The sequence below is a fragment of the Mizuhopecten yessoensis genome, unplaced genomic scaffold (assembly GCF_002113885.1).
Source record: "Mizuhopecten yessoensis strain PY_sf001 unplaced genomic scaffold, ASM211388v2 scaffold8841, whole genome shotgun sequence".
NCBI classification, from domain to species: Eukaryota; Metazoa; Mollusca; class Bivalvia; order Pectinida; family Pectinidae; genus Mizuhopecten; species Mizuhopecten yessoensis.
Window position 1 is genome coordinate 1,253,911 of NW_018407749.1, and position 144,179 is coordinate 1,398,089.

The 144,179-nt window shown below is 35.6% G+C and overlaps 5 protein-coding genes across 15 annotated transcripts in view; 2 read left to right on the plus strand and 3 right to left on the minus strand.

Annotated features, from left to right (window-relative positions):
• Positions 1–14,896: 14,896 nt before the first annotated feature.
• Positions 14,897–35,451, minus strand: LOC110456748 (lysosomal alpha-mannosidase-like). Its single transcript, XM_021507679.1, has 26 exons — positions 35,272–35,451; positions 34,807–34,909; positions 33,759–33,932; positions 32,478–32,671; positions 32,051–32,159; positions 31,749–31,846; positions 31,377–31,448; positions 31,083–31,199; positions 29,797–29,997; positions 29,100–29,172; positions 28,095–28,134; positions 26,707–26,776; positions 26,115–26,237; positions 25,634–25,750; positions 24,988–25,117; positions 24,550–24,635; positions 23,744–23,965; positions 23,291–23,409; positions 22,584–22,685; positions 21,991–22,078; positions 20,936–21,022; positions 20,020–20,110; positions 19,644–19,789; positions 18,796–18,969; positions 16,543–16,657; positions 14,897–15,179 (listed from the first exon to the last, which is right to left on the minus strand). The coding sequence occupies exons 1-26, from the start codon at positions 35,359–35,361 to the stop codon at positions 15,079–15,081; spliced, it is 3,042 nt and encodes a 1,013-aa protein (XP_021363354.1). The 5' UTR covers positions 35,362–35,451; the 3' UTR covers positions 14,897–15,078.
• A 1,190-nt stretch (positions 35,452–36,641) lies between these two features.
• Positions 36,642–60,191, plus strand: LOC110456782 (lysosomal alpha-mannosidase-like). Its single transcript, XM_021507740.1, has 26 exons — positions 36,642–36,792; positions 37,735–37,837; positions 38,343–38,516; positions 38,969–39,162; positions 39,661–39,769; positions 40,483–40,580; positions 40,947–41,018; positions 41,452–41,568; positions 41,897–42,100; positions 49,055–49,103; positions 49,302–49,341; positions 49,804–49,873; positions 50,197–50,319; positions 50,877–50,993; positions 51,606–51,732; positions 52,420–52,493; positions 53,327–53,557; positions 54,063–54,184; positions 54,881–54,982; positions 55,513–55,600; positions 56,332–56,418; positions 56,811–56,901; positions 57,223–57,368; positions 58,070–58,240; positions 58,966–59,083; positions 60,004–60,191. The coding sequence occupies exons 1-26, from the start codon at positions 36,676–36,678 to the stop codon at positions 60,105–60,107; spliced, it is 3,048 nt and encodes a 1,015-aa protein (XP_021363415.1). The 5' UTR covers positions 36,642–36,675; the 3' UTR covers positions 60,108–60,191.
• LOC110456783 lies at positions 42,096–47,334 on the minus strand. The gene is made up of 4 exons (XM_021507741.1): positions 47,232–47,334; positions 46,697–46,892; positions 45,217–45,380; positions 42,096–43,837 (listed from the first exon to the last, which is right to left on the minus strand). The coding sequence occupies exons 1-4, from the start codon at positions 47,275–47,277 to the stop codon at positions 43,620–43,622; spliced, it is 624 nt and encodes a 207-aa protein (XP_021363416.1). The 5' UTR covers positions 47,278–47,334; the 3' UTR covers positions 42,096–43,619.
• Positions 60,192–71,885: 11,694 nt separating the features above from the next.
• Positions 71,886–132,610, minus strand: LOC110456749 (chondroitin sulfate N-acetylgalactosaminyltransferase 2-like). Of its 11 annotated transcripts, none has more exons than XM_021507681.1 (5): positions 132,530–132,610; positions 118,403–118,522; positions 106,830–106,926; positions 105,971–106,180; positions 71,886–73,827 (listed from the first exon to the last, which is right to left on the minus strand). In XM_021507681.1, the coding sequence occupies exon 5, from the start codon at positions 73,752–73,754 to the stop codon at positions 72,144–72,146; it is 1,611 nt and encodes a 536-aa protein (XP_021363356.1). In that variant the 5' UTR covers positions 73,755–73,827; positions 105,971–106,180; positions 106,830–106,926; positions 118,403–118,522; positions 132,530–132,610; the 3' UTR covers positions 71,886–72,143. The 11 variants fall into 11 exon arrangements, with proteins under 11 accessions (XP_021363356.1, XP_021363355.1, XP_021363357.1 ...); XM_021507680.1 differs by having other exon boundaries at positions 105,971–106,404; XM_021507682.1 differs by lacking the exons at positions 118,403–118,522; positions 132,530–132,610 and adding an exon at positions 115,899–115,950 and having other exon boundaries at positions 105,971–106,404.
• A 42-nt stretch (positions 132,611–132,652) lies between these two features.
• The window catches only part of LOC110456751 (nuclear factor NF-kappa-B p105 subunit-like), a 21,940-nt gene continuing 10,413 nt past the window's right edge, over positions 132,653–144,179 (plus strand). The window contains exons 1-11 of the mRNA XM_021507693.1: positions 132,653–132,798; positions 134,691–134,863; positions 135,340–135,479; positions 136,526–136,674; positions 137,547–137,680; positions 138,462–138,620; positions 139,754–139,858; positions 140,649–140,743; positions 141,709–141,847; positions 143,158–143,280; positions 144,098–144,151. Coding sequence (XP_021363368.1) covers positions 134,710–134,863; positions 135,340–135,479; positions 136,526–136,674; positions 137,547–137,680; positions 138,462–138,620; positions 139,754–139,858; positions 140,649–140,743; positions 141,709–141,847; positions 143,158–143,280; positions 144,098–144,151 — 1,252 coding nt within the window. The 5' untranslated portion in view covers positions 132,653–132,798; positions 134,691–134,709. The remainder of the gene's footprint in view (positions 132,799–134,690; positions 134,864–135,339; positions 135,480–136,525; positions 136,675–137,546; positions 137,681–138,461; positions 138,621–139,753; positions 139,859–140,648; positions 140,744–141,708; positions 141,848–143,157; positions 143,281–144,097; positions 144,152–144,179) is intronic.

Genomic DNA, 144,179 nt, shown 5'->3' on the forward strand with positions numbered 1-144,179 from the left:
CTGCAGCTTTGCACACGCCACTTTGTCATTACTTTATCACTGTTCATTAAACCTATACAAAACTGCGCTACCTTTGCAAACCTTCTTTAGAATTGGAGCCGATAGGACATGCATGGCACGTGGCGAAAATACCGGTACGTGTGACGGGCATGCACAATGCAAGTACTTAGATTTCAAACGTAAGCAATTTTATCGTCTTATTATATACAGCATAATCTGCCATCTCTCTCACACAAAACCAAATTCCTCTATTATTCTAAATAAAACCACATCACAAAAAAACGACCTCTGATTCATAATATGTCACACAACTAACAACATAGTGAGCTGATATTCTAATCGTTATCATTGATTTGACATCACGTATTGTAAGTGGTCTACTGACTTAAAGGATCCCCGTACCACTGTCAAAAAATGTAACTCCTTATTGGAAACTGTGTTTTTTTTCCGGCATGACTATCTATATACCTATACTAAATCATTGCTCTTTTTATGAAAATAATAATGATGAAATAAACCAAATTTAACCAAAAACAATGTTCTAAGTGTACAAATACAGCGGGGCTAAACCGGGATTAAACTTCGGACTTTAATATGTTATACTATCGCTCTAACCCACTGAGCTACCTGGTCAACAGAAGTGTCATGGTCATAACTATGCTACAGGTATGTCCAAAACGAAATTCAGAAAAAAAGTTACTGTATTTACGAAAAACCACAGTGCTGTGGGACAAGGACCCTTAAACATTTTCTAATTCCGTATCTATTATTAGATTTATTAATGACTTTATGGCGCCTTTTTGTTTGGTTTAGTATTTTCTCACTTCCTGTTTTCGTTTGATGCAGTCATTGTTAATCTATTTTATGTGTTGAAGCTATAAAATATTAGGTTTTATTGTAAAGTGGTTTTTTTTAAATTATTTTTTGCTATGTTGTGTTTACATATGTAGCAAATATCTGCTTTATTGTATTAAAAGTGTTTGTTGTATTGTCCTTTGCAAGTATGTGCTATAGCATACTAAGAAAGTTATATTATGTTGTTTTAAGTATTTGTTATGTTTTATTTAGAACATACATGTATATGTTACACTGTGCTCAGTAAATACTTGTTATACCAAGATAAATATGATTTATAATTTCCAGACATATTTTGGAAAATCCTGGTCCCGTTTCTGCTTATACTATGTTAAACATTATGAACGATACTTCCTGTTACTAATTTTTAAGGGAGTAAAGGTCAACTATAACCCAAGGAACATATCCAGATATCCGGTATAAACGTTGTGAAAACCAATATAAATTGAAATGTATCTGATTTAATGAAAACAAAACAACCCACATCCGGTTATGCGTGCCTAGAGTAAATAACGCATATACATTACAAACAGCATCCAACAAATAGCATCCTATATCCTATGTATATATCATGTCACATAGTTTCGCGATACAAATTATGAAAATAATGAAGCTGAATTTTTTCAATTTCAGTTCCGTATAGCTTCACAGTATGCTGCCATCTTCCGTGTCTAAAATGTGGCGACCCATGAAATGAGCAGCCATCATGTCACTAATCCCTTTGACAGGACAACATCAATGTTACTTGAGCAGATATGTATTTAGTTTATTATTTTATGTACGCCTATCACGTCCTGCTCAGGCGTCACGTAAGTGTTTGTCGTGAGGCTGTGGCTCGTGCCGGTAAACCACACGAGACGAAACAGTTCTGAAGGTCTTCTTGAAATCTGATTAACGGCAGGTGTGTGTTAGTCGTTTGCCAGTCACGCGCTAGATCAGATATACATCATATATGTTTTTTTTATCTAATAGTCATGATATGCTTGTATTTTATTGCACTAAGAAAAAAAACCGTTGCTATGAACACGATATCCATTGATGATACAGGTACAAAGACAAAGACTGGTGTAGAACGAGACGCACGCTGTGGAGCGTGCCATGTCTTTAAAGTTCAGACCGTACATATATAGTATGCTCACAATCCTGTTTGATGAACATAGCAACTATACCTTTAAATACCGCGGGATACCTAAATTATCACTTTTTTCTATTTGTACAACATGATACCGGTGCATGCTTTATGAGATTTAAAGATATATCGTTGAAATATGATTTCATGTACAATGTAGTTTTTTCGAAACAGTGTTCTTCTCATTTGTATAGGCTCCCTGTTTGCAAAGTAACAAGAGTTCAAAATAGCATGATCATTAGTCTTGTTTGTTTATTTCGAAATTTTAAAACTTTCCAAAAGATCTCCCCGCTTCCAAATCAATATCTCTTAATTCTGTGTTAGTAATTTGATATTTAATTAGAAATGTCATCCAAACAACTGTACCACTAAAACGATGTTTTTAAAATTAAAACGGATCATAGACGCTTATATTTGTCATAATTTGCTCTATTTCTATAGTTGCTGTCTTCATATTTGTTGAGCAAGTCCTTAATTCAACTTATTTGTATTGATGATGCTTCAGTAGTGGTATTGTAATCAATTTAAATCTCGAGTAATCGTTTCTCCTCTGCTTGTGTTGTCTTCTACGGGAAAATATATATCAATGCCATGTTATAGCACAGGCTGATGTCATTTCATTGCAAGTCTTGGTACCATACCGGAGCACCAGGGCCCGTATTCATGAAACCGTTCTCATGCTCAAGAATGAAATATGTGCTCGAACCAACTTTCTTGTATCTCGCTTAAAATCATGTCAAACGATCAAAATGTCAATGGAAACGTTGAAAACAGAATTCGGCTTTAAGTCTCTTCAAAGTTTTACCAAATCATTGACAAAACAAGATTGTTTTGTTGATTTAAAACCGGAACATGATATAAGGTATGAGCACAAAATTTATACGTGAGCACGAGAACGGTTTCATGAATACGGACACTGGTCTCGGGATCATGAAACAATCTAAGAAAAAAAGTCAATCACGCATGGCGTCACTTTCATGACATTATTTATGATCGGTTAAGTCAAAACTAATTTTTGACTTCAGATCGTTTGCCGATCCAGGGCCAGGTCTTGTTTTCCTGGTACGTTTTAAATGGTATCCATCTAAATATTTCCATTGTTTAAACGTTGCCCCAGTTTTATCGATTGAGAGTTAAAATCATACCTCAGTGGCAGTTTTGAATTCTAATTTGGGTATGAAATACTTGTTTGCATCAAATCTCACATGTTGCTGTACTATACTATTTGTTCATTTGTTCCATTATATCATTTTACATTTTGTGGTTTGTATACTTGCTATATCGCTGTGGAGACGTTGAACTGAACCCCGGTCCGTCAGTGAACGACTCCGACTCTATTTAATCCTATAGTACTGTGTCATTTGATAACAGGTGTGATATATCAATGGTTTATTATAATGTACACAGTCTGTTACCTAAAATAGATTTTATCATGCCTGAACTTGAAAATTTTGATATAATTGCTATTACTGAAACATGGCTGATTTGCTATCTGATAGATTCCACCCACCATTCCTAAATAGTAGATACAACCGCATAGGCGGGGGTAAAACAGTGTATGTGAACAGAAATATAAATGTTCATAGACGTAATGATTGAGAAGTTATTAATCTTGAATGTATCTGGCTACAGTTAAGTATAAACAATACTAGCATCGTCATTGGAACTTTTTATAGACCTCCAAACTCTAGTAATGAGTTATGGCATCTTAAAGAACACTCTATAGACCTAGCAATTGATACGAATATTAGTAACATTTTCAAATTTGTCCAATACCAAACTTGGGGCAATCGACTGGCGAGTCAATATAGAAAATTCCTCTCTACAAGATGCAGTCAACTTTTTAACCGAATCCATACTACACTGTAGCATGTGCTTCAGTTTCAATTCCTAACAAATTAATTACTGTTCGTTCTCAAGATTCCCCTCGGATGCACAATAGTATAAGAACATTAATAAGGTCACGAAAACGTATCCATAGGAAAGCTAAGCGTACTCAGAACCAAGTTCATTGGAATAAGTTTAAACAGTTCAAATATTCTTGTGTTGATGCTATAAGAAAAGCTCAGGCAGATTATTTTACTAAACTAGCTGATAAGCTTACGCTTACAAAATCTTCTTCACGGGAATGACGGACAATAGCCAACAAGTTTACTGGGTTTTCAAAGAGATCTTCTTCTGTTCCTCCTTTATTATGTAATGACGTGGGAATTGTACAACGATGATAAATGTAAAGCTGAAGCATTTAACACCTACTTCTCCGAACAGTCCACTATAAATAGTTCACAAGCTACACTTCCTTCAGACAATGCATTTCCTCTCCCACATCTAGACACACTCAATATAACACCATAAGATGTCAGCGATGCAATCAGTGTTCTTGGTGTATCAAAGGTAACCGGTCCTGACTTAATACACGGTAAACTTTTAAAAGAAGGGAAAGATAAATTATGTGAGCCACTTTGTAGTATTTTCAATAAGTCTATAAATAATAGTATTTATCCAGACAGATGGAAAATTGCTAATTTGACAACCGTTTTTAATAAGATCACAAAACTATTCTCTCTAATTACAGACACATTTTTCTCATAAGTATTGTCGGTAAGCTAATAGAACGTTGTGTTTTTAAACATGTGTACAATTTTCCCAGAGGAAAACATTTGTTTACAGAACACCAATCTGGTTTTACTCTCGGTGACTGTAAATCAATTACTTTATATTACAAATGATAATGGGAAAGCTTTAGATTCTGGTAAAGAAATTCGTGTAGTCTTCTGTGATATAAGTAAAGCGTTTGACAGAGTTTGGCATGAAGCATGAACGGTTGACATACAAGCTGAAATTAGCGAGTTTATCGGATAAAATTATCAAATGGTTTGAAAGTTACCTGGAAAACAGAAAGCAAACGGTAGTTTTAGGCGTGAAATTTTCAGATCTCAAAATTATTACGGCAGGTGATCCGCAGGGATCAATACTTGGGCCTTTATTATTTCTTGTTTACATTATTGTTAATCTAAGATGTAATCTTTTTGCAGATGATACATTTCTTTACATAATAGTGCGTGATCCCAATGTGACTAGAAATATCTTAAATAATGATTTTAATACTATTCAAGAATGAGCTGATAAGGGCTGGTAACTTTTAATCTAAACAAAACCGAAAGTTTACTTATAAGTCGTAAAGCCTTGAAACATGACCATGGTGATGTTTACCTAAATAATAGTATTATTTCTGAAGTGTCTAGTTACAAACATCTTGGTGTTTGGTTTTCGTCAAATCTTTCATGGCATGTTCATATAAATCATATGATAGAAACAGCTCGTTGTCAATGTCATTTACTAGCACTCAAATAATGTATAACTGTAGTATTTTTTCCATTATTTTGATGATGTTTTGTCCGTCTCATCAATGATGTGTGTAAATCTCCATGTAAATTGCTGCAACTGTACTAGAGGAGAGGAATTAATATAAGCTTATAGCTTGTTTTCCGATCCTCGTTGTATCTGTACTGTATTGTAATGTAGTGTGCAAATGATGAAATAAAATATTGTTTAAACTAAATCATTGTGTTATTGACACTTAAGTGTCCTCCTGTTGTTTCTACAGATATGATAAGAACACATTTTATAAATAAAATTAGCTGGTTTTACGCGTTTCATTATATTGTCCTTATTCATAGCAGTTTTATATAGGAGTCAATTAAAATGATATCGCCTAAACTTTGGCGATACCTTGTCCTTTTGTGAGGTGACATTTTGGGCTCAGTAACATCCTAATACCCTCGACCTCTCATATTGTTTATAATTAAGGTAAAATCCATCACTGACTCACAACTCCTAAACCTGACACGTCTTTATTCTATCATAGGTTTTGTTTGAATTTAAAGAATTCCGTTTGTCAATGTGTCAATGTCAATGTTTTAACTACGTTTTGTTAATATTACTGAAAGTTGTAGTATTAGAATATTTTTGTTAACAGAATACAATTTTCCTCAATGTTTTTAATGATAAAAAGTTTATTTAAGGCTTGTAGAGTTTTTTAGACTGGCAACCAGCACCGAAGTTTTTATGAAGAATGTCTCAACTGCATTTACTACTAGCTTGTCTACCCCTAATTAAGAACGTAGGCTGAAATCGGACATTGAAGTGATTAAATTACTAGAGTAATTTTTTTTATCTAGATAATTAAATATTCTAGAGACGGGGGTCAGTCTAAGAGTTTGGCAGCATTGTAAATTATCATGTTTTGCGAATTACGTTTTTTTATGAAAATAACTTTAAGGTATCAACACTTTACTCTGTCTTAGCTTTAAAAGTGAGAACGAAAAAGTAAAACTAATTAACATGAGTAAACTCTTTTTTATTTGCTTTAAAATCATTGCCTGCTGGGTTGTTGGTACTACATTGTTGGTATAATGCTGTCTGTTTCCTTTATACATCCACCATTGTACATTATTGGAACACAGAAAGCAGACACCATCTGTATCTAGCCTCTAATGACAGTATTGTCATAGTTTTGAAAACCTTAATTAAGTTTTATGACAGATTAAAGTACTGAGAAAAAAAACTCTGTTCAATAGATACTCGTAATTTAGGGTGCTGCGTAAGGTATTATGAAGCTGAGTAGGTATCCAGACAAGCGTGAATATCTTCATAAACTCTCATTTAATTTTCCACCAGAACGGGTAAATATTATAAAGGTGAGGCTTCCATAATCGTCCGTTCGTGTCCCAAACAAAAGCTGTCTACCTATCAGCTTTCGCAGTCCTACATCGCTCACACGCTCTCTGCCGTTCCCACGAGTAGACCGATGTCTCAAACCTCATGCTAGCACTGAGGTGCACGATTTATAGCTATTTGTTCAACTTACAGCTGTTTTTTAAATATATTAACATTTTTCTTTATAATACTACTATTCATCAGGAAGTAATGTATACTCTAAGAGTCAATTCAACGGTTTTTAAAAGACTTCAATCAATCGCTTTTTTTGTCCATTTTATGATCCAACGTAGATAATTACTTCTATTGATTATGGAATAGTTAAACAGTAATGTTTATATTCGTTCTTTTTGTTTTTGGGGAGGAACATTGAGTTTGTAACAACCACTTTGGTCGCCTCATGAAGAAAGAAAACTTTAAAAATATTATATTCAATTTATAATGAACTAGGGAAGTGGAATATTGTATGGATCTATTCATCCATTCTTTGTTAAAAATAATTTCTAAAATGTTCAATATAATACTTCCATACTTACCAAGTCTATTTTGTTCGGATCGGGTGTCACTGGTTATTAATGATGATTTTCATTTGTAATATGTTTGGACACACTGTATTGTATTTGTTCGGTTTAATTAATATCAAACAAATTTGTATCATGTTAATTCGCTCAAAAGCCTAATTCTCAGAGCAAAAACAGACTATTGACCTCCGTTAACCATATGCAACAGTCTGACCTTTGATTTAAACAAGACTCCTGTTGCCATACAGTTTATTTATCAACTATGGCTCAACGCGATTGATGGTTAGTATAACATATTTTTAATTTTAGTGATTAAGACACATCTGTATTTCGCAGGTAACACCCGATGTCATTTCTGTAATTGTGAAGGTCAGGTGTACACGCGATAGCCTGAGAAAACATGGAAAGGGACTCCTTTTTGAGACGATTACAGTTGCCCATATTGTTTCCTCTATTAAAATCATTTCACCACTTCTATGACAATTACATATTGTATTTTTTCTATTTCAGAATTTATCTAATATAAACAACAACAAAAATCGTTCAATTAACATTGGAATTGAAAAATGAATGTCAACGTTTCAAGCATACTTTATAGGCTAGTTACTGTACTTCATTCATAAAGATACAATTAACGAACAAAAGAGGTCCTCCACGCCAGATTGCTATCAATTTGTGTTTACTAAGTGGATGTAACATAATTGATTTTGCTTCTTCAAGCTGAAGAAGTCGTAGCTATAATTTTAATTTTCTTAACGACGAAAATAGAATAACTTTAAAACGCTCATTTAAAATATCATGTGCCTTGTTAAACATATCAAAGCTTACAATGAAATCTATAACGCTGCATAGAGCGTAACCGTGTGAATATTTTACCAGCTACTTTTGTTTATTTAGTGTTGAACAACGTGTATATAAAGCGTTATACTTAATAACAATGCTGCATAGTTTACTCTTTTATACCAGTAGATGAGACAGGTTTCTGTCGGAGCGAATTAATTAGATCGTGTGTATTGGGCCGAGGTATGTCCAGTCGCACGCCTTTATGATGAAATGAAGCTGCTTAAAGATTGACCTTCTCCGGTAAAACGGCTGTCAATCAAATAATCAATTACTACAAATTATGGTGACAGATTACAAGTAGTGAATAGGAATGGACACCTAACACATCATCTAAAAATACTCGCAGACGACAGTTGGTCAACATCGATCCGGTGGTTACCCCTTCTAAATACAATTCAGTTGTGGGAATTTTAATAAATAATGTTAACATTTAAAGAACAAAATCAACAAACATTGCAAAACATTTTGTTTATAGTTTAAAGCATGACATTTGAATTGCCGCTGAGGTTAGGAAGGCGAAGTATAGAATAAAGGACCTTATATACTAGAATCAATGTTGTGGACATGGAAAAATATCTACAAATTGATTTTTGAAAAGGTCCTTACGTATTTCGTTTTCCTGGTAAATGATTGCAAATATTGCGTCCCCATAGACTATGACAATTTCATTTAAATAACTTCGACTACAAACTATCAGAAGATATTGAAATTACCGAGTTTCAATCGTTTGTATGTTTGTTAATCACCCTTGCAATACGTATAGATTGTTAATTCAAGAAAGAAATGCTCTAGATTCTATTATTTACAGGTAAATGAATTATATTTAATGTCGTCGCTAAAATTGGCCCGACGGAGGAGACTGATTTCGTAAATTCGCTATTGTTAAAATGTGCAACATTGCATAAATTTACGGCCATACGATGAAGGGTCAAGGCAAGGTCATATGACGACAGTGTCCAAAGCTAAGGTCACTTGATAACATCGTTTAAGGTAAGTTTATATATTTACCATTCTAAGGCGTAGACATTATATAAAACCTTACCACATTCACATGGCATTCAGAGGGACGTTTAATGATATAGCCACCGTGTTGACGTCATCATTATTATGACGTCATAATTGTAATGTTGTATATCACGAATACTCTATGGAGGGTGGTTGGATTTTACATAAAACAAACATACATGATTTAATTTGTGCTTTATTTTAACAAGCATCTATTTCTACGACATTACTCCAAAAGTGCTATATCTGAGCGTTGAATTGTATTGATATTGCATGTACAATCAATATAAATGACGTAAGCAAATATTCACATAGACTGTAAATGCTTTATCATCAAAGGTCGATGCTTCTATATTGATACTGTCGACAGCTATGGAAATAGATCGGCACAGATGAATATCAGAAACAGTGTAACTATGTCTTTGTAAATAATACTGAAACATAATTTTATTTATATGTATAGTGTTTGAAATGGTATTTTTGAAATTACTTTGATCAAAGAGACCCTACAACACAAAGACAAGAAAGAAAACGAGGATCAGCGTAATATAGGATTGACACTACGATTCTGCAGGTGACACAGCATTAGTAATTTTTACGATCATTCATCGGAATGCCGCAGGTTCATTTCATCCTAAACCCCTATGGATGTTTGGAATGTTCTGAAGTATTGTGTTGTCGATTACTGCTTAGTAATATTTGGTAATGAAAAAAAATGTATAAAAAACCTGACAATTATATGTATCAACAATATATATTGCGCTTGTACCTAGCCATCATTGTATCATTTTCTTTAATACTTAGTTTATTACTTATCCATTGTAGTTCAAAATAAACGTGAAATTCCGGACAAAATGACCGTGACTGCTAATTATTCAAGAATGCAATAATGAAAGAAATAATAAAATCGAATATGCTGGTACAAAGTCATCAGTCTTTTGTATGATGGGCGTTTCTAATCGACAGAAGTATTCATGTGTTGCCCACCGGTGTAGAAATAACCTAATATCAGTTATTACTTATCCTATCCCTACCAAATATTTACGTTCGTTGGTCACACGTTCGGGAAAAGGCATGGTCACGGAGAGTCGCGCGATCGCGTGTGTTTTTTTATTAGCTCCTCCCCTTCAATAGAGGCCTGTCAGCACCCTGGTCGTCGACCCGTCTCGCCGAATGGACTCATCTCAATGGCGTAAACACCCTATAGGAATGGGACAATATGGCTACCGTAGGGTCTATTGTCGAAGTAACAATACAATTTTTTATCTCACCAAGTCTCGCTCGGATTTGTAAGTCATATTGAAATCTCGGCGGTTGGAAACATTCAATTAACATACCTTACTTCTTTTTTAAATATTTTATGTTTGAATATCGCAATGTCATCCTCCTTATGGCCTATTATATAACCTTTGATATGATAATAACATTAACCTCTTTGGGTTGCATTGTGAAAAAGATTTTTTACATTATGACATTTTGCTTGACTTACAGATAACACGTGCATGCATTTGATATTGAAATAAGTGTCACAAGGTTTCAGAAAACAATGCATGACAAAGCAGTTTTGGAACTGCCTTCCTTTTCAGGGGACATTTTTGGATGAATAATATCCGGGTACTCTTTGCCCTTTTACTACTTTTCAATACTGTTGTGTAGCATGGAAGTATAATAAAACCAATCAAATACAATTTCCTCAGTTTTGGAACTGCCTTCCTTTTCAGGGACATTTTTGGCTGAATAATATCCGGGTACTCTTTAGTACTTTTTAATACTGTTGTGTAGCATGAAAGTACAGTTAAATCTCGATATAATGACCCTCGTTAATTTACCACCTCAACTACCGCCAGTATAGTTCAAAGTTTCCTTTTCCGTTTCTTCTGAATACGTCCTATATATTTTTCACTCCACGTATTACTTAAATGTTTCATAACACCGACATGTCTATGTGAAAATGGAGGCAGTATATCGATATTTTTCTATAAATAGTTTTTCCTTCGATGGAAGTAGCAAAATGACTTGTTGAGCTTCAAAGATAAATACAAAACATCAGAATAAGGATCTTCGTTTTACTGCCAATTCTGAAATTATGCTTTTGAAACATTTCAACTGCATGAAAATAATTTTTATAATCAATTTCTGAAAAGATAACCATACCTCGCGGAACTTGTATGAATTAATAATAAAGATGAAAATACATCAACCAAGGACCATTGCTGACATTACGGTTGCTTAAAGCAACTAGGCTACCTAATCAGTTTATGATTCCTGGCCCAGTCCAACTACAGTTAAACCCAAAATTAAATTAAGGGCATGTTACTGTTTGTATGAGGAACTATATTGAGATTCACATGGGTTTTGCCTGTATTGGGGCGGACATCCTTAAGGAAATACCAACCGTGTCCCCACGTGTCAGGGTACCTGGATCGCTGGTCCTATACTCTACTTATATACACTTGCTTTACCCATTGTGACAAACCTCCTGGCCAAATAGCGCAGCGATACCTATTCATCTCAATATTTGTCATATCAATTTCAGTGGTTAAATCAGCCGTATACACCCTATCATTCATGATGTTCATATGACGATCTCACGCCACGTGGCTAGCGCGAGGCGGTCGTGCGAACGATCACGAGACGACGGGTGTTAGGTGGAACCTGTTTCTGTGAAAAGAAAAGCCCGCGACTGTGTACCTGTTCTCATTAATAATAGATTCCATTCAATCAGGTGAGCTGATTTAGCCGATAAACACATCAAGTTCTAACCATTTTGTTTCACCACTGTAAACCGTCTGTTTATATATATTGTTTCTACCACTTTATCGGAATAGACGATAAAATTATACCAAACAAGGAATCGCCGTGAAATGGCATCCTTATCCTCTAACAATTTTTTAATATTTAAAGGGGCATGTACAATTGTCCATACGTTTAGACGTCTGAGAGACAGGATGACAAGGCGAGGACGAGCTTTACGTCCATCCACCATCAGCCAAGCATCTGTTACTTACTGCTTTTTGCTTGTACTTAAAGTTCATGTTCTTCAATAAAAAAAAAGTTCTTAAAAATAGAAACAATAGAGTTGTGATATTGTGTAAAATCATTGCAATTACAACAAAGCTGTTACCAGTTTTTGATGATTTCAAAACATTTTATTGACAATTAAACGAGATGGCATTGGTGAATATAGAAAACTCAGACATTGTTACTGGCTAGTAATAAAAATGTTATTACAATAACGTCTGTGGTTTATCTGGATTATGTTATATCACTGTTAACTTTTTATTGTGTTTGTTTAATACACTATCATAATGATGGATATGATATATGGGTAACAAAAAGTAACATCAAGGCTTAATTCCCATATAACACTCAATCCTTACAAACGTATAGCTGTAGAATACTAATAACTTAACATTTTATATTTGTGTGTCCAACAAAGTAAGTGATATCATCCGTATCAGTTTCCATTAGCTCGGCAACAACGTGGTTTTTGAGTAGATACGAGATGCCATAGGATGATATTACTGTATACGAGTACGCTACATTGACAGATGCAGTAAGATGTATATAAGATTAAATATCTATGTTTAACGGAAGTATTATGGTATGGGGTTGTCGGCCGGCCGGCGTAAACTTTTGTTTGTCCAGCAATCTCCTCCTACATTTTTCGACCGAACTCTTTGAAACTTGGTATACATTATAATCATGATATGAAGTTGTGTCTCGCTGAACAGAATTTTGATTTGACAGTTTTTCCAAAAGTTATTGCCCTTTGTTCATACAATTATTTGACGGCTTTCTTTGAAACTTAGTAGGCTAAATTTTTGCAAAAGTTCTTGCCCTTTGTTCATTTCCGTATTTGATTTATTGCTCGGAGATTTTCTCCTTCATTTTTTATAGCATGTCAGCTAACCATTCTTAGAATGATGCAGATCTTATTTCAATGTAAGAAAGTATAAAACACTATATGGCATTCGACAGGCGTATATTGTCCGCCCCGGGTTTTATAAAGCTATCCTGTAATTACACAACTACGTTTTAAGATCTAACGACATTTTTGTGATATATCTGTTACAGTCAGCACTATACATTTTTTCGGTAAAATTACATAAATCGGTACCTTTAAACACGTCAGGCGTAATGTATCAGAAGGGTGATAAATAGTACCAATTTTTTCAGTTAGAATGTATCTATGTTACATCTTTTGAAACCAGTTAAAAATTTAGTTACGTAACGCAAAGACCACACGATATCAAGCATCTGTTTTCCTGTTCGCGTTTTGCGTGATGTAGTTATTTACTACCATATTTAGATATCGAATTATATTAACGCTGTCTTACGTATTGTCGGCGTCATTGCATTTTCTTTTGTTAAGTGACACCCAATCTTTTACTTATTTTTAGCACAGTGATAGCAGACTTTTCACTGGTTAGATAACTCAACCAATCCTCTGCAATCTAATTCAACCCATATAATGATACTGGGGTTAATTGATTTCATTGGTCTACTATACTAGCAAATGACAAATTAAGGAAGCCCTGCTCATTTAAAGACGTGCCAATCCGTCGGTTTAAAACATATTAATAATGCAACCATTGAATAATAAACATAAAAGTGCAGACTGGTGAACTTTAGATGAGTAAGGGTAACTGACTGTCGTGTGGATTTATTGCTTGCGTGGGATGACTGCATACAAACGATGTTACACAAGAGAAGCAGGACCAAGGCCAAATAACATTCAATATCCTGCTTATGAAACTTTTCTTTTTGTTTAATTCAAAAGAAAAAATACCGTCGTAACAATGACGTCGAGCGCAGGTTTGGAACATGTTGTGGTTTATTTTTGCAACAGCTGGTTAAAATTAACCTGAATATTACCTTAATTTGAAAAAACTATTAAACTTGATATAAAGTATGAATAAGAATCCCTCGGTAACAGACTTAACGCGTACAAGGCATGCCAAAAATGTAAAATATCATTATTTCTTGACAGCATGAATGATTAACTTTATTTTTATAAACATGCTTACATAATAGTTAATTTTAGATAGTTGTACGCGATAGAAAAGGATTAGAAAACCATTATTATTTGTTTGTTTTGACTATATATTCTGTAAAATATCTGAGTTTTCAAATGCATTTGTTATTTTTAAACCAAATCAATGATATTTCCATAACCCAATCGGTTTTATTTGACATTATATCACAATGATATTTGACACCTGATAAGCCGACGTTCCCGATATTTATTTATTTTGATGAAAGAAATTTAAGTATTATGTAACCAAACTGAAACGCCCTTTAGAACTATTAGAATGCCCTTTCTATTTCGTTATGTTTAGTAACTTAAACCTTATACAAACAAGGGTGTGTTAAAGTTGTTTTGTATTAAAAGGTGTGATACATGTGTCATCGAGCTGTGCTACCGGGAAGCATATACAGCAAGCATTTATTGTGATGTAATTTTCTGAATTAAACCAAATTCTTGAATAGCTAGTCACGTTCATAAACGGGATGAAAATATAATGATGTAAACTCTCGATTTGCACCTGATGATTATAATATATTCACCTGTAAAATAGATAATAATATGTTACAAGAAATGTCCCGAAATATAACACATTCACATACAATGTAGAAGCTTCGGCGAATTACTGCCATCTGCTGCTTTTTGTTTTCTCTTTCTTCCGGATATTGGTTTGAAATAGTGATCGCATATTATGTTTACCCCATAATTCAATTCACCACGACATGAAACTTACCACTATAATATTCAATAGGTAAATCAACTCAAAATGATGTTCATTACTAAAACAAACACTTATTAGTAGTATTATATAAAGTTTATTAATATGTCAAGAGAAAAGTAAAAGGAGATTACAAATATGTGCTTTGTCTATTTTAATTCACTCAATACACGCTAAATGTTTCTGGCGACCATGTCTGCTAGAAATATTTCAAATTGCAATGTCAACATAATGGTGCAACTTGTGGTGATAAATGACATCAAGTCCTACTTTTGATCTGTACTTGGTATGTCCGGATCTGCATTGGCGTTAGTTTGACAACAAGACTGTCTGTTTGGTCCGTTGGTAACACTGGAGCGTCTGTAACGAAAAGAATCTCGTATAGATGCATTTATGTAAAATCTGTATTAGATAACGCAGCATCCACCCTAACAAACCGTGTTGAGAGGTATATGGTCTCACCTCCCTGACATGTAAGATAGCGGGATCCTTTGGTAATATATATTGTAGGATCCCGGTAAAACCAGTGTTATAGACAGTTGGTTTGTGGTATACAATCTTTCAGAATGTCACAGTATGTCGTTAAAATCAGGTGTCGATAAAAAAATAGGATTATCATCTATATACTACCTTATACCACCTAGCGGTAGCATGATAAATTCATTATCATTAGTTGTCAGTATGAGAAAAAGTTGAGAACGATTTGAGAATAACTTGAGAATAACTTGAGAACGGATTTTCCCATTCTCCAGCACTTGGGAACGCATTTTCTCATTCTCCATCACTTGAGAACGTATTTTCTCATTTTCCAGCTCTTGGGAACGTATTTTCTCATTCTCCAGCACTTGGGAACGTATTTTCTCATTCTCCAGCACTTGAGAACGTATTTTCTCATTCTCCAGCACTTGGGAACGTATTTTCTCATTCTCCAGCACTTGGGAACGTATTTTCTCATTCTCCAGCACTTGAGAACGTATTTTCCCATTCTCCAGCACTCGGGAACGTATTTTCTCATTCTCCAGCACTTGGGAACGTATTTTCTCATTCTCCAGCACTTGGGAACGTATTTTCTCATTCTCCAGCACTCGGGAACGTATTTTCTCATTCTCCAGCACTTGAGAATGTATTTTCTCAAAATGTTCTCATTGCTCGCACGTAGTTAAAATCTTGAGTCCACCTGCGGTGGCGTCTCGATTTTATCCACGTGCTCGCGATGAAAAAAAATGTTCTCCTGACAAACACTGAAAATACAGCGTGATAATCTATAGTTATGAATTACGTTAAATACAAAAATTGTCACAAATTGGTTGTTTCTAGAATATGTGTAATTTGTGTGACTCTCGTATGTAATATAAATCATACGATATGAAAATTATTTCGTTGTTTTTACGTGTTATTAACAGCTGTTGTCATTTAAGGACGATCCATGTTTTTGTGGAGGAGGAATTACGGAGTGCCAGGAGAGAAAAAAAACCCGACATGCTGTCAGTACCTGGCGACTGGTGCACGAACACCTCAAACCCGCGACCCAGTGGTGGAAGGCTAGTGATCGCATACGGTCAGACGCCTTAACCACCTGGCCACTGAGGCCCTTCTACCCGAAGACATATACAATACATATTTCAATATACAAATACTTAACAGTGACTCTTTCTATTCTCTGAGAATATCATCAAGATACTTTAGGTAAATGTGTAAATAGATATGCTGAGATTTACGCTACCATTCATGTTGACGTCGGTCGTGTTCCACTGAAGTCTGTGAAGATCCGACAAAGCCATATTAGCTCCCAGCGTTAATTCTGTCACCGAATCCACAGTGAATGTCACAAACAGACCCTGTTTAAGTAAATGTAAGGGAAAATGAAATGACATGACATAAACAGTCCACCGATGATCCACCGATAAGAACAGCATGTGAAACTTTATCAAATAACAAATGTAATTGGGTGATACCATAAGATTTAATTATGTGTATTAGTCTTTTCGTATAGGAAAGAGGCCTTTACAAAAAGACAAACAAACAAAACCAACAAAAGTAAACCGTAAATTGAACGCCAAATTAATATAACTAGGGCAAAAATATCAAAAAGAGAGCATTCACATGAAACCGTTCTTAAGGATAGGCGATTTCTGCTTCATCGACAACACCCGCTATGTACATCTACGTCGAATCCAAGTAACAAATTTGCATATGCCCGCTAAGCAACGAAATATGAGTGAAAACTGCAGGCAACACCCTCTCCTCTGCTAAATACTTGGACGATCATCCTGCCTTCCCCCTCTGTTTAGAATTCAACTCAGCTGTAACTTACATACACATATCGGTAATTTATCTGAAAGATCAAGTGAAGGAGATTGTCAAGTCTTGATTAATAGAATCATCGCTTACCTTGAGGGTGTGATGATGAAATATCCCCGCCGAGGGGCGATGGATTTTGAATGTCTAACTCGAGGCTCTGCCGAGGGTTAGACAACCAATAAAATCACCCCGAGGGTTGGAGATTTCTGTTACACCCTTAACGTAGGGAATGGTTATTTTTCTCCAATCCTATTACTTCAGTCAAAACTCCACCGACAGTAGTCTGCCATGTTTGTAAAATGAAACACACATGTAGGGTATACATATCGTCATTTACTTATGTTGACGTCACAATTACCGGTGACACATTTTAATGACGTCACAATTAAACAATAGCTAATCGGCACGAGGCTATCTCCCCCTAGGAGATGACAAGTTGATCTTTCCCGGATAAAATGGGATGCACACCTGTGAAGGGTGGGAGAAAAGCTCTTCAGCCTCATATGAAAAACAACATTCACAATAATAGGGAATCAGTTTGTTCGAATAGGAATATCTACAGTTTTACTGGCAATTCAAGCCGCCTAATCTTAACAAAGATAATATCAAACAGGCACTCAATCATTCTAACTATTCATCCTCAGTTTTCCACAGATATGCTAAAAAATTGTTTACATCTTCGTTCGCCTTTCTTGGAAAAAAATCTATCATAACAAGGTCACTTTCAAATGAGGAAAACAAATAATTTTACCTTTAAAATGGTTATAAGAATAGAAGCAGGATGTTTGCGACCGGTGATCAAACGCCTCTTTTTAGGACTCGGACAACGTAACCAGACAATCAGTAAAGTGTTCTTTACGATTGCAATCCCTATCTAAAATTTATTCACGTTAAATGCAATGCATTTGAGCAATTTAAAGGTGTAATGCTGATAGATGTTTTATTAAAAACAATTATTTACAGATATGTAACTTTTGAAAAAAAATAAAGTTTGAGTATATTTTATTTAATATGCAATGGCAGCTTCACACGTTAGGGGTGTTTTTGGCCCGCTTCACCGGTTTGGCTCTATACACTTCCGGTTCTCGAAAACAGAAGCTTGTACCGCTCTTTTATGCTATTAAAACCTGTCGAAAATGCCTTTTGAAGCCTTTGTTAGGTATGCATCTTTGAATCTAGACTTTTTGCACTAGTGTTGAGCTTCAAATATTTAAGATATTAGCTAAAAAACTAAGTTATCACATATACAAATGATGTGGTTGTGCGAGTGCTTTGAGTTAGGTAAAGTTGCGAAATCAAATACAAACAAGGCAGGTTTGTACCTTATCATCAATAGATATTTGGAAAGATTGTATAATAGAAGCGTGATGAGCTAGTATTTCGTTTTTTGAAACATTGACAAATGTCAAGGAAGGGTTTCCGAGGTTATCAAGCAAGGCTACTTCTTTTTGTAAGCATGATATTTCATAATGTTTGCAGTCATAGTTTGCGTGTAAACACAACTAAATACTTATAATAATGCAGATTGTTGAGTGCGGTTTGGATAAAATCGTGGAAGAAAACTACAAAATTGTGTTTTGTTTTTATTTTGAAGTTAAAGCCCTGAATTCTTTTTTGAATGATTGATGTGATAGTAAAACAAGGACAGTATAAAAATAAAAATAGACAAACGCACCTGGAGGTTGACTGTTGCATCCTTCGATAACTGTGAATGTTCACCGTTCTCAAATATATGCTCCAGTCGTATGATATAGGGTTGTGACGAGGAGGGGACAGCGCCCGGCCCTCCCCATTGCTCGAGTGTCAGCAAGTGTACATTGGCAGGTAGGGTATAATTAATGCCTGACCACTGTAAAAAAATGCCATAGGACAATGTAATGAATAATTTGTCGTTAATGTAAGCAAATATCTCAGATGATAAAACTAACCATAAGCATACAAGAAACGGATAGTTACTTATTTTCTTTAGGTAGTCATTGATACATATATAGATTTATTTTATTTCTTATTCAATGAAGAACCTTTTTTCTTTCTTTTTTCTTTTGCTTTCAATTCAACAATTTTATTTAAGATGGTATGTGAATCGGATTGAACATCATGCTACGCCTATCAACTATCTTCTTGATAAGTTTGTACATGTCGCCTCGAAAAATAGATTAAAGTAACGTAACAATCGAAAAAAAAACATCTGGTTGGATATTTCAATACTTTAAAGCTACGTGGATATCATTAATACAATACTTATATTTTAACTGTGAGATGGATCGGAATAACATAAGGAAAACTCATGGACAACACAATTATTACTGAACATCATGAATTACCACAGATATAAAACCAATTTTACATATAAATTATCAATGTGAGAAGCAAATACATGAATATTAATAAAATATTGACCTGATCGACTGTAACGTATATTTTAGTGATGCGTCTCCTCTATTTATTCCGAGAGTAATGACATACTTTCAAAGACGTCTTTCTTATTAGATGGAAAAAGTATGATATATTATGTTTTTTAACCTGTGTTTGAAAGTACTTGGTCCAGTTGGTATACTTCATAACATAAGGAATGAACGACAGTGAGGGTGCCATATACAAACGCAGCGCCATTTTGCGGTGAAATGCAGCCGATTCCTCGAATCCTCCAAGGAAGACGTAATGTTTACCTGTTTTAGAGAAGTTGTATAATATCAAAATATTGCTTGTGATTGAATGTATTTCGACATTTCGGAACATTAACAATTGCAAATAATATTTTTCAATGTAACTTTTACACAGGGAATTTTGGGTGGATTTTAAAATGGCGCATCAGTATGTACCGTTAGAGATTGATACATGCATGTATATATCGTAATTATATTTGAATATCTTCAGGGATGATTGGCATCTACGGTACCTCTGACGACTAGCCCTTTATGGTCAAGACCCGTCTCATTAAGGGGTTCTCCGACACCGAGTCCATCATCATACAACAGTCTCCGGTGTACCTGTAAATGTGATGTATTAAAATAACGAGGAATTGATATCGAGATGTAATAGCACAATTTATTGAATTATTATCACTGTAACCACAATAACTTTTATCCCAACAAATTGCATGTTTTTGGATGTTGCAGGTTTATTTAGTACAAACATATGAATATTTTATCAGTTACGTAAATATCCAACTAAGCTTGATAAACAAATATATATAAAACCAACAATTAGTAGACTTTGTCCGGCTAAACAAATAATCAAATATCGTCAAACAACTCTGATCTAATTCGACGCTATGAAACTGTCACGTGATTATACCGCCATCATTGAAGTCATTTTTGGGAAGGCTCTCTTCCAACCAAGTAGTTGGGATAAACAGTAAACGAAATTTAATAAATAAATAATTGTACACACTTCAGTATGAAATACACTTCACTCGTATTTCGGAATAGTAAAATACTAACTATAGTGCTTAGCACTCGAGAACATTGAATAGTGCTGGGTTTTTTTGTTTTGTTTTTTTGGGTTTTTTTATCGGTCATATCACATGTTGTCTATATATCGATATTACAATATGTTCCCTCTGAGTCTCACATCGCTTCTATCATCAAATTTTTATTTCTGTCAATGAATTGATATTCGATTACGATAGTTATGGATATACTCAATTTAACATTGAACACTAATTTGTTGTTTGCATAATAATATTTTACCTCTGAGCCTCACATCGCTTCTATATTTAATTGTCATTTCTGTCAACGAATTAATAATCAATTACGTCAGTTACTGATATGCTGAATTGAACACTAATTTGTTTTTTTAAGTTATGACCTTACCATCAGTTGAATACCTCCATCGATGATGCTACTGCCTCCCTGACTCCTATCGGTAAGAACCGTCAACTGGATACCCAGCGCCTCGTCCTGTCACCAGTTCACAAAAAAAGTAGAAACAAAGCTGCTATTTAACAAAGGAGAACGTAATATTGACGAATCGGCTTTTGAATTTAAAATACGTTATTAGGTTATTTTCATGGTTAATGGGCACATGAACCAAACGAAACAACAAGACATAGGAATGAGTGTAACTATACAGAAATAACATATTTCCCGATGATTGTGACGAAGACCGTAACCTGCTTCTTTGAAACCATATTTTTGTAAATTTTCCGTCAGCAGTCGACAACTACTTCATAGGCGATAGCGTTTGAATGCTGAATTAGCTAAGACATGATCACACTGGAGGTTGGGAGCAAGGGGAGTGCTACTATGAGATTGAAAATTTACGATCGGAAACCACTTATCGTACACTTCATAAGTACGTCGTCCCTGTTGGTCATGTTGTAAGTAGCGATCGAGATCAAATCTAATGTAGAAGACAGGGTAGTGCTCTTGATCCTAATTCTAAAAGGATGTATATGATATATTTCTTGTACTTCAAATATTAATTCAACTTATGTACTTTATACCTATTTATTATGTGGAATTCTTTAAATTAACGTATTTTTGAGGGTTTCTTTTTCCGTATAATTTCGCTGTCACCTCAGTACCGATTGATGTCTTTTGTTGTAATAATTCAGCGATAATGGTTGTTTTACTGAGTTAAATATAAAAGTATTATTGTATTGTTAATTCAATGTAAAATTACTGATATGCTGTAATAAAAAAACAACAACAACATAATATTAAATAGTGCCTCTGTATAATATTAGTTTTAAAAATACCTATTATCACAATTGTTAGTGTAGCATCACTTTCTCAATGGTTTCTTATAGTTTAACAATAAGCAGTGATATACATCACTCCTTTTAACTATTATGATGTATCATCTCGGTACACTGACATTGCAAATAACAAAATATAATAGAACAATGTAAAAGGCACGGTCTTACCTTCACATAAATGCGGCTGTTAACAGGATAGAAGTTTCCAGCAATGGGTTCCGTCTGTTTCAAAAGCCAAGTGGCTCGCTCATTCCGTCTTGTTGTTCGAATTTAGATAAAACAATTTACACATTACACTACTGGGTTTGTCAATGAAATTGTGTCATTTATACCCGTAACTTGTTGCAATGTATAATTATTTGTCATTAAATATTTAACAAATAGCACGTCTAATACTATCTGTTATTAAATCTTATGCAGTGGAAGGGAGATAAATCTAAATGTTTTACGATCAGTACCCATGTGAATTCCCTGCCCATTTTGATTTTTTTATTGATTTAACTCTATAACAATATCTGTTACTTAAGTAATTTTACTCGTGCAACTTTCTTACCATGGACACTTATACTTCAGTCAATGAACGTATATCATGATATCAATATCTTGGAATTGTTCGATATGTTCAGCTAACGTACAAGTTATTAAATAGTAATTTTCTCATTCAAGATTATTAATGTTTAAGTTAAAAACGCATTCCGGATTATATTTTGGCAATATATTTGTTAGTAATGCCTAGATATTCATGTAGCGTACAAACTTACTGTCGTTTTAGGATCTCCCGGCCATTAGCATCAGTGTAAAAGGATCCCTTTGTGTCCAGCGTGGAAAGGAACGCAGATGCCACCTCCTTTCCAACACCGTCACTATATCATAACGTTACAATCAAGTATTCAGTTGGACGGTTAAGTGTGAAAATAACCGTTATTTGTCTCAGTAGAACGTATCAATTTTATATTCACTGTAAAACCTTTATATTTCACTAGAAGTTTTCATTCAGATATATTCATTGATTAAATCAACATGCTACATTCTGTTTCAACTGATGAAATGTTTCGCAGGCTTTATTTACATAAGATGTGCACTATTTAATATGTCAAATCAGCATTATTTCTGACCTTCCCATTAATCTATACATAGTCTAAGTTAATTGTGTAACCTATTTCCCTTATAATTAATAACATATTAATATTTCATCACAATAAAATATTGAATAAGCATGGTATCGACCATATTTTGATGACTTGTAATTTTACCTATCGATAGGTAATATCATTTAAACGAATTGCAGCCAAACCAGAAGTCGGTCGTCCCAAAAGCATATGAGTAAATATGTCGATAAACTTGTAAAGATATATGAGGATATCGATATACAATGAAAGAGGGTAATTAATATGTGCCTTTTTAATATGACTTTCCCAGTATTTTATTTTTCGGGTGTGGGGACAGAGTTGGTTCTAGAATGACTTACGCAATTGGAATTGGCCCGACTGTCCACTCGAACTCGGCATGCATCTCACCCTCATACAGACGGATAACTTGTGTTACCCATGGAGAGAAAGTTTGGTGTACTTCCTGAACAACCCTCCCCTGAAAAAATAAATCTGCCATTATGAATCGTACATCTTAAAACTGTTAAAACCTCAAAATTACATTATACTGAAAAAACTTGAAGCTGCCATTATGAGTCGTACATTTTAAAACTGTTTCAACCTCAAAAATAATTTTGTATTGAAATAAATTAAAGCAGCCTTGTGAGTCGCACGTGTTTAAACTGTGATTATTTTTTTGATTTTTTTGGCAATATTCAAATAATTAATTGTTCAAATATTTTATCAAAATCATTGATGATACTTTTCATTGAACAACAGCAAAAAACATATATAGAAATAAAAAAAATAAAAAACGGAGGAGAAAAACTTACCTCTCTCACGTAGGACTTCTCAAATTGCTTGCTTTTGAATGCTTTTGTACTGTTTGGCCTAAAAACGTATGCACCTGATGCCTGAAAGATGTCTTCGGTGTTGTTGCCTGTATGCCCTTGGTAGCAGTAAAAGCCTTGTTGCAGGCCTATCTCTATATCACTGTTGAGGTTTCGCATTCTCTTCAGACGCCCATTGGTGCCATCGAATGTCAGGCTGACGTGCTGGAATAAAATGTTCCTTTTATGGACGTTGGAAACGCTATTTTCTCATTTAATAACAAAAAAGCAATTTATTATTTTAATCAGGACTTGTTTGTTTTTTACAAACCGAACCTTTCCTCTAATACAGTGGACATGTATGATCAGATAAACATGTACTCTTTGCCGGAAAAATGTTTGCAATTGAATTTCGTGCTTTTCGCTCTCTGTAATGAGGGCGAATTTATCATGACAGGGAATATTTTAAACCAGCATATGATACACAGTTAAAGAGCAAAATAAACACCTGGCGAATTTAGATTCTACCAGCCAATGGCGAACATAAAGTATGTGCTCTCACATTCCTCATAAGTACTTACTTCGATATAACACTCCAAAAAGATGAAGATCACAACATTTGTTTCATATAAGCAAAAGCTCGGGAGAGCGTATCTATAATTATATCTAGCTATTCTATATTGCATTTCAGAAGTTGGATATTAATATAGTTCTGTATTGATATATACGACATATCATTTGTTTTCACAAACATGTCAATTTCAAATTGTTCTTCTACACGTCGGAATGAATGGTTGGTGACTGCTTACCTCATTTTTCAAGACTGTATCCGTACCTTCTTTGTTCTTTATCAACCTCTTTTTGCTGGTAGTTTGTGCAAACTTTACTCGTGCCTCTATCAAAGAAGAAAAATCAAACAATTCACTTTCCGGAATAACAACATTCAGTTTTTGAAAATTAATTGAAGTAATAATAAATTCTACAAGTTGTAGTTCGCTTTAGGGAAGGAACCTTCAAACAGCTTAAATTTTAGCTAAAATATGATTTTGTACAGATTTACTTGGATTTATTGCAATTTTTATTTTTGTGAACTCTGTTAGATTCTTAGATCATGATAAATGCAGAGGACTTAAGTCAATTATTCAAATGACAAAAAAATTCAAGTGCAGAGAAGTATTCTATATATTAAATATCAAACATATTTATATTAACTAGATTAAAGTAAAAAAATGTACAAGCAAACTCACTGTTACTCTTTTTAATGAAGTAGACACTGAATCCAAGAGCGGGGACACTTGTTTTGAACACCAGTTCATTCTGAGCGATAGATCCTTGCCTTTCTGGAATACGTTTTGTATCCTTGGTCAAAGGTATTACCTTAAACAAAATATTAAATTTGTCATAATATATGAGAGTTCTAACACTGGTATTTTGTTTTATTTCATTTTTTTACTTAAAATGTAGGCAAATGTAAACTTTGGTCGCGACAAATATTTAACTACGTCCTTTATTTATGTTTAAATAAAACAACAAAGCGAATTTTAATAAAACAGTAATACAACTGAATTTTATAATGCAAAACTGTAATTGTAATGCAAAACTGACTCGAGGCAATCGGGTTGCGAAGTGGATAGCGCACACGCCTTTCAACGACATGGCCAGGTTCGATTTCCAGATCGTACATGAAAAGGTATGTGGTCATCTGCCCAACCATATTGGTGTTTCCGGGTACTCAAGGACTCTGGTTTCCTGCAATATTAAGACCCCTGTCCGCTACCATCTGGGCCAACAATAGCGATTTATATAAGTAGATTGAACTAGTTTCGCACTTGTTGGAAAAACAAAAGCTTGTTTTAAACTGATTGGTCTCTAACTTTGTTGTTTTTGGTTTACCTGTGAGGGAACACTGCTGTCATCATGCCCCTTTACTTCATATGCTTTACCAACCACAGGGATCCGGACCCATGATGTAACAGCTTGTCCTAGGGGATTATACACCGTCAATGTAAACTAAAATATAAATAAATGTAGATATAACATAACATGAAAAGGGGCGAATCGCCCTGAATATTTTACAAATTTCTTTGACTGCAGTGTCGTTATTACGTCTTTGCCCATTTTTATATGAAGCTATTATATATATTTGTAAACGTTCATACCATTTTAAGCGCATTAATTTCAAAGAATTGTTAAACAGTTTTATTGTTCAATATTTTAGTAACTGTCTGTAAATACATTCTAACGTATACCATTACAATAATTAAACACTTGCAATGCTACCAAAATTGAAATAAATGAATTGCTCTCTAACTTTTGAATTGGTAAAGGGATTTTTTTACCTTTGGATAACAGCGCAAATAATACATACACATACCTGCTTGTAGTTTTCCGTCAGTCCACAAACGCTGATGTTCAGTGAGTTACAGAACTGCTGACCTGGAGGTGACACTGATGTATTGAATGGACTTAGTTTGCCAAATGCGTCGTTGACAACTTTCTGGAATATTTGTTTACCACCATAATATGTTAAAATAAAAAATATGATTAGTTTGTATCCAAATACGATGACCATGTGTTATTAGAACGTTTAATGAAAAACGTACGTCCGTTGTATGGAATAATAATATAGAATACCAGATACTGTGAATGTGTCTGAGATTGACTCTTCAAAAATTTCCGTGGATTAATAAAAAGGTGAACCAATTGTTTTTGCGGATGTTGAATAAAACTATGATAAATGAGCCCCCTTTTTTTTTCTTTAAAACTATTTTATATGATATTTTTTTAATTTGAGAAATAGTAAGAAACTTTGAACTAGACAGATAAAGACAATGAAATAGATTAAAATGCTATCGACACCAAAAGAAATGGGTAAAACTGGAGAATTCCGACTGCTGTAATTAATATAAGTAAACTACCACATCCATTTAATGAATAACTTGTATTTACAGTATTTTTCGGGTTACCTGACACTCTGCAACACCACGTGCTAGCCTCTGTGCATAGTCATAGGCAACTGGCTGCTTTTCTGTTCCACTAAAACAACAAAGCAATGAGTTATTTTAACGGAAACATTACTTTTCTCATTTTAAAACGTGAACAATTCATTTTACAGGTAAAACTATCAATAAATTAAGAGTTGGTATATTTCTTTTTTACAGCCTTTAAATTTTGGTCATACTTCAATTCACAGAACACTATAGAGAGGCTCATTTTAATGAATAGTTTGTATTTACAGCAGTTTTCGGTTTACCTGCCACTCTGCAAAACCACGTGCATTATAATTTATTTCAAACCAGCTACAGTTGTGTATCAGGTTTCAAAAGCATCATCAACACAAGAAATACCTCAATAAGTTGACAGGACATGAAGTGTTAGACTACATTGCCTTCCATAGATTTCTATTTTCCACCAGGCTTCGCTTCGCAAATTAGTATCAAACAAAGCAGCCTAGCGTCGTGAAATAGTACAAACACAGGTAATACAGTCTAGTAAAATGTATGGATTATTAATGACAACTAATCAGCGATGCTTGTTGCTAGGTGATGAAGTCGCAAACGTGTCAAATAAAAAAAGCAAAACAGTTATTTTAAATCAGAAAAATAGAATGGTTGGAAATGTTGGTGTTGTAAAGTAGTTATTTTGTTGTCTGTGGTCTTCAGCAAGTCTGATATGTTTTGATCTGTGGTCAATAGCTTGAAGACTTGCTCACGTCAATAAATAAACAGATATATAACTGATAATTAGAAAGACTGACAGGTAGTCTAGTGCAGTTGATTCTTAATTTACACATCGGAATTTAGATACTCGAATATCACCTAAAGAGATGTCAAGTTATAGTGCCATTATGATAAAAAAATAAAAACATAGAAAGATCTTAGTTTTCTTCTATTGTCTTTTATGTTCCAGATGGAATCATATTTATTGCATATGAATTTAGATTTTGAATTTTGATAAATGGAAATATATTTTCCCCCATGGACGTATAAACCATTTACAAGTGTGTACTTACAGACAATGTTTGTTTTCAAAAATATGTCGCAAAGTTGTGAGTATATGATCTGTAGGGGTCGGTTAGAGATTATCCTGATAACGTTTACCACAAATACTGTAAAAGTGGATTTTACGTGTGGGAATGTTAGCGTAGTGACCTTTTAAACTGATTGAGGTGTGGACATTTTTTTGGCAAACATTCTTAAATATACATAATCATAGCTTATCATATGTTATCTATAATCCATATAATCTATAAATTATTGTGCCCGTGTGGATATTTTCGCGCTATCTTAATCAACGCGAAAAAAATGCGAACATTTCCACACCGCGGAAATTCTCTCTATTCAGTTTAACTTACGAAACAGCATCATGATGTTGAGCAACTCCCATCGCTTCCTCTGTAATAATTAGAAATATATTTTTTTCAAGAAAAGAATATATAAAAATTAATTCATTGATAAATGAGATAAACTAAGGCAGTATATGACAGATCGGGAACAATAAAATAGTTTCTTATTTTCGGTTAGACAATATCTATATATTTTGTAAATCTAATTGTTGTTGTTTTAGAAACATCGCCAAGATTATTAAGGGACAACAAATAAACTCTGTTAAAGACATCCAGCTTACACTATTTAGACACACCAAATCAGACACATTGTAAAGACATTCAGCATACACTCTTTAGACACACCAACTCAGACACACTGTAAAGAAATCAAGTATCTATAATATTGCGACATTATATAGGTACTATTAAGATACATCTAATATGCATTTTTTAGAAATATCCCGCATACGTTTTTATAAGACCTTAAAAAAAAAAAAAAAAAAAAAAAAATATACAACATAGCGCCCTATCTAGCAAACATAAGCCACTCTAAAGCGCTTTACAGTACATAGATATACAGTTGTTTTATACAGTCAATAAATTAGCATAAATATATTATCAATACAATATTGAGGAATTCACAGGAGCTGCCCTATCAGGCGCTAACTACTAGTCATATGCCACCTGGCTATTATATCCCTATGTATGTATGCCTGTGTGTGTGCTGGAGATGTATTGTGTTCTGTTTGTAGTGGGACCGTGCTTCCAATGGTATCATTTATAGTGCCACCTCACTTGAATGCTACAGCACAGATACCGCAACACCCACCCCAGACCATTTTATACTCCACCTGGGTTGTTGGAGTTATGTGGGCAGGAGAAAAACACTTTTTCTTAATATTCCATGCGTACGGCGACTTCGGGGATCGAACCCCGGCCGCCTGCTTGAAATGCCGGAGTGTTAACCACTCAACCAATCCGCCCATAATTTAGAGGCATAAAGCAGACATTATTGAGCAATTTTAGACTTACTGAGAATCTGGATTTCGTAAGTGCTGTTGTCGGTGTCACGAAGCATAGCAATGGCGTCCATTTGCTTACACACCTTCGATGAGGAAAAATTATGATATATCACAGAGTATTACATCATTATAACCTTGTTTAACTAAACTCTGTAAAGTTTAACCCTCTTAATCATATTTATGTTTAGTGACGTGCCGATAATCCAAATTCTGCAAAGCGTAATCTAACTTATTTAAGATATTTACACTGTTTAAAATATATTATCAACAATTTTGTACATGGTAAACGCCTTAATCAAAATCTGTATAGTATAACGTCGTTAATTAAACTTTGTTAAGTTTAGCTGAGTAAATCCATGAAGTAAATCCTTTGTAATTCTAGTTATTATCATAACATCGTTAAATTTAACTCTGGAATGGATAACCTCGTTAATGAAAACTCAGTTAAGTGTATTCTTGACACATCAATTATTTAAAGTTTAAAATTCGTGAATAAAAAGTCTGAAAAGTGGAACCAAACAAATTAAAAATCTGTATAAACTTACTTATCCATTATTTCAAAGTCTGTTCAATACATCTCTGCTAATTCAAATGTAGATATTCTTTATAACCACCATACATGCAAATCTATATTACATGTTTGCGCGTTTATTAAATCAATTCAAACTGTCGAATTAGCTGATACTGTATTTTGTGGTGTTTAGTACCTGTAAGAAGTTGTTTGTTCGCCTGACGTACTCCTTGAGCGCTGGACGACTGGAGAAGTAGCCTGTCCAGAAACTGTGAGCGCGATGAGCATACGGGAAGAAATCGTCCTCTTTTGTAGGCCAACGAATGCCCGCCTTATTGAGGCTGGACAGGTAACACGAGGGGGTGGAGTACAGCACGTTCACTTTCGATGTGTTTGACTGTAAAATATATCATAAATTAAGTCAAATTTCAGAGTAGCGAGATTTTAAAATGGCTTAATCATCAGTTGTCACCAACACATACAAACGTTAAAACAACAATAATGACTTTAGTGCACCAGACATGGCAATTTCAGTTAATAGTGTTTCTTCAGTGATAAAGTGTTATAAAATTTCTTCGAGCTTTCAGAACAGAGATATTGTGTCGGTATATGGAATGGAAAAAGGTAGAGGATCTCCCGAAGGGCATTGTAACTATCCTTTAAATGCACACGATGCTATTTTTAAATACAAACATACAATCATGACAAAACATTTGTACACATGTACTTCTACGTATTGCAATCACTTAAACATCATTACGAAAAGTATTACAGCTTAATCGTTGAGTATGCTAGTAATCAATAAATAGTATAAACATTAATATGTTTAAGTGAGCACCTACAAAACGTTAATTCACCTATGTCTGCTTGTGCTCATACATGTTCCGCATCTAGTGACTGATATTTATTTAAACCAAATTATTAATTTTCATTGAATAAGATAAACCTTCCAAAATTTGAATATATACTAACTCGAGTTAAATAACTAATACACTCAACGTTCACGAGTTATGGAACCTTTGCCATACACAATTGTCTATGGCAATGGCTAGTGATCGACATAATTGTTTTACAAACATCGGACCAAACCGCGTAAGGATATGTTTGAGATGATAAGTAAATGTTTCATGGACAAAATAACACAGCTACGTCTGTACAGCTCTATACCTAGTTTACACTATGCTTATGTATGTTGGTAGATTCTTACTAATTCTCAAGTACCGTAAAGTTAACAACATGTAATCTATGGTACTACTTGCGCATTAATATCCGTAATGGAGGAACACTTAGTCAAAGGGAAACAAGCTATAAACCGACACGTTACATATTTCGGGATTTTTTCTAATCTAAGCGACGAGACGTTGTTTGCCACTGATGTTGAACCAACCCCTCTTCCATTAAGTGGATAACATGGGCAGTTGTGATAAAAGAGACATCTTGCTTATGTGTTTACATCAAAATGAATATTAAAACGTCACTTACCTGTTTGTTGACATGTTTTATCAGCTTGTCAAGATTCTTGAACCAGGCATTCGCGCTCTGATAGTTGAAGTCACTTCCCATAGGCATGAGTACATGTTTTGTGGCATATGCGAGGGCCTGTAGTACAAATGTCGTGTAAGCATATATCATCACCTTATATACTTGTATTTGCAAATAAATAAACGGTTTCTCTGATGTGATGAAATAAAGTGTATCTTGAGCCATTCATAACATGTACGGTAAATATATCGTTTAACCAAAAAACGTAGTTATTCTTTGAATATATATACTCACCCATTCCTTGGAGGCGTTCACGAACATTTCTACCTTTTGTGGTACATTGTAGTCTTGCATGCGGTCATCGTCCTGTAAAAATAGTTAAATAAGACACAGCAAACTGAAATTCGACACAAGATAATCAAGAAATCAGGAAATGTGTTAAAATCATTTTTCAATGGTCAAGCAACCAGAGTATTGTTTTAAACTACAACATTGCAACATAAAGAACTTAATATTTAATTGAGTATTTAAATCAATTTTGTGATTTAAGACATTAAGTTTTCAGCACATTTTATTTTTGAACCGGAGCCATGTATGACTTTATCTTACGGATGCATTACATGTTTATATCACAGATAAAGCCATCATCGATGTATTCAATCTTACCATTATGGGATCATCGGAACACAGAAGATCAAAGCAGAACCCTTTAGGGGGGCCGTACCCTCTAAACAAGGCACCAGTGAATAAATCCGAAGTCTTTTCTGTGAGCAAAAAATAATAAACACTACTTTCAACTAAGGTAGTATATTATAATTTAATGCAGGTCTTCTTCAGGAGATAAAAAATGTATTATGTTTAGACTAGGAATTTATCGACGAATATTACTGCAATAGTTTATTCTTAATAAAACAATAATTAAATACTAATGTGTAACATTTTCATATAAAGAAACCAGACAATCTTACTTAGATTTGAAGGGCTCCCCTTCCACACCATCTCCATGGTCTTGGATATGGCCCTCACAAACTTATCTTGGTAGTCCAGGCGTCCAAAGAATAATCCGTCAAATCCCATCTATAAAGGAGGATATCATGCTTGTTAAAATTGACTTAAAAAATTGAAACACAAACCACAAAAGGGACATTTACGTGCGATACTGAATGATATGAATCATAACAGTAAATACACTAGAACAGAATGTAAGATTATGAAAACAAGAATAGAAATAACAAAGATATCATCTATTTGCATGCATGTATGAGAAATCCACATAAAAAGAGTTATTCTTGAATTAATATAATATATAGATATGACATATAAACAAAACTCAATTACGATTTTCTTTTCTTTTTTCGTACATTCAGCGGCAAATATTTTCATGTACTGTCTTACCTGAGCAAACAGTGAGGCCTGTTCCCGAGAGTGGCCGAAGGGGTCGATCTGCCATGCGACTCGGGGTCGACCACAATCCCCAAAGTTATGTCTGAGGAACTCGAATCCGAGGGTGTGTTGGTCTATGATGGCGTTATAGTGAGTGGAGGCCTCGTCATTCATACACCAACCACCAAGGATAAACTCCAGCTGACCTATAGATAACAGTGTAATGCAACATAACACACCAAACGTCAAAGCAAGCATTGGTAGAATTTCAAATAATATTGTATATTATAGTTGTCATTTAATTCAGCAGTTACTCTTGTCAACCTAACAATGCTAAAATAAATTGTAATCATTATATGTCTAGCGTTCAATATGTCAATATATTTGTCCACGTCCAGAAAAAAAAAACACCATAAAAAGTTACTGACAAAAGGAAAACAAAATAGTGTATATGACAACAAAAGCAAACTCATTACTTACCCCTTCAAAAGCAAAGCTCTTGAAGAGTGTCTCCTGAAAAAAACACTGTCTGAGAAAAATAAAACACCTTAACCAGCGATTCAAAGTATTCGACTTATAGCATCCATCACTCTTGTATGATGTAGACACAACAAATCTCAACCCGAGGGTAATATTTTTAAGTGTTGCTCGAGACATTGTCTGGTACTGAACTTTAAACAGCATTACCCGATGGTCTGTCGGCATTACATAGGAGTGATTTAATACTTTTCATTCAAAATTTCTTGCTAAAATATCAGATGTAACGATGAAAAAATGCAACGCACCATCATTAAGGGTACAAAACATGTGTGACAAAACATGATGCGGCTATCCTGGTCACACTGCATACAGTGATGAGGCGGAATAATATGTACGCTGTAGGTAAAGACAGATTAATATTTACCCTAGCAAAAACGGGAGTGTAGAACTGTGGCAGAAAATGTACTTACCCAAGACAACTTCTGGAAGTTACAATTTGGGAAAGTACATTTTGATGCCGACAGCACGCCTACCTATCGTTAATAGACCACATACACAACATAGTTCTCAAAGAACACCATATATAAATAATTATATTAAATCATAGCGAAGGTTCAGTCAGGCTTTTGAGATATTTGGATGCACTCTGGGTAAATGTCTTTTCATGCCGAATGTGTGTTATCCCTGCGTGTTGGTGTTATGAAATGGTATATTTCGTACTAAAATAATTACCTTCTTGACAATTTCATGTGTGATTCATGTTGATATATTATAGAGTAACTACACCATTTAATTATTTGTCCGGAACCTTACCCTGGTTGACGAGACGTTTGACGGTATGACGCATGCTGTCACCCTGCTGTCGCCACCACCTAGCGAAGAACGCCATCTCTACGTAGATAAACCTCTTGTTGGGATCTTTGATGAGCTCTGGTATGACTGCGTCTAAAATGTACTGTACTCCAGCACGCTGAATGTCGGACTTGTCTGTAATTAAACATATCAAACATGACAGGAATATATAAATGGTAAAGAAGATAAGGTTAATCACCGAAAATTTCAACCCTCCGATTAGTCATTTCAAAGACCTCATTTGAAATTCAGAATCCATATATGTAATTTGAATATATATGGAACTTATACACGAACTATTCTAAAAAAGGTAAATATCGATGTTATCTAGTCAATAATATTACATTAAGTCAGATGTCTTCATTAGAATAGTCAACTAGACTTATAACATGTCAATCTAACTTTCGTCTGCATGCTATCCCTTATTACTGACTACATTGACCTCATCCACCTCGTTGGGTATCATTTTTACAGCTAATATACAAGTTCAATATACAGCAGCTGTATACATTAGCAAATAACATATTTGAGTTCTGATAGTTAATTTTGGTCTTTGAATATGATTTATCAGGGGCTTGGATGTTTTGGTGACGAAAAAATAGATTAGGGGGCTTGTTGAACCTTAATTGAATGAATATTTATTTTAATGTTACATAGTTGAAGCCAAAAGTTAATCATTTATAACAATTTTAGTTTTTTTATAGGCGTCTTTCCCTTTTCGCTGTATTTTTACATTATGTTTGACTCTGACATGACTTTTTCATTCTTTTGGCCTTTAGTAACATAGATGAGTCTTGAATAGACGAAATTGTATCATCGTGTAGAAAGTGTTTACTTTCTAAACAAATTTTAATAGTTACATAATAAATCTTAAGGGCTAGACTTTTTATCGTTCTCTAACCTGACGTGTTTGTCAGTTAATGCATCACTCAATATGACTAGTCTTAAAATGCGATGCAATACCAAAACAATTTGTCCAATAAACAGTATTCTATAAATAGAACTTTACCTCCATAGAAGTATTGGTCGACCGTCTTTAGCCAGCCTACGTCATCATGTGTGTGGGGTACCAGATGGACATTGATCATCCCTTCCTTCACTGCATTACAGCTCTTCAATGAGATTTTAGCTTCATTATGCCATTTTGACCATACAGAAATATGTGTTTTCGCAATACAGCTTTGTGATTGGCTATGTAGAATTCAAACTTTATCGTTTCTAAATTTGTCTCTGCCAAAAAATGTACTTTGTTTCGTCTTTACCCTATTTGATTTGTTGCAAAAGTTTATGTCATTTAGATTAATTAGGACACCAAATCGATTCCGTCCAAATTGTGTTAATTTTTGTGTGGACATTCCAAACAGGTTTTTTATTTATGATTTCTACAACGAACAGTGAAAAATGGTTCTAGCTCATTTTATGAAATTATTAACAGCATTCTTAATTAACGCACGTCAGATTATATCATACTCACCTCATACCCACAGGTAGCGGCACTGTCTACAGCTTGAAGGAAGAAGACGACTAAAATACCAAAGAGAGGATAAACTGAAAGCCTAGCCATATTGATATAGCTGGTAGACTGAAAGAGTCAGTTCTCGACTAAGCTCCTCCGGCGGGGATGGTGACCTCAGACTCTGGTGCACCGAGCGTTCCTCTACTTAAAGCTACTTATACAGGGTCTTCTCGCCACATCAACAAGGGGTCAAAAGGTCAAAAAGTCGGATTGTGTACATGCAAACATTTAGCAACCTCAAAATAGGGAACATGCAAATTAAAGGGACTTTATGAAACACTTTATTGTTTTTAATAATTAATCTAAAAATTACTTTTTTCATCAAATCGGTGTTTAATTGAAATTACATTGCGGTTCGAATTTCATTATCCTGCTTTTATATCAAATTTAAACGATAAACCCTTGTTTGCCTCTCGGGCACTTCATTGGAGAGAAAATATAGGAAACAACAGTTTATAACCGCTTCAAGCCAGCGTGTGTCACGCCATATCCGGTGAAATATGATAAGTTCATTTGCTTGACACTGTGAAAATAAACAACCTGAAGATTTACAATTGTGCTATTTCCTTCCCATTTCTTAAACGCATTAAAATACATGCGAAGAAAATATCGCAAAGTGTCATCACCTAATTTTAGCCCTTAAATGTATCTGTAATGTAACACGTAATTTCAAAATGTTGCAAATGTTGCACTTTCACTGATGATAAATGCAAACATGTATAATTTGCATAAATAAAATTAATAAAACGTAATATAATGTGAATTTACAAAGTTATTAAATAAAGCACGCACGCTTTGTTTAACGGGGCATTTTAACTCAAAGTTTACCGCCTACGAGAAAATTGTATTTCAATGTCACATACCCCTTAATAACAACAAGAACTATACAAACATAATATCAAAACGACGATATCAAAAGACAAAATAGAAACACGAAGTCGTCCGAAAAGACGCCAGGAGCTGCAGAAACATCGAACCAAAAGGAACTGCGACATAAACACCATAGAAACGGAGTTAAAACATGTGAGTTAGATGGATAAGTCTTTCCTGCACCACAAGTGGCACCTGTAGTTTTGCATGGCATTAGAAACAAAGCAGAGTATATCAAATGGTTATACAACACAAAATATATGTTTTATCTACCTGTGTATATTCGTATATGCTGTGCGTATACACCGTCTCTTACATCGATATCATAAACAAATATACAACTGACTGTCTGTGTTGACATATCTACTATGATTTCTTAAATATAAACTCTATGTACACAGTGTCTTTTATCTCTTATATGTATAGATAAACGTAACAACATAGCGTTATCACAACAATCCGACATTATAGTCACAATATACTAAGTCAGACATGTTGCTCCCCTTACTCCCAGTTTTCCTAGGTGCAGTCCTCCCCTTGAGGAGTGAGGCACGCCCGGAGTTCACGTGGAGGAGCGAACAGGAACATGCAGCAACATGCGGCTATAATGTAGGCATCAGCAGAATATCAAAAGCAGGAACGACTGGTATCTCGTATACCTTCGTTGTTGTCCGTTTATTTTTATGATATACGTGGTGTTGATTTACATTATTTATATACTTTGTTGTCCCTTTGTGTGTTTGACGTTGTAGTTCTACGAAACGATTTGTTTTGTATTATTTGTTATGTTTAATATTTTGCTTTGTGTGTTTATTTGTTTATAAGTGGGGATGATAATTGATGTGTATATATTCTAATCCATACATTTAAAATAAACTGTTAGATTGTATTGTTCGTTTATTGTTCGTTTCTTTGTAAAGGCTCCATCGAATGTTTATGGAATGATGTTGTGCCACTTTGTCTCGTTATGATAGGATACGATTCTACATTATTTCTGCCTCTTTGTATATCATACTTTGTCTTCTATGACATGACGACGTTGCTCTAGATATAATTTTGCCTTGTTGTATGTTTTACATTGCCCCTTATAATAGGATGTTCTGATATCTTGTTATTACGAATCTTCTAACGTTCTGCTAATATCAGATAACATTTTCTGTTTTCCCATGTCCTAAACGCGTATGACATTGATATTCTCCTATCCTTCACATGTGTCTCTCTCGTTTTAGCCAGTTAAGCACATCTTGTCACCCTTTAGACGAAAATATCCTCGTGCAGAAAAGCAGGCGCTCAACTATGACGTCATAAAAAGTGAATGACGATATTCAAACGCCACATGTGCATCCCCCACTCTGAGAGTGAAACAGTGATATATCTAACCCTCGGGATGATTGTTAACCTCGAGTTAGCCAACCAAAATAATCACCCTCGGCTTGGAGATTTATTTGTCACATTCTCAAAGTAGCAGAAAATTGTTTTAGTCCATTCCATGTATCAGTATTTTCTAAAATGAATACAATAATATCGGTACGTTTTTATCTCTTATTGCAGTCCTGTCCTCAGACACGAGATGACATGATGAATGTCCATTTGATACCTCATACACACGATGACGTCGGCTGGCTAAAGACGGTTGATCAGTACTATTATGGAGGCAAGTCATCAAATATACTAGCATAGTAGTAATACATATCCTCTCTCTATGAAAGATTTTGTCGGATTGGTATCAAAAGAGCATACAATTATGTTTAATGTACCGATTTGTCAAGCCTGTTGGTTGATTTAGAAAATAGGCAATCATCAATTAAGCTTATTTTGATTTGTTAATTCAAGCTTTATATTCTCCATCATAAACATTAAATATTTAAAAAAAAATCATCTACCTGACAAAACATAATTTAAATAGACTTATCTTATTCTGTAATTGTAAATACAAAAAGGTGACACGAAATTATCTGTAATACTATAGCACAGAAAATATGTTTGATTAACGATAACTTACATATATGCTGCTCTTTCATAAGCACTGGGATTTTTCAACGATTTTACAATTTAATTTTTGATATATTCTCTGGCGCTGCTGTTTTCATCGTTTTTCAACGTTTCAAATAACCGACTTTAAGTTGTCGTAGTGGTATACAACCTGTTTTTATCTCCAGACCAGAACTCCATACAGACTGCAGGAGTACAGTACATCCTTGACTCCGTCATTCCGGAGTTGTTACGGGACCCATCCAAAAGGTTCATTTATGTGGAGGTGGCCTTCTTCGCGAAATGGTGGCGAGAACAGGACAATGCCACGCGCGAAAGCGTCCAAAATCTCGTCAATCAAGGTTCATTGATATATCACTTAAACTTAACCAATATATCTCTATAAACTTCATAGACACAAACACAGACGCACACAAACATATTTGAAGCAGGTATTATGACGCCACATATTAGATCGCTTAGGTAAGACCATCGTTATGCATTTCTATTGCTATTACGAACTATTATGTGACATCATAGTTTATGACGTCATTATATCTGCTTCAAATATACAGTTTGAAGAATCTCCTAAAAGAGATAAAGCGCTAAAGACGTATTGATGAGATTTTGTTCTTTTCATATTAAATATATATATATGCGTGCGTGCTTGTGTTCGGTTATAGATTTCCCTGTTTGTTTGTTGCATATAGACAGGTCAGCTAGATATCATATGCTATCCCGACTGGTTTGCTTATAATTACTTGTAAATACAGATTTCGTTATTTTGATTATTCTACTGTGCTATTATTTATAGGTCGACTAGAGTTTATCCTTGGTGGTTGGTGCATGAATGATGAGGCCTCCACTCACTATAACGCCATCATAGACCAACACACCCTCGGATTCGAGTTCCTCAGACAGAACTTTGGGGACTGTGGTCGACCCCGAGTCGCATGGCAGATCGACCCCTTCGGCCACTCTCGGGAACAGGCCTCACTGTTTGCTCAGGTATATCAAAACAGCAGGTTAATAAAAAGCATCGTTCATATTAGGAATCGTTTGCAATAAAGATAATATAACATCATGGTATAAGATTGATATATAATTCAAAACGATCACGTAAAAAAGCAGGTAGATATTTTCAAATTTTAGATCATGGCCCATTCCATCGAAAAATGTATTTAAAAAAAAATTAACAAAAGTATCACTTGAAGTCCAGTGCAATGCCTTGTGCTCAATTAGTGAATACCTTAGGACAATTTGTCGTATGGTCAGTAATGTTTGCTTTCAAAAACAATCGCATCGCAATATATTGATAACGTCTTGCTAGGAGAGGTAGAGGTTGCACCTTAATGCATTGTATAGTTTACCTCTTTAAGTTGCTGCTAAGCAATACCTTCACAACAAGCTACACTGTCGATAATGTGTTAACATGCTTTATGTTTGTCGAGACATGATTTTAAAAAGATTTCTCCATTAATGATATATCGGTTTTCATATTCATAGATGGGTTATGACGGACTATTTATTGGTCGTCTTGACCATGCTGACAAAGATCTCAGATTAAACCAAACGAACATGGAATTTGTATGGCGAGGCAGTCCAAATAATCTAGGTAGGTATACTAGTTACTAGCCTCTTACAAACATTTATGTCAGAATCATGCTCATTTTGCTGATTAATAAGGGAAACGAAACTAGCATTAAATGTGTGTTTCCCTTACACTTACTTTTCATATACATAACACCTATGTGAGAAAAATACATTCTAGGTTACATGTTAGCCTGAAACTTAGATTTATCTGAAAATCATGAAACTTGTTTATTTTCCAGAATCAAATATCAGTTATATGGTCATTCCTGTTTCATTAATCTAAAAAAGTATGATTTGTGACTATGATACGTACAACAAAGTGTGCGGATTAGCGAAGGTGTTTGTTTTTTTCATGTTGATGACGTAACAACCCTAAGATCGTCGTAAGCTGTTTGTGGTTTATTCCCAAGATGACGTCTACATGTCTATTCCGTCTTTACGTATTGCAGAGTTATCTTCTCTTGGGAGCAGGTATTGATTGTTACGTCACTTGATTTTGAGAGTAACGTCAGCATTTTTGAGAAAACGACGTAATTTTCCCGCACAAACCAATGACGTAACAATCAATACCTGCTCCAAAGAGAAGATAACTCTGCAATACGCAAAGACGGAATTATAATAACACGTGGTTTCGCTATAAGTCTATTCTTTTAAAGTAACTATAGTTTGTTCTATAAATGTAGCATAGATATTGAGCTAACAGTACTGTGTTATTGTGTATACGATGACCACCAGGTAAGACGGCCCGGCTGTTTACTGGTGTGCTGTATAACGGTTACGGTCCTCCATCGGGATTCTGCTGGGACATCAGCTGTAAGGATGACCCTATAATGGTACTGCTCCTTTAAAAAGATCTGACAATAAATGTTCATGTATGTTCTAGATATTTTTGGAACAGCCATCATCGTGAGATGTGTAGTCGAATGGTAGAAATATGCATGTGAATTATTCACCGCAATGACAAATAATTTCAAGTAATCACAATTTGTTGTTTGATTAAAATAAGACTTTAAATTCGTTCATTAACTATAATCTAAAATGATAGAAATTTAGAAATCTCTGACATATCAGCGTTTTCTGTTGGAACCCATCAGCTACATATTGCAAAATCAAATGTGAAAAACGTTCCTTTTTCATCTGTGCGTTAATTCTCTAAAGATCCATAAGAACAGTATATAAATGTCATTATTTTATCACAGGACGACGACCGTCTTAATGATAATAACGTGAACAAGAAGGTAGCAGACTTTATCAAGGCGGCTCATGATCAGGTAGATACATAGGTCCAGGGGCTTGATATATATATATAGATATAACAGGTAGGTGTTCAGATTCCTTTGGCTATGAGTTGTAGATTACAAGTTAGAACAGGTATACCAAGCAGTAAATTATGAGACAAGGTATGCTTAAGTTGCAATATCAAACAGTTGCTATCGAAAATAAAGTGAAGTTATGTTTCACTCAATGATATCTTGCTTTAGCTTCATTTCGAGCATGAAGCTAAGACATGGCTTATTAGTCTGTATACGGAAAAAGAATATTGATACTGTTACAAATTAGTATGTGTATTTAACTGCCTACCTAAAATATGGACAGATCGAGTTGTCAATTATATTACAAGATGGATGAAACGCTTGCAAATAAACTGCCTACTTACCCAAACACCCATTTAAATACTGGGTATCCTTTCTACTACTCTTCCAGATGAAGCACTACCACACTAATAGCATAATGATGACCATGGGGTCTGATTTTCAATACCAAAACGCCCATACATGGTTCAAAAATATGGACAAACTTATCAAGTACGTCAATGCACAGGTAAGAATGTTAATCAATGACTTTTATTCAAAGCAATCATTTTCAAATACATAAGATTTGTAATTTTCAAATAAATAAATCATTTCACTTTTTAAATATCAGTTCAAAGAACCATTATGCTTGGACACCTTTAAATTATACACATGTCAATTACAATTTCACGTTCATGTATAGATTATAGAAAAGCTGATAATAATAAGAACGAAATAAATATTCGTTTTGTTGTTAAACTTGTGCTTACAGAAGACTAATAAAAATGACACTAGTCTGACGTGTTTATATCAGAACCAAGAACAAAGCGTTAACATCATTCTTACATATATTACAGCAAAGTAACGGAAGTGACGTGAACGTTTTTTATTCAACGCCGTCGTGTTACCTGGCAGAGCGGAACCAGCTGAACCAGTTATGGAACTCCAAGGCAGACGACTTCTTCCCCTACAGCGACCACGCCCACAGTTACTGGACAGGTTACTTTTCCAGCCGACCAGCTCTCAAGGAAAACGTCAGGCGCACAAACAACTTCTTACAGGTAACTTACAGCAGACGTTGTCCATGTGTTATATTTACCCCCCGTACCACTTACAATTAAATTTGTCCCTGTGTTGTATAAACTTTGATTATCACTCAAACATATTTTGTCCCGTTAGCATATTTACTCTTATCATCACTGACAGCTGTTTTTATCATTGTTTTACAATGCCTATATTACGTACAACATAATATACTATGTTTATTTAACTTCCAATATCAATTACTATATACTTTTTCCTCGGAATGATATATACTTTCAACTTCGATACATCAAATTCTTATCCGTTTTGATCAAATTTCGAGATAAATGCATAATTCGTTAGGCACAATAAACACCTACATCCATTGAACATAAGATAGAGAGTTAAAAGTATATATCGTAATTTAACGAGACTAAACAAATCCTGAACATGCAACTCTGAGAGATACATTGTTACCCTTTCAAACAACGCTTTAAGGAAACAATTATGATTTTAAACGATCCAGTGAATTTGAAATACAACTGAGTCTTAGTTCACAAAAATACTTGCTATGTCCTTAAAAAAGATAACAGGAAACGGCCATTGCACCTTCATGATGTGCCTCACATATACCACATTTGGAACTGTTATAAAGACATTCGTGCTGTATTGCCTGCTGAAGGCTACATTGACATTAAATCTGACATTGTTAGGAGTGGAGTTTACTTGCACTTCACTTAACTTTCGGACGACTTTACTTACAGATGACCTTAATTGCAGGTGACCATAGATTTTAATCCACATCAAAGGAGTGATTTTATCGATATGCATAGAAATATATCTATAAACTGCAACTTCGTTGTATCTTAAAATAATCTTAAGATTTCGTAATCAAAACATCATTTAAAAAACGTGCGAGGTTGTTGCTAGATTTTTGATTTGAAAACATATCCGCCTCCGTAATATTCATTATGATAATTCAAGTACATGTAGCATACCACGATTTTTATTTCCACAATATTACGTTAAATCATGTTTTATTTCTAGTCATATCTCTTTGAATGCGTAGAATATGAGTATATCATTTTTAAATATGATCATTTTTTTAAGTTAAGGATGTTCATATTTCAGTTTAACATCGATCTTATAATGATAACAAATATCACCATTGAATTAAACGCAGCTTTGTAAAACTTTTTCCATTTCATTAACTTTTATTCCGTCTTTATCTAAATGTGGACACGTTTATTATCTAAGTATCGTAAAAGGACTATTTTTATTTTCATACGATCATAAACAGTAATTATAATATTAGGATAAAAATTTAAAATTAATTAAGTCGTATGGTTATTATACAAATCCATAAAAAATTCCGGTTTTATGTTCGCATAGAGGTTTGATAAACTAACGATATTGTTTAAACTGGTATCAAAATATTAAATAACCATGAAATTGGATTTTAGTCAAGCAAATTTACGATCAATAAGAAACATAGCACTTCATCTACTTTGGTTAGTAAAATGATATCTGAGCCTGGTTTATCTTGGACAGCAGCTGTTAAAACCGGGGAGGAGCGTTGGGGTCGGTCTTAACCACGGTCGCGTATACAGGGGGTGCGACTGCCGGTGGATTCACACCTCCTATGTATTGTCCGTCTGGTGTGTAGGCAGGGTTGTAGCCTCCTGGCTGTTGGGAGTACTGAGGGTATGGGGAGTATTGAGCATTCTGCGGGTACGTAGGTTGTGCTGGATAGGAGCCCGGAGGACTGACATTCTCTATAACGAAAAATATGCATTTGTTATATTTTCACCGAATTTAAATGTCATATACCTTATCAATATCGCTTCGATAGTCTTCTGCTTTGGTATGGTGGAAAGAATAATATCACAACTGTGGGTCAATTGAGGAATTGATATATGAGGTAAATATATCTTTCAGTCGGATCTCTATGTAAGCACGATAATCTAGTGATAGGACGCCGGGCTTGTGACCGAAGGGTTGCGGGTTCGAGTCACGGCACGGTACTATGTTGAATCGTTGATCAAATACTTTACTCCGCTTGTTCCAGTCTACTCAGCTGTAAATGAGTGCGTGGATGGGCAGTGCTAGAATTGTTGAATGCTAGCTGTGAGCGCCGAAATGGCTGCACCGGTTGTATCGGCTGGTTGCAAAGGCTCTATAACCATTGATAATAATTTGTGAACAGCTTTGAGACTACCTACACACAAGGTTATGATAAAGCGGTATATAAGAACCTCGAATTATTATTATTAATTATTATTAATTGTAGACTGGCTACCAGCCCCTAAGTTTTTATGAAGAATTTCCCAACTGCATTTTACTACTAGCTTATCTCCTCCTAGTTTAGAACTTAGTCTAGAATCAAACATCAAAGTGATTAACATTATTATATTTAAATTCTTAGTTTTACACATTTGTATTTTCGTAAATTAAAGTTGTGACCTACTTGTTTACCTTAATTGTTGGGGTTTTCCGAAATAAATAATTTGCAACTCAAGAACATGGATACATGTTGCTTGTATGCATATCTTTAATGTGTTATAAAGGTGCAAACGGGTTGTTGTTTTATAAAAAGTCACTTCAGCCTATATGAGAGAGGAGGGGAGTTAAAGCCCTTGAGGTGAAAGTGAAACGATTATAAACGTTGTATATCATGATATATTAAATTGTTCTATATAGCATCAGCCTAATAGCGCTATTAGATACATAACATAATGTTGGTATGTTATAGTTTACGCCACAACTCTTCCTGTTGTTACCTGTCCTTTATTAAAAACTAGTTGCCATGGCTGCTATTCAAGACAAGGCATAAAAATACTATGGTACCCCTGTTGTCGACGAAAAAAGGCCAATTTGATTTGTTATATGCAGTTCCGCCTTTTTCCAAAAAACAACTTCGGTCTACTATTTCGTTATCTAGTTTGTCATTGAATGTCTTCGTTATACATATCCAGAAAATTGCAAGTTATCCAATCATTAAGACTCTTATTTTGCATTTATAGAACATATGTTTCGCCAGATATTAACGCCATATCTCTGTATTGGCCCTAATATAGTGTCGGTCTCATGTAATATTAATGTAGTCTATTACGTACACAATCCAATCTGTAATTGCGACTCGTAGGTTACTTACGGGGAGCGACAGTGAAGGTAGTGGTAGTGTTCACGGGGTTCCTAATAACCCGTCCTGGACGTCGTTTTCTTCTCCAGACGCAACCAATGCAAACAAGACAGGCGATGAGGGCTCCCAGACCAATGAGACCGCCCACGACAGCTCCAGCTATTGTCCCTACCGACCTACATAAAATAATACCGCATTTGCATTTAATTTAGTTAGTGCTGAAAGATGTCCGAGTAAATGTATCCTACATGTAGTTTTAAATTTTAAGAGTAGCATTCCTGTCGTAGGATCCTGATAAGTATTCATGAAATATACAAAAAACGAAACTCATATCTTTACAAGATTTTTGAAATTGTAATTTTTGAAATGATAATGATCGGAATAACTCTATCTTAAAATTCATTACCATTGACACTTTTATGAAACATGAATTCAAACCCTCTTCAGAAAAAAGACATCTTGCAATACATTTAAAGATTGAAATTGTTAAAAGTTGCTTTATTGAATACAAAAACTAAACCAAACGAAAACAGAACTACAGAAATGCTAGGGGATCGGCTTGAATCTCTAATTCTATGTTTAACAAAATTAATGTTGGTATCAGTGAATTGCAACTGCACAAAATGATAGATTAGACCTTTGACATGGAAAGTATCTCTAAACCAGGAAGAAAATGAGTAGCTAATTAATTTCTTTCTTTTTCTGCTGACATTAAAACCTCATCATATTGCAACAATTTTTTCAGAAAAAAGTTTGATGTTATAGAGGGATTTGCCCTTAAAATGAAATATATAAAAGGAATTCTTAAGAGAAAGCAAAAAATGGACCGGGAACTTTATTGGCGGTAACTGCGTACTATCTTCAAATAACTCAGAGTGACGTCAAAATGGAGGCTATATAGGGGACGTCGTATATGACGAACACGTTTGATTTATCGAAACAAGACGTTTGTTATGACGAGAATATGTGATTTCTAAACATATGATGTTAAATGTGACGATAGTATGTGATTTATTGACACAGGACCCAATAAATGACAAAAATATGTGGTTGATCGACAAAAGACGTCATATATGACATAAATATGTGATTTATTGACAAAGCACCTCATATATGACGAATTTATATGATTTATCGTTACAGCACCTCATATATGACGAACGTATGTGCTTTATCTCCAAAAAAATGTAAAATATGTTGTTTTTATGATGAACATGATCTTGAAATCGGTTTCATGCATGCATTTCCGTTTAGGAAAATGTATGTCTTTTCTCTAGCTCAAATGAGACTCGTTTCATTAATCTCATTTTAAAAGAAAACCCATTTGACATTGTATCTGTACACATATGTTCTAGATAAACAAATACGAAGTGAAGGAAGAAAATGACATTTTGGTACATACATGTGACAGTCTAAACAGTTACTGTAGCAATAAGACATATAGCAACAGCAACACTAGAGAAGTAAATTAGGATTTCAACGTTTCACTAACTGAATATACAAGCCGTAAGATGTGATGTTGCTGTTGTCATAGACGTTACTACAACATCTGACATAGTATATCCCGCTACAACAGTACTGGTCGTAATAGCAGTAGGTAGATGACGTTCGGTATTTATAAATCCCGTCAAAGACATCAGTGTAGCCTTCCTGTGCATAACAGTACTCGGCGCTGACAACGGATAAACCTGCAAGACCGATTGTTATATCAAGCAAAAATTGAAATAGAAATATATTTATTGTCTTGAATTGTTGTGTACTATGATCAGTTAGAGTTTTAATTTTGATAAACAGCAAATTGTTTCGAAACTTCGACAATATTTATCGTTCGTATATCGTTGCTGTTATATATGTGTCAAGTGCCTCCATTGCATTATACTTCAGTTATTACCCGTAAGGAATATTATGTACATATATCATTGCCCATAAGCTATCAATATAATAACATATACGACATTTATATATATACTTTTTTTTAATATATATTTTTACATTTTACATTTAATTTGAATGTATCGAATACTCACAAGAACAGAAAATTGCAGCGAATACGTCAATTTTAGGTGCCGACATTATTCCACAAATAAAACTGTTTCGTTTAGATATGTACTTAACATGTAAATTCAGACATGCCTACGATGAATTTACGGTGACGATCAGGAAATCTGTACCAGTCATCATATCCGCTGTAGTATGACATGCTACGTACAGCAGTTTATAATGTGCACAAGTCATTTCTTACTTCACTCGGCTAACCAAGTTATGCCAATCAAACTCAGAGTAATTCATTTCACAATAGAGTTGTGCTTAATACTCCAAAACAGCTAGATGGGGAGAAGGGGTACAACTATAAAAAGAAAACTCCTTAATAGCGGTGAAAGGAATAATAAGATAAGCTGGCTTGGATCTTTCCGCACTGAAAAAGATTTGGTATTGCATAAATTATAAGTGTGGGATTTTCATGATTACAGACATAACACGACCATTTAGTCGAATGTAAAAACTTTGGGCTTCTTTCAGGGTCACTGCAGTTAAATGTGTTAAAATCTTCAAATGGGTACTAATCATGCATAGTGTAATGAAATTGAGACTGTAGTATTAGCAGTCTCCATATTCAGTACGTTTTAATAATGTTTACCTTGGCTCTCTCTTTAAATACAATTTGATCAATACAGTAACAAGGGGCCTCTTGTTATGAATGGTATCGAGATACAGTTTAATAACGTTCACGTTTGTGCACTTGAAGCTTAAGAACTGGTATTACCGCAGTAAGCCTTATCTCTGTTATTGTGCCAAGAAAGCTGTCTGGTTGATCTTCCTATGGCCCTAACGTAGTTCATAGAGTACACGTTAACCCAAAATATAACTAAATTGTTTATAAAAAAAAACATATCTATGGGGCAAAGAAGTAATTCCAACAGTGTGGACAAGTTTAGGTTGTCAAATTTTCGGAGCGATCCGCTCCTTTATCAATAAAAACATATATATATATATACAGCAAGCTGGCAGAGTAAAAATACGGCGTTTCGTGACTTCCTGTTTACCAGGAAGTGCAGGAAATAATGCCTGTGTATAAGCAATGTAAGCCTGAAATGAAAAGAAGGCGCAATATCGATGAGCGATTTTATGTTACACAACAGAAAATAGTTCTGACTTCAAAGTTTATAATCTTTTGTCTGACTGACGAGTAATGTCCATCATATACCAAGCTTGAGAACTATATATGTTTATATTTGGATGTATCGTAATTAAAGCGCAGGCAGATGATTTCTAATTTATAAATGTATTTTATATTGGTGTTAGACAAATGATTTCTAAATTCGAGTAAAATAGTATTTAAAAAGCTTTTCTATGATAGTGTGAGCCTTCGTTGTGTAAGAAGCGTTATAAGTTTCATATCGCTTATATCTTCAGCAAATTATCATTTATTAATTAATATATAAACTAACTCGATCTAGGATTCCAACGCTGTCAATCAGGTAGAGAAAATAATTAAAATTACTACGTAGTTTTGGAATGGGAACATTTATTTATGCACAGATACAACCTTGACCTTGTTTTAAGATTCAATGATTTTAAAACATCTGATATTTAGGTATATTATCAAATATGGCAAAAATATATATATTCTTTTTAAATTGATACAAGCACAGCATTTATATTAGACAATTGAATCCGGATGTATTATTAAGCGTGTGTTTATAAAATATGTTGATAAGATGATGTTTATGAACGATTAATCACTGTTACATTGATAGTTAATTTCTAAGAATAAACTTTACTGCCTCTTATATTCTGTCCAAACTGCTTTTTTTCTCAATGTATCATGTCTATATGTTGTGTTCTTCAGGTTTGCAAGCAGGTAGCAGCTTTCAATGGCCAAGAAGTAAATAAATTAAGTATGTACTCACTTTTATGTGTAGAGTAATATCAATGATACCATATTACATAACCATGTTTATAGTTAAATGGGGTTAATTGACAAAGGCACAGAAAACGGCTGAATAATGATAATAAAAAAACCTGAATTTGACACAATCATAACTATAGTCTTGCTGGTTAACACTTTTAGTAAAAAAGTCAATGATATATTCCAGAGGAGGCGATGGCTGTCGTTCAACATCATGATGCCATTTCGTAAGTAGCAATACTAAATTAATCTGTAAAATGTTATTTATGAGCGATAGGTGTTTCCAGATAATCAAATTGATGACATCATTGCATTTTAAAGATGACTGATGAAGCATATATAACATTCAACCGCAGGAACATAAAACCTTATATTAGATATTAAAGAAATAGTCATATATCATATGTTGAGTACCTTGATTTCATATGTATTTCATCTACTTGTTACCTTTATTTGATCACAAACGATTTCTGGAGTTGCCAGATCACTAGTAACCGAATTGTCAATGCAAGTTACAAATACCAAACTGAACTCCTGCCACGATGCTTCGCTGTGCAAATAGATATGTGGCGTATGGAAAGTTAATCATTTCTGTAACTTTGATAAAAAGGTTATCGATAGAATTTTTTATATATAATTAAGTCGTACTTTGTTCAATGTGTGATATATTTCTAATATTGTCATTAAAGTGGTACAGAAAAACAGCATGTAGCAGACGACTACGCACAGAGACTGGCAGTGGGAGTCAAAGACTGTCAGGTAGGTTCACTGAGATACATAGCAATGATCCATTGGTGAAGTTAATATGTAATAATATGATTGTATAAAACAGTATACGTGTGTACTTGTTACGAAAATCTCACCGGAAAATCTAATATATGAGATATGATACGAAGATCAAATGGTATCTAGAACATGTAATTATACTGCTCTACAGAATGTTAAACAGACATGCTAGCTGTTTCCTATGGTGGCAGAAGAGGTTATTGTTAATTCGTTATACACACTGCATTCTGTTATTAGACGTAGTTCATGAATCTGTGTATGTCATATTGTACATTATATAAAGTTATTCGTTACAGATGATGTTGAACGCTGAGTTCAGTGATATGCTGACTGTTGGTTCATCCATCGGGCCTCCAGAACAAAACTTCTGTCCCCTCCTCAACATCAGCAAGTGTTCGCTGACAGAGAACTATAACTCGGTATATAGTGACAATATCGTATATCTGGGATCTCAGACTGACTATTGTGGTCATTATCACTCTCTTAGAAACAAAACACATACAACAAACAATCAACATACATACATCCATACATACATGAATATAAGTAAGGCACTCTATAAAAACTACAATTAGTATTCAATGCACATAGCTATGTCTAAGAAGGGGGATGTAATTGGTGTTGACAATGTCATCAATGAAAGTTCATAATTTATTGCACTATCTGATAAAAATATTAGTTAATTGACAGTCACAAATTTACGAAAAATGTATGATATGAATTGTGTATCTATCAAGCTTATTAAATAATACTTTTCTTGTTTCTTTTTTGTTGCATAGTAAAATAATGGGTTTCCGTACAATTGCATAATTAAACACAATATTGTTTTTGTTTTTGTTTTTAATGTAGTTCTAACAGTCCAACATACCAATTTGTCTGAAATAGGAAAAGTGGTGTTACTCAAAGCACGATATATTTGTTTCGTTTGTTATGCTTAATTACAATGTTGTACGTGTTATATCCGTGTATTTGCCAGTTTGTGGTACTAGCCTACAACCCACTAGGCCGGGAAGTTCTAAATTACTTCAGGATCCCTGTTCTGGGCACAAACTACCAAGTAACAGACAAAGACGGGACACGCATACCTGCACAGGTAGGAGATTATGTGGCAGCATGGAAAATGTCATCATGTAGGAGTTTCCCCTACGGTATTGTATTTCGTGATATAATTTGCTATTTGTTGCTTTCTACCTCGAGTTATCCCGCTTGTACTTGTAAGTGACGATTTCAAGTTGGGAAATCAGGACAGCATTGTTTTCCCCCTAGACTATCCTGTAAATGATAATCCATCAGACTGCTGGTGTTCTCTTTTAATAGACTGCCTACCAGATTTTAAGATTTGTAGAATAGTGTTCAGCTACAATCTTCTTCTAGCTTTTCTCTTTCAAGTTTGAAATTGGACATCCAAGACATCAAAATGATAAAAGTCTCATTTTTCTTTATAAAGTAATATTCTAGGTACAGTGGCCGGTTTATTCCCTTGAGAGACCGTTATGGTCTCAAAAGTTTGACAGATTTACATCGCCCATGCAAACACGTGCAATGAATAACCAATTAATATTCTATTACAGAGCTTTACAAACATTGGATATGGAGACTAAAAAGTTCTGTTTAAATATCCATTACATTAATTGTTGAACTGTTCTATAACTACAAAAGGTTAATTGACAGATTGTGGACAATGAATCTATGTCATCTTTTACAGCTCATCCCTGTGTCCAATGCTACACGAGACATTCCAGAGCGGAAAGGAACCAGGACCGATCATGATTTGGTGTTTCGTGGAACTCTTCCGGCCCTAGGCTTCTACTTGTTCTTCGTTCAATATAAAGGTTTTAAGTTAAAAATTGCAATCAAAATATATTTTATAACAATATTTGTTCGTTTGCTTTGTATGAATTTCACTTCAAAGCACATACAGGCATATGAATCATATTTAATGAAGCAAAAATGACTAGCGTAACTGTGAGCGAGCTCACAAAACAAATTACCCCCACTTGCGCTTCCACTAGTTTCTGGAGCAGCAATTTAAAGTGTCATTGGCCATAACTCCCGTAAAAGATGGTTGAATGGCAAATTCGTTCTTCGTGTACATTTATATATGATATTATTTGCGCTTTCAAGGTTTCTGGAGCAGAAATGTATAGTTTCAAGGGTCATAACTCCCACAGGTAAAGTTGAATCACAAATCCCCTTCTTCATACACATCTTCATATGTTGTATTTCCACTTTGTCAAGTTACGCATCCATTGGTTTCGGAGGAGTTACATTTACAAGGATCATGGCGACACGGAGAGACGGAAGAACAGTGTGATTCCTATATTCCCGCCCCTCACCAACCCTAAACTTCGTTTGCGGGGGATAAATACTACTTCCCTGAACTTGTTTCCTACTTAAAACACACACACTATAAAGGTTTATACGGCATGTTATCAAAATACTTTTTTATTCGATGTTCAAATCAAATTGATTACAATTGTATAACATTTCTGAACACTCTTTTCGTTGCAACTCAACAGAAGAAAACGTTCCTGTTAAAGAGAACGTTCCTCACGAAGTAGAACCTAAGGCTGACATAATATTGAAAAACAAGGTAACCCGTCTTTGTTTATAGAAGGTATTTCTTTGATTTTCGACAATGATTTACTATATAAAACAAATACTATTGTCAGATTGATTGTCAAAGTATCAAAGAAATTACAAACTTTCTGCAAATAATATTAGAGAAAAACCCAAACGTTGCAAAAGTGCCAAATTAAGAGAGAGAGAAAAACAATTTTACTAAGCTTGAGCCCGTAGCTGTCGTTAATCGTTCAAATTGATTATTGTTTTCTGTGAATGTCGAGACAAAGGTAAAACCCATATCACCCAAATATTGATATATCCCTGTTCCCGCTTGCAGAAGTATGAATTGCCCACACTAGATAGTCTCATCTATTGTTTTATTGGACATTTTTATCTATAACAACAGAAAAAGCTTGATGATATATGAAAAAATACTGCAAATCTGTTGGAATAAATCTTTATCATTTGATGTGCAAGCTTGTGAAATACAGTTCTAATATTCTTATAATTCAGCTGGCATACCAACGTGTTGCTTGTATGAATTCCTGACAATGAATTCAAATGTCTTTAAGTCTTGTTCAGTTTCATGATTATCTTTCTTGAATGAATCATTCAGTACGTTGAAATTTTACAGTAAATACAAAATATCCGCTGTCTAAAGAAATAGTACTGTAATGTATTACCACCCCTGTAATATCCTATAATTAGATCGTGATTTTGTTTCTATATCTTAAACTTAACATTACATCGTCAATTAGCTGAGTCAGTTATATTCTTAAACATACATTTTATTGAATTTTCTGTTGTTATTAGAAGAAAAAAGGTTTAGGTAACATAATTATTTTTAAACCTACCTTCCAGCATTTAAGTCTGACCTTTGATGGTACGACGGGCAAAATCAGGCAGATGCAGCAGCTGGAAGACTCGATATCAATAGGAATTAGTCAGGACTACATGTACTACCTGGGTTACCATGGTAACAACAGTAAAGACGACTACCAGAACTCGGGGGCCTACATCTTTCGCCCCAACGGGTCACTGGCCACCAACTTTTCCCAGACCAGCCTTAAGACCAAAGAGTACATAACGTTTGTAAGTTGTTGAAAATTACGATTCAAATTCGATTCTTAACGAAACAATTCAAAGACGAGGGTTCTAACTTTTGTTCACTTGCAGAACATGTTAAATCATAATATGTTTATAATGTTACATAATATTGCAAAAAGTTAAATGGATCTTATAATGAATAGCCCGTAAATAAACTATTAACATGGGATTGAACTTTCATTAAATGTAATTTTTTTTAGGAAATCCATACAACATCACCTTTTCATTTAAATAAGTGTCGCATATGCAGTTCATTCAACTTTATTCTTTTTACTTACACATAAATTCACAACTTTCAATTTAGCATATTCGTTATTTGTTGGGACATCAGTATTTTGAATTTCTTTGTCATAAATAAAATAACAATGAGTAATATCTATGATTATTTATGATATGGTTCCTCTAATCATCGGAAACGTCAATGATACCCATGCCCATGTACACATATGTATATCACCCTACCTCTATACCTTCCCACCACATGCCTCAGGGAGACGCCCTGGTAAGGGAGGTCCACCAGCAGTTCAGCCCCTGGGTGTCTCAGGTGGTGAGACTGTATGAAGAGGAGAAGTACGCCGAATTCGAGTGGACCATTGGCCCTATTCCGATAGAGTAAGTTCAAAACCCGCCTCACTGGTCATCATATTCTGCAGTATTAAAAGAAAAAGAAAAAGAAAAAGAAATCATGTAGATATACCAACCTAAATATTAAAAAGAATAAACAAAATGATCCTAAACGAATTTATAATCATGTCATGAAACCATCTTTCAAATCGTAGTTTTGAATTTGCATAAACGACCATAACGATTCTATATGTAGTTATCACAATCATTGTTATACAATAACCTCCCCTGTTCACTGTTTACATATATTTCTGGAATCCATGATTATTTTAGGGCTATTTAGATTCATGCTTCGCAAAATTACCAAAATGCAAACAGTTTTTTTTCGGTACACACCGTTTAACCACAAAGATAACTATGGTTAAATATTCCTTATAATTCAATTTGAAGGGAGGAAAACCAGAAACACTTTTTAGTTTAAAGTTAATGAGTATTTAACCATTTCTGCTACAAATGAAATACTTTTGTTGAAAACACAGCAGTGCGCTAAAGTGTCATCGCCGAGCCACTTTAAACAATCAGTAGCTAGAATTTCAAATACCGCGCCGAACATTTCAGTGTACACGTCATCACTTTTTGTCTTGTTTTCTGGTAATACGATATAACATGAAGACGTCTGTCATTGAGGGAATAACCGAAATTATACTATTTATATGTTTGATATTCTTGATATTTCAATTACAGGGACGGTTACGGTAAGGAGGTGATATCCAGATTCTCCACCAACCTCAATTCTTTCGATACATTCTATACGGACGCTAACGGCAGGGAAATACTACAGAGACGGTTTGTAGCTCAATTTAATACGATACTTTAAAGTTTCAATTGATTGTTAGATTAGTAAATCAAATGTTTCTTACCAAATAAGTTCTTCAGTTCCCAGCCAGATGATGCTCGTGTAGATTCCTTATTCTTCCGCTTTGCCGACAGAATAATTAATTAAATATTTGAATATACACCAGATGCAAAACGCACGGCATATAACCTAACAAGTACATGCTTGAAAACGTTCAAAGTGAAATGTTTTCGACCATGTTTGATTTTTTTTTGAAGGCTTATTTTGACTCGTTAGCGATGATGCGGGTTAAGTTATTACCCTTAGTACCTACCATGAAGAAATTATCATAATTGCAAAGATCACTTTATACATATTGATCTAAAGCAACAAGCATATGCTGGACCTCAATCTGCCTACGCAATGGATACTATGGTAATATGCAATCAACTGTGAAAATCGTTTTCATTAAACTATGCACTATGCAGGTGGTTTTTTTTTTCAATTTAACACTTAGTGCAACTTTCGCTATTCGATCTAGTTACAATCATCGTGACACATGGGTTTTGAACCAGACAGAAGATGTGGCTGGAAATTACTACCCAGTAAACAGTAGAATCTTCATACGGGTGAGTTACATTTACCAACAATAGGGAATAATTTTATTGTTCATCAGCAAGTTTCATATAATCAAATAAAAACGTTCAAAAGAATCACAATAGAAAGCAAATGCAACATAGTGTCAACTCAAAAAAGACAAAAATATACCGCAATGTCAACATAGTGTCAACGCAAAAACGACAAAATAAACCGCAATGTCAACATAGTGTCAACGCAAAAACGACAAAATATACCGCAACGTCAACATAGTGTCAACGCAAAAACGACAAAATATACCGCAATGTCAACATAGTGTCGACACGCAAAAACGACAAAATATACCGCAATGTCAACATAAAAGGGGGAAATACACCATTGTGTCAAAATTAAAGGGTAAAGTAAACCACCGTGTCAACATAAAATGGTAAAATATACGGCAGTAACACATTTGGACCACAAAAGGTATAAAAATGCAGAATGGAAGAGACATCATAATAAAAAGAAATAATCAACTTCAAAATAAATCCAACGCTCCCTTTGCCATTCATGGCACAAGGTTGTCGGATACCGAATCGAAGCGGTTGAGCAAAATACTTCTTTATTTATCATTCTTTGTTGACACTTTCATGGTTTGTTCGTTTTGATAAACAACAATGGTGTACTGTTATAGAACTTTCCGTTTCAAAGGTTCTTTGTGAAATACCAGTAAAAGGAGTATTACAATTATATGAAGGTGTCATACATATATCACGTTATTCAGGACGAAGCCAAAAATGTACAGTTCACCGTCCTTACTGATCGCTCACAAGGTGGCGCTAGTCTCCGAGCAGGTAGTCTCGAACTGATGGTACGTATCCCTAATTTTCTAGCACAGTGAACGTATTAATGTAAAATCATAAATGCAAATGCTTCGTGCTACATTCTCAGTTTCAGACACTATATTTCATAAACAATTATTCATATTAATAAGAAATCATTATTACCAGTGATTATTCGAATCTCAAGTCGCCTTCAGATTTTGTTTTTGGTTCTTTGAATTTTAATTGGCCATATTTTTGATGCAACAGAATTCTTTGATTTGGATGTCATACAAATAGTGTTTTAGTTTGTTCATGTGTCCAAAATAAATTGTATGGTAATAAATTGAAGAAAATAAAATGGTAACTTTGTTGTTTGTGTGAATAGGAGGATTAAGAAAGAAATTTGAATTAGTAAATATCCCCTAAAACCATGCTATAGGTACACCGTCGACTCCTGGCTGACGATCATAGAGGTGTAGGCGAACCACTCAACGAGACTGGTTCAGACGGTCGGGGACTGATCATACGAGGTTAACTTAAGATATTTTTTATCATAACGATAATGCTATTTATGTATGCTTCATGATCTATCTTCGTCAGCTCCCAAAGAAATTCGGTCGCAAAGTAAATAATATCATCGACATTTAGTGGGCACATATTTTGAAACAATTGGTGTTTATTTTTCATCATTTATTTGTGAGTTCAAAATCCTCACGAGAATATAACGTTTGTAACACGAACATCCGTGAAAGTGATGAAATTTACAGTATCTGAACATATTCAAGTCATCATATCCTATTGCTAAACATTAAATATTTTACAAACCATTGTGTTGTCGTCAATGATTTCAGGTAAACATTACGTATTCCTTGAAACAATTGCCAAGTCTGCCCGGTGTCACAGAGATCTGGCTTTAAAGTTGTACATGGCGCCTTCACTCTCGTTTATGATTGGACAGGGGGGACAACAGGTGTGGATACAGAACTGGGGTGTCCATGTGAGTATTTGCTTCACGTTTGTCCTGTTACTGAGAAATTTTCTGGAGATAGTGTCCGTGTGTGTCTATGACCAAAGATCCTTTGCCTATTAACTTAAATACCGATATACAAAGATGTAGCAGTAAAATAAAAGTAAGGCTAGGGAGGCCTGACATCCATACAGTTGGCGCCATGTACTCTCATTTGTTTGACGTCATAAAACAGGAATATTATTCAGTTTTATGCGGATTAGGCTCTGAAAGTATTTCGCTCTTCACAAAAACCGGGAAAATTTCAGCTTTGCGAGACTCTTGGCATGGTACCAAATCGTCTGTTCGAGAAAACTGCGAATCATCGTTGCGTTAAGCTCTTGACACGGATTTTTTTCTGCTCTTAACAGAAAGCAGAAAAGAATCGGCTGTGTAGGGCTCGAAAGCTTGGAATCAATATCGATGACGTGTTAGTTATAGTTGATGTCACTTCTATGTACAAAGATTGGAACTGATTTGTACTACATAGAACAAAATGTTGTCATACGTTAGGTATCACAGTATCATGTTAGAAATATCAACCATCAGGTTCGGTTTGATATTCTTTATTCATAACATTAGGCCCTCTATGATCTCACAAAATGACCTAATGAATATGGCCACAATACATTTCTTACGAATCTTCGTGCTTTTTTAATTCCTACAATATTACACTTCTTATAAAATTCCAGTGGACAGCCATGAAAACTCCACTGCCAGCCAATGTGCACCTACTAACCCTGGAAAAGTGGCCGACCCCGGGGGTGGATCCATTAGATGACAGGGGATACCTTTTGAGGCTGGAACACATTTACGAGGTGGATGAGGATCCGGCACTCTCCCAGCCTGTCACCCTTGACCTGGTATTATATCACTGGTCACATGTTAAGACTCGATTTGTCTGAGTGATAATTACGGGTATACGAGTCATAAGTACCACCGCTAGGTTTTTTCGATGTGTGCTGAGATTTCTGTTTCCTTAGTTTTAATATTTTCCCGTATATTTTCTGTTTGAAAACTTCACCAATAATCAATGTAAAGAGTTAACGTTCCATTAAGGTGTCCCCATACCTTGTGTATTATCTCTATGAAATAAATATAAGTATGTTAAATAGTGATCGAGGAATTATGATACTGTAGAAGCCTGTTGAAACATTAACAAAAGTAAAAAATGTTGTGGAATTACGATTCTACATGTCTTCTTGTAAAGCGGTATAAATTTCGTGATGTTTATACATAAAAGCAATCAAAGTCTTACTAGTATTTAAAGGGGGTTCTTTCCTGTATATCAGTATTTAGAGAGGTAAATTTCGGTATTATAGATGTTTACATGGAGAAGATCAAACAAAATTTCCTATTTCCTTAAACTTATTGAAATGTTCGAACAATAAACCATTCGTACATAGCATAACTTGACGAATATTTATTTCAATAACGTTGATATCTTCATTTTTGTCTCACTGATGAAGAAAAGATGTATGTGTATAATACTCAGACGTGTTTTGAAATAAATATGATAGATAATCTACATAAAAACATTTAACTTCGATGCATGTCAAAATATCAGGTGTTACTATGCTGATTCCAGAATCAGATATTTAAGTTTGGCCTCCAAATCGTGAACGAGGTGACGTTAGGAGCGAACATGCCATTGTCACAGTTACGAAGGATGGAATGGACCGTCATCGTCGACAAGGAAGTATCAAGTACGTATTGGGCTTTGGTAATTCACACTGAAATACTAACAAGGTAACTATTAATACATCCATAGGTTTATCTGATTACCCAGGTCTTGTAATTGTGAAAAAAGGTACCCAACCTATCTTCAATAAAATTCATCAGTTCGGAAATGTATAATATCAAAGTTTTACTTTCTACACATACAATAGCTTGACAAAGGGACCAATCGGTCTTGAAACGTTGCGACACGTTTAATAGTAGTGTACTTTGTTTGTGTAGAAAGTAAAACTTTGATATGGTACCCAACCTGTTTTCACATAACTAATAATTTTACTCAGCTTGTCAAATCGGATCAGGAAAACATATTCAACTCTTCTAAAATCGCATTTGTGCGCTTTCCCTCCTTACGACTATAAAATATGAGGGTCGTCTACAATTGATAAAGGAATCGTTCCAAACTCGGTTAAAAACAAATTTATATAAGTTTTCCGATGACGACTTGATTAATAAAGTTTTTTAATGAGATAAACAGTACAAAAACGTAATTCATATACTCATCAAAACAATGAAAGTTTGGACTGAAGGATTGACCTTATACTTCGCAAATGGTCTTAAATAATCACTAGAAGTATGAGGTAGGGAAACATCTATTTATACATTTTAGGACGTCGACTCAGAAAGCCAAACCAAATGACTATTTAATGTTCCATTTGGCAATAATGTCCATTTTTTACTTATGAGTCGTAGAATTTAGGACTCATCAGTGGAATAAAAGGTAAAACTGATGAAAATCCATCTCCAATGTGCTTCGAAACCATTATTCGCCAAATGAAATTGCGCCATGTGTTTTTCTTCTTTTTTTTCCTCATTTTAACGACATCATATGCTTTGGCCTGTGGAATTTTACAGGAAATAGTATTATGGTGATTGTGAACTCTATGTTTAGATACTGTGGAATCGGTGGACACTACGCTACGAGTAGACAACACCACCATTACTTTGAACCCCATGCAGATACGGACATTCATTGTCAATCGTCTGGAAGGTTGAGCGTATGGTCAACTTCCAAAACTTAAACTTCTGTATTGTGCCAGTGCAATTATTATTATTTCTAAATAAAGAATTGTTCCTTTTTCTTGATGTCAGGGATGGCGCGTTTGTTTTTTTCTTTTTCGTATTGTTTGTAAGATTTTTTCTTTCTTTTTTTCTTTCTCTTTATGTCTGTGAATGACGACAGGTGTCAGGAAAAACGTGATTCATTTGGAAGACAAAAATAAGTCGTTTTGGACACGGATTCGGAAAAATATGTTTATAATCTTGTGCGACATGAAAAATATACAACAAAAAGGGAGATAACTCGACATCCCTTCAATGCCATATAGAAAAATGTACACGTTTTGCCCAGAAAAAAAAGCAAAACATCCGCAATTCACTAGGAAAAGTTGAAGGAATATCTTAAGTAATTGGAAAAAAGCTATTTCTTATTTCAGTAGACCAGTACGCCCTGAATGATTCAAACACACCTGACCTACAACAGAAGACATCGGAACGTTAGAGAGTGAATCATCCCATCAACCGATACCGGCGTCACGACGAACAGGAACACAGAAGCTCTCAAATAAAAACGTAATAAATTACCGAAACTGACGTGCGAAAAATGGGAATTTTATTACGCGAGTTGGGAATTTAGGTTTCCACCTATTAGTATTAACAACTCACGATACTTTATTTTAACTTTATCTTCTCGTGTCACCGTTCTTACGACACTTGCCCAACAGGTGGCCTGTATTGAGTGGACGACGGTCTCTGTCGATCAATTTGTTATGGTTGATAGATGTATAAAGAGTCAACTAGGGCAAACGATTATTCTTTATATATGTGTTTTCTATGCTACGGTACATGTTTCCTTGGTGACCCGAGGAAGTCAATAAAATGGGTCGGCTCGCCCTTACCGAAACGTGCTAATATAATATTGGCCATTTACAACGAAATTGAAAACGTGATATTTTATTTTTATTTTTCGCGACAAATGTAGAAGGGGCTTTGTGGTCCTGGGAGTTGTGTACAAGTAGACGTTTTCTACATTTAAACAGCCCACGTTTTATTACAGTGAACCTTTCATTCATTCTACCTGTCTTGATAAGTGAAACGCAAAAATAGAGATATCCGTGTGACTTTAAAATTAAACTGATGACAATGTTTGGTATGAACCATGTGCTGTACGTATGGCATTAAGGAGGCAAGCTTCCTTACTTATGCATGCAAGTCCTTTCAAAACGTGCTGATCCATATCAGAGAGAAAATAATGAAGTCACCCGTTTCTTCTTTTTTTTCTTCTTTTTCTTTCGTCGTAAAAGTTTCCGACCCATTTCTCGAAAACGGTTTCAAAGAAATTAATGAAACATTACACAAGTGTTCGTCATGGTTAGGGTGCGTGCAAATGACCTTTTATTTTCCGATCGGTCAACCAAGATGGCCGCCACGGCCTCTGATTCGTCGAAATTAAATATTGCTCGATTGTGCTCAAATTGGGTATGTAGGTGTATTTTTGCATCTTTGAGACAATGTAGCAGTTTGGGGGACTTTTGTAATGGTCCCCTATTACAATTAATACTTGCAAAATATATTTGAGTTGTAATTTGCATTTTTCTTTATTATTTGTATTTTAGAGGTTCATTAGAAATACAAAATAAGGAAATCTCTATTTTAAAAAATTAAGAAACTCGACACCTAAGGCCAACAAAGGAACTCTGTGTACTGCACCATAAATCCATTTCGTATATTAAGGATGGATGCAGTAGTGATATGTAAGATAAAAAGAATGGGAATCCGTGTCGAAAATATTCAAAGGCATGTGCAGAAATACAGCAGAAGGGAAAATGGTGCTTATAATATCCTTTATAACGCTACATTGTTGCAAACATGAGGCTACAACGGAAGATATGTTATTAAGCTAGTTGTATATAAACCGAGCCAAAATAAATTCTAGCAACAAGGTTGCGGCTAACATTAGGGGACTGATAATCCACCAATAGAGTTAACCAACTGTTGTTAAGTAAGGAGGCGCTTTTTAAAAAGATATCGAGGTACGCAAGCGTATGTTACACAATACAATTTCATCTTATGTGAGATAACTCTAGCAGCAGTTACAGGTGTAGCATTTTATCTTTACACGATTTTAAGACATTTTTCTTCATGTTCACGTTTCATTAAGTCAAAAGCAAAAATACATGGTACCATAATAAATGACGGTTGCCACTTGGTGAAGACGATACAGGAAGTAAATGATACATCCGGTGTACCACGTATTACATGTAGGAATTTACAGGAAACGTTGCTTTAAATTTATCTGTTTCGTCAGGTATTTCTGTCTGTTAATATTTGCTATTATAGCTCCTTTAAATCATCATCAAATTCAAAATTCCGAAAAATGAATCGAGAAGAATATTTTCATAATAATTTGCATTTGTTTTAAATCACATCTTAACGAAAGCAACTCTCAGTCAGTAGTATATCGATATTAAGAAGAAATAGCTACCTACTGTTAACGAACTCTTAAGTCACTCTTTTCCAAGCTTTAGGGCTTATCCCTAACGAACTTTTAAGTCAATCTTTTCCAAGCTTAAGGGCTTATCCCTAACGAACTTTTCAGTCACTCTTTTCCAAGCTTTATGGCTTATCCCTAACGAACTCTTAAGTCACTCTTTTCCAAGCTTAAGGGCTTATCCCTAACGAACTTTTAAGTCACTCTTTTCCAAGCTTCTGTTATATATCTTACTTGCATTGCATCACCAGTATATAATATATTTCTACAACTATGTGATTAAATGTATCCGTATCGCTTTCAGTATCCGCCAAAGGAATTCGAATTTCTATCAATGTTGACGAGATTGGAACCACTGAAAAAGAAAGTATACTGAATCAGCGAAGTGTAGAATAATCACTTAACATCGAAAGAAGCATGCTATTTATTTTAAAGTATCGAATGAATAAAATGATGCAGAAAGCAAAACAATTAAACATTAACTACGCACAAACGTCAATGCAGAAACTAAGTCAATCAGTGCAAACACGTATAGCACAAATAAATGAATGCAGAAATCCAATCAAAGTAAAACATTTACCGTGCAACATATGGCCATCTCGTCCATTTAGAGTTCGTTAGGGATGCTCATGGTTCTAAAAGAGTAAAACTCCACGTCTATTCCGAAACACGTGAAGAGATAAAGCAAAAGGGGACCGATGTCTATAAAATCATTTATATCATCACATTACAACTTTTGCATAAAACATATCATTTAGTTTTTAACTTCATGAAAACTTAACAAAAAATGAATTCCAGCTGAACGGTTTTGGTAAACCTCGGGTCTGATTGTCAATCATCAGAGTCAACCACCTTGTGGTGTAAAATAACAACTAGGTTTACGAAATGTCACATAGTCAATATGAAATATATGTATTTCGTGACATAAAACCTGGGTTCACGGTAGGTGATATTAAGAACATCATGTCAGTACTTGGGAAGGGATATCATCACAAGAATACAATTTCAGTTCTACTGATTGGGCTGGGGACCACCTTCATCACCTTTCATTAATGACGGAAGAAGAGAATGTTGGGACCTAAAACATTACCTGAAATTAGATCACCTCCTAACAGAGGATTATTGGCCGACCTGACAATCACTTCCAATTAAAATTTAGTTAATCGATGAAGGAAGCCAAACAACGCAATCCTTTACTGCACCATTCGGTCATTTCCTCTGTTTAGACTCGTCAGTGGCCTGTACTAAAGGTCAACATTTAAAATCCACGTCTAAGGTGTCCAGAACAGAAATAGAAATACAGCAAAAGAGGACAGGTGTTCATAAACCCGTCTATAAGTTACGAATTTACAACTTTGGCTAGAGCAGTATAATTCATTTCTAAATTAGTATTTCATGTAAACCTTGCCAAATGAATTCCTGTTAAAAGGTTTTAGTTTTTGGACCGGGTTGTGCAACGACCGAGATGATGCAACGTAGTTTTGTTGATATCCACTGGTTTAACTTGATCTAATCATGATGATCTCAGAATATAGCTGGCTAATTTTAGACAAGCCGTTGACACAGTTCCAATGAAATCATGACTAAGTTTTTGTAATCCTCCTTAGCACAGGCAGTTGTGAACTAGAAAACTGAATTAATTTTCTTCCAGAATTTTGTATCAATTTCAGGTTTTAACATGAAAAGAAAAGGCAAAAATATTTGTTATTAGAAGTGTAAGATAACTAATTCTTTTAAATGACAAAAACTGCTATAAATAATTATTTAATATGCAGGAAATATAATGTCCAGGTTCGCAATCCCCTGTGCGTTAGTATTGTATGTCATGTAATATAAGTGACACCAGTAGTTAGGCGGATGAATGTAAAATCCGGCCTCAATGTCAAAGGTCACGAGTGTTTACAGTATCAGGAAATAAAGGGAACATTTGCTGGATTGTGTTAATGAAACCATGAACATAATATTTACTTAGCGGGCAGTGTGTACCAAAGATCAGGAAATATAAAACGGCTTAATTATGTGTGTAGGAAACAGGCCAGACCAGCCATCCCTCTGTAGGGTAATGAAAAAACCGCACACATCTTTTATGATCGTCCTAAACGATCGACCTTGTGAGCAAAATATACATTTGATGTTTACAGTAGAACCCAACAAGTTGGAAGATTCTGGTAGTTCCGGTTCGACCATGCCTACATTTGACAACTGAGATAGCGGTACGTCAGATGTAGAATGGAACAGGGCGTATAGAGATTAAAACCATTAAGAGGAGATGCTGCACAAAATCAAGACCAAAATTTGCTAATATATGGGAAATTGTGTCGATCCACGCCACTTGTTGGGACCCATTGATACTTGTTCATGTTGCCAACCCTCCTATTTCAAAGTATAATGCATATAAAAGATTATAATAAACACTTTTGTTTCTTAAAATATGCAACATCCTATTTTGTAAATTCAACATATTTTCAAAAAGGTTTTAAAAAACAGCTTATACAATTTGGAAAATAGACAATGGAATGTTACGTTTCTTTGAGATATAAGTCTATGACCTAACAAAGCATAAGACTGTCAAGTTTTCGATCAATTGTATATAAATTGTATATAAATTATAAACTGGTGATATTTCCATAAAACAAAATAAAAAATGAAAATATGTCATGAGAATCAGAATTTACACCTTGATAATAAATAATACACAAATAAACGTATTTCTGCACATAATTGAAGCGGGTAACACCTCATCCCTGGCCCCTATAACTATATAACTACATGTATATTATGATCACAATAAACTGTCCGTTGCCATACGTATCTATGCAATGTTGTGGTGGCGTGTGATCCGCAATACGAGGATAAATCTGAGTTGCTTTATTTACGTCATTAGTTTTACATCAACAATAGTTTACATGGTTTATGAATGAATTGGTAGGTTTGCATGGTCTTAAAACAAGAAGTGAATAATGGTGAACTCGGGAAAATAATCGTTTGAATCAGGTAAAAATCACGGTTCTGTATAAGTTTGGCTACGTGTTATGTATGCATAACTCATCACCCTACACTTCTAATTGTCTTACTAACTTCATCAGGATATAGATATGCACAATATCTGTACATGTGTATTATATCATCGTTTGTTTCGTTCGTACACAGTTAACACAATCATTTCCCTAGCTATGTACTAATCTCACGAGACTTGTCGAGATGTAGTAAGACAAGGCTCTAGTGTAGATCTCGACAAGCTATGAAGTGGGGACGTGGCCTCGGAAGTATCCACTTCAACGCATCCCAAGGCCCGTATTTGAAGTAGTGCATATACATGTAGCTTCATTTTCGCGACGTAACTTTCTCGAGAAGACACGATGAAGAAAAGTTGATAATTAAAATTTATATTTTAGTTATTTTAATATCTCCGAATAACAAATCAATTCGCAATCGTTCTTATATTTATTCAATTGTTTTTCATTTTTTTTTCTTCAAAATAATATATGAAGATGTTTATCTCGTGAAATATGAATCATTTACAGATTATGTTATCTATTGATGAATTTTATCCGAGGAGACCATTTCTTCCAGAAAGTTATCACCAGAAATAACGATAAGAAAGAAGAAACATTTTCAAAAATAAGTCTTTCGATTGAGAAAGTCATAAAAATAAAGTTTTGCTGCACCATGTGACCATTCATCCATTTATGACTCATTAGTCGTACCAAAGATCAAAAGAATGAAAGTCTATATATGTAAAGTGTTCCGTAACATGTAGATATACAGTGCAATGAGAAAGGAGCCTGTCAAGCCCTTTATAACGTCATAGTTACAAATGTTGAATAGAACAGATACTTTCATCTTTAAGAACTATTCTATTTCTTGTAAACCATGTCAGAATAAAATCCGGCTACAAGGTAAGAAGCCAACCTCGGGAACTTAAATCCACCACTGTGTTTGTCAACCACCTTGTGACGCCAAACAATCACTAGAAATACGAAGAAGGAAGCATATTTAACTCATTAACACCTGAAGACACATTTGAACTCTTCCAATACAAAGGTTGAAATAGTTCATTATGACATTTCAGGAGTGAATGAGTTAAAATATTTAGTTTATCGATGCAAAAAGCCAAAAGACCATTTCGGGCAGATTCCTAACTGCATTTTCCATTTCCGTGAGTTCACAGATGCTACCATCAGCAGGACCACCTCTCACTGGAAATAACAACTCCAACCAAGAAACGTCTCCAAGGTTAGACGTTGACAGATATTTGTCAAATCACTGGTCCCTAATGGTCATAACTATTATTTCTTCAGCCAGCTTAAGTTCTTCGACAAAGGATATTGGGAACAAAGGCTGACTTGCTGTACAGACCGACACTTGTCACAAACCTTCGTGGTATCTCAGATAGTCATCTACGGAGTGATGCTACTATATTTCTTTCAACAGCCTTTATCGTTCTTTTGATCACTTCTTACAAGATCTGAGGTATATATATTGGTACACCAACGGCTTGAAATTCCCTGGCAACCTAGTTTTTCCCTATCTTCTCTTACAATCCCTTGATTGTAGTGATATTATTGAAGAAGGCAGTGAACGATTGTCCCAGATGTGCCATCAGAGTGTTTCCCAGTTTGCATGTCTTCGTTTTGGATAGTGAGTTGTGAGCAGAGATTGGGATTTTCTGGGTTTGTTTTAGATATGGGATTTTCTTGATTTGTTTTGAATGCATTTCTTCCAAAACACTGCAGGTAGAATCCAGTGCGCCCGTGTCTTGGAAGTGATTGTCAGGTCGGCCAAGAATCCTCTGTTAGGGGGTGATCTAATTTCAGGTAATGTTTTAGGTCCCAACATTCTCTTCTTCCGTCATTAATGAAAGATGATGAAGTTCGTCCCCATCCCAATCAGTAGAACTGAAATTGTAATCTTGTGATGATATCCATTCCCAAGTACTGACATGATGTTCTTAATATCACCTACCGTGAACCCAGGTTTTATGTCACGAAATACATATATTTCATATTGACTATGTGACATTTTAAAGCAACTGAAGATTAAAAAAAGATGGTCATGCCCCTAGATTATGAAAACAATAAGACTTAATTCCAAATCTGAATGATTGTCTTGCATACAAGTACACTTACTTATTATTAAACATTATTTCCACCACATTTTAACTTGCTTTCAGAAGAAATGTGTATTTATTGACATTTAAGATTTGGACTACATCCTAAAGTTGTTGCATGATCACAACATGTAAGGCGTTTTTACAACATGTAACTGTCTAGCTTCCCAGCTTCCATGAATCCCAAGCACCCTGCCATAAACTACAATCAATAACGTTTACTGAATTTGGACAGGCGTTTGATCAATTAAAATGAAAGATTTTTTTATTTTTTTTTTACAATCCTTGTATTTAGTATGGGTTTGGAAAGTAATTGAGCAACAAAATCAATTCATTACAAAAAAGAAATACAGTTCAAAAAATTCGAATATTATACACGAAAGTTTCCTGGTCAAAACAAACCGGCGTACAAGACTTTGAAACTGTTGGTTCAATAATGTCGATTTAGTCCAACAAGGATACAGAACTGTACTTAATTGCTCAAACTTGGTTAACAGCGGTTACATAAGCATCCCGGAGTCATTTGCTTTCCACATTATTTATCTGGTTTTCTATAGCCTTGAAATAAACTCAATGCACCCACACCCACATCATGATTAATTTCCTCTTTAGCAGATGATATTCATAATCTAGTGAAAATGAATATTATTGATCATACACATGAATGGATTTTAAGAAATCTATTACCTCTAAATTCCAAGCCTAGAATTTCTGTCCCTTCCTTCCCATACGGAGACCATTTCAGAGCCTCCCACTCCCCTTATCAGGAACCCCAATCCTCCCCCACCCTTTCATCACTTCTGAAGTTGATGCCCTCTCCTATCCACAGTCTCTCTCCTATCCACAGTCTCACTAATTGCAACCATATGGAGTTTATGGGTGAAAAATACTTAATTAGCACTTTTTATTCAAATGAAGAGATTAGTTTTCCACATAAAAGCTGACCCAGCTAAGCCAGTGCATCCTGAGGGATGGAACCAGGTATACACCTGCTGACCTTGTCAAAGTAATAAGCCAGCTAACAGACAAATCGGTTTTAATTATGTTATGAAGAAAAGTCTGTTCACAGCACTTGATGCCCTATGACTTAATAAGAACAGTCTTGCAATTCACTTATCTTTCTGTCATAACAATTCAAAATCTAAAGAAAAACATAATTCAATTCATAACTATAAATTATGGATCCTGTTTTCAATTTTTTCTTTGTTTATATATTATTAGATTATAGATCAGTTTTATATAACTAACAACACAGCAAAAGCCCCCTGTCCAATACCTCCACCCCCACTCATTTTCCTTCTTATTGTTCTATTTTAATAAAACAAATTCTGAAAAAAATGAACATCTTTTTGTAAATCCATATATTTTTCCCTTTTCCTGCTTATGTGGTGGTAGGTAATGCATTTCCATCTATCATATTTGATATCAAACCACTGGTCAATGTCACTGTTTTCATTCTGCATGTGCTTATGGATGTAATGATGCTTGTGGTTACTTTTGAGGTCTCTTGATCAAAGGTCAATATCAATTTTGACAGAAGAACCACGTGCGCATGATCAATAATAAGTTCCTTTGTAAACAACATTAAGAATAATAATTCTACAAATAAGATGAAACAACTTTTCATTCTACTTTTATTTTATTTTATTTTTTTCTAAAATAACAAACATCAAAATTGCTCTCGTCAAATATTATCGAAAATGCTTACATTGTAAAAACATTGATTTATATCCACTTTCAATTCTATTTTCAATCATGTACATGTAGCTACAGTCACATTTCTCTCTCTTTCTCTCTTTCATTCCTTCACTCATCTCATCTTCTCTCAGACATGTGTACACTCTCATACTAATGCTAATTTGGACGCACAAACTGTAAACAAATCAAACTTGTTCTGCAGTTATAAATTGCTTATGCTTGGCATGCATGTCCATTAACAGATACAGATGAACCTGAACATGTGAACTAGAAACAATGAATTAAGTCAGATGACACAGACAGTATACCTGAACTAGCATGGATGAACTTATACTATCAAATGGCGACACTGATGAATTTGTATATTTAAATAACGATTGATATAATGAAAGTGATGAACTAGTACATTAAGCCTTGTACACATGAACTTGTTGTCCTCAACTAGCACCTGTAGATCAATTCATACATAAGAACAAGTACACATGAACTAGTAAGAATAAACTAGTACATGTAAACTAGTATCACTGAACTAGCATGGATGAACTTGAATATGTGCAGTAGAATTGATGAATTAGTACTTACCATCTAGTGCATATGAACATGTACACCAGTCCCCTGAACTGAATTCAAATGAACAGGTGCACATGAAATGTGAATTAATACAATGTATAGAATGTCTCTATGTTATTGAAGACCTGTCCATAGCTACCACCATCTCCTGTAGAACAAAGGTCTACAGAAAACATAGTCTAAAAGCAGCAAGAATTAAACAAACTTGTTTCTGATTATTGTATCTGAAATATATAATAAAATATTAAATTATGAAATTGAATTCGGCTCAAATTTCAATCACATGAAAATGAATTGTAAAAATCTGTGTGAAAAGTTTGGCAAATACATGTTCCATTAATATAAGGGATTCACATTAGACAGGTTCCAAATTGTAGGATAAACAATTATAAATGGTCGCTATAGACAGGATCTAACAATAAAGATATCACAGGTTTGTCACAATAGACAGATTAACAAATAAAGTGTATAGGGTCATCATACACAGGACTGTAGACAGGATCCAACAGTAAGTTGTCATGCTGACATCATACACCTGTGGTCACTGTAAACAGGTTCTGACATTAAAGTGACACAATACACAGGTGGTCTCTGTTGACAGGATCTGATAATTAAGTGTCATCATATAGAGGTGGTCATTATATGGAGGTCAAGCACAACAGTTCCAATAATAAATCAAATGTCAATGAAACATCAAACATTTTAATGGCTTTGTTAATTGTGAAGTCTGTGCTGATTGGTCAGTTATTCGTTAAGTAATTGCTGATTGGTTAATTGTTCGTGGAGTCATTGATGATTGATCAATTGCAAAGGAATTGTATTGTTTAGCTGACATTACAGAAATGACATGGAATGTTTAAATTTCCATAAATATCATTTGATCGGGGACTTCATTTGTATACATGGCAATTTATGACAAATGAATATTACAAATGAAAGTTTAAACTTGATTCTGATTGGTCAAAAAGCAGCCAATCAAACACCATTACAATAGCACTTACACATTTATCACAAATGAGTAATGTCAAAATAAAGAAACATTTTGATTCTAATGCTATTCATCTTAGTACTGCTGATAAATAACTTATCCACCCCTGAAATATCATTATGAAGTCTTCCAACCTTCGACTTGGAAGAGTTCAAATGTGTCTGCAGGGGTGAATGAGGTCAAGGTTTTACATATACCAGGTACATTTGTACATATTATAGAAACTTTGTAAGTCTAACATTAACAATGCAGAAATTTTCTCACTTTCATGACTCTGTGTATAACTTTTCTGTAGGAAATCAACTAACAGTAAGTAAAGTCTGTTTTATTGTAGTATAATGATGTTATGGAAACACCAAATACTCCTTTTGATATGTAATGAGTGCCTTTATGGCATCCCCAGGGAAAATACGATGTTTTATCCTTTTTGGCTTTTTTTTTTTTTTTTTTTTACAAAATTAGTCAGTTAGGATCATTTTGTGACACGTAATAATAAAAAAAGATCCATTCTTGATCCCAAAGTATTTGAATATTTGAACCAACTTTTCATAAAATTAATGGGATCATGAAAAGAGAAAATGTTGAAATCCACAATACGTTCAGACTAACAAAGTTCTACAGTAAGAATGTATCCTTAAGCACATATTTATGAACAAATTCAACAAATTTAACCATACAATTATTATCAAATTGTGAGGTTAAACATGCAGGACCAAAAGCTATTAAATGTATAATAATGATTTGATAGAGGCAGAGAGGAATTTCCACCTCTTCATGAACAGTAATATCAATTAGGAAATCCTCAAAACAAAACATATTGTACCATTACATATCCAGCTGCCTCTTATTAACATATGCAAATGAAAAAAAAACATGTAAAAACTTAAAAAGGTCATTTAAAATTTGAATAAATTTGATTTTGAATTTTCACAAATAAAAAATATTCTGATGACAAAATTTGATTTCTAAACTCAAAGCAAATACAAAATTTATACATCACTAAGTAATATTGGTAAATTCTTTGATAGAACCTGACATGTATAAAAACTGACAAAAGAAACTTGATCCGCAAACTGGATTCTAAGTATCAGGGAAATACAAAAATATTCCCCTTTTTTAAATAGTGAGACAATTTTTTCATGATGAATTATTCTTAAGCATAATGATTGATAGACATTATCTTTGTTTTGACAGATATGAGGAAACCCGTTCTCCCATCCTTCGTTTATAGCCCCGGTGGATGTTCACCTCATCCTTAAAGGCCAACAGCCCAAGTTGTGCATGAGACGCTTCGTTCAGGGCCTTCGAGCGAATGCAGCCTTGATATTGGTCAGAGCTAAGATTTGGATCACAAACCTTTTCATGCCACAGGTGAAATATTCCCGGATCTGTGGCTCGAATCACAATATAATCGCTACGTACATACTTCTTATAAAGGGCTACGTCCTCACCTCCCCAACCCGTAATATGTTCGTCAAAACCTTTTATCTTCATGAAGTCAGATCGGAATTGACAAGTCATTCCGTACCCAAAGTCGCGCCAGAATCCAGTCTGTTTTGATATCATAAGCTGGTCCTTCTCAGGGGGGATAATTTGGTCGTGAAGCGAGTATACAACATGTGGATTATATAAACTGAACACAATGGGGTAATAAACCCGTTTTCTCCGCTCCGTGTTAAGCCGACATCGTTCTAGGAAATCAACTGTGAACACAATGTCGACATCACACATAAACAGCACTACATCTCCGCCTTTCCAGTCTAGCGCACCAATTTGAAGTCCACGTCCGCGGGAAAACTTCTCATCCAAAGTCACAACTTTTATGTTCTTAAAATCATATTGTTCCATGGTGGCCTTTAAAATCTTTTGGACTTGTTCTAGGCCTTCCTGACCAAAGTAAACGACGGTTAGGAAGACTTTCTCATCCTTCGTGATGCACGTCTCTGTGAAGTGCTGCATGAAGAGTTTAAAGGAGTCGATCCTGCCCTTTAGAGGCAGAATCATGTTTATCCAGCTCTGGCGTGTGCTGATTCTATCAGATTTGACAGGCATCAATGGTCCAAATGGTCGCATCACTATCACTTTAGAGTACTGACCACTCCCAGAAGTGTCAATATTTCTGTAAAACAACTCATAATGTGTACCGGTCGTTGGCTCTGTCCGAAACACCCCCTCAATGAAATCACTAGCTGTATACTGCCTAAGAGCAGTTGGACTCTTCTCCTTATTTAATGCTGAAACACCAAAAGATATCACCTCCAGGAGATCTTTTTTCTTAAAACCGATAGGTTTTTCCACAACACGCTTCCCCAACCCAGGATCCACCAGAAATATACGATTTATCGTAAATCTATTAAAAGAGAACACTTCATATTCCGATTTCATCTCTACGCCATGCAATATCTCTGCCGTTTGTAAATTCTGCTTCATAAAATTAGCAAGACTTGTACCATTGGCAGTAGCAAATGATATATTTCTAACTGTATCATTTTCCCCCTCAAGAAGATTCACCCGTTTTGTCAAGTTTTGATTTTGCCATCTCTCTTCTACAAGGGAGGATTTTAAAGCCTGTATTTTAGCCTCAAGTTCTTCAACTTTGGCCTGATGACGTTTTTCATTTTCCTCGATGACGGCACTGAAGAGTTCGCGTGTTTTGAGTGTCTGTTGCTGAGAACCATCCCGTGGGTCCACCTGCGAGTCTATGTACAGGCCACACTTGGCGATGAACACCATGGTCATGGCTGATAATGTAAACAGCAACAGGAGGACACGCGGCATCATCTTCATCTTGGCTAATCAGCATCAGCTCTGCGTTTAATTTACGGTCATCCTGCTCTTCCATCATATTACCTGGCCAAACCTGCAATTACACAAACAGGGATGAATCAGATAAGTAAAGTCAATAAACAAGTACACACAAGGAGATGAAATTCAAAAATGTATTTATAATATATATAAATACTCTAAAATCTGTAAAATAAAAAATCATGAATGGCTATTTAAAGTCTTTAGTAACAATTAATTATGCTTAAAATAAATTAAGCTTTTTTTATTTAAGAGGCTGTACTTGCATTTTAACCAGTGTGAGATTTGACATTACTTAAAATAAATTTTAACACATAAGTTTGTTTTATTTTTTTAAAAACCAGGATCTATAGTAAAAACAAAAAAAAAGATATCCCCACACTCTATGTTTTCCTTGAATTTAAAGTAAATGAAACATGCTATGAGATTAAGTCTATAGATAATATCTAAATGTGTCTATAGGCCTTAAAGGTGTATTGTAATATGATGAAGCTGCACCAAAACAAAAGAATAACCTTGCATTCCCCAGTCCAGGTAACAGGATTACAAGGCAGCTTGTTCACTGGTAATGTGTCTCTTCAAAATGATTTTTGTCTTGAAATAATTCCCTGCTATTGAAAAATATATCCAACTTGAATTTATACTGACACAATTACAATCTTCCGCTGTATTCACAAGCCTTTTGGCTGAGTAATTAGATTATTCTCTGTTGAACTAATCAAGATCATTTTATACCAATTTCGTAAATGAACAAGCGCAATTACCAATCCTGCAAGAAAGTGGGTGTTTAAATATCCGTCTGGAGGTCAATGTAGGTGTGATGGGATCAAACCGCCCTACAAGACGGCTGTTTACATCAAATGAAGATGGATCGGGTTTACTGCACACCTGAGATAGGGTTATCTAACCCTACAGTCACCAGCCATTGTACTCTCTGGTGTTTTTTGTAGGAATTCTTGTTCGAAATGTCATAGGATTGTCAAACAGAACTAAGAGTACATGTAATTATAGTGTGTGTGTGTGTGTGTGTGTGTGGTTCACATTCTGCAGTGATACAAATAAACAGTCCTTGGTTCAAGGTATTCTCTACATTTCATCTCTGTATTTTGCAATCAATGTCTGGAATATCCTATTACAGAACTCCCAAATTTCTGTAAAATTAACTCATTTACCCCTAAATACACATTTGAACTCTTCCAATTCAAAAGTTGGAATAGTTCATTATGAAATTTCAGGGGTGAATGAGTAAATGACAATTTCAAACTCGTGATCAGTTGCACTAACCGCACTACTATTAATTACTTTAGTAAATACTATTCAAAGTTATTTCCTGGTTCTATGTCAGTTTATTTCAAAATTGTTGAATCTTTTTATAGAAGATTTTTAACTTGTGGAGTTTGATTAGAATTTATATCTAATACAGAAAGTTCATTATCCCCTTTAATTCATTCACCCCTGAAGACACATTTGAGCTCTTCCAATTCAAAGGTTGGAATAGTTCATTATGATATATATTTCATGGGTAAATGAGTTAATCTACAAACTTTACTGATATTACATTTGAGAATAACTTCATCCTTTTATTCCTTGCATAAAACAGCATAAACTTTGACACTTTACATTGTCTTATCAAAAACATTGATTGTAAATACCTTTTTTAGATATTTTCAGTTTTTGCCACTATGTGTACTCTCTCTTATGAAAAACTTGAAAGAATTACCAAGTATGTGTTGATATGCCAGTTGGCTTTCAATTATAAAATTAATCCATGCACCACCAATAATATGTCAATATAACAACTAAAATATGTAAATATTGGACATAATTTGACTGAAGCAATTATTACACATTACTGATTTATCATCCCCTATTTACCCCGACTGTGACTTAAATAAACTGCATGCAGACTTACTCTTTACCAGTGATGACGACCACATGTAAGCGTTATATACACCACAATCACGGTTTATTCCCTCAGTTGTCACTACCATTTTATCTAACTATTCACAACCACAGCATCCTACTAGTATATTCTTCATTCAATGTGAAAAAAATGAAATAGCCAGTGATTGATACTGTACTTGATGACCACATCCGAGGCATGAATACAATTGTGGTGATTACGGATAGAAAATCTGAAAACTACTTGATTTTGTTTACCACAGTCTGAGTAGGTTTGGCAGATGAGAGTTGACGCATGTGAAGGAAGATAAACAATAGGGTACATCCTTACTACGTGGGAACAACTGAGTGGTCGGATGTTTAGAGCGATTACGGAACTTAAGTGAGATTACATTTGAAACTTAAGTATAATAGCTAGGGACTGAAATGGGGACCAATACTCTAAGATGAGTTGGCGATATAAATTACCTCAATTTTCACACACAAACATACATTCTAGTTTGTATATGATGAATCCCATGTACCCACCAATAGTGTCTCTAATTGACACATAAACCTGTCTGTTCCATGGGTCACTTTGCCCGAATACCTACATGTACCTGTATCAACAGTAAAATAAACATGCTTTGAGTAGAATTCTGTGGAAATGAAAATTGCTTTTTCGTTCAGATATCGCTATGATGAAAATACTGATTTCTGAAATACTACAAATATAGTGACTCTGGACCAATTAGTCCAATGCTAGTGGTCAGATGGTTCAGTGGGTTAAAAGCTAGAGGTGTCTGTCTATAGTTTTGAGGTTCTGAGTTCAAATCCCAGTCTGGTCAACTGTATTGCCTGCATCCAGTTATAAATTGGTACATGTGACAGACCCTTTACAAGAAATGTGTGCATTTGTCAAGGGGATATCCGAACCCCGGGGTTGTAAATAGTGATTTCTTTGAGGGAAAAATGGAGGAATAAGGTAAGAGGTCTGTACTGCAATGATCTTTCATTCAGGAACGGATAGCTGAACTGGTAATACATTATGTGTCCATCTAGCCCGGGTTTGGAAGTTACAGGTTTGAATCCTGGTCTGGCTTGATGAAATAATTCTATCTTACCACAGGAAGGTTAATATCTTTACTTGTAAAGTTAGTGTAATTATGATAACTGAAGTATATACAATGTTTTTTCCCATAAAGTATTGGAATTAATCTGTTAAACCAGAAACATAATAGCACTATTTATATAATTAGGATGGATTGACCTAAAGACCTTGGGTAAAGTGACCCAAATACATATACCGGGCTGGTATATATATATATACATGAACATGATGCACATTGATGTACGATACAAATTAGTGTTCCTTGTGTGGTCCCTGTGTAATACAACACTCACAAGCATTCTCTCAATGACTTGATTGCGTATAAATTGCAGTGCCGTTTGGACAGTGCACCATCCGGTGTAAACCAATCTGTCAGACATTGCATAAAAAATAAATTGTTTGTGTACACTGTAGTGTTTCATGCTGTGAGCTTGTAGACACTACAAGATTTTACGTTTTACCCTTGCAGTTTGCTTTAAGAGGAATTTCATTCATGAATATCATAAGATATTATAATATTTATAGGTACAAAGGCATTAAGAAGACCCTTGCTGTCTGCTATAGAGACACAAATCTTTGTCAGATTGATAAGTTAAGTCTTTTGTCTGTGGAGGTTCATCCTTCTCTGCCAAAACTATTGCATCACTATCAACTCAAGATAACTCCCGGACCCATCACATTCCGTTAAACGTGAGAGCTACCGTTTGTGTTTACCATCGATGAAATATGTACTTAGTGCAAAGCTCAACAGGTTTGACATTTCCAACAGCATAGGTAGCAATTGAAATGAATTATAGGCTTGTTAAAGGTTGTTTATTTCCATGCATGTTACAACAACTATGTAAACAAATCATAGATATTATACGGATGAAACATATGATTGGTGACCTTTGTGACCTTTGCACCTCACTTTTAATGTCATTGTTAGACCACATGATATATATACATGATCAATTGTTAAATGTGGTCTATATATGTAATGCACCTGTTATTGTTGATAAAAAAAACTTGGTAATGGATGAATATAAATATAGAGCCGAAATTTCCCTTGAGTTTAATTATAGCTTTAGGGGTTATTCTCTACAATTATAATTGTCAAAATCAACAACAACAAAAGCCTATACTGGTAAACATGTTATTGTCAAAATCACAGACTAAATTCACTATTAACAATACTGCAAAGGAATTTGAGATATTTCTCTCCAGTCAACCAAGTTGAACAGAATAAAAGGGTGAACACATGCCAGGAGAAAGTAAACCTGAAATGGACCATAAGATCTGTTTTAGTGAGGTTGACAACGTACAGTATGGCAATTAACGTACTAATGTAAACAGGACATAATTGAGTGAGATAAACTGCTGAGGAATCTGGCAGATTAACCAGCACACCAGATAAATGGTGCCTGTGTTGGGACTATCGCCCTTGAAACCAATCAATATGTCACTAATGCCCTATACAGTCCGGCCATATCTGGGAGGTTACTTTGGTTCATACTGCCATTATTGTTCTTGTTATCAAGGTTTTATTCTTGAAAGCTTTGTCAGCTAGATGAAATGCAATGTTGTTCCAAAATTTACATGAAAAGTTTTACAAGAATGAAAATTTAGAAATAGTTTTCATTCTTGTCTGACAATTTTTAATTTCCAAACTGTATTTTAGTTACAGTATGGTTTTCTATATCTTTTTTCTCCTTCTTGTTCAAAGGCAATGAATCAGGCTGCTTTCTTCCACTGATTGATCCTATATGGCAACTTAAATTTTGCCCCCACCCAGCAGAATCTTCTTAAAAGACATTGAAAAATCAAAACTGATCTGCTGCAGCCTATACAATAGTACCAGATTCTTTTATCTTTTCCTTTTTGTCTCCTTCTTTCTTCAACTTGCATACTTGCAATGTCCACCATGGCACTCCTATGGTATCCAAATCAATGGAGTGTTGCACCTAATTATCTTGATAAGTCACAAAAACTTCAAGAAATATATATATACATCATATATCTATATTCAACACACATTTTTATGTAAGATGAATGATTTGTATTAAATCATCGTTAAGCTAATCAGACTTTGAACAGTTCAGCACCATAGTGTACTTACAGCAGGGCAGTGCTGTAAGATAATGACCACATGGCTCCACACAAACTACAGATAACATATTAAGTATAATTTGTAGCTGACATGATGGCAGACAATAACCATTTAACACTAAACATTTCACCTCAACTAATTGTTCACATAATCGCTCACACCTGTATTTTTTTAATTTACCNTGATGATGATGATGATGATGATGTGAGAGCGTTAATGATTGTTGAATGCACAATAATGATGTGGGAGTGATAATGAGTGTTGATTGCACAATACATATACGTAATTTGTAATTTATTGTAAAGTATAGTTATCCAATAAGTTGTCAAATAAAAGTTGAATTGTGTGTGTGTGTGTGTGTGTGTGTGTGTGTGTGTATGTGTGTGTGTATCATATTGTATGTTGTCTCTGTATTGTTTTGTATATATGTTATGACTGATAAGTCAACCGACTTAAAGTAATAAAGAACTTGAACTTGAACTTGAACTTGAACCTCAACTAATTGTTCACATAATCGCTCACACCTGTATTTTTTTAATTTACCATTATTGCATTGTATCTCTGGAAAAGTCACTTTTTATGAAAACTTGAAAGTGTATTTGGAATTTTAAAAAGATCACCTTTGTTTGGTTTATAGTGCAAGACCTCAGGGGGGTGGCATGGCCCTGTGTACAGGAGTGCGTGTTTATCATATCACATACAATGAAATGGTCAGTAAAACTGTTACCTGTAATAGGACCATATCCTGTGAAAAAAGTCTCAATGTCAAATTAACAACTATACATTTTAGTAAATTTCTATTTACTGTTCACTACAAATTTTCATGTGATATTTATTTTTACGTAAATTTTGCATTGAGCACAATTGCAAATTCAAATACTATGCTAACAATTATTGTACGACATACACACACAGTCAAACTCAGTCACAGAAATGATCCTCACAAAATAGCATGGCGAGTTCATGGTGTTAACTTGAAACAGTCTCTGGAAAGCAGATCAAAACGTGTTTGAGGGATAATTTTGAAATAAAACCCAGTAAAAAGATCAACATTTACAGTAACTTAATACATGATATAACTTACTGCATTATTTGCATCGTAAGGTATCTGATTGGGCCTACCATAAGGTTCTATTGTTTGATCTGTCAAAACAATGATACGCTTATGTATGGACATGAAACACCTTGTAACATTATAATTGTCTACATGCCAACACACATTTACACTACCTCTGTTATCTATAATGTTATATTGGTCAGAAAAATAGAAGATTCCAACACATGCCAAATAAATTAATATATTTGGCAAAACTTGCACACCAGTTCTTTTTTCATTTATATTTTGAAGTGGGCGATAAATCTAAAAGACATCACAGCTATCAACAGCACACTTTAGTCTGAATTATACCTGGTAATTGTATGTAGCTATAGGTGCCTGTATCATTCAATACATAGCAAAAATTTGTTGTATTGCAATCTTTTATCAAGCAAAATTTCGGCTTTATAATGGGGTTTGGCAATATATATATATAGGAGGGTCCTAATGAATATATCCAAATATAACTGCATAAACTGTAAACAAATTAATGATTATTCTTGCAAAAATAAAATCAAAACTGAAAGCACATCCATCAAGGACTAATACAATGACACGAGAAATATTTAAAAGTCTCAGAAAATAAGTCATAGTAAATTATGGTGGAAGGAAAGGACACTTTCATCAAAAAAGGATAGGGGCACATATATATACAAGATTGATCACTTATTAGGCAAAAAGTTATTATGAAAATATATTTTTTACAAACATTAATAAATGAGTACAAAATATCTGTACCAAAACCTGACTGTGTATAATATAATATTAAAATGTAAATATTTGCTATATAAATCAAATTTGTAAGTCTAGCTTCTGTACAGGTCTATACAGACCCCAGTGCACAGGGTCATACTGGTCCAAACCAAACAGTGCAACATCTGCGGCCCTGGCAAATAGGGTGTATATTGGGCCAATCAACCCAAGACACTGAGAGTATGTTTATTTTATAGACAAGAGAACTAGTGAGCAGGTACATAGGGAATATACAACAAGGTCTATGGTATTTATACAAGAGTGTGATAATGTGAAAATGATTCTTCCCTGGTAGAGAAAACACATGCTATTATAAGGTACATACACTTCACCTAGTTCTTAATGATCTCGGAGAGACATATTCCACGGGAGTATATATGAACAAGCTCTATAGTTTGGGGTAGGGATACTATAGTGCAGTACCAATGTAGTGATGAATCATGCTACGTGATATTAATAATTAAATGGAAACATCAGTCATATTACTTAAAAATTTGTTCATTTTCAAACTTTGTTGCTTTTCAGTCCAATCCCGTTACCCAAGCATCCGGCTATTCAAAGTATGCTCATCTGAACCCAGTTACCCCCAAGACTTCCTCTGGATTAAACTACTCTAATATTTTTACCTGATAAGTATAAATCAACTAAGAAATATAAGAGGACTGTATATATATATATATATATATATATATATGATACAAATGTGAGAATAGGTCCTCTACATCAGCGTTCCTTGTCCGCGATGCTCTCAGCTTAAGCTTAATTGCTGCCTTCGGCGGTCTTTAGCCGAGGGGACTATTGGTTTTATATAATTTCAATTAAAGTATATCAATTCTACCTTCTTGTAATATGATGTATATGTACATGTAACTGTTCTGTTTCACTGTGTCTTGAAAACCTAAACTTGTCCACACTGTTGGAATTACTTCTTTGCCCCATATATATATATATGCTTATATATAACGCCTTACAGTTACATAATATCCCTGCCCTTGCATTTTTGTTGAAACATCAAAGTTATGCATTTGACACATTAGTAAGTTAACAAAAGCAATGAAAAGATCTAGTACCACACCCAAGCTGAAATTACTCTCTTCGGGGTATAAGTACTACCAAATTTCAATGATATCAGATGTAAACTAAAGGACAAGTTACTCAAAATACATGAAGGGCAATAACTCTGTATCTTTTGATCAATATGTGTTATGCATACGCACCTAGTTGCTGCCTGGTTAATTTTTATGCAAATCCAATGATATTTAAGGAAGTTATCACAAGGAAATGAATTGAACAATCAGACAGGTAAGCTAATGACCGTTTTATGTAAATTTGATGCTACTGAAGGAAGGACATAACAAAACATAAAGGTGCAGCGAAGTCGTTAATGTTGAGTTTGACCTTTATCTTTTCTAAATGCATGCATTACTAATGATTTCTCCTATCTGATTGGCCTTTTTTTTCCCCCTGCCCAATAACTTCTTTCAAAATCATCTGATTTCCATGAAACTGTTTAGTGCATATCATCTTTACTGGTTAACACATAAAAGTAATAGATTAATTATTCACTTGAACCGACAAAGGATGGTGGTTCTACTACATAGATATCATCTTAATGAGGGGTGATTTTACACTCGGTAACCTGTTATATTGTATAGCCCACTTTTACTAAATCAGAATTCAACTAAAGTTACTGTTCATCAATTTAATCTCATGAGAAATAATTTTTGAGTTACCTGGTAATTCATGAAGAGACTAATTTGCAAATTCAAATCTTCCAGTGATATCTATTCCTAGGATAATTGTATTCATTACTGAAATATTGCATTCTAAATCCTGAATTCAATTACCTAATAGCCAATATAACAAGAGTTCGACGAGACGGTACATGATACGCCTGTCAGATGTGGAATGAGGAGTTTGCCATAAGTGCATAAATTTTGAAGAGATAAGCATCAAATCTTATCAAGGTTGTCCGAGCTTTCATGGCAATGAACCTTCCTACCAAGTTTGGAATGAATCCATTCAAAATTAATCAAGTTATTGAGCGGAAACTGTTTCGGCAATTCTACAAAGGGCCATTACTCTGTAAATAACTGGTAAATAATTTTGGTTATCGAACTTGTCCGAGCTTTCATGGTAATGAACCTTCCTATTAAGTTTGAAACTAATCCATTCAAAATTACTCGAGTTATTGAGCGGAAACTAATGTGTGCCCGCCCGCCCGCCCGCCTGCGTGAAAACATAATACGTACCGTCTATTGGCGGGCGTATAAAAACCAATAGGTTTAGTTTACAAAATCAAGCTATGACCAAGGGGAAAGGAAACACAGAAAGTATGATATAGGGAGATAAAACATGACACAAGGTATGACCAACGGGATGACACAAGGTGCAACCAATGAGGGATTAAACATGACACAAGGCAGGACATAGGGAAAAGTAAACATGACACAAGGCAGGACATAGGGGAAATTAAACATGACACAAGGCAGGACATAGGGGAAATTAAATATGACACAAGTTATGACCAACGGGGATTGGAAGGGGGGGTGTTAAAATTACACAAGGTACAACCAAGAGGAGATTGAACATTACACAAGACATGACCGGGGGACGGGGGACGGGGGATGGGGGAAGGGAGGTATTTAACATGGAACAAAGTATGACGACACAAGGTACGACCAAGGGGGATTAAACATGACACAACTGTCACACATGGTATGACCGAGGGGAGATGAAACAAGACACAAGGTATGACCAGGGGAGATGAAACAAGACACATTTAGGCATGACCAGGGGAGATGAAACAAGACACAAGGTATGACCAGGGGGAAATTAAACATGACACAAGGTATGACCAGGGGAGATGAAACAAGACACAAGGTATGACCAGGGGGAAATTAAACATGACACAAGGTATATATGACCAAGGGCGAGATTGAACTTGACATGAGGTATATAACTAAGTGGAGATCGTACATGGCACAAGGTATGACCTAGGGGAGATGAAACAAGACATAGGCAGAATTGTACATGTAAGTGTAGCTTACCTGTGGGATGAGAGGAGTGTTTATAATGATGAGACTTGATAACAGTTAATCCACACACTGCTTGTATTGCAACTCCTGGCCTTACTACACATATTTCCTGGCACTACTTACTCCTGGTGTTATACCTCCTATTCCTGGCTGTAGAGCAGCCAGCATCTCATCACTATGTCAGACAGCTGTGGATCAACACCCAAACAATACCCTCTCCTGACTTCCCACCGTTCCCACCAAATCTCAGTCAGCCATCGTTGGTGTGATGGTGAACACATCTGCTAGAATATCTGAAAGCCCCATGTAGTCCAACACTACATCACACTGCTTCCTTTTCACAACAAACCAATTTTCCAGATGAAGACAGACGGGAATGTCCAGCCCTTTCACAGTGTAATAGCTACTGCTACCAGTACATTACTGTAGTACACCATCAATGTTGTATAGATACTGGCACAACTTACCCTATAACTATCTCCAGCTATAGTAAAACCATTTAGCATGCTTACCGATGCCATCAAGTTACAAACTGAGCAATAGTAGGTTTGGTAGTTCAGCTATGTATAGAACTATAGATACATAAGGTTTGACCATTGACTTTACTAATAGAATCTAGACTGGCCCAAGTCTCTAGAATATTGAATTATTCTGGAAAAAAAACATTAGACTATAATAACTGTGATTCACTTGGATGTTTCGAATCTAGTTTAAGTTTCAAACTAGGGGGAAATATGAGCTAGTAGAAAAATGCAGCTGGAAAATTCTTCACAAATACTTAGGGACTGGTAGCTATATATATACAGCCTGTCTAAGTATTGTTGTTACCAAAATGCCCTACTTTGGGTACTTTGAGCATTATACAACATGTTTTACAGTGGGTAATTTGGAGTCCTATGAATTACTTCCTCCTTTAATCTCCATCCCTCCTACATTGATGATTAAGCTCTCTTTCAAATCTGATGCTACAGTAGAGTCATGCATACAACAGACATGCTTGCAGGTCCCTCAGAGATATGTGTTACGTTATAAATATTAAGATCTCGCCATAGTTAAAGACCTATGATATTAAAAAGCCGCACAATGCCAGATCCAATGCTCCCCTACCCAATTAGTTCAATAAGTCTATGAAATCCCAACATTAGGGATCTAACATATATAGTTTCAAGACGTCAACCAATTCACCCCTAAAGTCACGTCTGAACCTTACCAAATCAAAGAGTGGGCAAGTCCAGCTAAACTTTGAAGGGGTGAATGAGTTAATCTGACGTTTCTTTAATTAGGTTGCCCCTGATATACATGTATTAGAAACATTCCCTTGTTTAAACTACTTACAAGACCATTCCTATACTGGAGCCTGACATCTCTCCTGCTTCTTCATGTATATTATTTGTTCATCAGTTATATCCACATTTCACCATGCATCCTTGGTCAACATGCATTCTCTTATCCTCTTCTGTTAAAACTGCTGGATGTACATAATTTCAAGTGACCCTATATCTAGACCTGAAACTGCTGGATGGCCATTATTTTAAGTGACCCTACCTAGACCTCGGCCAAGTGCTGTGTGTATCCCCTGTCATAATTGGCTGCCATGACATAAATTGCACACTGACCACTCACAGCTGTGGACTGGACACTTGATAAACCTTTAAATCTATGGCCTGACCATGAGATGAGTCAATTTCTATAGTCATAAACTGTATTTACTGAATGTACTTTATAACCCAACTTCCAGATATATATGTAAAGTTTGAAAATTTCAAGTAATATTTTCAGTTTTAACTCTAGCAGAAATGTATTAACTTGCAACTTAATTGTGCAAATCCGATAAAACTTTCTAATACACAATAATATTTCTGTGATTTGGAGACAACTTTAAAACTATGCACAAAATGATTTTGGTATCCATAACCTGCAATACAGTAATTTTATGTATTTAATAATGGTTGTCATAATTTAGCAATTAAATATTACAGCAGCTAATAGTATGGTTAAAGTCCTTTATACATCCTTTCTATTGAGCAACATGCCATTAACATATTTCTTGGCAATTTCAAATGATCAAGCACAAATTCTGATACCTAACTTGTTGAAAATATGACTGGGTTATAGCTACCATTTTGATTGAAAAATAATGCTAACCAAAGAAAGACTTTCAAAGGAAATATGCAAAGGTGATCTAACAAAATCTTCATTAAAATCTAAACTCCATGCCTGGCATACTATATAAGCTCACAGGAACTTGCTGCTCCGTGAACTCCCCTTGATGCTACACTAAACACTGTCTGAAGTTATCCTACCTGCACTACTCTGTGAACTGCCCTTGACATCTCACTTGCCCTTCCCAGTGAACAACCCTCAACACAACACCCATCCCACTTGCCCTGTTCAGTGAACCCTCAACAGTACCCATCCCACTTGCCCTGCTCAGTGAACAACCCTCAACACAGCACTCATCCCACTTGCCCTGCTCAGTGAGCAACCCTCAACACAGCACTCATCCCACTTGCCCTGCTCAGTGAACAACCCTCAACACAGCACTCATCCCACTTACCCTGCTCAGTGAACAACCCTTCACGCAGCACCCAATGCCACTCATCCCACTTGCCTTGCTCAGTGAACAACTCTTCACGCAGCACCCATCCCAATTGCCTTGCTCTGAGTGAACAACTCTCAACACAACACTCATCCCACTTGCCCTGCTCAGTGAACAACTCTCAACAGCACACATCCCACATGCCCTGCTCAGTGAACAACCCTCAACAGCACACATCCCACTTGCTGTGCTCTGTAAGTGAACAACCCTCAACAGCACATATCCCACTTGCTGTGCTCTGTGAGTGAACAACTCTCAACAGCACACATCCCACATGCCCTGCTCAGTGAACAACCCTCAACACAGCACCCATCCAGTTTGCCCTACTCTGTAAACAACACTCATCCCACTTGCCCTACTCAGTGAACAACCTTCAACAGCACACATCCCACTTGCCTTGCTCAGTGAACAACCCTCGACACGGCATCCATTCCAGTTGCCTTCCTCTGTGAATAACCCTCGACACAGCACCCATCCAGTTTGCCCTACTCTGTGAACAACACTCATCCCACTTGCCCTACTCAGTGAACATCCCACTTGCCTTGCTCTGTGAACTGGCCTTATTGCTGCACCGGCCCCTGATAGTGAAGTAGTGTTTGTAGATGTAAATCATGAATGTATATTTTCATATGCCAGGAAAAGGTATACAGCTTTTATTAGAACCAATAGCAGCTCACTTCCTCTCCTGTCCAGGATGCCAATTACCCATGTCAACAGGTCTGAGTAAACATCCCTGTGTACCTATACCCACTCATTGTTTTCACATCACCAGTCCCTCTGACATGGAGCCATTCTGGTGCTGACTTACACTAATGCGTGCAGTATGCATTATCACAGAATCTTGTCAGGAAAATGTCTGTTTGTACGATTTGTAATTGGAGATGGAATGGGTTAAACTGGTAAATGAGTTATCAGCTAGTCATAATGTCTTTGAGCTGAGAGGTATGATATTTTGCCAAGGAACATCACAATATATGAGGATACTCAGCTAAAATGTCAATAAAGTTATACCCTTTAAAATGTCCAACATTTATAAAATCACACAGGAATAACTTGCCCGCCAGAAGCCCATTTGAAATAGAAGAAAATAGAATCTCTAAAATATGGTAAAAGATAGCTATGCTTTAGGAAGGATTGAAACTGAAACTGACTGGCAATAGAACCTTAAATAATTTCCCTTATACAAATCGCTTCAAGCCTAAAGATATGGTTTCAATATCAATATGATATATATACTGAAAACAAAATCAAAGAAAGCCCATTGATTGAAATTTGTTAAGTCTTCACAATAAATAACTGTATCTGGGTTTTTCCACTGGACTATTTTTCAGTTTGAATTTTAAAAATAACATGGAGATGTTAATATGTATCAATTATTATAATAAGGAAGCAGTCAATTTAATTTTCAAACTTTATTAATTTAATGATTTTTTTTATTTTTTTAATATCAACATTTTTGTATCTGTTATTTTGAAGTGATCAGTTTTATTTTCAATTTTAAAATGTATAACATATCCCTGATTCATTGACTTTAATGTTTCATTAGACTAAGCACTAAAGCCCAGATTTCTCTACTTTTAGATTCCCACATATTGACTCTATAAGACTTGGATAATTAAAATACTGCAAAGTGGTGCTACATTGAACAAAACAACATGTCTACTGATCTTACCTTTATTGGGAGGCCTAATTAGCAACTTGAGAGGTTGGGCAGTTAAGAGTGATGTGAAGGTGAAGCCCAAAGTCTTCCTTGGTTATAATGGCGGGAGTGTAACCCCATTTCCCTATTCATGTAGCTAAATAAAACTGCAGCATTGTGGGTAAATGCATCAATTTATGATCAAGACGTTTCTACTGAGGACATGACACATGGCAATTCCAGCCCTTTAGTATCATGTACAAATAGTGAACATTATGTAACATATTTGTTTATCCCGGGAGCATGCGATAGCATTACACTGACATTTATTAAATGGATTGGCATTACATGTGGTGAGAGGATTGGACCACTTCAATAGGAGGGCAGGGTTAATGTCGTGGTACGGTATATCTGTCAGACATACATTATTAACATAAAATACAACACATAAACACTTTCAAACTATCAATATAAACATCGCAGAAAGATGAGTCTGCTATAATATATAACAGCTTAGTATAATGTTTTATTATTTTACATCAATTTTTTATTTTTTTTTGTCACCACTTGAAATACTATTGTTGGCAATGTGATACTACTTGATATTGATTTTTTACACATAACACTGATATTTAGCTTGGATACCATCCATTAGAAAATAATCATAATTTACACCCCTAAATAATTCACAATTTGAAAGTAGGTCACTAGAACAGAACAAGAGCTGACATTGTCTATGAGAAGGCATATAGTATATATTCTATGGTGTATCTGATCATCCCTTTCTTACACTCCACACATCTTCCATCTCTATTATCTAGTGACCAAGATTTTTTTTCCAAAATCTGTGACAATCGAGACAGGAGGGGTGAGATGTACTGTTAAATTCTATAAATTCTACCCTAACATTCTTCACAAAAATTCTTCTTCATTAATAACATGTTTTCTATGAGATAAGATACTCTACAACTGTGAGCCCTACATGTGTACACTTTGACCCAATGACCCCTACATGTGTGCCTTGACCAATGACCCCTACACAGTACCTCCACTCATTATGATCTCTACATGTGAACACTTTGACCCAATGACCCCTACATGTGTACACTTTGACCTATACATATATTATTGACTTCTCTGTTATCAATATTGTTATCGGAGATCAACAGGACAGGTCTTTGTGGTCAGACTCCTTCCTGCCATTTGGTCACTTGACCTTAGAAACTCCTGCCTATAAAATAGGATCAATATTAATGGTGTATTTCCTGCCATTATGAAAGTAAATATTAACATTCTCATTTCTTCCCAACAATCTTATCATAGTGCTGAGTGAATATGAAGCAATTTTATTCACGTTCCACCCCCTATATATCTTTGGAAGTTGTGGAGGAGTTCCATAACACACCCAGATCTTCCATTTTTTTTTATCGAACAAATAAGCAATTTTAAGACTGTCTGATTTGAAAACGACCTCCTTTCCAGATTATTTTCTGGATTTACCAGTTAAAATGAACGAAACGTTTGTTTCAGAAGCTGCTAAGTTATCATGAATGTGAGAACAACAGTTTTATTTTTATAACGACATATCTGACACTGACAGTTCAACAAAGCCTTTGTCAGGATTTCTCACAGGTGCTTCATATATCTATGTCCACTGCTCAGAGGAGATGCTATACCTTACATACTGTGTTGTAGGAAAAGTACAGTTTCTACACAAAGGGAGGTTTTATGTGAAATCCTGAGAAGTCTGACGGGACAACAGACAAAACTGGGTGGTAGACTTTTGTGTAAGACATCCCATAATAAAAATGTTCTAACTCGTAAATGTCAACAGAAGTTTAAGAGAGATACACAGCTCTGGTTTATAACATCTTGGTATAATCCCCACACCATTTAGAGGCTGTGACAGACAAAGCTTTCTATTGGCTGACCACATGTGGAAACCTTGACCTTTTACCTTTGAAAACCTCAAGCTACATTTCCCACAGCTATCATTTGAAAAACAAGCAGAAATTGCAGGTTGTTGATGAATTTCCTTTTATTTATTTATTACAGCGGATGTGCAGATGTCGAGGTATATCTGATGAATGATCTTGACTGCTCCAGGGTAGGAAACTCTCAAACGAAGCCAAGGTTTTGCCATGCTGTTGGTGCATTTCAAATTAAAATATCCTCATTGGGAAATTTCAAGTACTTATCTTATAAATCAACACTGAATCAGACAGAAATGTCTATCTTGTAAATACTGTGCCCTATCATCAATCAAACAAGATCCTCTCTCTCTCAAATACAGGATGTAAATTTAAGAACTGCACAGGAAACAGTGCAATCTATGAAGTACATGCTTTATCATAACAAGAGGCCCAATGGGCCTGCATCGCTCACCTGGTATAAATCTCACACTTGTAACCCTAAAAGTGATCTTAAATGAAACTACAGGCAAAATATCAGTATTTATGATTAAAATTCATTCAAAAGAACCTGTTTATTTTTTTTTTAAATTTCACCCCTGTGATTGAAAGTCGAACAAAGTCATTATGTTGAACAAATTTTATAGCCTTTCATCTCAGGATGCAACTTGCAAAGTATCAACATCCTGGGACCCATGGTTATTCAGAAGAGGTCATTTAAAGATTTTAAACAAATTTGACCCCTGTGACCTTGAATATAAGTCAAAGTCATTCACTTTAACAAACATAGTAGTCCTTGATCCCAGCATGCTACTGACTAAATATCAACATCCTGAGCATTTTGGTTATTCAGAAGAAGTTGTTTAAATATTTTGAACATATTTGCTCCTTGTGACCTTGAATATGATTCAAGGTCATACATTTAAACAAACTTGGTAGCCCTTGATCCTAGTATGCTACTGACTAAATATCATCACCCTGGGCATTTTGGTTATTCAGAAGAAGTTGTTTAAAGTTTTTAACATATTTGACCCCTGTGACCTTGAATATGGGTGAAGGTCATTCATTTGAACAAACTTGATAGCCCTTTATCTCAGCATGCTACTGGCCAAATATCATCACCCTGTGCATTTTGGTCATTCAGAAGAAGTAGCTTCATGTTTTTAACTTATTTGACCCCTGTGACCTTGAATATAGGTGAAGGTCATTCATTTGAACCAACTTGATAGCCCTTTACCATAGCATGCTACTGGCCTAATATCGTCACCCTAGGCTTTTTGGTTAGTGAGAAGAAGTTGTTTAAAGGTTTTTTAAGACAATTGACCCCTGTGACCTTGAATATATTTGAAGGTCATTCATTTGAACAAACTTGGTAGCCCTTCACCCTAGCATGTTTCTGGCCAAATATCATCTCCCTGAGCAGTTTGGTTATCAAGAAGAAGGTGTTTAAACTTTTTATCATATTTGACCCCTGTGACCTTGAAAATGGGTGAAGGTCATTAATTTTATCACTTTTAAGCCCTTCATCCCAGTTTGCTTCTGGCCAAATATCATCACCCTAGGCCTTTCGGTTATTAAGAAGAAGTCGTTTAAAGTAAAATATTGACGCCGGACGGACAACGGACGCCGCGCCACGTCATAAGCTCACTTGGCACTTCGTGCCAGGTGACCTAAAAACAATCAGCAGTCTGTCCAAAATATTTGATTAAATGTTTTTGGTAATCGAAATATTATAAAAAAAAATATATCCAAATTTGATAAATCAAAGCCAAGTAAAAGTTGCTTGAGAAGAATATTTTGTCTTAATAACCAATATTAACAAGAGCTGTTGGAGAACAGCATAGTTCGCCTTTGTATGTTATTATAATACTGCAACTTTCAATAGAAACACATGTATAGTAAAACGTTGATATAGTGCCTGTCGTTTTATTTGCCACCTCACTTACCACCAGCATATTCATCTCTGTGAAGTAATTGTTAAGAAATTAACAAAGTCCAATAAAGCTGTTTTTGGACACTAAAATATGAAAATATGGTTCAACACAGACTGCTTACACTCAATACGAATACTTCAACCTTATAATAGACAACAGCCTATCGATGGTGGTTGTCCAACACTTCACAAAAAAACTTGCCCAAAAACTTTTACCTCAAATTTAACTAAGTCCAATTAAGCTATTTTTGGGCCATAAAATATGAAAATATGATCCAGCACATTGCTTACACTGGATATAAATGACTTAAACTCATGATAGACAACTGTGTATTGAGTGTGATGATCCAACACTGCCTGGAAAAAACTTGCCCCTTCTGTATATGCCTAACATTACCAACACTGATGTTGGTGAGAAAATATTCATATAATCTTCATGAATTTTTTTTTCTCTCATAAAAGTGCTGTTTCTAAATTGTCCATGATTCTATCAAAAGTTAAAAGGCATTTGTCTATGTAAATTTTTCCCTGGGCACAGCAAATATATAGCAGTATAAATGGCAATCTTTTATTTGGCCTGAAGACCAATATATTTTTTATTATACCTGAAGTTAAGCTAATTCTGCAGTATAAAGTGTTGCTGATTATCTCAGTAGATCTCGTTTAACAAAACTGTTCCTAGCTACAGAGTACATTAGTCCTCAGACATTTAGCAAACCATATAAATGCTGTGAGAAAAATTATCAGCTTCCACTTGAACTTAGCATGTGGCTTACATTATGACAGTTGTCTACTGTTCCAGACAAAAATACATATCAACCATCTGACTTTGATACAGAGTGAACTTATGACCTCTATATATCAAGGTCACCAAGGGGAACAGGAAGTTCTAACAGTGGTCAATTGAGCCCCCTACCCCAGTTCTAGATGTACCATGTGGAAAGCAACATTTACTTATGGTAGAGAAGATCTACCTACACAAATAGACTAAAAGCTACAGATGGTTAAGCGAACTCTCTGCCATAGATCTATAGTATTGCCTCAACAAATATGACAGGTCAGCAAGGGTCCCATCGTGTGCCTGACCTGCCTGAACTACCCCCAATTGTCTATTTTGAGTAGCAGTAACCTTGACCTTGATCTTTTTTTTAAAACTATTTAAACCTTATTGCTTATCTACATTTCACAGCGTATTACCATGTCAAATTTCAGATTAATATCCGGACACAAAAAGTTTGCATGGATACCATTTGAAATTTTTAAAGACTTCTGGATTCTGAAAAAAATATCTGGAAACAAAAGTGTGAACAGACTGGCAGACAAATATAGTTATGTCTATTTTAGGGTATCTACATTTCCTAATCCTAGGCCCTAATTACTACAGCATTCTGACCAAACAAACGTAATCTTTCAGAGAATATTGAGATACACTATGAAACCGTCACTCGTCCATCATCTAAATCATTGATTCCCTTATCTTGTCATAATTTGGAACAGTCAACTTTTACCCCATTAAACTCCAATTTGTCTCTATTTAATAAACCCTTCACTTCCAACAGGTCTCCATGCAATTGCCAAACCACTAAACACCAAGAATTACAGTCAACTAATCTACAAAGTGAACAACAGATAACAGATCTTCACATAGCAAGTGTCAATTAAAGGGAACTATAGACTTCTGATCAAAGCACACTGGCTCTTTATACAATTAAACATGGCTCCACCTCAGTGTGCCCAAAACCCAGCTCTGAGGAAGCATGTGAGAATCTGCCAAATGTTTTCATGATGTTGAAGGTGAAATAGTAATTAAGAGTGCAGTACATTCAACATATACTTTTAGCTTCTGGTCCACGAGTGTCTCCAGGCTACTGAAGAAAGCTGGCTATATATGATGGCTACAGAGGCTGAAATGTGTTTAAATCACATGCAGGGAAAAAGTGTATAAGTACATGTACTTATTGTTGAAGGTTGATAACTAACTTAAACGTAGGGTCGAGGAAAAAGAATTGACAAAGATTGATAACTATGTACACAGAGCCCTTTCAAAGATGTTCACATAAAAGTGCTATTCAAGGTAAATAACTCATATGTACATGTATCATCAATGGTTACAAAGATACCACACAAATACTGTCAAAAGTAGATAACTTACAAGCACTATCAAAGGTAGATAACTCACATGAAATATTGACAGAGGTAGATAACTCACATACTGGGTCCTGATGAAGACTCGCTTTAAGAGTCGAAACTAGTCGGCCAATAAAACCCCACTAACTGGTGACGTCTGGCTGTGTTGTGATTGGAACCCCGCCTATTATATTTACATATTCGATACCAATCGCCCTGCATATACCTTCTGGTATCCACTCTCGGAGCGAAGCGCCCCACTGATCAACCCATCTTTACAACCACAAGATGTTGTCTCTACGTTTTTTTGTTAACATGCAAATATTGTTTCAAGAACTTACAAGTACTGTCAAATGCTGAAATCTCACAAGCAGCTAGGTTTCAAGACAGATGCTATATGGATAAAGGTCCAAAGGAAGATAATGTTCATACCAGAGAGATCAAGGGAAGATAATGCTTCAGATTCAAGCATTTATTGGCCATAACCCCTTAATACTTAAGTTCAAAAGCGGTAATACTTGGAACTTTATCTGAATACTTCATTTTCTTCTATTGTTGCATATGAGGCTAATTTAGTCAAGACTGGTGTTCTTAACCACACTCATCAATTAATTTTAAAGACCAAAATCCAAAAGTCAAGAAAATATTTAGAAAATACAATTGACATTTACACATTTCTAAGTACGGCATGGTAGTATCGCGCCAACTGTTATGACCGACTTCCTTCAGTGGCTCAGAAATGAGATGTCAAACCACTAATGGCCCCTATCATACCAAACATTTCCATAAGAATCAATATATCTCACCCAATATTACACTGTCCTCATTGGATTTCAAGCTCACATCAAATTTGTCACAAAATTATATAGCACACATGTTGTATCAAACATGCATTTATCAGCAAGATATTTCAGACTGGATTAGATACAGGTGTAGCCTCCTGGAGGAAGCCATTGTGTTTGCACAGATTTATTACAGTAATTATACCGGAGATTACAGCTAAGCCTTCCTGTTGCCTAGATATGGCAGCGAAACAGAAGCTGAACCCCATCCCCAGAGGTATTATTCTACCGGTGCGCCTCGAAGGCTTATAAAACCAACACAAAAAGTTTTGATGCCACCTGAACAAAAAATATAATCTGATGAATTGAATACAAGACCTTAATCTTGTTAGATTTTGATGCATGTTTGTAATGTATAATTGGAAATGTCTATCTCTTGGTGTATAAAGTCGGTGTGTCCCGTGTTCCGGAATGTAAACGTACAAGCCATGATGTGAGTTCAACATAACGCAGGTATGGAGTGTTTTTACTGTCAGCAGGACTAGACATAACTCTGATAGTGTATCTGTCAATAAACACAGACTCTTCTTTTTCTGTTTAACTTTTCCTGTTCAGCGTCCCTGTCAGCCTGACATCTTAGACTTACATGGCTACTTAACTTTTGTTCAGGGTCTCTGTCACCCTGACGTCTCAAAATTACTTCACCTTTGATCGATAATGTTAGTGTACAATTATATATATAGTATTCAATTTTACTTCATTGTATTGATTCAACACTTTTAACTGAAGTACATGGACACATACACCTGTTACTGACAATTCACTCCGATTCACAATTCTAATGGTACACACAAACACAAACCACAATTCTCAACTTACATAAAAATCAGTCAATTTCATTTATATTCACGGTGATATCTTCATCCCACATTTTACTTTCTTACTTATAGTACATTAATTTTGATATTGAGGGGAATGTCTTCTGTGTACAATTTTGATATCATGTACGCGGTATTATTTGTTATTTTACATGGTAAAACAGACAGAAGATTTGTTTAGAATATGAATGATTACTTGATTAGAGGTTAAGTTGTCATCACAAAGTTGTACAGTCACCTTTATACTACAGAAGTTGTGACAATAAAACTGCTGTGAAAATAAACCTGAGTACAGTTTACAGACCTAAGCACAGGTTGAATGGGATGATGTTTTAGGTAAAAGCTGTTTGTCACATTTTTTCCCAATGGACTGAAGTCTTTGTGTACATATTTGTTCTATTGAGTGTAAATCAAGGAACCCTCTAAATCCACAGTGCAAACAAATACAATCCAAATCCCTCCTCCAAACTCACACTCCCAAATAGTTCTGGTCAACCAGCTGACACCCTGCAAATCTCTCGTTCAAACATCAAACTCACACTCCCAAATAGTTCTGGTCAACCTGACACCCTGCAAATCTCTCGTTCAAACATCAAACTCACCAATATCCTGACTCACAAAAACTGGATCTCAGAGAAAATATTGTAAACATTGTTTATGTATATTTCAAGTACTTAAGGGTTTAAATGCTACCTTGCGGTAGTGGCATTTTTTTCAACTTCATTCCAAAAAGAATTCAACACACAATAAATATATTTATGAATAGCAGTTTGTAAAAAAGTCAATCAACTAATAATACATTTCAAACACACAATATACAATGAAAATACTCTGGTTATTGAGGGGGAAAAAAGAAAAACTTTTTTATGTATTTCGAAAGAATCAAGTTTAAGGGGAAGCAACTCCATCACAAATCAAGGGACATAATGTGTAAGGCAGCTTATACCCTTAACTTTTTGTAAAGAAATATCAGGCTTGTGGAATATTACCGTGGCCTAGATATAACTTCCTGTGTGATGATTCACATCAGCAGATGAAGAAAAGAAAATTTCTAACTTAAGTTGACAAATCTTTTATTTGTTCACCTGGGTTCTAGTGAATTAATGTGTCAGATAAAATCTGACAACAAAACAAGGTCTTTATGTCATCATTACTTTCATGAAAATCATGTTTATTTTCTTTATTTAAAGAGGTGAAGTCATTCAATCTTAATAAATGCCCATTTGTTTTGTCTACCTGATAAGTTTTAGTTCTGAAAGGATAAGTCTTGATGTAATGTCTTAATACCCTGAAATATAAACCCCTTGAAATAGAGTAGCTGTTCCTATTTACACAGCTGAGAGCTGTATCAACTAGAGCTACATCTATTGGACTTGTACAGTGAAAATAAACAAACTATTAATCAGAAAAGTCAAATGAAAGCAAAAATACAACCCTGGCAACTGGAATCCAAAAACAACATACAGAGATTCTTTTGAAACATGAGGCAAACAGACTGTAGATTAAAGGAAATGGAATTTTGTAGAGAAGAAAGGACAATGATACTACAAATAGGTTAAACATGGAAAAAATAAAGAACTGGTAGTTATACACTAGATGCAGGTGTGCTTTTGCCCGGGGACAAATAATACAGCTACCAGACTCAGTCAGGCAGACAATCTTCAAGAAGGTTAGGCTGACAAGATGGACATAAAACAGCAGTGTGATCTAATTCGAGAACAAAGAAATCCCTCTGTTGAGAAAACCATACAAATCATTCAAGGAGTCTAGCCATATAAACATTCCCCGACTCTGTAACCCTCATCATCACTGATTCTTCAGGCCAAAGTACAATGCTGTTCTGTTTCATTCCTTGTTTTATTTTCTCATGCAAAATAAGACAGATTGCTTATAAAGAATTAATAGTATAGCTGTGCTTTACTTTTAATTCACTTTGATCTCTTACAATGCATTCATCTGTTAAATTATGTAACTGGTTCCCATATTTGTAAATGACACACGATATGAATTTATTATGCATGCACCTCAGCAAATGTTTTCTAAAATTTTGAATAGTTATTTTTGATTTAATTAGTTTTGAATAATTAGTTTTGAATGATTAGTTTTTAATGATTAGTTTTTAATTGATTAGTTTTTAATTAATTAGTTTTTAATGATGAGTTTTTAATTGATTAGTTTACCTTGTGTAGGACTGATTCATATTTAAGTCTCCCTGAACATATCAGCCACTGGTCACAAGGGAATCACAAAACTCATCAATGGACTCCTCTCCACCCATTCCCGATGATTGACAGCTCAGTCAAACTTCACACCAGTAGTACTTCTAATCTGTGTCCCAACATCTACATGTACTGCACCATACAGTCGTCTCAAACCTTGGATTAATTAACATTCAGTTTATATCTCAGGGCTCAGATCCAGATAATCCTGCCAACTTTTTCAAACATCTTACCAATTCAGTTTACAATGAATTAATGCGGACATTTGCCTAGCCGTTAAAACGTAACCCAGTAATACCAAATGTAGACTTCTCATTGACTGGCGTGGCTGCCAAGGATAGCACTGTGATAAGGACGCTTCATTACCCTGATAGGGTAAACCATTTAACAAGTGTCCTAAGTCTGCACAACACCCTGTACATACAGGTAAAACACACCTGTCAATCAGCGTATAATCCTTGATAACGGTGCTGTTTCTAAAACACACCTGTCAATCAAGGTATCTACTTTAGTTAGACAATTATAGGGCAGCAGCAGTATACAAATATTCTATTTAATGAAAGTGATCATTCACAGTTTTCGCAGTTAAACAGTATCAGTAAACAGTAACCACATTTACAAGTACAGCAGTTAACTTAGGTAATTTGCCGTTGCCTTCTGGCTTACAGCTGAAGTTAGTACCACTGAAATAGTTTGAAGATGGTAAACAGTGAAAGAATGTCAGCTAAAAATTCAGGTTGTAATGACTGCTAGAAGGAAATGAACTTATATTGGACAATGTCCTTTACCAATATGGACAGTGTCCATGTACCAATGTGAACAGTGTCCATGTACCAATGTGAACAGTGTCCATGTACCAATGTGAACAGTGGAATGTCAGCTCAAAATTCAAGTTATACTGTAAAATGAAGCTATATTGGATAGAGTCATTTACAAATATGGACAATGTTCATGTATCAATATATATATGGAGTGTTCTTGTACTAATGTTGAATGTCCATGTATCGTTAAGGACAGTTTCCATGTACCAATGAGGACAGTGTCCATGTACCAATGAGGACAGTGTCCATGTACCTGAATGTCCATGTATCGTTAAGGACAGTGTCCATGTACCAATGAGGACACTTTGTCCTTGTACTTATATGTACCAATGAGGACAGTTTCCATGTTCAAATGAGGACAACTAGTGTCCGTGTACCAATGAGGACGGTGTCCATGTACTAATGACGACAGTGTTCATGAACCAATGAGGACAGTGTCCATGTACCAATAAGGACAGTGTCCATGTACAAATGAGGACAGCTAGTGTCCATGTACCAATAAGTACAGTGTCCATGTACCAATGAGGACGGTGTCCATGCACTAATGAGGACAGTGTTCATGTACCAATAAGGACAGTGTCCATGTACAAATGAGCACAGCTAGTGTCCATCTACTAATGAGGACAGTGTTCATGTGCCAATGAGGACAGTGTTCATGTACCATTGAGGACAGTGTCCATGTACCAATGTTGCAATTTGTCCTTGTACTTATGTGCAGTGTCCATTTACCAATGAGGACAGTGTCCATGTACCGATGAGGACAGTGTCCATGTACAAATGTGGACAGACCAATGTAGAAAGTGTCCATGTACCAATGAGGACAGTGTGCATGTACCAATGTAGAAAGTGTCCATGTACCAATGAGGACAGCGTCCATGTACCAATGAGGACAGTGTCCATACTGTAAAATGAAGCTATATTGGATAGAGTCATTTACAAGTATGGACAATGTTCATGTATCAATATATATATGGAGTGTTCTTGTACTAATGTGGAATGTCCATGTATCGTTAAGGACAGTTTCCCTGTACCAATGAGGACAGTGTCCATGTACAAATGTGGACAGACCAATGTAGAAAGTGTCCATGTACCAATGAGGACAGTTTCCATGTTCAAATGAGGACAACTAGTGTCCATGTACCAATGAGGACGGTGTCCATGTACTAATGAGGACAGTGTTCATGTACCAATGAGGACAGTGTCCATGTACGAATGAGGACAGTGTCCATGTACCGATGAGGACAGTGTCCATGTACAAATGTTGACAATTTGTCCTTGTACTAATGTGCAGTGTCAATTTACCAATGAGGACAGTGTCCATTTACCATTGTGGACAATTTGTCCTTGTACTGATGTGCAGTGTCCATTTACCAATGAGTACAGTGTCCATGTACCAATGTGGACCATTTGTCCTTGTACTTATGTGCAGTGACCATTTACCAATGAGGACAGTGTCCATTTACCATTGTGGACAATTTGTCCTTGTACTGATGTGCAGTGTCCATTTACCAATGAGTACAGTGTCCATGTACCAATGAGGTACATTGGTACAATTTGGCCTTGTACTTATGTGTAGTGTCAATGTACCAATGAGGAAAGTGTTCATGTACCAATGAGGAAAGTGTCCATGTACCAATGTGGACCATTTGTCCTTGTACTTATGTGCAGTGTCCATTTACCAATGGGGACAGCGTCCATGTACCAATGAGGACAGTTTCCATGTTCAAATGAGGACAACTAGTGTCCGTGTACCAATGAGGACGGTGTCCATGCACTAATGAGGACAGTGTTCATGTACCAATGAGGACAGTGCCCATGTACCAATGAGGACAGTGTCCATGCACCAATGTGGACAATTTGTCCTTGTCCTTATGTGCAGTGTCCATTTACCAATGAGGACCGTGTCCATGTACCAATGAGGACACTTTGTCCTTGTACTTATGTGTAATGTCCATGTACCAATGAGGACAGGGTCCATGTACCAATGTGGACAATTTGTCCTTTTACTTATGTGCAGTGTCCATGTACCAATGTTGACAATTTGTCCTTGTTCTTATGTGCAGTGTCCATGTACCAATGAGGCCAGTGTCCATGTACCAATGAGGACGGTGTCCATGTACCAATGAGGACACTTTGTCCTTGTACTTATATGTACCAATGAGGACAGTTTCCATGTTCAAATGAGGACAACTAGTGTCCGTGTACCAATGAGGACGGTGTCCATGCACTAATGAGGACAGTGTTCATGTACCATGAGGACAGTGTCCATGTACCAATGTTGACAATCTGTCCTTGTACTTATGTGCAGTGTCCATGTACCAATGTTGACAATTTGTCCTTGTTCTTATGTGCAGTGTCCATGTACCAATGTTGACAATTTGTCCTTGTTCTTATGTGCAGTGTCCATGTACCAATGTTGACAATTTGTCCTTGTTCTTATGTGCAGTGTCCATGTACCAATGTTGACAATTTGTCCTTGTTCTTATGTGCAGTGTCCATGTACCAATGAGGACAATTTGTCCCTGTACTTATGTGCAGTGTCCATGTTGCAATGAGGACAGTGTCCATGTACCAATGGGTACAGTGTCCATGTACAAATGAGGCCAGTGTCCATGTACCAATGTGGACAGTGTCCATTTACCAATGAGTACAGTGTCCATGTACCAATGAGGTACATTGGTACAATTTGGCCTTGTACTTATGTGTAGTGTCAATGTACCAATGAGGAAAGTTTTCATGTACCAAGGAGGACAGTGTCCATGTACCAATGAGGTACATTGGTACAATTTGTCCTCGTACTTATGTGCAGTATCTGCTAGAAGGAAATGAACTTATATTGGACAATGTCCTTTACCCATATGGACAGTGTCCATGTACCAATGAGGGCAGTGTCCATGTACCAATGAGGACAATTTGTCCCTGTACTTATGTGCAGTGTCCATGTTGCAATGAGGACAGTGTCCATGTACAAATGTGGACAGTGTCCATGTACCAATGTAGAAAGGTGTCCATGTACAAATGTGGACAGTGTCCATGTACCAATGAGGCCAGTGTCCATGTACCAATGTGGACATTTTGTCCTTGTACTTATGTGCAGGGTCCATGTATTGTTAGGACAGTGTCCATGTATTGTTAGGACAGTGTCTAAACCAAGTACATCAGCTTTGTCCCTGACAGCTTTCATATTATCCAGTGTTTAATTTTGATATATGAGAATGTCTTCAAAAAGTTTCGTTAAAGTAAAAACGATTCTGTCATTCACTTTTAAAGGCTCCAGTATAAGGCTGTTTGCTATCAGGTCTCCCCCTGGTGCGACCAATCAGCTTTATCTACTTCGGTCATTACAGATCACTTCTACAGGGAAGACTCCATTTAAAGTTAAATAACATTGGAACTCTACACGTTTCACATACATGTACTAAGAGTAGGTTTATTACAATATGACATGTGAACCTTGCCCATTCAGCTTGAGTGTTTCAGTTCGGGATGACAATTATGCCTCTTATATATTGGACACTGCTGAGTTAGTAATCATAACCTTAACAGTTCTCTGCTATATGGTAGCTCACTTTTAACATTTAATAACTCCATCTACCGCATAAAGTATGTCAAATTCACATAAAAATTGGTACAATTCAAAATTAAAATCATGAAAATACAGAATATTGCTCAAATACTGAATAATATATTTCTGTTAAATTTGTTTAAAGTGGAATAAAATATGATGAGAAAAATATATCATTATTGCTACCTTGACCCAATGTGCCTGTTTTTTTCTGTGTCAGTGAGATTGTGTAACAAACGGAATGCTTATTAACATATATTCATATAAACAAAATTAAGGACAGTATGACACTACAGCGTAATCCATTAAGAGAATATCCACTTACACAATTAACAAGTGGTAGATACACTGCCTCAATTGATAATGAGACACTTAAAAAATCCAACCACTTATATGGCTGAGATACTATAGCTGACGAGCAATTGACGTTATGTCACATCGCTGGCTAGATTTGTGGCATTCACAAAAATGCATGGGAAAATTTTTAGTTCAGATTTTTCACCATCTTTTTCTCCACATTTGCATGAGTCATATGTATCATTACAGGGCAATATTTCAAAACTATTTGGATCCCAGCAACATATATTTGTTTTTGAAAATACAAATTTGTTTTATTGTACATTGAAATACTTGTTCATGATCATGAGATTAGTTTATTCATGAAAAAGGCTGTTATATCCCCATGGTAAGTGTTCATCAGAATAACATATTCCATGTGTCTATCTGACTAACACAGAGTCAACTATAATCATATATAACCCCCGCCTCATTTGCTGATGGAAGTGTTGAATACCATAAAAAGCAACAGGCGTTTACATCACAGGGTTTTAATACAGATATTAAATAGACATATACATTTTTTTTAACTTGCCATGTCTGTCAGCTAATTGATAAAATCAATTGAAGAGCATATCGCTCAAAAATGATTCCAATGAAATCCCCTGTCTGAACCAAAACAGGAAACATGATGAAAGATTCAGGTACTCTATAGAGAAACATGTCTTCTCCATCCAACAGGCCCTTTGTATCACTCCAGTACATCAGATCCGAGCTAACTATACCCCGTAACTTTATAAACTACATTTGTTGCAGTCTGCCATCTTCAAGTACTTCTTAGTAACAATACTTTATTCTCAATTGATGTGGAAATATACTTCAAAATGAAATTTAGTACTTGGTTTCCGACAAGGCTTAAGAGGTTGATTTTCTTTTCATTTTATTTATAAAAAGAGTTATGCAACAGGCAACCCGGTTAAAAGCAGGGCCTCATCACATTCTTTGATCTGATAACATGTCTTTAATTAATGGTCCCAGACAGGAAAATAGGAACAAATTTACGAAGTTAATATCATAAAGTGGTTCCACCTTGATGGCGAAGTCAAGGAAGCTACAGCTCATGGTTTTGTGGTATCACAAGTAACAGGTGGAAAGACTTGGAGTGAATTTCAAGGATGCTTTTATATAGCTGATGACGCAAGACTTTTTATATTGAATAGCTAGCTGTCAGCCAGTACGAAAACATAAAAACAACTGAATAAGGGTTCACACATGAACTCGAGCTAGGAAATAAAAGCTATCTAGAAGCATAACCACTTACATGTACAAGTCAAAGACTGAAGCGAACAAGTAAAATAAGATAAAAAAAAACATTTTTACTCCAGCAATTGAAATGTTTATCAAATGTAAAAACAAATGTTATATTAATGCCTGTACACTTTCAGGCAAGGTAAAACCAGTGAATCCTTGAATATGAAAGTAGGCACATTACATACCACAGAAGAAACTATACTTTTGTTTACAGCTTGTTGATATGGGATTTTGAAGTGCATCCAAATGCAACGGGATTGCCTCATAATACCACACTGCTCTAGCATATTATCCATTTCTATTGCTTTACAACAAGATATACTGAAAATTAACAAGACCTTTAACTTCCAAGGGGTATGACATCTGAAACTTTAATCCTACCCAACATGGCAGTTATCAGATGTATCACACACACAGGTCACGTCTAACAAATAGGTTATTGCTCCACTTTTATCACACTTAGTCTAAATTGGCTGTTAATGTTCCATATTGTTCTTATTACCGGCCCTGAGTGTCCTAATTATAGCCCTCGGGGAGTAATCTTAACAAACGAGCCCTTTGACACTGAATCTGAACATAAAAAAAATCACATCTGCAGAATTCTTTCATCGAGCCCTTTGACACTGAATCTGAACATAAAAAAAATCACATCTGCAGAATTCTTTCATCGTTGCAGTGACAATATAAACAGTCCACACAATGTATTTTAAGAAAATTAAAACCAGTACGGAAATGTTTTTATCTGACTGGAAAGTCATGACATTATGCATTACCATTGGGTAACTGTGGTATAGCAGCAATAAAACGCTATATATCTCAATGTTGTGGGACTTCAAACAAACTTCTTACTCTACGCTGTAACACGGGATCTCTTCAAAGGACAGACATTGAAAAGGGATAGCTTATATATTACTGATACTAAGCTCCATCAATCAAGCAGCTCTCTTCAACTAAATTGACATTTTCAGCAAAAAAAGAATTGACCTAGCTAGCTAGCTTGGTTGGGACCAGAATAAACCTGTTCCCTATATATAAAACCACAGTATAATCGTAATCGTAATCTGACCTGAACACCATCGAAGATAACCCTTGGGGACAGTGTGTGTTCTTCCAATTTAAATCATTAAAAATTTAGATTTACTTACAAATGAATCCCATTGACTGACAGATACACTAAACCTATCTAATCTAACCCCTGAGAATTATGAAATTTGTATAATACAACATAATATTGAAATCCTTATACAAATAAAACCCCTGCATATTCTGACATCATATTTAATGAATCATCATCATGTTGTAATTCCATTTGTTGTGAAAACTACTGAATAGGACCTGTGTATTTTGACATCCTCTCCAATCTGACAAATATGGCAGGCCCCAAAGGTAGTCAGATTAGACAGGTTAATCTAACCAATATATTGTGTCCCAAATCATCAGATAAGACAGGTTTCTCTGACCAATGTCAGTTCCGTAGGGTGTCAGATTAGACAGGTTTCTCTATACATATATCCACATCTCCCTCCTTTCTCTCTTACAACTTTCTTGGTAAACTTAACCTCTTAATGTATTTGTAAAATTATCACAAACTCTTTGCACTCAAACCTGTTATTCAACTTTTGAAGTAAAATGATAATATTTCATATTTTTCCATAAAAGAATGCAATAACATTTTTTTCCAGATCAATGAAATCAGAAAATCTACTAGCTTATATAATGTATTATTAAATTTCCTTTCACCTAGAATTTTTCGGAAACGAATTTCAACAGCTTTCATTCATTTAAACCCCTTATCATGTCATCTGTGTATGGGTTTACGCTTAACAGATTTGGCAGAAATCTTGGTCTCGGTGTGTAAGGCGAGTGCGGTAAGTTAAAAAAGATTATTAAACCAGTGGAAATCCAATATAATAAACCTATTCTAATTGTGTAAAAAAATGTAAAAAGAAATAGAAAGTATATCTAAGTTAAGTGGAAAAATGAATGATATTGATCCTAAACATTATATCAACTGTTTACACCCTGAACCTTGTAAACATGTGTTTGTATTAAGGGTATAGGTCTGAATGCAACTGGACACACCTGTGTACAGGTTGTTTAGCAGGCCACCCTATCTGATAACACTCTACACTGGCCACTAGATTATATACACTCGATAATCCTTACTTACCACTGAGACAGGGAGAGTCTTGTACAGAGCCTGTCATCGTCCATGTAAAAGGCCAGTATCCATGTTATGTCCAGTCCCAGGCAAGTCTGACCAACCCTCCATGGTGTTGTATTCCACACTGTCCAGTAGTCGGTGACCGTTAACCTCACCTGTCCTGTACAGGGATCGGCTGTAGTGGTCCTACATGTCTCTCAGGCTATAGCTATACCCCTTTAATAATTAACAACAACAGGTCAGTGTGTCACAGCCAACCTCTAGGGTGTATTAACACCAGGGTCACCACTGGACAATGGTCACTCCAGGTCAGGTGTTGGTCATGCTTACACCAGATTGGGATCACTGGACACACTAGTCCCTCCTGATGCTGGTGTCTCCCTTCTAGGGCCTGTGTGGTTTATAGCCTGTGCTCCCTCCTATACACGTGGGGCAGCAGCCTACAGTATCAATGGTGTACCACAGGCAGGAGGAGGAACGCCACTAACCAAACACACATTAACCACTAGGCCCAAACCTCAACCCATGGTTGACTGACTTTGATAACAAAAATTTGGCTAGGACCTCCATTATTGATATTTACACCAGGTGCTGCCTGTGTTCAGGCGGTGTTCAGAATGGCTGTCAGACCAACTTGTTCTCATAATTACTACACTTTTACACATATAGAACCTCTTATAATTTTACTATACTAGCAATTTACAGCCACATAATCACTGGACTGTGATTATCAAAGACTGTTGAGGGTAGGCAATATAGAGCAAAATGCAAAAAAAAAGGACTCAAAATTTTCCAATTACCAATAATCTCCCATTATATAGATATCAAAGTTTTTATTGATAACAGTAGATATTTGATAGATTACCTGTCAACTGTGAACGGTAAATTAAGCCATCAAGGAGTGTGGTCTCATCACGTCAGAAATCAATCCTAGGTATTTCGTTGCCCTCCATTGTGACTACCTGAAAAATAGGATAAAAGATTAAATCTTAATAAACCTTCTGTCAGTTCATTCTTTATACAAAAAGTTGTATAACTATAGTTACTACTATGTACTACTATTGTGGTTTGATATCAATGATTGGTTTGGTTTGTTTGTGTTCTACGTCCTATTAACAGCTGTNTTTTACGTCCTATTAACAGCTATGGTCATTTAAGGACGTGTCAGGGTTTGGTGGTGGAGGNTTTAAGGACATGTCAGGTTTTGGTGGTGGAGGAAAGCCGGAGTTCCCGGCAAAAAAACACCCACCTACGGCCAGTACCTAGCGACTTTGTACTGGCAACTGCTCCACGTGTACGTGGGTCTCGAACCCCCAACCAAGTGGTCGAGGGCTAGTGGTAGCAGAATGTCAGACGCCTTAACCACTTGACCACCACGGCCCCCAATATCAATGATAATGGTGATTCCATAAAAATATTGTTGATATGGCGTCATCTAATTCCTAACTGTTTTGATATTATTTCCATGTTACGAAGAGAAATTGGCAATATATCTTCAAAACTATGAAGAAATTGTTAAAATACTAATGTGCAGGGCCCTTTATAATTAGCACAAATAATACCTTGAAAGTAATGAAAACTAACATACATGCTAACACTTTCATACACAAAACATTACCTCACCAACCCAGAAACTGTTCTTTGATTCTCAGCAATTTGGCAAGTGCCAATTGAACTTTTAATTAGGTGTTAAATTGTTTTTAAACAGTATGAGGATATCGTAGGTGGGTGACCTAACAAAAACTTAAAGTGCCAAAATCACTGTTTGTTTTTTTCTTTTCTGTTTGTACATTGTACCTGGAATTTTCAAAGTTACTACATAATATCCAACAAGTCCGGAGGTTTTCCCAGCTCTTGATGTTAAACGATGTTTAGTTTTTTTTAAGTAAAATGATGTCAAGATCAGAAGATTTTGAAATTTGATTCTATCTGTTTAAGAGTAATTGGTACCCTTGGATCTGCTATGGTCAATAGTAGAACTAAAATGTATGGATAGAAAACAAATAAACTCATACAAGAAAACTTCCATTCACAGACCATTATGACTTTTTTCTCAAACGTTTGTAAATAAGTGTAAAAACTCTGAAGAAAAGTTGAAGTTGTAGTTCTTTATATAGTCAATCAAATACAATTTAAAAGTCAAAGTCATTGCACGTTTTAAATGTACTGAAGGAGAGATATCTAAATAATGTCATCCAGAAAACATTTCACCCTGTCACAAAGTCATTTATATAAATGGATTTTTTTATGCAACAAACCATTAAACATAACATGTCACTTCTGAAATGAGTATAAATTGTTTTATGGACATTATAGGTTTCAAATACTTGTAAGATTTCAATCTATAACTGTCACCTGAAAGATATCGTCATTTTAAATACGCATATTTTAGTCCCAACTTGACAAAGTCTTCTGAACGCTGTAAGAGTTATTGATTTGATTTTGAAGCCACTTACAGTTTTCTATTTAACAAATAAGTGTGCTTAGTAATGGTCCAATAGTGACCTGGCCAGGTGAAGCCTAAAAGACGCATCACCTGTGGTTACAAAGGCTCAATGGGCCTGTCACAGTCCATCTGCTACATTTTAAACTTTTAATGAGTTTGACAAAATTAGGTGTTGGAACTACAGTGTATGGTGCTGCTTAGCTTGCTCATTATAATACAACATTTCTGTAAGTCAATTTTGTAACTATTTTGGTATTTTGTCATTAAATTTTTTCTTTTACCAATCACCGACTCGACAAAATATGAATGGACCGTTAATATTGTGTTTCACTTTGAGCAACTGCCGTATGACAACAGAGTGAAACTTGCCTCTGACATCACCTATATAGACCATCTGGTATAAAGACCACCTGCTGTCTATAAAGTCCAACTTGTCTATAAAGATCACCCCGTGTATACAAAGTCCACCTGTTCAAAAAGACCATCATGTGTTGTCTTAGTAATGAATGATCATGTCAAAAACAAAGCAATGCCATCGATAGTGCTTAATATTTGCTACTGCTATTTGGACGGTGAATGTAGTATAGAACACAATGTCATACCAATGGTGCTCTACCAGACCAAATTCTGCCCATGATAAATGTCCATGTTGTCGACAGATTATTGAATTGCTATACAAATTGATACTTCCTCTAAAATGTAGGCTACTAATCTTTATGATGAGCCAGCACAGTCTGCCAGGAGACCAACATCATCACTCCATTAAGCTGGAATCCTAAATTGAAAGATGAAAGCCCGATTTGTTAACCAGGGTCAGTAAGGGAGACAACCACGGTACAATCTGTCTACAGGTCTGATTAAAAATCCATCCCCGTCCATCTAACCAGACTACAATGTGCCAATTGTTTAATCACTGGTACCTGTGGATCGGAAAGTCACAGAACCCTGTTTTAATCCTACATATAGTTGTTTGCAGAATAGACAATGTAGTTGCTTTTATGATTTAACAACAAAATTTGTACAATTGTTACAATAATCAAAATCCTAAATACCCTTTGTCACATATTTATCAATTATGGACTTTTGTTGAGGTGAATATGTGGTATATGAACCTGAGAAAGTGATATTGACTGAGATGAAGTTGAGGTCAATAACAATTTTCAGATCCATAAAATGCATATATTCATATATGAAATTAATTAACACAAATCAAGGCTCAAATGAAAAGCCTGGATTTTGAATAAAAGGTCAAGGTTCACTGCTAAAATATTTCATTGCATGGTTAGTTCAAAAAGATAGACTTACCACATTCTACAAATAGAAATATAGAACCCCCTCCCCCTTTAACCATTTACATTAATTGGAGAAAATTGTCTAAACAGGCACAAAAAAGGAACAGAAAATTACAAAATATCTGATTTATCCAACCATGGTGAAGCTCTGTTAGAGTACCCTAAGGGTTATTGGTCACTCTGTATGAGTCAACAGGATCACATGAGGTTTGGAATCTTATAACAAAGCTCCCAGTCTTTATACAATCATATGATTGGAAAATTTCCGTAAAATTAGCCAGACATGAACTTTCACACAGGCGTAGTATCACTCACTGAAAAAACAATTGAATATAACAGCAGGCTAAATGGCTATAATAGTATAGAAGCATTTTGATATGGTCAGTGTATATAGGCAAGTCTGAACACTTTCGTCAAACCTAGTCAGCAATTCTCCAACACAAACAGCAGGGAATTGGATACATATGCGAATTATCTATTAAAGAAAGCCAAAGAAAAGTTGAGAGAAATTGAAAATTGGAGAGATAACAAATGTTCTGAATAACTGTGTCAAACAGATGGTTTTAATTTATTTACGTTGATAGGGAAAATCTTCAATAGTTTTTATGTGAGGTATAAAGTACATCACACCAAGCAAGTCGCCAATGTGGTGGTATGTTACGTCGGTAGGATAGAGGGCAGACATAAAATTGGCTGATACGTATCTACAGGAAATAATTGTCACCCTTCTCTAAATTCCGAACTAAAAGTTTATCTTCTATATGATCACTGATACGAATGTCTTTTTTTTTCCTGAATTTAAAAAAAACAACAATTTTACCTTTAACAAAAGATTTTTTAAACTCAAACATTTTCTGAACATCTTTTGCAAACAGTAGTCATGAAAACGATTTCCCATGAACAAAAATTATAACATTTATTTTCGGTTGATCTTCAAACTACCGGTATATTGATTTTCAAACCTAATATCTTTATATGAACTACACAAATAACATATATTTAACCGGAAAGATTTCAAACCTGAGAAATTTAATACCTATTAGGTCAATTGGTTTTCTTTAACGTGTACTTAAGCCTTAAATCAGAAAGTTAATTATTAGCTGTCCATTCCTATCTCAGAATTGTGAAACCTTATCAGTGTGTGATTGTTAAATCTGTATGGGAAAGTATGAGGCCAATATGTATTCATGACTGTTGGCAGCAGATCCAGAGGGGGTACAGGGCTCCAGGGAGCCTCCAAAGTCTGTCAATTTTCTTTTAAAAAAAACTTTTTCGTGGAATGATCTCAATTGATAGAGATTGTTTTGAATAAAAGATAGTTTATTAAAAAAATTAAGGGGCATGAATGTAACACAAACCACAGGTTACAATGTGTAAGGAAGACTATGGCTTAAGTTAAGGCAGCTAACACAAATGACAGGTATGTGTATGGTAGCATACAACCTTAACTCCTACACAAATAACTGGTTAATTACAATGTGTAAGGTATATCTTTGACTCTGTCACTGAGGAACGCAAACTAAATAATATTTTTTAACAGTTGCTTCCTAAAAAAAGAAGCTTCCACAATTATTATAGCCAGCATTCCAAATGATGCCTGCACATTCTTAAGAAATAATGCCTGCAATATGAGTGTTTGTAAGCTGATCGACAACCTTTGGCCAATATTTCATCAAGAAAACTGCTACAGGTAAAATTTACGCTGTCCAGGTGTTCATTTTTTTGAACCAGTGACATACGTTTGTGACCTTGACCTTGTAGTCAAAGAATTCAAGTGCAGTGCTTCCATCTGATATAATCCAATATTTGAAGAGCAGCAGAAAAGTGGGTCGGTAATCTATCATAGGAAACAAAGAAAACGAATATTATATAAAATGAGAAGTACCTTAAAAATGTTTTATGTTTCAAGTCAGGATGCAAATTTCAAATGATATGAAATTTAACCCTGTGAGATCATATAAGGAGAGAATAATAATTCCGTATGTAGGTATGAGATAATCAAAAAAACAAAATGTCTTTAACTAGGGCTTCACCTCCTCAGGGGTTCTACAGTAGACTTTTATCTATTTCATTGTATACCATGATTATCATACATTTTAAACATTTCTGTTTTTATTTTAAGCAATAAATTCCAGTTTTATACTTGTATCATTGTCATTCAGTGTATAATAAGCTGTTTCTATGGTTGTTTTATAGCTATATGTCAGTGTCTATACATTACGTCTCCAATAACTTACATTATTATACCCATCTTTGCTATCATATCCCACCATGCTCCGTGACGTAATGTCGTAAAAACATCCCGCCCTGTCACCCTCCCCGTGTAAGGACCAAGTACTTATCTCAATTATGATATCAATTTTTAGGAATGATGATAATTTGCGGGATGAAATGTCACAGGACAAATATGTATCCATATCATAACTACATCAGCAGATGAAAGATAAATTATGCATATAATCGTGAACAATTGTTACGTCTATCAGGCAACTCCGGGCCACTCTAAGGGTGACAAGGACGCCTCACTCTGGGCAAACAAAAGTCACCATTACACACGGAGAGCCATCAGAACGGTAGAGTACTCCCTGTGAATAAAAACCACTACAAAAAACTCTCAGAAACATAATTAACTGTGATCTAAATGAAACAATTCGGGAACATCACTCAGAATTTGAACCTAGAGAGTACTGAGCACTATGAGAATATAACTATTAACACCAGACATCTATAATTCCAATTCATGCAATTTGGAATCCTTAGTGAATGATCTATTATGAAACCATGTTTATAAGTAGAAGCACTATAAAGGACTTTCATTACAATTCAAATAAAAAGTAACTAACCTGATTGTATATGATTTGTAGCAGACCTGTTGTTAAAAGGCTTCAAAATAACTTTATTTTTTCAAATAAAAATTCACTATCAACATATAGCAATTTCTATCTTTGCAAACTCACTTATTCATGTATGTTATGGCTAACAAATGCATTATTTATTACCATAAAGTACTTTCAAAAGAACACAAACATATGTTATTTGGAAATGACTTTTACATTTATAATGTAAACACCTACTTACAGAAGAGAAAATTCAGATTTCTGTTGAGTCAACTGTTGACATCATTGCTTAACGGATCATCAAATGTCTGTCCGTTAGTCTATGACAGGTCACAGTTATCCTAATCTCGTATCTGGGAATAGTGCAAATCAATTATCCGACACTTTTTATCCTAAAAATATGTATGATTGTGTGAATTAAGTCACCACCATATATCCTGCCGACTTTGTGTTCTAATCTTTGATCTTTGAAAACTTCTACCGTAATAAAAGACCAGACAAACATATTTTATGACACTTTCTACATGGCAATTACAGATATCAAAGCCCTTCAGTATATCTTATTTTATAAAGGCTGTTCTACTAAATTTTCAACAAATTACCAATATTCAATAAAAACACTTTTTTGAATGGAAAGAGGCAGCCCCCCTCGCTGTTCCATCATAAGTGATATTTTTCAGACATCCACTGACTGAACCTCACATACAATGTAAGATTCAATTCATTTCTAGGTTCTTTATATTCAGGAAATTAACTCATCATGCATGTCGACCATCTAAATTTCTGTGATATTCATTTGCACAAAGCTATCAAAAGATCAAACACATAATGCTTATGAAAATTGACTTCTACAAATCTATATGTAGGCATGACATCACCCATAGACAGACAGTCATAGGTCTTTGTTACACTCCATACAGCTGACCTATAAACCCATACATGATACAACCCATGGACAGACAGACATAGTCTCTATGTTACAATCCAAACAGCTGACCTATAAGTCCATACATGATACAACCCATGGACAGACAGACATAGGCTCTACGTTACACTCCATACAGCTGACCTACATGTATAAACCCATACATGATACAACCCATGGACAGACAGACATAGGCTCTATGTTACACTGGCCTATAAACCCATACATGATACATAACCCATAGACAGAGAAAAACACTGTCTAGCTAGGTTACACTCTGTAGAACCGACCTTTCAGTCCAAACATGATACAACCCCCGCATTAAAGCCATTTTGATCTCTGTGAAGTATAACACCTATAAACCCATACATGATACAACCCATGGACAGACAGACATAGTCTCTATGTTACACTCCATACAGCTGACCTATAAGTCCATATATGATACAACCCATGGACAGACAGACATAGTCTCTATGTTACACTCCATACAGCTGACCTACATGTATAACCCCATACATGATACAACCCATGGACAGACAGACATAGTCTCTATGTTACTCTGGCCTATAAACCCATACATGATACATAACCCATAGACAGAGAAAAACACTGTCTAGCTAGGTTACACTCTGTAGAACCGACCTTTCCGTCCAAACATGATACAACCCCCGCATTAAAGCCATTTTGGTCTCTGTGAAGTATAACATATAGAGAAGGACATAGACTTTAAGATATAGTCTATACAGCTGGCCTATAGACCTATACAATGTACCTGATACAACCCATAGAAAGACAGGTATATTGTCAGCAGGACTTTTGACATATACATGACATAAGCCACAAACAGACAGTCTCTAGGTTGTTGAGCTGGCTTGTAGGCCTTGGCACTACGTTTCAACCTATAATAAACAGACACATTCTTTATACTATACTCTATACAATTGGCCCATACATTAACCCATAGACAGACAAAAGTAATTCCTAATTCATATATACTCTATACAGTTGGCCCATATACCTATATACACATACATAACCCATAGACAGACACAATTAGTGCCTAGTTTATACTATATATAGTTGGCCCATAGACCTAGATATACATTAGCACCCATAGACAGACAGAGGAAGTCTTGATTGATTGATTGATAGGTTTTACGTCCGCTTCACTACCGCGTATTTCGGTTATCCAGCAGACGAAGAACAGAAAGGAAAATGAGTAGAAGGGATAAAGTATGGAGTAAAAGAGTAGAGGAGGGGGATAGGTTAGAGAAGGGGCCGTCTATCCTATATATATTAACTGTATAAGTCTATCTGCCTAATAATTCCTTAACCTAACACTCATCGTACAGCATCACCAAGTCAGGACCGGAAGTGAGGTACTGTGCAGCCTCCAGCCACACCAGCCCCTGCCTATTCAGAGGAAGTCCCTAGTTTATACTATATATAGTTGGTCCATAGACCTATACACATAAACAGCCCATATAGACAGACAGAGAAATCATCTATATAGTTGGCCTATAGACCCAGGATAATGATACAACCAAAAGACAAGATGTATACGTTAGTCTCAATCTTATACAGCTAGTCTTTGGGACAATCCTTTACATGATATAATCCACAAAGAGTTCATTTTAATCTAAAGGAGAGCCACTGTACTCCAGCGATACTATCTTTGTCTCAACATCAAAAACTCCACTAAAGATTTAGTCAATAGTTACAGTAATCTGACCGTTTTTAAAGACATTTCTAGTGCAGTATTTAATCTTATTACGATGTTTAGGATTCATGGAGATCAAAGTATTAAAGGATCAGAATGTTTTGTGTGACTACTTGAACTGATTAACCCCTTTGAACCTAACGGCTCAAAAGCTGGAACGTTTTGTAATGTCAATATTGATGCTATATTCAGGTGAGAAAAAAATACAACTAGTGCAAACATTTCATTCATCGTAAATAAAAGTTCCATCACATTTTATAATGGCTTTCACTGATGGACTACGCTTAATAAAAAAATCCTACCACCTTAGCCAAAAGGTGAAGTTGAGTCTCAAAGGTCGAGGCCTGGAAAATTTAGTAAAAGCTTCTGTACCGTTAACTTGACACTTTAAATTTGCATACAGAGTGTAAACAGAAACTGCTCTGTCTAAAGTGACTATGCTGGGTTTCCCACACTATTGTTAATTTAATATATCCGCTATATCGTCAGGTGACATTGTAAAAAAGATTGGGTCTAATTATATATATTGTACAACACATTTACAGTAAACGGATCAAATTGCAGTCTTATTTTATGACGTCCTTTACAACAGTATTAAAATATTTTGCTTCAAAACGATTTAACAATTTTATCGAAATACATTGTGACACACACTTTAATCGATGGAATGTTATCATTTCATCTTCAAACTTATTTTCTAAATACCCTTACCTTCTTTCATGGATTCTTTATGATGATTGCAATTTTGGACATTTTTGCAAGTTAAATTGCATGCCATAAATAAAGGTATTTTGTCATTAGAAGAAAGAATCAATGAGTTATCTATCCCTGATCTGTCGATATGAGGCTACCTGCACCATGTCCAGGCCAGACAAGGGCCATACCTGATGTAATCAAACCAGTTACAAAAACCTCAAACTGACCCCATTATTATACAAACTGTTCAAAACTTCCTATACATTTACATGTACTGTACAAGCTCCTGAAATAAGAACTTGTTATTCTGGTGCACGGTGCGATATGGTTTTGTCTGCATGCACTGCGGAATGTAAGTTTACGTGTTTACAATATTTTTAACGGAGTTAATGAGGCAGCACTGCACAGCTTTAATGGAATATGTACCTGTCTAAATCTCGTTACAGGTGTACAGACAGGTGACAGGGGACCTACTGTCAATCACACATTGTGAAACACTATGTACTTTTGAAGTCAATGTTATCCTTAGCAAAGAATCGTTCCATTATGTAACATTTATAGTTGTGTCAAAAATCAAGGTCAATTAGTGCAAAACACATTTCACAACCTAGAAAAAAAATCACAGTTTCAGCTTTTTTATGGATATATATATGTTAAAATAATTGCAATGTTTCATATTTTGTATACCAGGTATATTGAATCTCTTTATTTCCAGCAATAGAGACAGAAATGTTATACAGTCAGATACTAGGAAAAGTACATGCTGTAGAAAAGAGTCGATCTGTCTCCTTAACTCATTCACCCCTGAAGACACATTCAAACTCTTCCAATTCGAAGGTTGAAATAGTTCCTTATGAAATTTCAGGGGTGATTGAGTAAATATGCAGGACAGATATTAGGACACCCTGATTAGTGGTGGCTGGAGAGTGGGACAACTTGATTTGTGGTGGCTTGATAGTGGCGCAACCAGGACAGTGATGGCAGGATAGGAGGACAACCACATTACGAGTAGTGGCAGGCTAGTGGTAGCTGGATGTGGTCGTCCCATATTTTGTCGGACAACCAGCTTTTCTTAACAAAGTCTTACTAACTGCTTTGATGCTCATTGATGGATGAGAAATGGAACATGCATTTAAATTCCAGAACAGGATTGTATATGCTATTGTTAGGTAATCCATCAAGGAATGCCATTGTGCAGAAAACACCAGTCAAAATTTTTCAACATAGGTTCTAGAATTACATGAACCTTTAACCATTAGTCTAGTGAAAAGGTATACATGTGCTGAAGTCAGAGAAAAATCAAAGAGGTTATAACTTTACATTTACGAATGGGTTTAAACAATGGTGCCTGCCATTCAATGTTACCACACTCCCTCTATACCCCAAACATGTGGGTGGGGGAGGGATCTATATACGTAACAGTGCAGTCCCCAATCTTCAACTGTTCACCTGTTATTTGATTTGACAATCCAATAGTACGATAGTGTGGTCCCACATCGTATGATTTTTGTGTTTTGTTTATAAAACAGCTCATGTTTGTTTGTTTTACCTATTACAGTCGTTACTATAGGGAAGGGAGTGTAAGTCGTTCCATTCAGTATTCATGTACGTCTGTAGCTATATAAGGTACTGTCAAACGAAAGATTGAAATGTTAAACTCCCACTAACAGTGACTCCGTACTTTTTGATGGGATCTTGCTATTTAGTGTTCCCATTACATAATGCGTCTTCATACAATATAACAACTACCTGGTAATCCATATTATGTAACAGGTATAGTTTTAAGTGTTTAACCTGCTTTTTTTGTTATGCAAATAAATAGGACTATTCTACTTCAAAAGAAAATGGTTCTGTGTTTGAATTACACTATGTAAATAATTGAATTATGTGTTTAGCCATTAGTAAATTAAGTGGAAGCTATCATATTCAAGTAAAGAGAAAACAAACTGTCTTAATTGAAAAGATTTGATTTTTTTTTTCAAAAAAATATTGATACACACATAACCTTATACAAGATATGTACATATGCTACAGAATTTTAAACATCAGTAAAATTAATGTTATTGCTAGTTAATTTGAAAATAATTGAATTCTACCAGGACATTTTCTTAACCTAATAGCCCTAAAGTTCTAAATCTGGAGCTGTGACGAAGGTGTTATTTTATAATTTTAAGTCATTGATCAACAGTGCTTTATTTCCTTTCACCATAAAATGCAGCAAAAACTCTTTAACAATGGTATAGTGGAATCGATCTCGTTAAACCGTATTTAAACAAACTCATTTTCAGGAAGTTTTATTTCAGAATCTAAATGAAACTGTAGTAATAATAACGGTTACCTTAATCCCAAAGTTTTGATATTCACAATTTGTTTCCTCAGCCGGACTAACAAGGTTCCACTGTAGCCGTTTATAATGGGACTTTCAAGATTTGGACAACTTGCTTTCTAGGTTTCATTGCTCCTCAAGAAAACTGGTAATTTTCAAATTAGATAGGTCAAACAATTAAGTTTTAGATTACCTTGTTCTCCATCAGGGTTTCCTAACCTGGGGATGCATCATGTGTAGTTAGAAATTGTCTCCCCTTGTAAGAGTGCACCTGAGACCGTTCACCTCCATTTAACTGTAGCTTCTCCTGCATCTGTAGTTGTGTAATGATGCAAAGATAAAATAGGTTGTTTCAAAAAAGTATAAGTACATATTATAGTGTACCAATTATATATAATTAGCTGAATTACATACGTGGTGATTTGTGTTTGCATCTACAGTATTTATAATACTGCAGATGCAATAATTATCCAGGAAAAGCTATTAAGGGTGGAGGCATGGACTACATGTATCACTATAACTTTACAAATTTTTATTTTCAGTTGATAAATATAATGCAAAGCACACTGTTCACACCAATTGCTTCAGATGAAATTTAAGCAAATGACCACTTCAAAAATTGAAGCTAAGCAGTACAATTATTTGCATTCAAAAAAATGGAAAGTTGAACTTGTTACGAGGCTCAAATGCTGTCAAACACACTACTTCCCACAGCCTACCAGGCCTGGTCATAGTGCAGCATAACAGTTAAAATATCATAAAAAAAATACAGAAATTTCAAAGAGAAAATAATTTTTCTTCTTCAAATTTTCGACTTTTGAAGGCACTCATCTATCATGCACCAGTATGCCTGTTGCAGCTTTACAATATACACACAAATATCCTGGGAAAGTTTGCGATGATGGAATAGTTTAACACTTTGACAATCTTACATACACACAAATCATAAGTCAAAGAAACAGTGACACACGACAGAGGAAGTTGTAAATAAACAATCTGTCTGCATTTTCTATGATTTATATACGGTATATGGTTAGTTGATTCTCCTAAATTTTTTTCAAAGCTGAAAGGGTAAATCTCCTGAGCTGTAGAGCAACTGTTTTAATGCTCATAATTCCTGTCAGTCCAAGTGTTTATTTATTCGTGCTTATTTCCTGTGAAAACAACATTTATTTAATGCTGATGATCATATATATGTCAGAACTCAGACATAACAGCTCAAGAGCAGACATGCAGAGTGGAGAAAGGGAATTAACAGGAATGGGAGAATTTTCAGTGATGGTAAATTTTATTAGGGAGGAGGAAAATTCACAGGGGAATTCTGGAGTCTATCACCTCTATCACACCATTAGCAAAAAACGCATTGATTAGAGTTCAAGCCTAATCTGCATTTGCTATGCATTTAGGGCTATATATCCTTGCTATAATTCAATTGGTTAAAATATATATATTATATTTAAGTAAATTATTTGTAGTAGAACTTGACTGGGTGACCAGGTAGCCCAATTGGTAGTGCACCGTGTAGAGTTTGGAGGGTCCTGGATTCAAATCCTGGTCAGTCTGTGTATTTTTTTTTGCTCCTGTTAGTGATGCTGTGGGTTGTTAATAGTGTCATCTTGGGGGGTGAAATCTTCGATAAATGAGGGCGGAATGTAGCGAAACTGCACTGGGTCATTCACTGGCAATCAGGTAGCTCAATTATTAGTGTCTGTAGGGTCCCAGATTTGTATCCTGGTCCGACCATGCATTCTTTCGGCCATGCATTCTTTCGTTTCTGGTACATATTTATCAAACTGNACCCTCCATGGCGTAACATCGACGCAACTGCGTCGCACACTTACCCACATCGACGTATGTCTGTCCAATGTGCATCCAAGTGCATCGCAACTCTGACACTCATCATCGCACCATCAACGCAGCTATTGCCGCACACCGACCGACACTGGCCCATTTTGACCGAATACTGACGTAACTCTGACCGATATGAATCGTAGATGTGCCATTTGTGTTCGAAAATGTTCGGAAATGCTCGAACAGTTTTGCGACAGCCCAAAATTTACTGACCGACCCTGATTGACACTGACGCAACGCAAGTGAAATGGGGTCATAAGATTGGTTATCTCCAATGTTGTTCTTGACACGAACATCCCTATGTCTGCAGTAGTTTATGTCAGTATTCTAAACAAGTGAAGAACATTTTAACCTTGAACCCCATGTCTAATGATGGCTTTAGGACAAGAGTTCTTCTTATGAACGCAATATGATGTACAAGGACGTAAGAAGAAAGTTATTATCTAACCTCTTATTGTGGCCTTGACCTTGAAAGTAGGGTCCTTAAAAAGATACAACACATACTTTTAAGTTATTTCAAACTTATTTACTAATAAGATACAATGACGGTTGTCCATTGTCCAGATTCAAATGCAGAATGAAAGCCCTACTGTGTAAGTCAGGAATTGCATGCTGCACATTTTCTAAATAAATGTATATCATTGCATGTTCCAACTAATATGACATGATGCTGTATACTGTATTTCAGATACGTAGATATTATGGAAAAGCTCTTTTGATTGGAGAGATGTCTGGCAACCCCAGTCTCCTGATAGCATCGGAGGAAAATATAATATTGAAAAGAAATTCTGATGGTATGTTTTTTAACTGGTTCACTGATCTCTGCTAATATCATAAATAGAGTATCATATATCTGGTCATTTGGTCAAGGGCAGTGTTTCCTCTGTCCTGGCGGCCTTCTGACAAACCCTGAACTCTAGGTACACAAGGTAAGAATCTTCAATGATGAAATGATCCTGTGAAGGGCTATAATCCACTACACTTGATAGTCTACCTGTCCAGTGTCAATAAAACTCCATAGATCTTAGGGAGTCGGATAGGACCGACAGTGTTGGGGAGGGATCAGAGATCAGAGGAACTGATAACTAGTGTTACTACCATTACCCCTGTGTCAACAATGGACAATGGTGACAGACTACACCATAATCTCCTGTTACCTGTAGCCTTACAGGGGAGGTCACTCTTTATGGGTACTTAATGTACACATGTCAATTCTTGATATGGCACCATTAATAATGAAGGCATTTTTTTGTCCGTTGCTATTTTTGCAGAAAAAATACTAACGCAGGTTATCTATTACATTTTAAACGATGACATCATGTCACATCAACTTTGACCTCAAATTGAATTTATCACAAACATTGCATGACAGAGCGGTCTCATCTTTATAAATAGTGTATGAAATAGCAGCGGAGAAGGAGAGATATAGACAACACTTGATCACTAGTATTAAGAAGACATCAATAATGAAGATAGCAGGAATTCTCCCCATACAAACAGGGCAACTTAGCAGGAACTCTCCCCATACAAACAGGGCAAAGCAGGAATTCTCCCCATACAAACAGGGCAAAGCAGGAATTCTCCCCATACAAACAGGTCAAAGCAGGAAATCTCCCCATACAAACAGGGCAAAGCAGAGACTCTCCCCATACAAACAGGGCAAAGCAGAGACTCTCCCCATACAAACAGGGCAAAGCAGGAATTCTCCCCATACAAACAGGTCAAAGCAGGACCTCTCCCCATACAAACAGGGCAAAGCAGGAATTCTCCCCATACAAACAGGTCAAAGCAGGACCTCTCCCCATACAAACAGGGCAAAGCAGGAATTCTCCCCATACAAACAGGTCAAAGCAGGACCTCTCCCCATACAAACAGGGCAAAGCAGGAATTCTCCCCATTCAAACAGGTCAAAGCAGGAACTCTCCCCATACAAACAGGTCAAAGCAGGAAATCTCCCCATACAAACAGGGCAAAGCAGGAATTCTCCCCATACAAACAGGTCAAAGCAGGAACTCTCCCCATACAAACAGGGCAAAGCAGGAACTCTTCTCATACAAACAGGGCAAAGCAGGAACTCTCCCAATACAAACAGGGCAAAGCAGGAACTCTCCCAATACAAACAGGGCAAAGCAGAGACTCTCCCCATACAAACAGGGCAAATCAGGAACTCTCCCAATACAAACAGGGAAAAGCAGGAACTCTCCCTATACAAACAGGAAGAATGAACTCTCCCCATACAAACAGGGTAAATCAGGAACTCTCCCCACACAAACAGGGCAAAGCAGGAACTCTCCTCCTACAAACAGGGCAAAGCAGGAACTCTCCTAATACAAACAGGGCAAAGCAGAGACTCCCCCCATTCAAACAGGGCAAATCAGGAACTCTCCCAATACAAACAGGGAAAAGCAGGAACTCTCCCAATACAAAAAGGGCAAAGCAGAGACTCTCCCCATACAAACAGGACAAATAAGGAACTCTCCCCATACAAACAGGAAGCATGAACTCAACCCATACAAACAGGGCAACTAGCAGGAACTCTCCCCATACAAACAAGGCAAAGCAGGAAGTCTCCCCATACAAACAGGGCAAAGCAGAAACTCTTCTCATACAAACAGGGCAAAGCAGGAGCTCTCCCAATACAAACAGGGCAAAGCAGCAACTCTCCCAATACAAACAGGGCAAATCAGGAACTATCCCCATACAAACAGGGCAAATCAGAAACGTTCCCCATACAAACAGGGCAAATAAAGAACTCTCTCCATACAAACAGGGCAACTTAGCAGGAACTCTCCCAATACAAACAGGGAAAAGCAGGAACTCTCCCAATACAAACAGGGCAACGCAGGAACTCTCCCCATACAAACAGTTCAACTTAGCAGGAACTCTCCCCATACAAAAAGGGCAAATCAGGAACTCTCCCCATACAAACAGGGCAGAGCAGGAACTCTCCTCATACAAACAGGGCAAATCAGGAACTCTCCACATACAAACAGGGCAAAGCAGGAACCCTCCCCATACAAACAGAGCAACTTAGCAGGAACTCCCCCATACAAACAGGGCAAAGCAGGAGCTCTCCCCATACAAACAGGGCAACTTGGCAGGAACTCTCCCCATACAAACAGGAAGCAGGAACTCTCCCCATACAAACCGGGCAAAGCAGGAACTCTTCTCATACAAACAGGGAAAAGCAGGAACTCTCCCTATACAAACAGGTCAACTTAGCAGAAACTCTCCCCATACAAACAGGGCAACTAAGCAAGAACTCTCCCAATACAAACAGGGCAACGCAGGAACTCTCCCCATACAAACAGGTCAACTTAGCAGAACTCTCCCCATACAAACAGGGCAAGTCAGGAACTCTCCCCATACAAACAGGACAAATAAGGAACTCTCCCCATACAAACAGGACGCATGACCTCAACCCATCCAAACAGGGCAACTTAGCAGGAACTCTCCCCATCCAAAAAGGGCAAAGCAGGAACTCTCCCAATTCAAACAGGGCAAAGCAGGAACTCTCCCAATTCAAACAGGGCAAAGCAGGAACTCTCCCAAAACAAACAGGGCAAAGCAGGAACCCTCCCAATACAAACAGGGCAAAGCAGGAACTTTCCCAATACAAACAGGGCAAAGCAGAGACTCTCCCCATACAAACAGGACAAATAAGGAACTCTCCCCATACAAACAGGAAGCAGGAACTCTCCCCATACAAACCGGGCAAAGCAGGAACTCTTCTCATACAAACAGGGCAAAGCAGAAACTCTCCCCCTACAAACAGGGCAAACCAGGAACTCTCACCATACAAACAGGGCAAAGCAGGAACCCTCCCAATACAAACAGGGCAAATCAGGAACTATCCCCATACAAACAGGGCAAATCAGGAAATCTCCCTATACAAACAGGAAGCATGAACTCTCCACATTCAAACAGGGCAAAGCAGGAACGCGCCCCATACAAACAGGTCAACTTAGCAGAAACTCTCCCCATACAAACAGGGCAAAACAGGAACTCTCCCCATACAAACAGGACAAATCAGGAACTCTCCCTATACAAACAGGAAGCATGAACTCTCCACATTCAAACAGGGCAAAGCAGGAACGCGCCCCATACAAACAGGTCAACTTAGCAGAACTCTCCCCATACAAACAGGGCAAGTCAGGAACTCTCCCCATACAAACAGGCCAAATCAGGAACTCTCCCCATACAAACAGAGCAAATCAGAAACTCTCCCCATACAAACAGGGCAATTCAGGAACTGTCCCCATACAAACAGGGCAACTTAGAAGGAACTCTCCCCATACAAACAGGACAAATAAGGAACTCTCCCCATACAAACAGGAAGCAGGAACTCTCCCCATACAAACCGGGCAAAGCAGGAACTCTTCTCATACAAACAGGGAAAAGCAGGAACTCTCCCTATACAAACAGGAAGAATGAACTCTCCCCATACAAACAGGGCAAAACAGGAACTCTCCCCATACAAACAGGAAGCATGAACTCTCCACATTCAAACAGGGCAAAGCAGGAACGCGCCCCATACAAACAGGTCAACTTAGCAGAAACTCTCCCCATACAAACAGGGCAAAACAGGAACTCTCCCTATACAAACAGGTCAACTTAGCAGAACTCTCCCCATACAAACAGGGCAGAGCAGGAACTCTCCTCATACAAACAGGGCAAAGCAGGAACGCTCCCAATACAAACAGGGCAAAGCAGAGACTCTCCCCATACAAACAGGGCAAAACAGGAACTCTCCCCATACAAACAGGACAAATAAGGAACTCTCCCCATACAAACAGGAAGCATGAACTCAACCCATACAAACAGGGCAACTTAGCAAGAACTGTCCCCATACAAACAGGGGAAAGCAGGAACTCTTCTCATACAAAGAGGGCAAAGCAGGAACTCTCCCAATTCAAACAGGGCAAAGCAGGAACTCTCCCAATTCAAACAGGGCAAAGCAGGAACTCTCCTCCTACAAACAGGGCAAAGCAGGAACTCTCCCAAAACAAACAGGGCAAAGCAGGAACTCTCCCAAAACAAACAGGGCAAAGCAGGAACCCTCCCAATACAAACAGGGCAAATCAGGAACTCTCCCTATACAAACAGGTCAACTTAGCAGAAACTCTCCCCATACAAACAGGGCAATTCAGGAACTGTCCCCATACAAACAGGGCAACTTAGAAGGAACTCTCCCCATACAAACAGGACAAATAAGGAACTCTCCCCATACAAACAGGACGCATGAACTCACCCCATACAAACAGGGCAACTTAGCAGAAACTCTCCCCATACAAACAGGGCAAGTCAGGAACTCTCCCCATACAAACAGGGCAAAGCAGGAACTCTCCTTATACAATCATGACAATTAAATCACATGTAGAGAATTAACCACATACAGAAGACGTGAATAGCAAACACTCAATTTCTCTAATATGCAAGATACACCAATAACAGGGACTCTTGTTGTAGACAAGTCACAAACAGAAAACACTGATCAGTGATCAATGCTAAAATTGGGACACCCCTTACATACAAAACACCAACTACAGGAACTTTCCCAACAAATAGGATATCAATAGCAGTGACTCTTTCTGCATTAAGAGATATTAATGACAAAATACTCCTCATATAAAGGGGACAAAAAAATAGAGACTTCCCCCATACAGGATGCACTGCTGACAGGAACTCTCCCCTCAAACAAGATAAAATATTGGCAAGGACTCAATCCCAACATTATATGGAAGACTCTTATGACAAAGACTTAATCCACATTTTGATGACAAAAACTCCCCTGTATACAAGGGACACCAATATAAGGAACTTTCTCCACATTCAACAGACACAATTAGCAGGAACTTCCTCAAAAACAGGAGACACCAATGATGATGAATCTTCTGCTAACAGGAAATAAGTAACTTGGACTCTTTCTCCAATATAGGAGACACCACTGACAGCAAAATCTTCTGGCATACAGGAAACACAAAAAACTGGGACTCCCCTCCAATACTGGAGACACCAGTAATAGGGAATCACCTCACATACACTGAAGACATGATTAGCAGGGGCTATCCCCACAATTTAATAGCAACTTTCCCAATATGCAAGACGGACACCAGATGACAGGGACTCCCATCACAAACAGCAGAAACCATTAGAAGAACTCTCTTTGCATACAAAAAAAACGTCTTGCAAGCAGGGACTATCTCAGCATATAGTTTATACAGGACACACAAATAGCGAGGTCTATAACATGGACAAGTCACCACATGAGACATAAAAAGTTGAAAACCTATATATATAAGCATCCAATTTTCTTAAGAAATGTTTAAGCACAGACTGTAAGATAGAAAAATCTAATTCCGTGGTTTAAGCAAAATATTAGTCATTCATCTAGAAAATCAAATAGACAGTTAACATACAGCAACATTTGGAAAATTACAATTCATTGAAAGTTCAGTGGATGAATCATATTAGTTTATCAGGTGAACTATCATCTTCAAAAAAAATATTTCAAGGAAAATTTTCATGAGTAAAGGGAAATAACTCCTTTGAGAAAATTGGTAAATGTGGTAAGCATGTCAGTGCGTTTACAAATGCAACCACACTAATTCTATCTTCTTGATCAAGCTTTATTTCTATACCAACACAAACATTACCAGTTTTACCTAAATACAGAATAACTCAAAGTAACTATCTCTAATGCATTGATAACCTTTAAACTGGCAAATATAAAATGCCATTGTTTTATTATTCATTGAATTTCTCAATAGTATTTACATATCTCTGCATATTTACTATGGATGTTTATTCTATTTTCAATTGGGGTTTGCTATACCACGGAATTAGATTGCTATCTAAGTCCGTGTCTTTACTGAAGACATGTAATTTGTGTTTGTCTGGAGATCAGACTGTCTACTAAATCATCATACATGTCATATCTCTCATTTGTGAGTTATTTTGAGGTGATTTGTATTCAATGCCACTCGTTCAAAATAATGCTGAGCTATGCTTTTATCATAGTCTTAGATATTGGACTAATCTAATTCCATGCTTCAGTATTTTTTAGTAATAATTTACTGCATGCCAATTTAACATGATGGCAGTGAAAAGATATAATTTTATAAATAAACAAGAGGCCCATGGGCCTTAACGGTCACGTACCTGATATATTTATACAGAGATGATTTTGATTAAGTGTGAGACCCTAGGGTCATAAACCTTAAGACCCTTCCATCTATGAAGAGTGTTTGATTCTACCAATATCTGGGTCTTTGAGAAGAAGATTTTTGAAATTTCAGTCAATTCAACCCTTTTTGGCCCCACCCATCAGCCCTGGGGGGTCAGTCAGGGCTGATATGTGCATACTATCAAACTGCTACCTAATACTGGTAATGCTAACCTAAATTGAATTACTTCCAATGGAAATTAAACCAATGTTGGTCCAAAATGTGATTTCCCTATATAAACTATAGTAAAGTTTACCCCCTCCCCAGGGGGAAACGTGATACCCCAGGGTCATGAAATTCACAATTTTGGTAAAGCATCTTTATACCCTTCCATCTATGAAGAGTATTTGATTCTACCATATCTGGGTCTTGAGAAGAAGATTTTTGAAATTTCAGTCAATTCAACCCTTTTTGGCCCCACCCATCAGCCCCTGGGGGTCAGTCAGGGCTCATAGGTGCATACTATCAAACTGCTACCTAATACTGATAATGCTAACCCAAATTGAATTACTTCCAATGGAAATTAAACAAATGTTGGTCCAAAATGTGATTTCCCTATATAAACTATAGTAAAGTTTACCCCCTCCCCAGGGGGAAACGTGAGACCCTAGGGTCAAGAAATTCATAATTTTGGTAAAGCACCTTTATACCCTTCCATCTATGGAGAGTATTTGATTCTAACCATATCTGGGTCTTGAGAAGAAGTTTTTTGAAAATTTAGTCAATTTGACCCTTTTGGCCCCGCCCCTCAGGCCCCTGGGGGCGGGTCTCACTAATTTGCGCCATAGGAGATTTAGCGCCATAGGTACGCCATAGGAGGTTTTGCACGCCATAGCAAAATATAAGTGGTATATGCACAAAATATTTCGATTTTTCCATTGGTATACTCATTTTAAAAAAATGTGTAATTTGTTAGAAAACCGATCTTGATTACGAAGCACTTTTACACTAATTTGCGCCATACGTGTTTTTTCACGCCATAGCAAAATATAAGAATTATTTTCAGCAAATGACTGTTTTTTTTACTTTGGTATATGCATTAAACAGGTTGTGGTAATGTTTCATTCTTAAATTTTTTTTATTTTGTTAGGAAATCGACAAAATAATTCTTCGCAATTCAGAAGTCAATTTCAAGGGAAGTAACTCGTACATTTGCAAAATACGCCATAGCAATGAATAAGACATGACTAGTACTTGACTGGAATAAAAGAATTTATTTATGAATGTAAACCTGGAATAAATTACAATATTTTATTAGACATAAACAAATTTTAAATTAATTTTAGAATCTATTTACAACAGTTTATGTATTACATCTACTTAAATATCAATCACAGAAACATTAAAGAGAATAAAACATTTTTAAATATTATAAATATATATTAATTTTATTTAATGAACAGATTAATTAATAACATATGTACAACACAATTAAAATCTTTATTGAATTCACCAATTATACATCTAAATCTACACAGAACATTGGAATACAGAACACATTATTGCACACAATGTTATACATTGTCCACATCCACAGTCTATCTTATAGTCACACACTTGAAGTACACAGGTTTGATAACATTGTCTATATAACAACTGGCTGCAATGTTCCCATCGTCAAGGCGGTAGTTTCATCCCAGCTCGTAGATACTTCGGTACATCTAGGGTAATAATGACATCAGATCATCCCTTCTTCAGGCAAGTCTTGTTCTTTGCAAAGTGTATATATTGGAGGTTCATCTTCTTTTTTATAGATAGGTTTTCATCTGCAGCCCGCCTTGTGCGTAAATGCTCGGATGTTTTGTAAACATTTAACTTAATGCCTGTTTTATTTAACAATCTTCAACTATGGCCAAGTTTGCAGTCTTTGGGAGCAGCTATGTTACTCGTCTCGAGAGATACTGTCATGGTGACCTTAAGGTAAGAAACTTTTATTGTAATATAGGCCAGATATTGCAAATGAATTCCATTACCAGATCATGAATAAGTAAATGGTGATAATGGTAAATACCAAATAAATACTTGAAAGAAATTTAAATTAAACTAAAACAGATGTTAATAATTTATATAAATTTAAATTAAACTTAAACAGATGTTAATAATTAATATAAATTTAAATTACCATGGTAAACTAAAGCAGATGTTAATAATTAATATAATTTTAAATTGCAGGTTCCTGGCACTGTCCGATTCTTCGGCAAGGGTGGCATGCTCGCTGGTTCGATCCCGAAACATCTACTGGTGGACCTGATTGTCTACAACCCAGATATTGTAGTCTCATCCAACTAGGAGGAAACGACATTGCAGCAACATCATCCCCTAATGAAATCTTCCAGACACTACTCAAACTACAAACGGACCTACAGACTGCTGGAATCAAGGAGGTGTACTTTACCGAGATAGTACCATGTCCCCAGGCCTGACAGCGACATCTTTTGATAAACAATGCAACAAGATCAACCGACTCATTAAGACCAGACTCAACTACATCAAGCTGCGAGTGAAATTTCAACAAGACTATGACCGTGACCTAGTTCATTTCAACAACTCAGGACTCCGTCCCCAGTTCCTTTCTCTTAGACGACCATTTTTCAGGTGTTGACAATTTGTAGGATGTATGTTTTATTAATTTTGTTTTCATGTATTACAGTGTGAAATAGTGTGTTGTTGAATTTAATAAAGATTTGAATGCATATATGCTTTCATTTTTCATCTTAATAGATGATCCATGTGCTTAATCAATGTACCTAAATATTGAAGATTTGTTTCTATTTTACAAAATTTTATTGATTGTATGTAAAAGTATTAAAAAAAGAACTGAGATGAAATATTTAAGAGTAATTAATATTTCCATTAAAGATCTATATTACTTATTTTTAATGTAAGAGTATGTAATAAAGTGTTGTAAATAATTTCTAAAATGTGTGAGATTTACATAAAATATGTTCATGTCCAATCATTTTGAATTTTAATAAATTTCTGTTTCAGAGCTGTGTGTAAATTATTCTATGCTTGTACTCATAAATAAATTGTGTTGTACATGTGTAATTAATTAATATTTTCATTGTCTTTAATGTTTTTGAAATGTATTCCATGTTTGCTTTCATAAATAATTTTTTTTTTTCCAGTCAAGTACTAGTCATGTCTTATTCATTGCTATGGCGTATTTTGAAAATGTACGAGATACTTCCCTTGAAATTGACTTCTGAATCGCGAAGAATTATTTTGTCGATTTCCTAACAAAACTAGAACACTGACAGGTCAGTAAGGGCCCCGTCTTGTGGCAATATATCCTCCATAATCTTAAAGAAGCAATCTGTCCATATAGCTAAGCTTGACGTTTGACATTTGGACTTCAAAAAGAATCACAAGGAACCAAAATATACATTTTACATGTACTATGATGTGAGTCTTGTTTCCTTCCACCTCCATATTTGCTGGGCTAACAGAAATGTAAATACCGGTGCAATACTCATTTGTTAGCTTTGATTTGTTTTATTTCACCTTATATACCTCCTGCATCAAGAGCCAGGGTCAAAGTCAGAGATCCACTTTGTCTTTCACCTTTGGACCCAAATGACCTTGACCATTAACCCAGTGACCCTGATCTTTGGTCAGTTGACTTATTCATTAATTCCGAGCAACTTTGCTTCTTAATATAATAACAAAATGTTCTTCAGTGAAAAATACAAAACTTGACCTTGACCCTTTGTACCCCGTAATCTGGACCTAACGTCAGTTGACTCTGTGTTAAGTTCTGAACAACATTGCTTCATAATGTCATAATAAAATGTTCATCAGGGAAAAGGTAAAAAAATTAACCTTCACCTTTGACCCAGTGACCTTGACCTTTGGTCAATTGACTCCTTGTTTAATTCTGAGCAACATTGCATCAAAGTGTCATAGCGAAATGTTCACCAGTGAAAAGATACAAAATGTAACCATGAACTTTGACCCAATAACCTTGACCTTTGGTCAGTTGACTCCTTGTTTGATTCTGATCAACTTTGCTTCATCATGTCATAACAAAATGTTTATCAGTGAAAAGATGCAAAATTTGACCTTGACCTTTGAATCTAATGACCGTGACCTTTGACCTCGACTTTTTACCTCAGTGTGTCTCTTTGTTTAATTCCGAACAACTTTGCTTCATAATGTCATAGCGAAATGTTCACCAGTGAAAAGCTACATCATTTGACCTTGACCCCTGAACCGATGACCTTGACCTTTGGTCAGTTGACTCCTTGTTTGATTCTGATCAACTTTGCTTCATCATGTCATAACAAAATGTTTATCAGTGAAAAGATGCAAAATTTGACCGTGACCTTTGACCTTGACTTTTTACCTCAATGTGTATTTTTGTGAACTGAACATTTTGACCAAGTTTCATGTAGGACATCAGTTATAATAATTACCAAAGTTATCAGCCAGGAACAAAATTTGTGGACGGACAGACAGACAGAGTGATCCGTATCTCCGATACGAAGCCCTAATAAACATTTGTTTAAGAATAAACCTGTTTAATGCATATACCAAAGGAAAAAAACAGTTTTTAGCTGAAAATAATTCTTATTTTGCTATGGCGTGAAAAAACACGTATGGCGCAAATTAGTGTAAAAGTGCTTCGTAATCAAGATCGATTTTCTAACAAAGTACACATTTTTTTTCAATGATACTTTACCAAACAAGTTAAATGAATATACCAATCGAAAAATCGAAATATTTCGTGGATATAACACTTACATTATGGCGCTAAATCTCCTATGGCGCAAATTAGTGTGACCGCTGGGGGTTTTGGACTAAACCGGTCACTATTTTTGTTTCCTTGAAATTGGTTCAGGAGTTTTGGAGAAGAAGTCGAAAATGTAAAAAATGGACGCACGACGGACGACGCCGGAAAAAAAGGCGATCGCAATAGGTCACTTGAGACTTTGTCTCAGGTGACCTAAAAAATTAACTCCAATCTGCTCTATTAGTCTATACTACTTATGATTACTTTTACAAGGTACGAGTAGGCCTAGATTCAACAAGTTAAAATTATTTAAGTCAATTGAAAGTTATGAAAATTAGGCTTATAACTGACAAAAATCTTACTTAAGTTAGCCTAGGTAGGAAAAAAACTGTTTTAGTCGTTTCTCTTGACGGAGTTATTTCCCCTAGTTAAGCCTTCAATGTGTTGATTGTGACATTGACAACTAACAGTAGTTTGTAATATTTTAGCTGAATGATATCAATGAACCTACAGTAACAGATACTTCTTCAGTTGAATTACCGGTGACAGTTACCATATTGTCCGCATGCAGTCTGCCCGGATTCAGATAGAGGCGGTGAGGGGAAAATATCAGTCACGTGATTTGATTAACCAATGAGACTTGTTCTGGGGAATCCCCACGTTGGATTTTCCATCTTGCTTGTTGACGACCGACTGATGAGCCGATCTGACTGGTTTATTTAGTTTTCTGGATGTTTTGACAAGTTTCCGGGAATGTACCAGTATCTAAAGTATCAACAGGTATGATAATGAAATGACGAAATGATGAATGTCCTATAAGAACGCCATATCGTGTCACAGGAAATATCTCCAGGAATTTCCATAAATTCTAAAATGGATGGTGGGCGTCCAAAAATAGATCCTGGTCATGTTGTAATGAATTTGTTGATAACGAAATAGTTTCAACATATGCTCAATAATTTGGGTTAAATTACAAACATTGAAGTGATTTTTTGTTCTGTGTTGTTTCATGATGCTATATATAACGATAATCAACAAAACAGTGACAAAGTTCCTTCCCCTTATATCTGTATATTAAGCACTAAAAACACATTGTGAAATACGACATTTCGCCGACTGCAACCGTAGTCAATGTCACATGTAGGCTATATAAATACATACCATATTTCGGCTGTTTACAAATATTGTCATATTGGCACTGTCTGATATTATACTAGGGCTATTGGGTCAACGTTCACATCCAAAAAACAGTTCAAATGAGAGGCAATAACAAGGGGGAAATAATGTTCCTTTTTGTGTAGGAGTGGATCATGTAACTATGCAATACGTCACCTATTTGTAATTGTTTAATTGAGCTGAGGGCAGAGAAAAGTCATATTAAAAAAATGCTGACAGTTTTAGTACAATTGCGTTAAACCTATAGCCTAAAATAGACCAGTTATATTACATTAATGGTAAGGAAGTAGTGCAAAGAATACTTTGGTTGACTGCAGGATCAACCTAACAACCACCGGTCAGATGCCCTTAAACCTTTAGGTAAGCTAAATGGGAATTTTGTCTAGCTCAAACTAGTAAGGCAACTTTGACACTTTGTATGCACATCATGGACAGCATTAGCCCCTTTTCCCCAGTAGACTTACCACAACCCAGGTTCATAAACTACCCATAGAGGGATATCCATTTCATTGGACAGGGAGGATGGATGACAGCAGTCTGTACTAGGAAGGAAGTACTGAATTGAAAAGAATATGTGCTTTTACTGGAAATAAAACCATTGACCTGGCTCTGTAAATGGAGACCGTACCGCTGAACTAAAGTGGAGTTCCAATTGTCCTGGTAACAATAACTACTTCATATTGACTAGGCAAGGGTGAATTTTGTTCCTTTACCTTATTTGGTAAAACATCAGACTAGTAAAACACAGGTCCATGTTTTGATCCCTAGTAGAGCATTAAAAATATGGTCTTTTGTTACATTAACTTAGTTCCCATGTAGGGAACCGAGAGATATTGACATAAATACTCATTTTTGCTTTCATGAGCTTTGCTATATTTATCCCTGGAAACTTGGAACATACATTTTCCTAGATGGGGAACATGTCTCCCTGGTGAAATACTAGCTGCTTCCTACCAACTCAGCAATATGGAGAATTTCTCGTTAATAGCTCAATTGGAAGTGTGTCAGACTATATATAGCTATATATCTAGACGTCCCAGGTTTGATCTCTAGCACGCATGGCATCAACAAAATAATGACCTATGTTACACTAGTGAGGCAACCTTGATACTGACTATGTATACAATATACACATTCTTTAAAATTATACCACAGGCTGTTCAAGTGAACCTGGGTGGGTAATTAATGCTTACACCTAAACAACAACATTTATATTCTTTATTTTTTTTTGATTTTGTAATGAATGAGGTCAGGTGTGCAAAACTTTGTCATTGGCCTTAAGCTTAGTCCAGCTATATGAGCTACAGTGTATACTACCAGGTGAACTGAAAGTGTTGAAGCTTAAGTCCATAATGTTGTATTAGATATGCTTCACCACTGTGACAGTATTTCGTTAATGTATATAGCCCTCCACGCTTTCTTTCCCTCCCACAATACCTCTGTCATTTTATGTTGAGGATATATAATTTAATGCACTGTATCTGTTGTGTTTGTAGTGAGTGCAGTGACACCAGCATGAGTGACCGAGATGGAGACACGTCTGACTCGGTCGAGTATGAATTTGCCATTGAAAATGATCCACACACAGTGTACCAAGTTAAAAAGAACAAAAAGATGACCAATGGCGAAACTTCTCTGAACAGCATTACACAGATGGTGCTTGATGATGGTCAGTTTTAACATACATCTCTTATAATGTTTCAGGAACTTTGCTGTTGTTCACAGGTGCTTGAATCAATTGACCCTAATCCCTCATTAAAGAAATATTTTGACTTGAGCAAGGCTGGTTTTTCACCTTGGTGGGGAAAAAATTGTCTCCAAATTTCAGATAGATAACATTGTGCTCAATTAACAATTATTATCTCGATCAAGTTCAAGATATTAAAGAGGGAAGGGGCAACCAATTCAAACTTAAACACATGCAGGACCTTTTAGTTGGTAAATGATACTTCATTAGAACTAAAGGATTTTACATGTTATAAATGCATCAGCAAAGCATTGAAATAGTTTAATAACAACTTCTTGTCTCATAATATGTATGTAAATCAAAATGCTTGTAAGTTCATAGGTCGGTTGTGATTGTCAGTCTTAAGTCATAGTGGTATATTTCAATCATACAATATTTTGTGGATTATTATTTTACAGACTCTGAGCCGCATATTGAGATTGTAGAGCAACCGCAACCTCGTGGATTTCGATTTCGTTATGAATGTGAGGGTCCATCTCACGGGGGTTTGCAAGGAGAGAAAAGTGAAAAGTACCGCAAGACTTACCCTGCTATTAAGGTCAGTGTTGGTAGAAGACTCCCATATATATAGAGACTATACAAATAATTACAGTTTGTAGTGTATGGGTTATATACAATAAATTACATTTTGTAGTTTATCGGACGTCATATACAATAATTTACATTTTGTAGTGTATGGGTTATATACAATAAATTACATTTTGTAGTGTATAGGTTATATACAATAAGTTACATTTTGTAGTGTTTGGGACGTCATATACAATAAATTACATTTAATTTTGTAGTGTATGGGACGTCGATCATATACAATAAATTACATTTTGTAGTGTATAGCTATAGGTTATATACAATTAGTTAAGGTTTGTAATGTATGGGTTATATATAATTTACATTACAAAATCCAAGAACAGCTACACCTGGTGGTTTTACCTGATCATGGTCGCATGACCTCCAATGAAAATTTGATGTTGTGGTTTACCAGATTGAATGTTGAGAGAGATGAAGTATCAGAAAGTGTGTTTTCATTTAGATCCTTGTTATAGAAGGTTCATTCTGTTGTATAAGTAAATATTGTGAAATTACTGTAAGACCCTCTTCCAGCTTCTCTTGGTGGCCTTATATACATGTATACCTGACCTTGGGTGTATGGCCAGCAGTCACAGGTCTGGTCAATCCTGGCAAATTTCTTACCAAATATTTTTTTGGCATTCTCTAAAATACACGAATTGGCTTGGAAGTAGGTCTACTGAACTCATAACAAACACTGGACTCAGTAGTTTAAGTTACATTTAAACTAAGTAGAAAATATCATTTACAAGTTATTGACCAGATTACTTAATGGTTTAAGTTTAAAATACTGTACTGTCACTGTTTGATATTTTTGTTGCCTATACTATATATTTGTATTTTTGTTAACTTTTTAATTTTATTAGCACTTAATATTTAAGTTGATAGAGAGCAACTATTTTCTTAAGATTACTAAAGAATAGATATTCACAATTATCCCCAAACAATTTACAATCCTTGCCTATATATATCTATATCAGTGGATCAGATTTAGTAATTATGAAATAATTGTTACAGATCAAGAACTACAATGGGCCTGCCCGTGTTGTGGTAACCTTGGTAACAGATGAGGTCATCCCTCGCCCTCATGCTCATAAACTGGTGGGCAGAAACTGCAACGGGGGAACTTGTATAGTGGAATTAAAGGGCGGACAAAACTCTCTCACGTAAGTTACACTGTATATCTCAAGGTATAAAAACAAGCTGACTGTGTCATTATTTATAACTGATGAAACATGTGAACAACAACCCAAAATTGAATCATTGTTAAACTGTAACTTTGATCTGATCCATAGGGGCGAGACAAAAATATAGTAAATAATAATATATGTGAACACTCTTACTTGTGTGATTCATATATTAACTACATACATGTACATGTGTCTAGCCTCGGAGACATTAAATCTGTAAACTGATGAAAACGTTTGGATTTTGTAAGGTTATTTTGAAATCAAAATCTTTTGAACTCTATAATGTGATTCTTTTATACCTATTAGTCTAGCTTCAACTCTCTGAAAATGGCAATACAAATTGAAATTCATCACAGAAATTACATTTGGATATACCACACTGTTCATGTCAGATATTCTCATTACTTAATGCTTCATCTTGTATGTTCATGTTGCTGGTTTACTTCTACTACGAAAAGCATTCTTTGTAAACGAGATATTCAAGTTAAAAGTCATAAATAAAAGGATATGGCTTATAGGTAGAGATACAATTATATGTCCGAGTGGTTAAGGCGTCTGACATTCTGCTACCACTAGCCCTCCACCACGGCACTGGGTCGCAAGATCGAGGTCTGGGTGGTAAAGTCGCCAGGTCTGGCCGTAGGTCGGTGGTTTTTCTCCGGAAACTCTGGCTTTCGGATAAATTCCTCCGCCACCAAAACCTGGCACTTCCTTAAATGACCATAGCTGTAAATAGGACGTAAAACACAAACAAACCAAAATGTCCGCAATAAGTCGAATGTTCAAGACATCAAGGTTCGTTTAAATATTTATAAGTTAATTGTAGCATACGATTTGTTTCGATGAAGGTTTCCTAACCTGTGTGTCCAGCATGTGACGCGGAGGAAGGCATCAGAGGTGATAGAACAGAGGATCTTGGAGTCCATTAAACTTGACAAACTTGTCAAACTCGGCGACCTCAATGCCCAGGCAGACCTGACAAGTAAGCCTTTCTTTTTAGAAATTAAGTCAAAAGAAAAGAGGACTTCGCACTAAACCAGATGAAAAAATCAAACATAGAGACTCCGACATTTGACAGTATGGTTTCCAGTAGCTTACTCCTCATTAACTCAAGCATTTTTCTCAGAGATTTAAGACAATTTTATTGCTTATAAATAAAGAACATACACATATTTTGTTTACCGGTATGCTATATTAGACATTTATACGATATGTTGAATTGCCCTAGTACTTGATGTAGACAATGCTAAATTGGTTATAACTCATTGGTGTTATGTTATGTATCTTGATAGTAATATATAATACACATGTATATATAAATAAGATCATGTCTTTGACATGCTGTATGTATATACTGTGCATGTATAGTTGTTAATTTCACAGGGCTAATATTTACTGGTTGCCTGATCAGAACTAGTTTGCAGGGATTAAATTTCATGCAACATTGTCAGATAAAAATAAATCAGGCTCATTTGAGTACCCTTGTGTTTGGTTGATGAGATTTATTTTTTAAAAGTATTGTAAAATGTTGTATTGAATTGTTGTTTTATCGTCTTTTTTTGACAGTAAATGGGTGAACTTTTTTTTTCTTTATCAATATCTATTTAATCATATTTATACCCATATTATTGTACATGGTATTAATATTAGCTTTGTATTTAATTTCGCACTATTTTTGTGAATATAGCAAAATTAAATTCTCTGTGAATATTACCGACAATAGTGTTTCATTTTAATTAATTTATGATTGTTACTAAATCTAGTGGAAGACATCAAACAAGCTAAGACACAGTCGGAGAAGCTAGCCAAGGAAATGCAGCTGAATGTGGTGAAGTTATGTTTCCAGGCCTACCTCCGAGATGAGACTGGCTTGTTTAATCGTCTGCTACCCTCCGTTCTCTCCAACCCAATATATGATAGCAGTAAGTATTCCTAAGTTTTTTTAATTCTTTGGATCAAGATATAGTTTCATGTTTCAAAAACATTGCCCAGGTGCATTTCAAAGCTCGAATTTTTGTATTGAAAGATTAAAATGTAGAATTTTGCATGTCATGTCTGTGTTCAGCAATCTGCTTCACAGAAATGCACGAACAGTGAATAATTCAGTGAATTAAATTTCATCTTTTCATGTAACTTTCAAAGCACCATTTGTATGCATATATGTCTTTAGTAACTAAATAAATATTTTCTTTCTTAATTTTGAATTTTCCTCCTTAGGTAATGATGAATGCAGTCTAGGAAATATTAATTTGAATAACTCTGATTCATTTTGATAATCATCTACTTACAGCTAAAAGATAACTTATCAAGAGAATCTCTCTTCAGTTGTTGTCAAATATCGCCCTGGTTTGTTAGGCATAGTGATCATGTTTCATGGGAAGTCAGAAGTCAAGTGACAAACTAGGAAGACTTTCCCACGAACTGGGAACAGGGCTACATAATAGGCACTGAAATGATTACATTGTGTGTGTGCAACAAGTTGTAGTAGAAAGATCAATGAAAAGGACTCGTACACAAAGAACTGGGTAGATAAATGATACAGGAAGAATATCATAAACATGCACTAACCACCATGTATTTATCTGTCAACAGCTGTTATTTTCTGATTCATTCCTTTGATCGTACATGTACCTCTGGTAGTAATCAGTGTGAACCTTTTGATCTTTGTGAAACAAATTGCCAAGTACTGCTTTCATACTTTTATAGCAAATAAGGAAATAGAATCATCAGAAACAATGCTAAGGCAAAACAAAAATGTGTTTCTGGTTTCCCTACCAACCCTAGATTTTTGTGCCTACCTTGAAGTTTTTATTGGCATTTAGTGATAAGCATTGTTAAAGTCAGAACTCCTGCTCTATATCAGCATAGAAAAAATATTTTCAAAACAAATTTGTCTACCTAATGACCCTAATTATTTTCCAGTAGAAACAGGAAACGCACATATTTTTGGGCCTAAACTTTTGTGAAAATACTATCCACTTGTATTTAAACTACAAGTAATATGTTTTATCATTATTTTCCTTAATTTGATATTCTTATTTTTTCTGTTTTTCAGAGTCACCAGGCGCCAACGCCCTCAAAATCTGTCGCATGGACAAATATGGAGGCTGTTGTACTGGCAATGAGGAAGTGTTCTTGTTGTGTGAGAAAGTGCAGAAAGGTAACTTGATACTCTGTTGGATCTGAGATACAAAGATGTGAAGTGTGTTAGTATGTAAACTATTGTTGTACATTATGTATATGCATTGTTTGTTTCTTTAGGGTTTTGTGTCCTCGCAACAGCTAAGAGTATAAGAAGTTGTCAAGTACATGTAAGCTTGTGTATATCTTGACAAAGATATTAAAAGGACCGCATTTCTTGTCAATATATAGTAACAGCTTTAAAGGCCATATGAAGATGGCTTGTACATTAAAGCGCTTGCTTTTTTTACCTCGATAACAATATTTTCCTTCTTTAATTATCTAATAAATAGATCTAGAGCATTCATGTTTTACACACTGTTACTGTTATCTGTGATCGTATGTACGTAGTTCATTTCCTCCAGTATTAATTTTACCTCATTCACCCCTGAAGACACATTTGAACTCTTCCAATTCAAAGGTTGGAATAGTTCATTAAGAAATTTCAGGGATGAATGGGTTAATAGTGACATTTTGCTGACAACAAGAAATCAATAAAAGTTCTTATAGCTTTTAATGTTTGTAGCAACTTAGCAGCAACTTAGCAAAAATAAAAGGTTATAAAAATAGTACATTGTTATTTTTATGATTGTATTGTATTGATATATTATATGCTAAGGTAAATATAATTTATTCCTGACAAAGTAGATCTGTGTGTCCCAGGCTTGCAACTCAGTGTTGCCACTTGGCACATTTTCTTCATGCTTTAAAACTACAAGCTAGATATCTCAGTTTGAATGGTATATGATCAGTGCCTTATGTACCTGCAGATGACATCTCAGTGAGATTCGTGGAGCAAGATGAGGAAGGAAATGTGACGTGGGAAGCGTATGGTACCTTTGGACCTTTTGATGTTCACAGACAGGTCAGTAATAAAGCAGAATATTCATGTTTTTGTCAAAAATTGTATTCTCTCTGTTCTTATCTAAGTTCTTATCCTTGTTTCAGTGTTTCTCAAAGGTTTAATACTTGTTCCTGTTTTTGCCACTGTTTTTATTTTGGAATAAAAATATCTGGTAGATATTTCTTAAAATTGTGCAGTGGTGTTACTTTAATGAGGAAATATCAATCAATACTGTTTATTATTTTCATTGATCAATTTTCTTGCTTAGCTTTGAATGTTTGATTTTAAAATATGCAAAGTGAATGTTTGAGGAAGTTTTCATCTTTTCATTCATGATAAATATACTTTGTGTTGAATAGAAACAAAGTTGCAATCTAAAAATTAGATTTGTTCAGAATGTAATAAGATAGTGTTTGAGAACAGCCAGGGGTATATTTATGTATTTAAAGTTGTAGCCTGCAGGCAGATTTTGAACAATTTTACCAACCCGACCTACACGTATACTTTTCATAGGAAATATTGAAACTTTTCACTAGCTCCAATATAAATTCTACAAGCCAGGCTAGAGCCCACCACGGTAGAACACCTTCTCAGATGAAGAAGGGTAATAACATTATTTTATTTATTTTTTATGTTGCAAAGAATAAAAAAAATTGTCCTGAGGCAGCCTTGATGTTGAGAGCATTCACTTTGTTTGAGCCCCTGTGGTCTAGTAGGCACAGAGTTGGGGGAAACTTGTGTCATCATGTTTTGAGCCCCAACTTGTGTTCTTACTAAACAGGTCTTATGATATTTGTATAGCTATCAATGACCTCTGATCAGATGTTGGTCAAAATATTGATTCTCCAAGTTGGGTTTTTGAATGTGAAATTAACTGAAGAGCAGTTGGAGAGAGACCTTCTACTTTAATCACTGTTCTATAGAAAAGAACAGAAATTAATTATTATTATGAGTAATTTTTATTCTTTTATTTCCTTACAAATCAGTATGCTATTGTCTTCAAAACTCCACCATACAAAGACCCAACAATAGACAGAGCAGTGAATGTGCTGATTATGTTACAACGCAAGTCGGATTCGGAGAGCAGTGACCCCAAGTCTTTCACCTACTACCCTCAGAACATCGGTAAGTTGTATCATTGTCCCTATAGCCGATACTTTGCTCCAAAAACGTATAGTTACCGGTACTGTTAAAGATCCTGTTTTTGTCAGGATCTACGATCTGTTTTTCTTGTTATTCTTCAGAAGCATTCCAGTGTCAAAATTCTTTCTTTGTACACTTGCATTGTTTTTAATTGTGTACACGTGCATTAACTATGCTACCAATGCAGTTAATTGTTACGACGTAAGGCATGTTGCATTGCTGAAGATGTTTCATTGAAATCTGTAAACATAAATATAACTAGACCCATATAAGAATACTAATTCAGTATCTTACATATTACTTTCAAAACCCTTACCCCATGGTCAGCTTCACACTATAGGGTCGCAATAGGCACCTCTGCTCAGTATATTGTCAAAATAATTAGACAAGTTAGGGTATCATTCTGCCTTTTACCTGTCTGGAAAAAATATCTGGATTTCCCTTGGTCCTTTGGTCATTTGTTTGGACACAAAACACCTAGGAGGAGGATGTAGATAAATCGTGCAATGTCTACAGCATCTACAGTGTATTATAAGATGGTCTAAGGGAAGCAACTCACAAATTTATGTTTCTTGTTGCTATTTTAAAAATGGCTGTCAATATTTTGCCTTTTACACTGACTCAAAAATTAAAAAAATATTAAAGGTTAAAAAAGGAATGTTTTTATCTTCAGTGGAAGGCAGATGTTATAGATTTACATCACTTGCCTGAGTTATTGATTTCCCAAGCCTGACCAGCATGATAGATAAGGTCAAGGTTTTAATATGATATTTTAATTACATGGCATGTTTACTCATTCACCCCTAGATATTTAAACTGGACCTGCCCAGACTTTGATTTGGTAAGGTTCAAATGTGACTTTAGGGGTGAGTGGGTTAAATGACTTGAATGTGTGAGCACTATTGTCAGGTGACTTTAGCTGTCACATAATAAACGTACATGTAAAATAAATAAAAGTCAAATGTAAAATACGGTCAGGTCAAATAACATTTAGCCACTCTGTATGTGTCTTGTCAATAACTTTACAGAATTAAATGTTCAGGAAATAAATTAGGTGTAAATAGCTCAAAAAATTTGATCAAAAAGGAATTTCGATGACACTTGGTATGCTTTCATCTTATCGTCAAAATGTGCATGTTAACTGACCTTGATCTTCAGTCCGAAGTTAAAGGTCAGTCTTGTATTTTATCTTTATATACTGTAGCTGTAGAAGTGACAAAACATCTGTAAAGATATCATATTTCTGTGATGTTTGTAATTCTGTTATTAATAAGTCTTTTTTCATTTCATAGATATGGATGACATTCGTAAGAAAAGAAAGAAGATTTTGCCCATATACCCTGGGGGTGGCAACTTTGGCTCCGGGGGTGGTGACAAACAGCGGGGAGGCAGTGGCAGTTTCTTTGTCAATGGAAGTAAGAGAATATCTTTTGTGTCCTTGCTCATTAATATTTATATAAATGGCGAACAGAGCTTGGTTTTACAACACACCAGTGTTTGATATAATTTGTTGAATACACTTACTGGAAAGCTTATGGTTTGATTTGAAAATGTATTTATTCAGGAACTGGAACCTGTTTTTAAAGTTGAAACTTTTTGTAAAATTGATCACAAATAGATTTTTTTTATCAGGGGCAGGCCCAAAGACTGACCTTTTTTTATGTTGAGATATTTTTTTATTTGGACATTAATGTTTATGTTACGAGTCTGCTACCAGATTCCTCAACTACATGAGTTTCCATTACATATGAGATTTATGAAACGAGTCTAAAAATTTTTTTCACTTTAGCTCGCCTCAAATTTTGTTATGAGTTTCATAAATTTCATATGAAATATAAACGAGTGTCAGATCCTTTTTATCACATAATCAGTATTTGTGGCATTTATTCGTGTAAAACCACAATTTTCATGCAGCCTTGAAATGTAAAAAGCTGTTNCGTGTAAAACCACAATTTTCATGCAACCTTGAAATGTAAAAAGCTGTTATTTTGACTCCATCTTCCAAGTCTGTGACGTCATGTACTTGTCCTAGGCGTGACGTCACAATTGAAACAATTGAAACTTACAACCAATCACAGGGCTGATAGGTCATATTACATTGGTTAATACGCAAAAAAATATGACATGGGTATATTCACTAGAAAGCACAGTACATAATGTGATGAATATAAATATTAGTGTGATGTACGTATATATACACATACCAAAGTGAGGCTGTGCTATCTGTTGTAGACTCTATGTCCGAAAGTCAAGGAAATATGCCCACAACTGTCAATCAGGATGAAGGTAGGTCCTGTTCAAGAAAGCCAGTTTT

What these genes read in the sequence shown, in the direction of transcription:
- LOC110456783 (XM_021507741.1), bottom strand. Translation starts at nt 47,277, where the DNA reads ATGTCGGCACCTAAAATTGACGTATTCGCTGCAATTTTCTGTTCTT. An exon ending in CGCTGCAATTTTCTGTTCTT is followed by an intron (nt 46,893 to 47,231) that starts GTGAGTATTCGA and finishes TCGGTCTTGCAG; the next exon opens with GTTTATCCGTTGTCAGCGCC. An exon ending in TCTTACGGCTTGTATATTCA is followed by an intron (nt 45,381 to 46,696) that starts GTTAGTGAAACG and finishes TATTTTATGTAG; the next exon opens with GTCGGTAGGGACAATAGCTG.
- LOC110456749 (XM_021507681.1), bottom strand. Translation starts at nt 73,754, where the DNA reads ATGAAGATGATGCCGCGTGTCCTCCTGTTGCTGTTTACATTATCAGCC.
- LOC110456748 (XM_021507679.1), bottom strand. Translation starts at nt 35,361, where the DNA reads ATGGCTAGGCTTTCAGTTTATCCTCTCTTTGGTATTTTAGTCGTCTTC. An exon ending in CAACATCATGATGCTGTTTC is followed by an intron (nt 26,777 to 28,094) that starts GTAAGTTAAACT and finishes TTGTTGTTTTAG; the next exon opens with TGGAACAGAAAAGCAGCCAG. An exon ending in ATACAGTCTTGAAAAATGAG is followed by an intron (nt 23,966 to 24,549) that starts GTAAGCAGTCAC and finishes ATTTTATTCCAG; the next exon opens with CACGTCAGCCTGACATTCGA.
- LOC110456782 (XM_021507740.1), top strand. Translation starts at nt 36,676, where the DNA reads ATGTTGCTCCCCTTACTCCCAGTTTTCCTAGGTGCAGTCCTCCCCTTG. An exon ending in AGGCCTCACTGTTTGCTCAG is followed by an intron (nt 39,163 to 39,660) that starts GTATATCAAAAC and finishes TCATATTCATAG; the next exon opens with ATGGGTTATGACGGACTATT. An exon ending in TCGGGGACTGATCATACGAG is followed by an intron (nt 56,902 to 57,222) that starts GTTAACTTAAGA and finishes CAATGATTTCAG; the next exon opens with GTAAACATTACGTATTCCTT.